Source organism: Larus michahellis, chromosome 1 (genome assembly GCF_964199755.1).
Source record: "Larus michahellis chromosome 1, bLarMic1.1, whole genome shotgun sequence".
Lineage (NCBI taxonomy): Eukaryota > Metazoa > Chordata > Aves > Charadriiformes > Laridae > Larus > Larus michahellis.
The window spans coordinates 27,155,840-27,300,018 of NC_133896.1; the positions used below are offsets into that span (position 1 = coordinate 27,155,840).

The 144,179-nt window shown below is 40.9% G+C and overlaps 2 protein-coding genes across 8 annotated transcripts; one reads left to right on the forward strand and one right to left on the reverse strand.

Annotated features, from left to right (window-relative positions):
- The first annotated feature begins 2,410 nt into the window (after positions 1 to 2,410).
- Positions 2,411 to 61,903, forward strand: ANKRD26 (ankyrin repeat domain containing 26). Of its 7 annotated transcripts, none has more exons than XM_074600838.1 (39): positions 2,428 to 2,869; positions 7,380 to 7,494; positions 7,766 to 7,939; positions 8,051 to 8,157; positions 8,667 to 8,804; positions 9,557 to 9,705; positions 13,355 to 13,405; positions 16,166 to 16,199; positions 16,279 to 16,351; positions 17,615 to 17,675; positions 18,026 to 19,050; positions 19,774 to 19,924; positions 20,951 to 21,012; positions 21,253 to 21,364; positions 23,137 to 23,165; positions 23,270 to 23,336; positions 23,428 to 23,472; positions 26,941 to 27,026; positions 28,663 to 29,652; positions 30,490 to 30,722; positions 31,552 to 31,692; positions 32,642 to 32,675; positions 32,906 to 33,044; positions 34,518 to 34,731; positions 35,883 to 36,066; positions 36,540 to 36,686; positions 37,870 to 38,823; positions 41,252 to 41,404; positions 42,284 to 42,459; positions 42,658 to 42,751; positions 44,334 to 44,411; positions 45,562 to 45,696; positions 46,763 to 46,875; positions 47,290 to 47,431; positions 49,277 to 49,558; positions 50,214 to 50,449; positions 51,176 to 51,422; positions 58,762 to 58,807; positions 60,298 to 61,903. In XM_074600838.1, the coding sequence occupies exons 1-39, from the start codon at positions 2,667 to 2,669 to the stop codon at positions 60,444 to 60,446; spliced, it is 7,569 nt and encodes a 2,522-aa protein (XP_074456939.1). In that variant the 5' UTR covers positions 2,428 to 2,666; the 3' UTR covers positions 60,447 to 61,903. The 7 variants fall into 7 exon arrangements, with proteins under 7 accessions (XP_074457197.1, XP_074457457.1, XP_074456939.1 ...); XM_074601186.1 differs by having other exon boundaries at positions 37,870 to 38,532; XM_074600925.1 differs by having other exon boundaries at positions 16,282 to 16,351.
- A 10,693-nt stretch (positions 61,904 to 72,596) lies between these two features.
- On the reverse strand, positions 72,597 to 78,009 carry LSM8 (LSM8 homolog, U6 small nuclear RNA associated). The gene is made up of 4 exons (XM_074601477.1): positions 77,829 to 78,009; positions 76,720 to 76,760; positions 76,059 to 76,186; positions 72,597 to 72,851 (listed from the first exon to the last, which is right to left on the reverse strand). Exons 1-4 carry the CDS (start codon positions 77,857 to 77,859, stop codon positions 72,761 to 72,763), a joined length of 291 nt encoding a protein of 96 aa, XP_074457578.1. The 5' UTR covers positions 77,860 to 78,009; the 3' UTR covers positions 72,597 to 72,760.
- Between the last annotated feature and the right edge of the window lie 66,170 nt (positions 78,010 to 144,179).

Genomic DNA, 144,179 nt, shown 5'->3' on the forward strand with positions numbered 1-144,179 from the left:
CAAAATTCTCAATAGAAAGCTAGCTGTTAACCCTACTGTGGGGACACGTGTGCATGGGATATGGTGTGAGTGTCAGACTGGACTGGGGACAAGTAAAACTGCCACCACTAGACTCAGCATGCCCACTGACTGTACAGGGCTCCACAAGTGACACACCAGAAGCGCCACCACAGCTCAAGCTCTCCATCTAGACATAGCAAAAGCTGTTACAGTCAGTGCCTGCAGGATGCATGTAACTACACAATTCTCTTGAAAGCCTCAAAGCAAGCAATGCCAAGAAATGCAATCTTCCTAGGCAGCTTTTCTGAGTTGTACCACCCCTCCTATAAATAGCAAAGCAGGTGTACTAAACCAGATGATTAGCAGCATAGGGTTATCAGCCCAAGAAGTATTTACTGATTTTTTTTTTTCTTCTTGACAAACAAAATACATAGAGTCATTTAACAGGGGCAAAAACAGGGGGAAAGGAAATTTTAGCCTGACACTTCATACTTCAGAGGTACAAAGACTGTAAGCTAAATAATCCAGCTACAGCTAATCACGTCGAAGGAAAGGTGTACCTTTAGCAGACGAACTCAAATACCAACACTTATGAAATACTTAAGCTACACTTAAGCCCTATTTGGAAATCTTCCTGGGGTACATGGGTCTTGTGCAGGGTATCAGAACAGGAATGAAACATTTCATGCAGACAGGAATTGAAGGAACAGTTACTAGATGGTACTAAGAAAGCTACAGATAAGCTGCATAGAACACATTGAAAGGAAAAGCAACACAATAGGAAATACCAACATCTTAAAAAAAAACCCAACCAACCAAAAAAAAAAAGAAACTATTAAAAAGAAACTAAAAAGAGGAATCGATGAAAACTAAAAACAAAAGCTTGGGTATCTTCCAAAGAGATTAAAGAAATAGTACAAACAAAGATCAAAAAGCTGGCAAAAATTAATACAAACAGCTGATAATTGGTTTAGTGATAGATTCTAGCTACTCATTTTGCATCTTTTTTGGCATTCCCTTATGTTCAAAGCATGAAGCTGAATTTCAGCCCAATCAGTTACCAAAGCCCCTACCAACTAAAGCTGACTCCTAATCACAGGGGTTTTATTGATACCCTTCTGAAGCATTTGACAGGGACTGTAGGGTCTCCTGGGTCTTGGTTCACAAGTGACCTGTAAAAGAAAAGAGTTTGTGGCTTAGCAAGTGTCCTCTTGAAAAAAGACTGGAGAAGAAGTACTTTCTCCTTGGAAGAGCACAGAGATGGACTGTGTTTACTCTATATTGCCATCTTATAAATGAAATCCTGCCTTTCTTCTAAGATACCTGGAAAACATCTTAGTGGGTTAGAAGGGACCTTAAAGCTCATCCCGTTCCAATCCCCCTACCAGGGGCAGGGACACCTCCCACTAGACCAGGTTGCTCAAAGCCCCATCCAGCCTGGCCTTGAACACTTCTAGGGATGGGGCAGCTTCTCTGGGCAACCTGTTCCAGTGCCTCACCACCTTCACAGTAAAGAATTTCTTCCTAATATCTGATCTAAATTTACCCTTTTCCAGTTTAAAACCATTATCCTTTGTCCTATCACTCCACTCCCTGATAAAGAGACCCTCCCCATCTTCCCTGTAGGCCCCCTTTAGGTACTGGAAGGCCATTATAAGGTCTCCCCAGAGCCTTCTCTTCTCCAGGCTGAACAACCCCAACTCTCTCAGCCTGTCCTCAGGGGAGAGATGCTCCAGCCCTCTGATCATCTTTGTGGCCCTTCTCTGGACCTGCTCCAATAGGTCCATGTCCTTCTTGTGCTGAGGACTCCGGGGCTGGACACAGTACTCTAGGTGGGGTCTCATGTGAGCAGAGTAGAGGGGCAGAATCACTTCCCTCGACCTGCTGGCCCCAGGTCAACCCAGGATGCAGTTGGCTGCCTGGGCTGCAAGGGCACATTGCAGGGTCACATTGAGCTTCTCATCCAAAAACACCCCCGGCACAATTTGCTTCCAAAACAAACCAGGCAGAGCTGGCCCGTGGGCTGGTGGCCCACACCCTGCTGGGGGCCAGCGGGGAACTGCTGCTGCCAGGTACGCTAACGCCCCCAGGAACCCCGCAGCGGCGGTCCCCGAGCGCTCCGTGGGGCGCACAAACCCCCCAGGAACCCACCGGGCCACGACAGACCCCTCGTTGCCCCCGCCGCGCTCGGCAGGGCCGCGTCCAGACGCCTCCTTCCCCTCACCCGCCGTCGTAGCCTGAGGGGGAGAAAGCGACATCACTCACCGTTTGCTACACAAACAACTCACACTGGGAAACCAGCAATTAACTTTAAAGCTGTGTACGCTGGCATCCCGCCCGATATTTGAGCGCCCCGCTAACGCCCCCGCCGCGCATGCGCGGACCCGCCGGCGGAGTGGGCCTTCACCGTCCCCTCGCCTCCTGACCGCGCCTGCGCGGGACGCGCCGTCCTGTGTGGCTGCGGCCGGGGGGCTGCCGCTGTCACCGAGGGGTGCGACCCGGCCCTCGGAGTCTCGGCCCGCCGGCGGTTCGATCCGCAGCAGCCGTAGCGGGCCGAGGCCGCTGCCGGCGGCTCCGCTCCCCTGCCCGGGGCCCGGCACAGCCCGCCGGCTGCCTCCCGCCGTCGCTCCCCTGAGGCGGGACAGTGCCCGTGTCCCCGCCGCGGGATGAAGAGAATCTTCGGGTTCGGGAGGAAGAGGAAGGGGCAGCCGCCGCCCGGCAGCGCCTCCCTGCCCAGCCCCGCTGGTGCCTACGAGCTCCGGCAGAAGGACCTGGGTAAGCTGCATCGCGCGGCCGCCAGCGGCGACCTGGCCCAGGTGCGGCAGGGACTGAAGAAGTCCGGCATCGACGGGCGGGACAAAGCGGAGCGGTAAGGGGGCAAGCAGCGGCGCTGAGGCGGGGTGGGGGGTCCCGGTACAGCCAGGAGCCTCGGGCGCAGCTCAGCGGGGCTGGGGGCGAACGGCCGCCTCGCCGCTGGGAGCGGGAGCGCTGGCTCCGCAGCCGAGCTCGGCCCTCGGCTGGGTGCGGGAATCAGGCTTGTGGTGCCCGAAACCCTCGAGCGTGGCCTAACACGCAACTGTCGCCTCACCCTTTTTTGTCCCGGCCTCATTCCCGGAGTTGTATTTCCTTGCCTAGGGCTGCAGGAGTGGAGGGGATCTGGCAGCAGCCTAACAGAGGTGGGTGGCAGAAGAAGCCTTAGGACCATTCCTCCCAGCCACATTTTGAAGTCAAAGTGCGATGGCATCCATTGCTGTGCATCTTTGAGGGCTTGGCATGTGGCTTCAGTAGTTGAGCCGAGAAAGCTGCACTGCCTCAGCCAGGAGTAACTTAAGGAGAGGTGCTCTGCAGTTAGGAAAGAGTTACAGCACAGAATCACAGCATCACAGAATGGTAGTGGTTGGAAGGGATCTTCAGAGATCATCTAGTCCAATCCCCCTGCCAAAGCAGGGTCATCTAAAGCAGGCTGTACAGGAACACATCTATGCGGGTTTTTAATATCTCCAGAGAAGGATGCTCCACAAGCTCTCTGGGCAGCCTGTTCCAGTGCTCTGCCACCCTCAAAGGAAAGAAGTTTTTCCTCATGTTGAGATGGAATTTCCTGTGTTCCGGCTTGTGCCCATTGCCCCTTGTCCTGTCACCAGGCACCACTGAGAAGAGTCTGGCCTCATCCTCTTGACACCCGTCCTTTAGATATTTATGAGCATTGATGAAGTCCCCTCTCAGTCTTGTCTTCTCCAGGCTAAACAGACCCAGGTGTCTCAGCCTTTCCTCATAAGAAAGGCGCTTCATTCCCTTGATCATCTTTGTAGCCCTCCCCTGGACTCTCTCCAGTAGTTCCCTGTCCTTCTTGAACTATTTTTTCTTGATGCTGCATTCACAGTTGCCTGATGTGCCTTTTGCAACTGTGATGTGGCAGCCAAAGCAACAGTCTGATTTTAGGTGGCAGTTACTTAGTTGTTTGCTCTGAGGCTTTGAGACAGCTGATCGGTACCTTGGATTGGAAGATCAGTGCAGCGACTTGCAGGAGAAGCTGCTTCTTCTGGCAGGTGTTATTGTGTGGGTTTTTTAGTCAAGCACAGCAAATACTTGTCAATTACATCTCAAGGAGAAGCCCTGGGCTGCAGCATAGATCCTAGTGATCCATCGTAAGCACAAGGGAATCAGATGAAGTTTTCAGGTCTTGTGTGCGTCAACCCTTTAATGCCTTTTCTGGAAAGACTCAGAGTCAAAACCTTCATGGTGTACTGAAAAGATGCTGGTTTTATCAGAGCAGCTCAGATTCCTAGGCTGTCTGTCCTGAAGACCGGACTTTTGCCAGACCACTAGCTTATTGCCCTGGAAACACCTAAAGCCACCTAGATTTGTAGGAGAAGCAAGGAAAAGCACAGTAAACATGCACTTTAATAATGTGGGTTGCATGCCTGAGTGTTGCCAATCAGTATTTTCTTATGCAGCTGGAGATAAGGGATGCAGTTTAAGGTTGAGTGCGTTTTGTGCATACTCCATCTGCCTGAGTCAAGGTGCCCAATGACATTTATGGAAATAGCTGCTGATTGTTTTTCTGTTTTTCTTTTTTCCTTCTTACTACCTTCTCTTTCACTGTGTCTGGTTCAGTCAGTCATCAGGTCTTAGCAGACCCTGGAATGAATTTGGTTAGTTTTTGCATTTTGAGTTCATCTTGTCTAGAAATTTGGTCTAGAAAGCTTTGTTTCCCCTGAAAAGATTTCCTTCTGTGTGTCATGCTATTATCAGTGTTATATCTGGGCAAATAAAGTAACACACTGTAAAAAAAACAAGAGACAAGGCAGTTTGTGTACGATAGAGCACTGCGATGGTTTTGGCATGATGCTGAAGAGCTGCTGAAAAGCTGACCTGAGAGTGATTCGGTGGACAGTCTGCATGCTTGCTGCAGCCCTGTACGCTACAGCAGCTATGAGGGTTGCAGGCCCACTTATGCCTCTTAGTGCTTGTGGGTGTGATAGTGTTGTGAGTGACCACCGATGCAGTTGTGTTTCAGAGCTTCATTGTGTCATCCAGAGACTGGTAAGAGTTGACATAATTGGAAATAGATGTAAAGAATAGGAAATGTGAGTGGTAATGGCTAAATGTGTGCATTGTTCATATAATATCTCAGTTCTGCTCCTCAGGACTTCCAAAAGCAAAATCCTGCACATGGCAAGTGTCACACCTACAGGGTCCTTCCATAAAGTGGGTCCTGTAGCCCCCCCAGGACCTCCAAAAAAGTGCACTTGTAACAGCACCAGTTAGGAGCAGGCAGCTTTACAGAGGTGGTCTAGCAAAGCTTTCAGCTTACTGGAAGAGATGGGCAAAACTCAGCACAGAGTTGGAAGCACTGTAGGCATGATGCCAGCTCGTCATGAATCCTGGGTCAAAGCTAATCACCAAGAGAGATTTACGCTGTCAGCTCCCTGTCAGAGTGAACTCTAGAGCTTTTCATTGCTTAGCTTGTAGCTGCTGGGTCATCGGCTCAAGTGCTGTTGGAAGTGCGTGCCACCAACCTGCTGTTTCCCTGTGGTCTCCAGTGGGGTTGTGTTGCAGTTGCTCAGGCATCAGCAATCATATTCTACCCCATGGGTGATCAGCATAGGATTGCAGCAGCAGGAGAAGCAGAGTCTGGGCTGGGTGGCAGAACAGCTTTGGTGTTGCTGGAGGCCTCTTGCACCTACAGGCAACTGTGAACACTTTGATATTCTCTGCGAGCTTGTTTCCTGAAATTAATCTTCTGTGGAGCTCAGCAGGCCTTGCTCCAAGCAGAACCATCTCCTTTCCCGTTGACAGACTGAGAGGCTTGGTTGAGGAGGGCAGCAGTGAGTCCACGGGTTTTCTGAAGGCTTTTCCATTTGCAAAGCTGATAGTGATTCTTCAGGTTTGTCGTGTTTCCTAGTGCTTGGCAGTAGCATGTTTTAGATGATAGTGGACTCTGTCATAACCAGTTCTGTTAGCTTTCAGATAATCTCAGTCAGTCATTTCTTCAGAGGTGAAGGATCCTGCATACTTATGTGGGAATTTCTCAAAAAGTAACAGTAGTCACCTTTGAGGTACTCTTCTGTTAATGCTTCGGTCTGTTCCCTGTTTGTAGCAAGACATCACGAGTTCTTTGAAGTTTTGTGTGTTATGTTGTCCTTGTTGCCATGGAGGAGGCTCATCAACTGCCCTGTAACAAGAAGTATCTGCATTACGAATGGCTGTGTTTCCGCATCACATTTGTGTACCTCTGCTTTTCTGTTCCCACCTAGCCAGTGAGCCGCTGTCTCACAGCAAGGTACCAAAATAATTGCAAGTTTAGTTGAGCATTCCTAAACACAGAGAAGGACCTACCCACAGTGATGCAGTTCAAAACTAGTGCTGGCATCCCCCTCAGTTCTTGAGGAACTGCAGGATTTTTATTGCATCACCTTCAAGGGAGGAAGGTCCCGGCTGTTTTCTAGCTTGTTTCCTGCTCTGTTGGGGTCAGGTGTCCTGCAGACCAGCAGGCACTTTGCCTTCTGCGCAGAGCAAATCTTGTGCTGCTTTTTTGCCTATGGTTTAGGGGGAAATGCATGCAAGGACTTTCTGGGTGATTGTGTCTTTGAGTACAAGCAGGCTGGTTGAATTGCTATCAGACCTAAGATGTTGTGTGATTTGAAGGAGCCCTTTTCTTTCTGGCAAGGCTTTAACTTGAAAAAAAAAAGTTTCCTTTTCTTATGCTGGTCATGTATTGTGGAAATACGGTATTCCCTCCTTGAAGAGGACTTCCTCTGTAGTAGGCTTTTTATGACTATGATAGTTATATGTGTCAGGAAGGTCAATTACTTTCCTGTAGTGAGGATTACAGTGTGCTGTCCAGTTTGCTACATGTTATCAGAGGCACTTTGGTGCAAGCGTGTTCTTGTGTTTGCTGCAGTAGTACACAAGAGAGAAAAAGCCGAAGTTCTCCAAGTTCAGGAAAACACTGATATTCTTGCTATAAAACCCATCTCCTCCATCTCTGATACACTTCTGGCATGTGAATGATCATAAAAAAAACTTAGGGATTTACTTGCCACAGTCCTCAGATTTCCACGCTTTGGTCTCTGTTGCTGTGGCATGTGGGTAGTCCTGCTGGAGGCAGTGACCAATGTCTGGCACAGGAATCTGCTTGTGCAGATTCAGTTCTTCAGTGAAGGAAAAGTCACCTTACTAAGCAGACACCATGGAAAGCTTTTGCTAGCCAGCCTCAGGCATTTGGTGTGCAACTTCTGTTAATGGTGGTGGAATGAGAAGTCTTTTCTTAAGCTTGCTTTTTGCAAAGTGAAACTTATGGCCATATCCATTTATCTCAGTCTGAATCGATTTCTTTAGTTGTCTGTCTGTGCTAATATAATATATTTAATTTTTAGGACACCTTTGCATCTCGCTTGTGCAAGTGGACATGTGGATGTCGTTGCATATCTTGTAGAAAACAAGTGTAAGCTAAATCTTTTTGACAATGATAACAGATCACCACTGATGAAGGTATGTGGAATATGTTATGTATGTGGAAAATGTTATGTTCTGTTCTTGCAAGTGAGGCTTATTGATTATGCATGAAATAATATGTATCTTGCAGGATTCTTTACATACACCTGTGTAGAAACATGCATATTGTAGTTAGGGTGGAGTAGGAGTATGTTACCTAATCTTTGAAGGTGCTTTTATTTTTTAGCATTGTGAGGCTGGGGGAATTGTAACAGAGTGAAATATAAGTGCTGGAAGTTTTTGCTTTTTTTTTCTGTGTTGTTCCCAGGCAGTACAGTGCCAGCAAGAAAAATGTGTGGCTATTCTGCTAGAGCATGGTGCTGACCCGAATCTGGCAGATGCTGATGGCAACACTGCCCTTCACCTGGCTGTCATATCTCCTAATACATCTGTAGCAGGACTGTTACTTGAGCATAATGCCAACATCGATGCCCAGAATAAGGTAATTTTTTACATTTATTAAGGAAGTTATTTCAAAAAGTTGCATTAATATTTCTCTTGAAGTGTTTTTTGACTTTGATTTTTAACTTGATTTATTTATCTGTGCTTTCAGGAGGGATATACCCCGCTTATTCTTGCTGTCTCTGAACACCACGAAGAGATGGTAGACTTTCTCCTTAAAAAAGGAGCTGACGTGCATGCCCGAGATCAGTGTGAAAGGTGAGAAGTTTGTCAAAACTCTGCATAGGCGTTTCCAGTATTCTTTAGGTTGGATTGATGAGAGGCATGGGAATGAGCTTTGAAAAAAAAACAATAGGGAGCCACACAGAAGGAGCTATTTCTGTGTGACTTGTGAAAGCAGGTCTGCACTTGATTGCTGTCATGCCTCAGTGGATGCTTTTCGCATTAGGGATTGCAAAAAGGCATTGCCCGTGGTGGCCTTTCTGGCAGGAAATGTGCCATTAGCTCAGCACCATTGCCTCAATTTGAAAAACCCTCTCCTGCATAGCAGCATAGTTTGTATATAAGTGTTGCCTATGTGGAAGCTTAGTTGTTTTGACTCCTCTCCCATTTTATTGTTGCTCTTAATACCTAATGTGAACTGCTTTGTCTTTCATTCATTTTAAAGTAATGGAGGAAAACACTTTTTTTGAGAACAAGTAGGAATAAAAATAATTACAGTATCTGTGTAAAATAATCTATTTCATATCATGTTTTGGATGTTTCAGAACCCCACTTATGACTGCTGCCTCTGGTGGGGAACTTAATTTGATAAAAATTCTTCTTCGGTATGGTGCTGACGTTTCCCATAAAGACACTAATGGATGGACAGCTGAGGATTATGCTGTTATTCATGGATATTCTAGGTGAATTTTTTACTTTATTGTTAGAATAAGTTGTCAGTTGTCAGCGTGGCTTTTGAACCTTTTTGGTAACAGCACCAAGGTTTAATGGTGTGTTGAGACCTGTCAGTGCTCAGTGATGTCTTCTGATATGTATCATTCCTGTGTCCAGTGCTAATTTGGAAGTTGAGGAAAATTTACACCCAGAATTCTCAGTGAGATTTCAAGTTTTGTTGCTAAGCTCACATCTGCCCAATATAATCTCTAAAAAGGGCCAGTATCCTACAGTTTTCCAGAGGTGGAACTTGGCAAACTGAAATGCATGTAAACCCTCTCTCCAGACCAGCACCGTTATCCTTACTGACTTCCACTACAATGACCAGCAACTACTGTCCGATACCCCTTTTGTTAAAATCTTGAGCAGTTCTACTCTTCTTATGCATAGCTTTGAACCTGTGGCTGTTCCTTCTTTAAGGTGGTTATGTGTGCTTAAAAGCTAGGCTGAAAAAGATGTGCCACGCAGGAGTTAATAACTTTGTAGGTATAAATATACATCTATAGTATGAACATCACTGGAGTGATTATTGAAGTATGTAACAGTCATGCAGTAAGTGCTGTGTGTATTACCTTTAGCGAATACATATGAGTATATGACTTCATATGGCTATGAATATGTATAGGATGGATAAGAAGTGGCTGTTAACTATACTGCTAAATGGTGGATGCAAGTATGTGGTTATTTTTACCAAATATATTTCGTTTCTTTCTCTATTTAGCCTTAGTACACAACTGGCAGAGTACACAGACTGGGAAAACACAGGAGAAGCTTCTGCAGGTGGTGCACAAGGCATCATGGTACCAAGCACTCCTTGCCGGGTGGGAGCTGCTGGCTTTACGTTGGGTGCACCTGCTGTAGACAGAGGAGGTAGGATCCTTAACCATGGAGAAGCTCATGAGGAAAATCACTGTGGCCTTTTCTTTAGGTGGTTTGTATTGTTAAGCTTATTGTGTTTACCATTGACTTTAGCAGAGGCATCAGATGCAGTAGCACAGGAAGTTCTGTGCATGTGCTTATTTGTTGCTAGGTGGAGGTGCTTCTTGTCAGACTGTGAAGGCAGTTGTGATTTGTGTGCTACGTGTCCACTTATAGGGTTGTTGCCTTCTGCCCATCAGATTGTCCATCTATATAGGTGTTCCCGTAGAGACAGAGAAGGGGCACAGGAAAGGAACTAGACAATAGTGGTTTTGTTTTTCAGGTGTGTACTTTTTACCTATAGATGGCTATTCAGATTGTAAAAATCCAATTGCAAAAGCAGTAGGTTCATTCTGAGTAGTTGTTCAGCTTTCTGTAGTTGGGAAGCAACAGATGAGTTAGCAGATAGATACGTGTCTTGTTGATTTCCACTGAGTTTGTGTGTCTTTGTTTTAAGATTAATAGTTTCACCTGCACTAAGCTCCTTCTAGTGAGTCATTTTGTTTCTTGGCATCAGTTACAATTGTTTCAGTGTAGGTGCTGTAGAGACATATTTAGGAAAAACAGTCTTGGAAAAGTAACTGTGTTAGCAACAGCAATGTAGTGTCTGCATATACCATATCTTCTTGGACGTAGTTTGATTTACAATAAAAATAATGCTTATCTTCCAGTTCCAGAAATTTTATGAAATAAATTTTGAAAAAATCCATATTACCTTGTGGTCCAGAAAAAAAAATAAATTGCCTTTTGATCAAAAAATTAACTTCTTCAGTGAGTTTTTAAAATCTAGGCTATGCTTATGAGCTCACATAGCCCTAGAGGAATCTTGTAAAATCAATATTTTAATATAAATGGAATTGTTTGTCTTGTACTTTGCATCTCACGCCCTACAGTGGGAGGTTTTATTCTATCTGTTTTTTTAAGGGTGTTATATCAGAACTGTGTGGCAAATGGGCAGCAGACAGTGTTCAAACACAGTTCATTACTCCTTTTTTAAATATGTCAAGAAATATGAGCAAAACATGGGATATTTTTACTCATTGACTTTTCCCAGATATGGGAATTTAATTTAGAGCCAAACTTTGTTCCTTTGACTTGGGAATAGTTGCTTTGATCTAATTGGAGATTTGTAAAGTTTCTTGATAGATTGAAGGAGGAATTTTTGGTTGGTTGGTTGGTTTTGGTGGCTTTGGTTGCTGTTGGTGGTGGGTTTTTTTTGGAAAGGACTTCGTATAGGTAGCGAAATGTTGCTTTCACTCGAAGAGCACTGTCTGTTACTACCTCCCATGCATGAAGATAATGGCTGTGCTACCACGTAATGTCTGACAGGCCTGGGTTATTTTAAACTATGTGGCTTGAAGAATAATATGATTCCAAAACTGACATCCTCTCAGGGAAATGTGCGTTCTTGAACAAAATTATTTGCCCCATTCCTTGAAAATTATAATACCACCAATGTAAATCCCCAATATGATGGGAAATCTTTACTTCTTGTCTTCATTTGAAGAGGCATAGTAAGTGTGAAGAGCATGTTACACAGGTTAAGGGCTTGGGAGAAGAGTATGCTCACTTCTCAGTCTGTTTCTAGTAGGGCTTGATTTTCTTCTAAGTAGTATGAATCCTTTTCTCCTTGTGCTCATTCTCTTAAAAGATGACCCCAGCATGTTGAGCGAGGGAGATTAGTAGCATATAGGGGACATTTATTGGCATTAATTCTGCAGTCTCTGGCTTGCACCCAAAAAGCACAGGTGCATCATGAGAGTCCCTTTGATATGCTGTAGTAACAGGCTTTGAAGCTTCCGTTAGAGGAGAAGCTGGGATGATCTTGAGAGACCAGAGAAACACCCGCTTTGGAATTCTTTTCTTTTGCTCTTCTGTGCTATTTTTGTGGGATCTTCAATGTTGTTCTTATTCCTTTTGCTGCTTTTGCACTTGTTGAACAGTCTCCAAAATATTCTCCTCTAATAAGCAAGTCAGCATATTTAAGAAGTTGGCTCATGCTTATTTAAATGTTTACTTTTTGTCAGAACATGAACCTTTTTAATAATCACAGACAGGTTTGCAAAAACCTCCAAAAGAATGGCTTCCAGCTCTGACATATTGAATGACAGACTTTTTAGATTTGAAGTTAGAATTTCTTTGGCAAAACATAGTAATTATACAATTTTTCTGAAGGCAAGGATTCAGATTTCTAGTATGTCTGCAGTAGCAGCTTTTTTTTAGCTATTCCACTGCATATTGTTGTATTATTCCTTCAGTGTTTCCCTGAGTTCCTACAGAAACTGTTGGGTTTTTATCGTAAAAAAAGATGAAGAGAAACGAGGGCTTCAGTGTGAGTTACATCACCTGAGGTCAGGAAAAGTTGTCCTGTAACACCTTTTAGAAATCTGAGAAATGGAGAAAAGATGAGAAACCATCTTGAGTTCCTTTCTTAACTCTTTAAGTGTATGTTTTTTGATAGAAGTCCTTTTGTCCCATCCATTCCTTGTATTTGTGGTAAAATCGATATAAGCAGGACTCCCTTATGCTCTGAGACAAATGTTATAGCCTTGCCAAGGAGAAATTTGGTGTGGGGTAGCTGCAATAACAGAACCACACCATTTGTTGACTTAAAATATAAAATTCTACTAAGTAGAATGGGTAGAGTAGGTGGATAGTGATTTCTATTCTAAAACTTCTGTTCCACAGCACGTTTGTGTGTATATGCACACAAACACACATGCATGACACTCACACCAGTCAATACACCCGTTTTGGTCCAGCTGTGGCCTGCCATATAGCGCTGGGGGAACAGCATATTCATTCTGATGGCTTGTGGCATCTTTTTTCTGGCTTTTTCTGGTGGCATAGCTTCTGTATGTGAACAGTTCAGCAAGGTCAAATCAATATAAGCAGGACTCTTATCTTCAAGCTGAGGTAGAAAGGTCCCATGTTTGCATCAGGTACCAACTGACACAACTTTTAAAGTGGGATGGTTTAAGCGACAGGTTTCTGGGTTGCCTTTTTTAGCAAGGGATAAAAAACATACTAAAACTATAACTTGAGTGAATGTAAATAACATAATGTCTAGAAGTTGTGTGGTGATGTGAGTACTGAGAGCCAGTATTTCCTTCAAAATTTCTGAATAGTATATCTCCAAAGTTTAGTTGTTGACACCTAAGGATTTTTGGGATGCCTAGGGCAGGGATTTTAAGTGTGCTGTATGTATAAATCACTCTACAAATATGAAGGAATTGCATTTGCAGTCTGTGCTAGACAAGGACTAGTCAGGTTGAGGAAAATACAAAGTTGGCAGTAGAGTAAATTTCTGGTAATCTCTTTCAGTATTTCAAAATACTGGAGTATGGGTATTTTACATGGAGCAAGTAAATTTTAGTTACACTGACACTGTCCCTTAAGAGTAGAGTTCTGTAGACTGTGATTGGTTTTGTTTGTAGCACGTGTAACTGTAGAGTAGGCTGATAGTCACAGTAGCTGACGGTCCCATTGCTATAGCTTTGTTGATGTACTGCTTATGTTTTCCAAATTTCTGGGAATTCAAATTTATTCTGATGTCATTGTTTCATCTGTCCTTTCCATGCCTTTTCCTAAATGGATATAGGAATGCAACAATCTCCTAACCAGTCATCAAGAACAGGAAAATCAAGGAAAGGTATTCTGTACAGTAGCATTTCAAATATGAAACATGTTGTATGATATACAAATATTAACACATCTATGATGTTTATTATCTTGGATGTCCCTATTTTGATAGTTTTGATTTTATAAATTAGATTCGAGAGCAGGCTTTGAGGGCTTTTTGTTTGTTTGCATGTTTTGCATGAGTCCTTTATTACAGAACTGAGTGTTTGCTTTGTGTCGTTAGTGCTAGTAAATAATTTTTTTTAAAATATGTTCTTCTGTTACTCCAAAATTTAAATGGACTTAAATTAAAGTGGAAACAAGCAATCCCCAGAGACTACTTTTTTAGATCCCATTTCTATGGTAGGGCATCAAGGTCTGTCTGAAAGCTAGCTCATGAACTTCCTATCTTGCCTGCTAAAGGACAGTGTGACCTGGTTTTAATCATTGCTTAAAGTTACTATACATTGAAAGCAAAAGTTCAGATAACTTATTTAACTGGTTTGATAAATTATAACTGTACTCATTGAAAATATAACTGAAGTCATAACCAACTGTTCCACACTATCAACCCAGATCTGAGAGACAGATTTTTATTCAGGTTGGGAGGTTAGTAGGTAGATTAGACTGCTGGTACCAAGTGAGTTAAAAGAAAAGAAAACTGTACTATGTAGAGCTAATTAATATTTTAAAATATTATGTGTTTGTAACAGGAAACATTAAAAATCAGAGACTGTGTTGGTATTTTAATGGTTTTAGCTTGTCCTCGCACTGGAAGTTTCAGCCTCTTTAAGTTTTGTCTACATGACATGTCAACACTGAACACGTACACTGTATTTCATTGTCTGAAAGCCCTGTTCATGTCAGGAGATGTACTCATCAAAGTTCCCACATAAACACTGTCTTTAGGACAAACAAAATTTCCATGCTCGTTAGTGGTTTACTGGTAGTATAGGAGATGTCTTCAGGTGTGATAAGCCTTTGTTTCCTTTTCCCTTTAATGATTTTGACCAAGACCTCAGTTTAGTTGTGCGACTTTATGGAAGGTCACCAATCTCCTGTTTATAAGCAATTTCATTTTATTATGATAGTTTAAAAAAATCAGTTATTGAGAATTTGAGGAACACTGAAATAGCCACTATGTGGAGGTTGTATTTGTTGGTTTTTTCCCTTCTGTCTTGGGAATTGAAGAGCCCTTTTATTTCATCTTAATAATTTTTGATAGCTGAGAGGGTTTAGCACTGTTCAGGGTGGATTCTAGCGTTTGGATTTCATTAGTATATCAGTGATGTGCTAGAGTGCACTCTCATTGAGTTTGCAAATGGCCCCAAATTGGAGGGATCAGTAGATATGCTTCAGCACAGCGCTGCCGTTCAGAAGGACCTTGGCAAGCTGGGTAAATGGACAGTTGGGCCTGTCTTACAAAATTCAGCAAGGGCAAATGCTAAGTCCTGCACATGGAAAGGAACAACCACTTGCTACAAAACATGCTGGGACTGCCTGGCTGGGGAGCTGCTTTGCTGAGAAGGCCCAGAGGGTCTTGTCAGAGAAGGAGCTGAGAACAAGGCAGCAGGGTACCCTGGCAACTGAGGAGGTCAGCGGTGTCCTGGGCTGTATTAAAAGCAGCATAGCCAAGAGATTGAGAAAAGTGGTTGTCCACCTCTACTGGGCATTCGCTGGATTGTGTCCAGCTCCCTGGGTATAATTTTGAACCTCCAGTGCAAGAGAGATTCAACAGTGAGCAAGTTCAGTGGAGGGCCACCAAACTCATCAGGGACAGGAGTACTTGCTCTTTGAGGAGAGATTGAGGAAACTGGGCTTGTTCAGCCTAGAGAAGAGGCAGCTTTGAAGGGGACCTAGCAGCAGTTTCAAGTACATATGAGCAAAAGACAAAGCCAGGTGCATGACGGAGCAGGCGGAGATACAAGAGGCATAAATGGAAACAAGAGTTTCTAATTGGATGTGAGAAGCTTCACAGAGAAGCTGTACAGTCTCCTTCCTCGGAGGTGTTCAAGGCCGGGCTGGATAAAGCCCTAAGCAACCTTACCTGACCTTAGCTGAGCCTGCTTTGAGGTGGTGGTTGGCTAGGAGACTTCCTGAGGTCCCTTCTGACCTGATTTATCCTATGATCCTATGTGCAAATTGCCTTCATAACACTGATGAAAGCTTGTAGCATAGAATGCCTTGGTTATGCCTCTTTTGTCTGTTGAATACCCTTCTTGGTGCAATGTAGAGAACTGCTGGTGATTCTTCTACCTGAAGATAAGCTTTAGATCTTGATTATGCTTTTTGATTTTATTTACCTTTTCAGAAGAATCTGTAACTGGTTAGAGCAGCAGATAGTATAGTATATAGCATAATGTTATACATAATGTTACATAAAATAGTAAAATCTCTGCATGTGGTTTGTACGTGTAATACGAGTACTTCAGAGGTTCGTTTACTTGCTGTCTTGCTAAACCACCACCATTTTTTTGTTAACTGTTTACTAATATAGCATATCATGCTGTGTTATTTTTTTTTTAGCTTAAAGATGTTTCTTAAACTTCTAGGTATAAGAGTACAAAGGAGATATAATGCTGGTCTTTGTTTTCTTTTTTTAAATTCAATATGGCTTGAAGAAGCAGTTGTTTTGGAAATGGATTCATTCATGCTGTCTTGTGTTGAATTGACTACACAAAGTTTCATGCTGTAATGACCTGTAGAATTGTCCGTGTTAAATGTTTATATGTACTGGTTAATTTTTAGTATGCCAAAACTAATTTCAACATGTCAATTAATGTTTGAACAGCAATAGATGACTTTTCCCAAGGAGACTCAATAAGGTGAGACTTTAAAAATACCTAACACTTACCTGAGGAATTATTTGAGAGAGACAGTACTCATTTTGCTTTGCTTTTTAAGAAGCTCTGAGAAAGAGGGGAGTGATGACAGTTGGCATACTTCTGAGGAAGAAGAACTCGATTTTACTCCCAAGGTATGGTGCCTTTACAGGAAAAAATATCCTGTAAAAATAAGTGATTTGATGGAAAGTTTTCTCTGGGATTGAAAGAAACTGCAGTTCCAGCCAATATTGTTTTCTCCTTAGAAGCAGTCTCTGGCCTGCCAGGCTTTCTTCTGCTGTGAGTTTTTCCTAAAAGACCTGTAGCTGTGGCAGAGCATGCAGTAGATTTGTGGCTTGGGGCAAAAGAGCAGTAGGTGACGAGATAAACAGCAACATTATTTTATTTGTTCTCATTCATTTGAGTCAGATTTGCAGACCCTGAAAGTTTATAAGTTACTATTATAACATATTCTGTTCTCCAAACATTGTTTCCTGTAAATTTGGTGATAGAATCCTAACTGATAAATAAAAAGGGTATTTATTTATCAAGTTCTACTGAAATCCTTCATCACCTAGTTCTCCTTTCCTCCTCGTCAGGTTCCTCAAGAGCACTCAATGGATGAGTTACTCAAATGGGTCGTCTTTTTTCTTCTATGAGATGGCATTCCTTGCTTGCATGTAATCTCACACTGCATGTTTTCCCTCTTTTTTTTTTTTTTTTTTGAATGCTCAGGTAGTATTCTTTTTGTCAGATACAAGCTCTCGCGCCTACTGTTTTTACTAATGTTTTGAAGGATTATCACCTTCTGCGGTGATGTCTGGAGCATCTATTCTGTTGCATTGGGATTATGCAGTGATAAGGAACCTGAGTGCGGTAGTTAAACCCACTCTGTAAAGCTCGAGATGCAAGCATGTTTAGTGTTAACACTGTTTCATTTTCTTGCACTGATTTAAATAGGAAAGATGCATTTTTCTGGCATGGTTTTGAAACTTAGGGATATTTTAGCAAGTGTACTTGCAGGGACTAATTTATGCATTAAGTCTAGGAGTCTTAACAGTTATTTGCATTGTGTATATTTGCAAGTAAGCATCCTGAAACTGCAATCTTAAATATATCTGAATTTTACTTAAGTATTACAAATATTAAAAACAGATTTTTAGAACTGGTATGCATGTAGTTTTGTCAACAGTTTGCAGAAGGGTGCCTGCACAGTGTTTTGGGCCAAAATGCTCACTGAATTGCATATGTGAGAAGTGTTTGTCTAGTTAGAACTGTAGGATGGAGCCAGCACCTGAGCACTATCAAAAGGACAGCTTGATTTTATTTACTGGTAAAGATTTGATGTGAACAAAGGATTTGTTGTTACTGTTTTTAAAAAAAAATATTTTTTTGCTTAAATAAATCTTTATTTACAGAAGCTGCAGAAGCCAAACTTGACACTGTTAATGAATGCTTCCCAGCAGTTCAGGAAAAACAGTAAGCTATTTGGAAAAGATTGCATGATATACTGATATATAAAAGTAGACTTGATAAATAGATTTTTTTTTATACTTTTTTTTTCTATAGTAAATGACAGAAGTAGTATTTTGAAAACACAGCATTTATTTTTTTCTGAAATTACTAAGTCATATTGTTAAAATGCAGATATTAATCCCTTCCTAAGCCTTTGTCCCTGGTCAAGTCCTTCCTCCGTCCTACCCATTCCTTACCTGGCTCCTTTTCCAGACATTCCCAGATGACTCCTCTGCTGTGCATTAATCTGGTAACATACATATTTACATAACTCCTTTTGTTAACACGCATTTTCCTTTTTCTTGTGCTTTAAGGTGATGGTGATGGTTCTAGAATTGAAAGTCCTAAGTCACCAAAGAAAACCCTCAAAAAAGGAACCCCATCAGATGCAAACCTGAACAAAGGAGAACGTGGAGAATTGTTGAATCGAGATGCCTCAGACGCAAGCAACCTGGAGGAAGAAGAATTGGAGGAGGAGGAGGAGGAGGAGGATGAAAATGACAATGGAGATGATGATGAAGATTCTGAGGAGGAAGAGGAAGAAGAAGAAGAAGAAGAGGAGGATGAAGATCTTACTCAAGATGAAAAAGAGGAGGAAGATGTGGAAGATGAAGAAACTCAGTCTAATGACATACTGGAGGAGGAGCAGGGGGAGAAAACAGACCCTAAAGGGGAAATTAACCAGAAATTGAAGTATTTTAGTAACACTAAGTATGAAGGGGAAGCTCGGTGTGGAACTGGAGATGTCTGCAATGATGATGATAAAATAAGTAAAGAACTTGATAAAAAAGTGGAGGAATCTGTTGATACTCCTGTGTCTTTTATAGCTGGGTGTTATGAAAGGTTGCAAGAAAATATAACTGCCATGTCTCCAAAGAGAATGAATAATGAAGTATCTTACAAGTCAGTACCGAAACAAGCTGTCTTTCAAAATCTAAATAATTTGCAAGATACATGTGAAAGCTGGAACAGGAAAAGCTTGATTCAGGAGAACTTTCACAGAAATGCTGACTCCTGTTTTGCAGACTCTGAAATGCCAGACTGGAAAAAAGAGATACCTCAGCCTCTCCCAGATAGTTGTAGTCTTAAGGAGAAAAAGTCAAGCTTCAGTGATGGCTTTGAAAGTGGTAATAATTCTTTGTCGGCAGCAAAAAACCCAAGACTTGAAAGTCAAAGACCAAACTCTGTCTTTCTTGAACATGTGGATGATGAAGATACTGACAAAGAGCAATATGAAGTAGATGATAAAGTCTGTGAAGCACTGAAAGAAGAAAGTGAAAACTTGCGCTTAAAGAGGCATGAGGAAAATTTAAGAGCAGCATTTCACTCAAGCACCAAAGTAAGTATATAGGGATGATTCAATCACAAGGGTATTTTTCTAAGGGTAATATAGGTAAGAAATAGATGGTAAACTGGATTCCTGTTGATACTTATTCTACATATATATCCATCTTTTGGTCATTCTTTTTGGATATTAGAAAATGTTGTATGCCTTGACAAAGCGATTTCTCAGGTATAAGAATAATATCAGGCAGTGTTTTCAATATTTTTTTCTATTGGCTACAGTGATTTTGCAGGAAAAAGAATAGCCAGTAGACTTTTTCTGGAATCAATTAAAATTTTCTCAGTTGTATGTACAGATGTTATCTGTGAAGATTTACTGCCATTTAGTAAAATTCAAGGTGCGATATCTGAAAGTGAGGAAACAAAAAGAAGTTTCAGTAAGATAGAGAGCAGGAAGCTACTGATTTTCCTTGGAGCAAAGTAGGGTAAAAGAAGGAATGTGTTCCAGAGTGATGTAACTTAAATGAAGCAAGAGTTAGACTGACATGAGGAAGTGCTTCTCAGGGGCTTTGCAGAACCAACGGTGAGACTTATGACATTAGGCATTGCTGTCTACTCACACAGATTCCCATGGAAAAACTGAAGGCCTTGTAAAACAGAGCTTGACAAAGTTTCCCTTTTGTCTTACACAAGAAAAGTATTTTTGAAGTTGTCGACGGATGGCAAAGAAGTTGCTTGTTTCTGCTCCTTCCAGCTGTTTTGGTGTTATCTCTTTTAGGAAGAATCACCTGAATGGGAAGAGGAGGAGGAGGAGGAGCAGGAGAAGGAAGACACTGGTGAAGAGCTACAAACTGCAGTTGTTGAGGGTCTGAAAAATTCTATTTGTAATGATAGTCATCAAATCCACAATGCTTCAAAAGACAGTGCTGGTGAGAGAAATGAGTTAGTAAATACTGATCCCAGTTCTTTCTCTATAAATATTCATTCACAGTAAATGAACTAAAATGGTGATTGACTTCTGAGATAGCAAATTTTTCCCTTGCCTGTGAATCATAGGGGGCATTGGCAGAGAAGGAAAGCAGCTTTTGTTCCTTTTCATTCATTCTTGAAGAACTGAAATTGTGGCATTGGATTCCAAATGATGCTATATGAAACAAGTGCCATTCTTGCTTTTGTTGCTGTGTTCTCCCTGAAGCGATCTGAATAAAATCCACAGACAAAAAAGAGAAGGAGGCCTAGAGTCTCTTGGGTGAGACAGTAATATGCCCCTTTCTGGCCCATCCTGTTGGATTGAAAAGCTGTGATTGCTCTTGGCTGAAGCTGGGAAAGATTTGAGTCAAGTTGAGACAAAGCTCTTCTCTTCCAGTGCCTCACCTTGTCCAGTTTTAAAATGTAGAAGGTCTTTTCAGTGCCACACTTGTGTGTGCTTGAAAGCATTACCAGCTCAGTCAGAGTTGAGCACTTTGGTACTCGTCTCAGAGCAGGAGGAGAAGGCACCATTTCTATTGTCTGTCTCCAGAGAGTAGCTTGGTGTGGTAGATGTTACCACAGCATGTGTAGCTGCTGACCAAATGCTACACAGGGGGCCCGGCAGAACCTGCTGTATTCAAGTATTGCACCTATACATGCTCTTCTGTCTCTATACATTTTACCATAAACATGCATTTGGCATACTGTAAGAAGTCAGAGTCCAAGCTGGAACCAGCAGTTCCCCTCTTCTGGGGTGGGTGCCCTCACTGGTCTCCAGCTCCTTCCCGGTTCTTTGTGTGCGAGGAGGTACCCATGTAAAGGAAGTACTGTGATGTGGCTGGGTGTGAAGAAACCTTGAATAACACTCACTTCTTATTCCTCAGCAATAGAATCACAGCACATGTTTTGGATGCAGGACTTGATTGATGGGGAAAAGCAGAGTGAAATATAAACACCCAGTGTCTCACTTCTAACCTTGTTCGTAGGTGCCCTGCCAGCAGTGGGAGCAGAGGAAGAGGAAGATGCTGAATCTCCCTGGGATTCTGAGGTACTTTCTGTGAAGAACACAGGGGTTCCCACCAGAGGAGGTGAGGGGGGGAGAGTATGAGTAACTGCTGTGATTTTCCAATATACTATATCTTGATGTGTCCTTTCCAAGGGTCTTATCAAAGGTTTTTGTATCTCTAATATACTTGATACCATGCTAAGCAAGTTGGCTTAGCAGAAGCTTTTTGCATAGAAATGAGTTGAAAATGCGTTTGTACCAATTCTCATACATGTGTTTTAGATCATACAGACTGATTCTGAAAGTCTGAGAAAAGTACCGTCCGGTGTGTTGCTCCCAGCTGCAGACAGACATGGAGCATGCTCGCAGATTGTTTCAGGGGAACGCGACAATGGTAACTTCATGGTGGACTAAATGTTTGTCTGTAAGCATTTATAGGCTAACGTGAACTTTTATCAGTGTCTGTCTTAGGAATGCTGTTGTGATGTGGGTGTGCACTATAGCAATTGTTAATTAACACCAGTTATCACAGTGCTTGCTGGCCAGTGTGTAAAGGAAGTTGTCTTGTTTGCATTATGTGTGTTCTTTGGACGTGTTTGTATTTTTTAGGATTCAGGTTCTTGTTGTATAGTGATAAAAGTATATGTCATTTAGGACTGATGTGTCTGAACATTTAAACATTCTTGGATGATAATGCAGCAGCAGAAGGCTATAATCTGGCTAAGCAATTTTTTTTCCCTAGCTTAATTTTTGATAGCTTTCTGTTGTGCTTTGAGTAGGAGCTAAAATGTGACTTAAAAGTTCAGGTTTTGTTGCTAGGGGTTTCTGCCTGTAGTTTGTGCCACTGCCTCTTGAGCATCTTGAGCATAGGGTGGCAGGGAAGTTTTGCTATTGGGGCAGAAGTCTTTTCTGAAGGATTTCACCTTTAGCAAATGATTTGTCAGTCTTGCTTGTAGTATAGGTACAATAGAATAGCTGAAGAAGCTCATCCAGTTTTAGTTTAGTAAGCTGGAAGCGAAACTTTACAAGCTCCTGGAGCTTGTGTGTCTGCTTTTTGAGTAGTTGTCATGGAAGTCTACTTTGTGTGGTTCTCCCCCTCCCTGGAAGTGTTCAAGGCCAGGCTGGATGGGCCTTTGAGCAGCCTGGTCTAGTGGAAGGTGTCCCTGGCCATGGCAGGGGGGCTGGGACTAGATGATCTTTAAGGTCCCTTCCAACCCAAACCATTCTGTGATTCTACTAAGATACATTTAAAGTCAGCGTGAAAAGGGGGTAAAAGGTGATTATGGTATTCTTTCTAAGGTATTTCCATACTGCTAGACCACCAATTTTACTGAGATCAAATACTGTTTGTTTTTTAATGATTTTCTTTTAAATATAAAAAGTTTGCTGTGGAGCCATTCTTAGTAACATTTCATATACTTCTTTCATAAGAGGACTCAAACTGTAAGATGACTAAAGCAGAGGATTTGAGAAATATAGGGGGGCCAGTAGATTGTGTGGGTTTGGAAATGTTTTAATGTTGGACAAAAGAATTAAAAAAAAAAAAGTGTTTGAAACTATGCTATAAATGGAGATTACAACCAAACATTTGTTGATTTTGTTTCCTTGCAAGCTAAACCATAACAATCTGTTGAGAACTAGCTTGATTTTACCTCACTGAATGACATGTGTATGAGGTTTCTGTGTCTGCACCCATGATTTCTCTGTCTCATCAATAGAAAGGAAATGCTCCTCAACATTAAGCACTTGTGGGGTAATCACAGTCATAGTGCTGTTGGACTGTTTTATGATCAGTCATTAAAGCAGACCAGATTTGACTTTTGAAATAGTCCTTTTAGAAAGCAGGATTCAGCTCCTCAAAAGGACTAAATATTTCGATCTCATTCTGTTAATGAGCATGACCTTATTGCTTCACATGAATTATCCAAGTTCTGTGATGATTATTTTTTAAATCCAAGGTGCATGGTGGGGAAGTATGCATTGTCCATTTCTTATATACTAATGCAAATGCTGTATGATGAGGTAAATTGTATGTTAGGTATCGTACTCTCGATGAAATAATGCTTGCAACTGATACTTAGTTGTAGAAACTACTGATGTTGAATGGAGTAAAAGGTACCTTCGATGAAATAAAATAACACTTTCCAAAACATTTTTCACCTCCAGGGCTTTCAGAGAAACCCAGCAATTCCCAGGTAAGTATTTGTTCATGTCAGACTAACTACTTGTTGCGATTATTAAATAGTATGTAGTTACTTCGAATTTGTTTTTTTTTATTGTTGGATTGTGTCTTTCATAGCTGAAAATTCATGAATCTGTTTTGGAAATGAATGAAACCTCTCCTAAAAGAAGGCAGCAGAAATCAGGTAACGTTCACTTCATGTGGTTCTGGGTTTAGCTTCATAATCTTTCTGGATAGGAGTATTTAATAAAGCATATGACTTATTTGTTTTGCAGATCTGTTGGAGGAATTTGGTTTAGGAGATGCAGAGGATATTGAAGGTATTCATAACGGTCTATTTGTACTGTTCTTTTATGGACAGACACATTGTACTTGCAAATTTTGTCCTAAATTAATGGTTCTAGCAAGGTGTTCTGGGAGCAGGTCTACTGAAATTTGCCTCTATGCATGTGTATGCTCCCTCCTGTAGTCTGCCATTCAACACTGCAAATACCCTTCCAGTATGCTGGCTTCTTCCACCATACCTGCCGTTATCTCCCCTTTTCAGGCAGTCCTCAAGCTTGCTTTCCTTCCAGTTTCTCAAAAAAAACCTTCTGGATATTTTGGGTTCTCTGAGCATGTGCTGTGGCTGATTCCAGGCTAGCAATCTGGAAGCTAAGCTGTCCAGGAGCTGCAGGTGAGATAGAAAGGGTAATTCTTGGGCTCATGTTGTAGCTGCACTTAGCAGTAATTATTGCTTGCCTGACTTTGCCTATCTGGCAGTTGTTTTGAAACATGTAGCAAATACATTCTTCTGAGGCGTCCCTCTCTTGTTTTACAGAAACAGACCGGCAGGTTCAGAGGTAGGGGAAGGAAGTGGGGAAGAGAGACAAGGTGGGAGGAAATGACAGTGTCAGCATGTTGTCTGGAATTCTCTTTTCTTTGGAAACTTTGGAAAAGCTTTTGGAAAGCCTTTGGAAAAGGCTAAAAGTGAAGCAACTAGCTGTTCCACTATAGATTGGAGAGAGGATATATGACCTTAATGGTTTTTTACTTTCTTTTTTCTAGCTTGTATTGATTTGCATGTTTGTTAATGAGATGATAAACAATTCCCCGTTCAGGTTTTAGGGTTTCTACAGTCAGCTATTGAAATTATAAAGGAAGTAGAGGTGAACAGATATGTAGGCAAGTAAGCAAAGTAGGTAATTGGAAATAATTTTTAAAATTATAATATATATATATTTATATATATTATATATATATATATAAAATAATATATATACTTCTAAGTATGGAATACAAATAGTTCCAAGTTCTTTGGCATCATTGTTTTAGGGGAAAAAAAACCCCACCATTGTTCTCGTGACAATAATAGAGATTAAACTTCTCACTAGGAAAAATATCTCGCCTTGTCCTCTCGCCCTTCTCCTCTCTCTCATGTATTTGCAATGGGTGAGCAACAAGAGATCTTCTTTGGCCTTTATTTTGCGGTGACAGTGTTTTTGTAACATGCATAGAGGTTTGTTAAAAGTTGTTCAGTTAAAACATGAGGTTTGGTTTTTGTCTGTATTGCACGGTAATGTGAAATAAAGCCCCATAGTGGACCAGTATGTTATAATATTATGAACACAGAAAGGAAAGACTGCCTTTTCGTAGCTTATTTCATGTTAGGTCTTTTTCCTTTATTCGTTTATGTCATGCTTTTTTTTACCCATGTGTTATCTTGAAGATCAGGTGTTAGAAAGTCTATATGAAAATTTCTTTCAAAGTTTTATGTTTGGATTTGGGTGTAAGCAATTTAGATTGCTTCAGCAAAGCATCATGATTCCTGTGGCATAAATATTTCTAACTCTAAAAGGGTTGAATGCCACCCTTCACAAGTTTTTTTCATAAATCTGGAAAACAGGTACAGTATCTTGCACAATTAAATGTTGAATGAGAGATTAAATTTCCCATTCTGCTTACTTTGTTACTGACTCATAGTGGTAACTTCTTAAAACCTATTTTGGGGTCCAAATTAAGTAGTGGTGTTCTCATTTTTTCTGTAAAGAAGAGTAGTTGCTTTGCACTGTAATCTGGAAAAGTCATTATGTTGGACAATTTATCTCAGAAGAGAGGAGAGATAAAGCCTATCTGGAAAGAACACTAAAAGTTATCTTGCGATGCTAGCTAGAGAACAGGCAGAGTAAAAGGTCTTTTGTATGCACAGGGATTTCTGTGTATTTATGTTAGGCACGAAGCCAGATTCATCTAACCCCACTGCAGGTATGCATTAATAAAAATGCATGCTGGTAATAAATGACCGGCAAAAATACTGAAATTTAATTTACTCTGTGAATTTTTGAACCCTAGTCTTCAAACTAGTGTTTTAACTAAAAATTTATCCCTGTGCTAAAAGTGAAAAAGTCTTGACAATGAGGAGTCATCCCCTTTTCACAATGTTGACAGAAGCCAATAAGACAGAAAGTAAATTCATTAATTACTGCTCCAAGAAGAGAAGAAATTTTACTTGCAACAGCTAATGGGAGAATTACTATTTTTTTTTATGTTTTTGAACATAATTACTGACTAGAGTTACTGAGACCATGAGAACTGGAATTTTGCAGATGGAAGAACTTTGTTGCCCTTCATCTTTCCTGCCTTTTTCCTTGTTCTGTCCCCATTGTACAGAAATTTCAAGATTGATTATACCCTATGGAAAAGAAATCTTACGGGCTCCAAAGATCCTAAGATCTTATCTAAAGACTGAGACTTCAGACTCAAATAGCTGCTACTGAATACTTTACTGTTGACCACGATGGGCAAGACTGAATAGGAGTTCGGGTTGCTTTTGATGATAGCAATATGGCACACAATTTTAAAGACACCTGCATACTCTGAACAGAGAATGTGAATTACAATTTTAGAAGGTCATTACCAAACTCCATGCGCTTGCAGGTCTGCTTTTATCCAGCTTTCAGGCAGATACACTTGACCAGAAAAGCCTTTTCAGTCTGTGTTGTGCAGTATTCTTCAGGAAAGGTGTCGCAGCTCTCCTGCATCCACAAAATACTTAGTCTATCTTTTAAGCAAAACTGTGGTGTCTGTGTTACATGGTGGGAGTGATCACACATAGGAAGTTATCTGGTAGGACACTGCATGCACGTTGTGGTTTGTGACCTGAATGAACATTGATGAAGTGACAGAGAGGAAAAGGTAGAATCCGGTTTTAAAGAGTACAAATGAAACGTCTGGATCATGGGTTGTTTCTTAACACTTCACAAGCCTGCCTCTCATCCAGCGTCCCATCTGTCTCTTCTGCAACGCTTGGGGCAGCAGTTTTACTGAAATACTTAATCCAGATCCATTTCTGGAGACAGATTTGTTTCATGCATGGATTAAAGCTGGGGACTGAAACATTTCAAGCCTATGATTTTTGTTGGTGGTGCCTTGATGTGTACAACACGTAGGGAAATTAAAATCGATGGAGGAATGTAGCTAGTTACTGCATGGCACACTGTGTCAGAAACAGAGAGAGATTGTGCACCTTTAGGAAACAGGAATAGTTTACTTGTGACCATTTATAGTGATTTTCAGCAAATCTGTTTTACACATTAAAAAGTAAAATGCTCTGGAAGAAAGGAATTCATGCAGATGCATCTTAAATCTGTGTTATGATAATTTTCTCTCTAGGAACTTACAAATTTGAGGGGATATGGTATTTTGTGTTAAGATTTTTCTCACAAATATGGTGATTCAAGATGCACTTTAGGTATAAATAAGTAGTATTATGTCATGCTGGTTATAAAAATATGTGGTTTTCACTGTAGGTGAGTACTCAGGATCTACCTTTCATATGTCATCATCAGCTGAAAAAGAAGACATGAAGGATGCCATTGAAAATATTGGGATGCAGGTATGTAAAACCAAATATTTTGAATTAGAATCTGAATTATACGCTAAGGTAGAGAAAACTTACCAGTCAGTGAGTAAGGCTGAAGGGAGAGTCCTTTAGATGAAGGTTGTATTATAGTCTGAAGTAATGATGGACACAATCTTCTTATGGTGGGGTAAAATCCTTGTTGCTATTCTGGATACTTGGTGCTATACTAATTTGTTTCCAGCTGGCTTGCTTAAATTTTGACCGATGTTTTTTCCTTTTGTACGGAGCTGAGAAACATTACAGTCAAATGCATTTTTTTCGCTATGCAAAATGCACATTCAAGTGAAGAGGAAGATTTGTCTATAATATGCTGAGCTTTTTGATTAAACACGCCTGGTCTTCCTCTTTGTAAGAGAAAGATCAAACAAAAAACCTTGACGTTTGGTGACCTTTCTGATGCTTTCTCTGCCTCTGCAAAATGTTCACTTGTTTGGCCATGTTAGTAAGTGTTTGAAAAGGGCTTTTTTTCAGAGGGCATTCCAGAGGAGAATAAGGCAGGCATCCTGTTTGTGTTGGGCATACAGGACAGGGCTGAACAGAGGGGTCTGGAGTCTTCTATAACACCTTAAGGGACAGTGGAGAAAATTATTTCCACTCCACACTTGGGCACCATGAAAAAGGGACATGCTTAATTTTAACACGCAGAGCACAGAATTTAAACCTATTGGAAGGTGGTAGTAGCTGGGCGATGCACTTGGGAATGGAGAGGTGGAGACAGATGGTGGCTGGCTGAGGTGCTCCTTCCCTGGTCTGAATGTAGGAATTTTTGCAGAGGGCTAACAAGAAAAGAGAGCAAGGAGTTGGATGGTCGTAGCCCATTGGGACACCAAGGCTGCAGGCCCTATTTAGAAGGCACCACGTGCTAGGGAGGCATGTGGGGAGGGAGCATATTGGGAGGCGTGTGACGCATGACAGGAGCAGTCGGAACTGTTGAGGAACAGACCGGGGGTCAGGGACGTGAGAGACCGGTTGGGTTTGAGGCATGGTACGGTTTTCATACAAGCTTAGGTTCCTGATTTTTGAGATAAGGGAAGGAATGGACAGGTTTCCCTAATAAATGCTTTTCTTTGGAGCCTGAAGTGGAATTTAATATTTCTGAATCTTGGGTGAATAGTCCTAACTTAGCCAATTCTCCATGTGGCGGACAGTAAAAAGCTTGTCATGTTCATTCACATTGTATTAGCTTAGCTGTCAGGGGACTGTAAAATGCCAGACAGTAGAGAATGATGGAGGAAAGAGGGTGAGAAAACGTAGGCAGTTGTAATGAAAAAGGGTATTAAAGCAATAAAACGTGAAAAAATAAATTGCCTTGTCACTGTAACCCCAGTTACAGAAAGCAGGCAGGCTAAAAGTGACCCTAACGTCCAGACAAATCTAACCCAGGAAAAACTGTTGTCTCTAAAGTAAGTCCTTCTATTTTTAAGGAAATGATGGTTCGGTGATCCTTCAATTTAGTATCCCTTGATATTTATTATAAAAATTGCTTTCAAAATGTCTTATCTCTATTATTTATTTTATATGATAGGATGAATTTGCAATAGAAATTGCCTAGATTAATTGTAACTTCCTTTTTCTTGGTAATCTTTCTGTCTGTACCTGTTTACTTAAGGATAAATATATTTTAGAAACTACCACCTTGATAGAAAAAACAGCACATGAAAATCAGACTGACAAAGCAGAAATTTCACATCAGGAAGCCCTAGCAGAAAATGAGGAATCGCACAGTGGTGACAAACAGTTATGTCCAAAACCTTGGGAAGAAAGATATGAAAGAATGTGGGTTGAAAATGAGAAAAGGGAATTGAAAACAAATTTTAAAAACATTACAGCAGAGCTGAAGCAGCTGTTTGGTGAAATTAATGAAACTGGGAAAACAAATTCCCTTGTGGGAGAAATGTTAGAAGATGGCTTCAGTGAACAGTTGAAGAGTTGTCGTGTTTCATCTCATGCGACAGAATCAAGTAATAAGTTAGAAAGTAAAGGTGAATTTGGAGATATTAAACCTGTGCTAGGTGGAAAAGTACCCAAAATGGAAATTGTAATTCCGAGTCTTGGTGTCCTTCCTGATAAAAATAACTTAAATGCAAACATGGAAGATACCTGGAATACAGATGAAGAAAATAGCACAAACGATACAGATAATACAAAGGTGCCTCTAGCAAAAGGAGAGAAAAAGAAAATGCCTACTATGGAAATGGAAGAGAATGAAAATGCTAGTAGAAAAGTAGAGAGAAGTCCTGAATGCTCCCTGAGAAGTAGCTTAAAAACGAGAATTTTGGATGACATTTCTAATATTTTTCCTAAGATAAGACCCGTTTCTACAAGCAATGAAAATGCACTTCTTGTAACAGAAAGGAAATCTGGAAAAGACTCTGGATTTAATGGTGATGTTCCCAGGGACTGCCTTATCGACAGTAATAAAATAGGAGAAACAGAAATTGAAAGTCTTTTTGCAAATGCTCAGCAATCGTGTGGCATGCTGAAAAGAAATCTTGATGAAGAACTAGAACAAGATTTGGAAAGATTTAAGAGTAAGGTAGGAATGCTGCAAACAGTATTCCTGGCTTTGGAGAAAGAGAAGGTGCAGCTGCAAAAAGAGGTAGAAGTTCACCTGCTACTCCTTATTCTTTAGTCTTTCTCCATATCAATGGTCCTGTTCACTTTAGCTATTCATCATTAAGTGAAGATGCTTTGTCCAAATTGGTTTTTATTTTAATGGAAATACATTACTTATGAATAAAGAGAGCAGTGGAGAGTTGTCCTTTTCCCCATTTTTGGAAAATACAGAATGCATTGTTCTTCTACTTTAACAATAGGTGGCACTCAGCTCCAGTATAAGTAGTTATCACTTCATTGCCGTAAAAAGAAATGCACACAATTACATCATTTCTGATTCTGAATCAAAGAATGAAAATAGCTTCTGAACAGGGTCTTGACTGATCTATTCATTTGCCATGATTTCTGCATGGTGTGTCATCATTGCCCTTCACTAAAATTCCTGTTTGCTGTGAAACAATTTCTGCTTGTGGGTTTGGGATCTTTTATTTTTTAATTTTCTCTTCTCCCCCCCACCCCGGAAACTTTCATATGATTTTTTTTTTCTGTGTTTTTACAACTAACATTGTGCAGCCCTTCTAATTCTTTGTCCATCAGTAATGCTTTCACTTTTTTGTCATTCACGTTTTAAGATACACTATTGTTTTCTTTCTAAGGGCTATGTTTTTGTTAGATCTTTAATCATGAATGAATTCAAAGTACTTTTGATGACTTAATACACTTTGTAGTGTAATTTTGTGAAAATGTTTCTCTATGTTGATTGTTTTTTTCATTTTACATTATTTCAGAGGTAAACCCTGAATTATTCAATCTTCGATATTGTGTTTTCTGTCTTCTAGAAATACTGATAAATATATAAAGCTTAACTTTCTTTTTGTAGGTTGAGAAGGAAAAAAGCAAAGAAAGATGTTTCAAGACGCAGGAGGTGGCAATACAGGAAGATCTTGATAAATTAAATACACTGCCAGGCAACGTTACTGACCAGCAAATGAAACAAAAGCTTACTCTAAAGAAGAATGACTGTTTGGAGAATGAAAACACTATAGAAGAAAAAGACAATAAGAATTTTTCATCTGAGGAGAGATCAAAATTGATTAAAATGCCGATGAAAGGGTAAACTAAGGAAATAATCTCTAATTCTTATTTGTAAGATACTTAAGTATTTTTTAGGTTTTCTGATATTGTAGTAGTTGAAGTAGTTTCCTCAATGCTGAAAGCCATACTGAGTAGTGCACTGCTTCTAAAATATTTAAGAAAAAAAAAATTTATAAAAAAAAAGATCATAACAGAGGTTAAAATTTATTACCTGCTTTTAAAAAAAAAGAAAGAAAAAAAAAAAGAAACAAATTCCTGAGGATTTCCTTGTCAGTACTAAGGCAAAACTTGTCTTCAAAGAGTTCAAGACTAGAAAAAACAGTTATTTTTGTAGGAAATGGCCATCCAGAAAAGAAAAGTAGGAACTTGCAGTTTACTTTACTTTCTCCCTTCTTGAGGTGATTTTTAGTGATCTCCATGCACTTGGTGTTTTCATTAAGTTTAGATGCTCTTTGTCAGGAAAAGGGAAAAGATGATATTACCAAACCAATCTCAGAAGTTTGAAGAAGGCACAGATATTTTTATATAGCCCTAAGCAGGAGGTTTTTTTCCTGTCTGTTCTTCAAAGGAATCTCTGCTCTAGGTACTTCCTCTAATGGGGATATTAGATGTGTTCCAGCTTACCTGAATCTAGCTCAGATTCTGCATTTCCCCTTCGTTCCTCCAGGAAGGATTTTTAAATACTGGGGTATCTTCCACAATCTTTGGAGTCAAGTCTGTGTTTTATCATAGATATTTTTCATCTTAGTTTTTTCTGGATATCATCTTAAATATGTCTATTTCACAGAAATACTTTCTGTAAAGCTACTCAACTGGTGATTTTTTTTTTTCTTTCTGTTTAATGTAGTAAATTTGCCCTGAATGCCAAAGTTGCAAAGAAAAATAAAAGACAAACTTCAAAGCAGAAGCAAATGAGCTCTTCCAGTGGGAATCATTTTCAAGCGCTGGATGATAGCACTTTCAGTGAAACCTCTCAAGATGAAGCAAGGTACTGAATATAAGCAATGTTATAAATAAAACTTGCTTAATGATAAAAACTGACCTGAAAGCTAAAGGTAAGTTTTGTAAACCTGATGTGAACAATGATTCTTGTTCTTTCATGTGACAACACTATCTGATGGCCTTGGTATTCAAAAACACTTCTTTTTTGCTTATAGTGCTTTGAACATACTAGCAAAGTTAATGAAAAGGTCAGATGTGCACAAATTCTCAATAATTACCTGAGTGTGTGCACATACGTAAATATATATATTTAGGTGTTTTTAAAAGGGAGAGGAGAGACTTATAATTAGAGCAAAATTACGCGTTCACTGCAGGCATCTCAGTTTTTTCTGCCTTTTTTTTCCAGCTGTGCCTCCTACTGGCTTCTTGCCCACCCAGACTTGCTTGTGTGGGAGGCAAAGTGAGAAACAGAAGGTGTTGACACTGTACAAGCACTATTCAACAACAGCTAAAACATTGCTATGTTATCAACACTGGTTTGGTCAGAAATGTAACACGCAGCACTGTGTGGGATGCTATGAAGAAAATTAATTCAATCCCAGCCAGACCCAGTACACTAGAGAATCCAAAATTATGGTTCTTTGACCTATAAGAGAAGGATTCTCAATACTGAAAAGAGCTAAATCTTTAGTATTTAAACAGGGAATGCACATAACTGTGTATCTGTATATCTACATATCTGTAGCTCTAAGACTGTGAGTGATGTGCACAGAACAGTTATTTCAACTATTTGCTTAATATCTTGTGGAGAAAAAATAGCCTTGCAATAGATACTATAGAACATAAATTTTTCAGTCTTCAACTACACCTACCAAGATTCTTATATTAAATTTGAGTTTAATTCACTTATGAAACTAAGTTTTCAGAGCAACTTTAGATATTGATCATAATGCAATGTAAGCATTCCAGTACTGAAATATATTTCTGTTTTCCAGACCTGCAGCAAAAACAGGGAGTGAAAAGAACAAGGTACTGTAAAACTAGTTTCTTGATAAACAATTTGTATCAGCTTTTAATCGCTTAGATGGGAACAGCATTTATGTAGTGATCAACCAGATGCACAAATTGCCATTAGTATGGAGCTTCATCATATTTCAGACAAATCTATGGGCTGTGAATGAAAGAATGAATCATTCATGGATTTGTAATGATCTGTAATACTATATAGTTGTATATAGAAAATACTGTATTGTTTATAGGTCAGGATACAAATGGATGTAACTGATGACCTTGATTTAACTCACTCATCTGACACAACTTCGGAGGATGTTGAATTACCCACATCAACCTATAAAGAGGCTATGTTGCTGTTAGAACAGCTTAGTGTGGATCATACGGGTATGTTTACAAGTCTGTTTGTCTTCATCTGTTATAAGTTCCTCTTTTAAGACATAATTTCTTTGTTTGCGCTGCTAGGTATTTTAGTTTTATATTTCTATCTAATGTTTCTTTATGATTAGAGATCCTCCTCAAAAGACGTGAAATTATCTCACCTAATCTTAGATGTCTGCCTGTATTGTCAGCAAACATGCCTCACTTTACCATTGGTTCTCTGTCTTGTCAGAGCTGGAGAAGCAGGTTCTTGGAAAGTACAGTTCAGCTCCGTCTAATGCAGTCATCAAAAGTTAGCAAGAGCTTCTTTTTCCTCTTTATATCCCCTCAATAGCTAATGACAAATAATGCAGCAAAATAATGGTTTTGCTTGAATATATATATAAAAATATATATACAAAATCAGCTGTCATAAGATGCTTACATATATACACATAGCATTATATAAACATAAGTATCACTTACTATGTCTATTAATTTCTACAAATTTACGATTTCATTAGACAATGGTTAACCTTGGCTAAAGGCCAAAGTCCCACCCAGCTGCTCTCACCAGCCCTCCTCAACAGGACAAAATAGGATGAAAAAGCTCGAGGATCAATACAAAGGCGGGGCTATTACTTACCAGTTACTGTCATAGGCAAAACAGACTCCAGCTGGGGAAACTTCACTTAATTTCTTACCAATTAAAATAGATTTGAATAGTGAGAAACAAAGACATAAAATTAAAAGAACTTCCCCCCACTCCCCCTTTTTCAAGTTCAACTTCATTCCTTCATTCCCGACTCCCCACCCCTCCCCAAGCAGCACAGGGAGGCTGGGGTCTGCAGTCGGGACATGGCAGTTTCCCTCTGCTGCTCCTTCTTCCTCACATTTTTCCCCTGCTCCAGTGTGAGTCCTTCCATGGACTGCAGTCCTTCAGGGAAAATCTGCTTCAGCCTGGATTCTCCTTGGGCCACAGGTCCTTCAGGAAATACCCACCTGCTCTGGCATGGGGGTCTTCCACAGCACATCACTGTGGATATCTGCTCCAGCATGGTCCTCTCCAGGGGCTGCAGAGAAATACCTGCTCCACCATGGTGTCTAGATGGGCTGCAGGGGAATCTCTGCTCTGGCACTTGGAGCACCTCCTCCCCCTCCTTCTTCACCGCCTGAGTGTTCACTGGGCTGTTTTTCACATTCTTTGCCCCTTCTCCTCTGCCTGTATGGGTTTTTTGCCCTCTCCTAAATACCTTTTCCCTGAGGTGCCGCCAGCATGGCTGAGGGGCTCATCTGTGCCCTGTGGTGCGTCTATTGGAACTGGCTGTGTCCATCAAGGGGCAAGCCCTGGTGTCTTCTCACAGACCTCCCACTACCTGCAGCCTTCCCACTACCAAAACCTTGCCACGTACACCCAATACAGGAAAGCATTAACTAATTTATACACTGGAAAGTATTTGTCCATATGTGCAGCTTTGTTTCTTTTCTATCTCAATATAGGTTCTGCTGTTTTGTTGAAAATTCAAAACATACTACTTGAATATGAACAGATAATAGAACGTGAAAGAAATCGGTATACAGCTGTCTGGAGAGAAGTAAAGAAATTAGAAAGTGAAAAGGCGGAGTCACAATTAATAGCAGAAGAGACTCAAGATTTGAAATCCATATTGGCTCATCAAGAAGTGGAATGGAAAAGTGATATTGAAAGCCTTAAGTATGTAACCTTGCATTCTGATAACACCTTATCTTGTCAGTGTTCATGTTCAGAAGATGGTGATGGTACAAGCAATAGAATGAGAAGTTACCCATCTTTTGCGTTTGGGTTTTTTGAATCCCGTGGGCAAGTTATACTATAAAGGACATAATGTCAGGGGGAAATTCACATACAAATGCTACTGTCAGTCTTTCAAATAATTTATTAGTGGTTCCTGATACTTTTTTTGCAGAATTTCTAAAGCAGATTTTCAATTGGCAGCTCTTTCCTTATGTTAATATTTGGTTTGTTTTGTTTTTTTTGACCATTGCAAGTATATCAGAAAAAATATTCAAAAGAATTATCAAACATAAAACTGCTTTCTTGTTTGGGTACTGTGGACACAGCATGGAGCGTTTTTTACCATGTTGGTGCTTATTGCTGATTGTTTCAGTTAGTAACGAAGTTGACATTCCCTACAGCTTTCATTATAAATTAGCTTCAAAATTAGATGTTGTTGTTTCTCCCAGATGTAGATCCATTGAGGTTTAAAACTATTTTTAATTGTATTAAGCTTAAACCCGATGCATTTCTAAATCTATTTTGGAACACCGACCTCATTCTTCAATAAATAGAAACTGCTTGCTCTTCTTACGGTCAGTGGTTGTTTTAGATTTATAGAAGGCTTGCTTAAAAATTGTTGGGTGTGTCACAGATAAGTGGTGTGCTGCTTCATCACTATTGCAATCACTGAATCCATAATATGTAGGCAATGCTTAGCAATTATGAAAATGTATATTAATCATAGTAAAAGTTTATGATGCTTTGATCGGATAAGACAACAAAATCCTTTTGAATGAAGTGTTAGTAATATGAAGATGATTTTTATTTTTTTTTTAATTATAGAAATGCGCATACTACTGTGCATTTACCTAAGTAAACTAACCTACAAAAAAATGATAAATCACTCAGCGGTTTATTTCTGTATCTTGTACAACTGATACCATGGATAATGGAAGGAGGTTAGAATTCTTAAAAAAAGTAACAGTAAAAACATTAAATCTGAAAAGATTTAACTTTTTTATGGTTTGACTTGTCTGCAAGTTCATAATGAGAAATATCTACTTTTTATATCAGTGCTTTAGTCTCTCAAATATTCTGTTAATTCTCAGATTTACTTTGAAACAAGAAGAGGAAAAGAGGCTCAGAGTAGAAACACTATATGAGAAAACAAGAGAAAAACTCAGAGGAAAAGATGATCAATATTGTAAAGAGGTGGAGGAGAAACAGCAACTTGAGTTACGCTCAAGGAATTTAGAAATGGAGTTAATAGCACTGAGAAAGCTCTTGAAACAGGTATATTAAATAACAAGTTGAACACTTGTCTTCTTATTTTCTGCTTCTTTTTAATTGGCATTGTATTCCAGTATGTCTAAAGAAGGAGATACTTCATTCATGGAAGAGGCATTGCATAACTATTGTGAAATTTTGAGGACAGTTGAGAACAGTTGGTTCACAGGTGGTCTGTTCTTCCCCCCCCCCCCGCCTTCTTTGCAAGTTCATGATTCCTTTTCTCCTTTTTCAAAATTTAGGTTTCATTTGTATTTCAGGCAAGGCCTGACTTTGAGTTATTTTTTCTAAATTACTACAAAACATTCTGTATTTCTTCTGAAATACTGAAACTATTCTGAAATGAAACTATCATTTATGGGTGGATTATAATAACTGTGGGGAAGAAAAAATATTTGCAAGAATACGAAGGAGAATGGGAAGATATTTCTAGCTCTGATTTTTCTTAAGATGCAAGTAGTTTAATTGTATTACTGTAGGTTGAAGAAGAGCGTGATGAAACACAGAGACAGCTGTCTCAGGAAAAGAGTGCCAGAGCCCTGCAAGAAGGAATTTTGAACAACCACCTTTGGAGACAAAAGGAACTAGAAGAAGAGACAAGAAGAACTATAGAAAAAAATTCAGAGGTAAGCAGATTTTTTTTTCTAATTAACTAAATTTCACCATGTTTGTTCTAAAGTCATAATAAATCTTATATAACTTTTTTCTGCTTCTTGATTAATTATTTACAGTTCATCAGTGTAACTTAACTAAGTAAATACCTTTTCTGTTTTCCCTTATGTCTTTAAAAGTTCTGGAAAGCAGCATCCCCCCTGTCTGTACCTGAATTGCACGTGCAAGTAGGAAGCTAATAGAAAACACTATTTACACCATTTTCTTAAGCTGTCTGTTTTTCATTTCATGGACATTTTATCCTCACTTTTTAAGATGTATAGCAGTGAAACACCTAGCACCTATGTTAAGGTTGACCAGGAAGTTGTTTAACACTGACTCTTGGTGTTCCCGTACTTGTTTTTTTAATTAGTTATTCCCTTATCAAACTTACTTATTTCAAGTATGCCTTTCTTTTCCACCTCCACATACTAACATTTTATGAAGAATATTAGCAATGAATTAAACTCTCTGTAGGAGTTAGAATAATTGGAAGAGAAAAAGCAATCGTAAACACTGTATAAAAAAATCTTGAAAATATTTTACTGAGTTTACTAAGAATGAGCAGCGCTTGGAGGAATCATTTGTTCTTGGCTGTGCTGCCCAATAAATGTAGGGTGAATATATTTTTGTGGAAAAAAGTTATATATATGTATAACGTACAGCAAATATACAAGACTTGCATTCCAGGGGTGATTGAGTTGTATAGTTAACTTTCAGTATGTACAAAAGGATGTGTTAAGATGACACTTGAGAAGGAAAATACCCTTTTTAGCCTTGTTTTTACCAGATTTGTAATGCAGCAAAATTAACCTTAAAGGTATGCACATACAAGAAAGCACTGTCATTTTAAAAGCTTTATACTTGAGTTATTTTAAATAATTTTATTATTTGGTTGCTGGTTTAAGAACCAAAAAAAAAAGGCGCTGTATATTTGGGATGTTTATTTAGGTCTTATGGGTGTGTTACACTTGGGTTGTGTGCATATGTTGTACACGTGCATGGGTTCCTAGAGTAGCTTATGTATTACCTGAAATTTCACTCTCATCTTTGAAGTCATGTTTCGGTATTAGAAATGTTGGAATGCATTTTAGTGCTGAAGTGTTTCTGTAGATTTGTTTCCCATCTGGTTATTTATTCATGATCTCTGTCATTCAGGAATCCGACACTGAGAGAGAAAAGGATCTGTTGTACAAAAATCAGTTACTGCAAGATGAGATTGCTATGCTAAAAGTAGAACTGGATCAAGTAAGACTTAGGCACCAGGAGGAAGAAGGAAAATATTTAGAGGAAAATGAGACCTTGAAAGAAAAAAATGAAGATCTCAAAAAGGAACTTAAACTGAACGAGGAAGCCTTAACACAAACAGTTTTTCAGTACAATGGGCAGCTGAACTTACTAAAGACGGAATCTGCAGTGCTGACTTCCAAACTTGAGCAGACAAAAGAAAGCAAAGACAGACTAGAAATAGAAATTGAATCATTTCGTTCCCGCCTGAACACTACTGTTCAAGAACTTGAACGTCATCAGTCGTCAAAAAGTGACATCGAACGAACATTTCAGAGAGAACGCGATGAATGGCTTCGCTTGCAAGACAAGCTCCATCATGACCTCTCTGATGTGCGAGAAACCAACAAGAGCTTGTCTCAGCAGCTGAGCAAAGTGGAAAGCAAAGCTAACAGTCTAGAAAATGAGCTTCACCAGTCGAAACAAACGCTCAGAGAAAAAACATTGCTTTTAGAAATGACACAGAAAGAATTAAGTCAAGCCCAGTGTCAAGCAAAAGAATGTGATCATGCTCGACAACTTGAGAAAGATCAAGTAAGCAAATTTATAATAAAGCAGGAATCCATGCAGGAGCGATTGGCCCAGCTGCAAAGTGAAAACCTTTTACTCCGTCAGCAACTGGAAGATATGCAGAACAAGGGGATCATCAAAGAAAAAGTAGTGAATGATGTGCAGGACCGGTTTAATGATATTTTCAACAAACTCAGAGCAGATACTGAAAAGCAAGTTTACCTAGTGGAAGAGAGGAACAAGGAGTTAAATGCCAAGTGTACTGATTTAAGAGAACAAGTTTTTAAATATGAGACTGACAAAGTAGAAAGAGAGGTAAAGTACACACCTAGAAAGAACAATTTAAAGTTTGTCAGTTCTTGCAATTATTTTATGTTTCTAAAATGGACTAGGTATAAGTTATATGCATGGGAGCAAATAACGCTGATTTGTTCTGGTTTGTCATGTTTCTGTTGGAATTGTGGAAGGTTTTAGCTGAAAAAGGATGTTACTGCTCAGCAGTAACAGAACAGAGAGAACAGAAAAAAGGTGTCCAAGTCTAAGCTTTGATCAGGAAAGGTGATTCTTCTCTAGAAATCTTTTAGCTCTCTTTCTTAGTCTGTTTTATGCCCTGTAGAATGTGGGTTTGCGTTTGATTGTTTCTATATATGTATTACACTAATGATACAAATAAGAGTGGTATAAAAGGAAGAATCATCCAATATGCGAGGGCTGAGAAATGAAGTGATGGGGAATGGATTTATATTAAGTTTCTACAGAGGAAAAAAAAATCGCTTCTCCATAAGTTGCTATTAGTGTTAGTAGTGTCTAGGTGTTAATTTATGTATTTGTTTTGGGGTTTCTGAGGGGCCTTCTTGTTCCTCAAGAAGTTCATTTCAGACACTGACCTAAGCTTTCTCTTCTCTATTTTATGATGTGTAGCCCTATTTAAATGTGTTCTTTCTTTGTGGCGCTGTGACTGACTTACTGACTGGAAAGAAGACTCATTAGGACATCAGTTAAACTGTCTTTTTTCAAATTCACACAGTACCTGAGTATGAAAAATGCTCCTATACAGAGCACTAGCATAATTTTATGTCACTCAAACACGCATGAACCAAGTGTTGCTCCCATTTCTGCATATAGGTATTTTTTGTAAAGAAAAAGGGTGGAAAAGAATAAAGGCAGGGGTAGGAGTGAGGAATAGGTAGACAATTGAAAAAGCTATAGATAATGGGAGAATGCATTGTTATATGAGTTCCTAAGAGTGTGTGTGAGCTGACACAGGCAGGATGCAGGAAGAACCCCAAAACCACAGATGAAATGCAAAAAGTAAACTTAATCTCGATACCTCACGAACCAGGGGATCTCCGAAGCAGCACCCAGACAGAGGCACACAAGCAGGAACACAGACACCAAACCTGCTGTTCTCACCTGTATATCAGGGATTCAAGCAGGCATAGTTTTCCACTGTGCTTTGATCTTCTCCGACAGCAGGGCAGGAATCTCAAGCATATTCGATAAGGTGCCTCTATCACAGGCTGATGTTATGCAAGTGCAGATGTTCTGTTTGTCAAGTACACAAGACTAAACAACAATTAGTGTGATATATGTGTTTTCTGATACCGCATATGCGAGTCACTTGAGCGTATTTACAGTCCTCCTCACCAATCTTCTGTTACTTTCCCACAGAGTAGGTAGGGTCTTCTCTATTCATAGAGAAGTCTACCAAGTCTACCTTCTCTATTGATAGTCTACCATTGCTCTACCAAGTCCAGGTAGAGCAATGATTTAAAAGTTGCCTTACCCATTTTGTTTAATTTTCTTTTGCTTTCTGGAAAATAGTAACTAATCACATTCAGTATTTAAACGCTCAAGTGTAAGGTTTTTCTACCTTAGTGATTTGAATAGTGATTTTAAAATTATTTTTCATTCTTCATAACAAATTGAGAATCTTTGAGTGAGGTAAATATCTGCGTGGGTCCGAGTCTTCATTTGTCAATTACTTTGGGGGGGAGGGAGGGCAACCCCAGCAGTGCTGCCAATTATTTTAATCTGTGAATTGTTTTGTATTCTTACTACCAAAATAACAGGTTCCTTTTGAAGATACTATATATATAGTATATATGAACTCTCTCATGTGTGTGTATATATATATATATGTATATGTATATATATATATGAAGTCTCCAGATTTTTGTAAACCTAATCTGTCAGTGTAAAGGCAGTTGTTATTCTAAAATGAACTCTGTAAGAAGACTACAAGAGGATGTGATTCAACACATACTTAAAGTGTACCTCAAAAGAGCTTTCAGACATATGCATTCATTTTATTGTATTTGTATAATGGAAGAATAGTACAAAGAACAGTCTAATACAAAGCCGTGCCTTTAGTCATCAGAGTAATATCTGTGGTAAAACTATGGCTCTTACATCACAACAGATTTCTATGGGTTTTGCTAGAAAAAAACAGGATTTGCAGTGTGTGCTTATGTATTGTCCCGTGAAGAATAATACTTGAGCCTTTTTTATGTATTAGGAAACAGAAATCCTTGTGAACAGCTGCTGATAGTTTGGAGATGCTCAGCTGAGAAAGATGAAGAGAGGTCATTGTCTGTGCAGATGCCTGCTGGTGGCAGGCAAAATTTTATACCTTTTGAGTTCAATCCGAATACAGGGCCAATTGTATAATCAAATAAGTTAAAGTAAAGGCATATTTCATGTTCTTACAACTTTCTTCGTGCTTATTTAATTGTTTCATTAGGGCATGGTCAGACAGCTGCAGCAGGAGCTTGCCGATGCTCTTAAAAAGCAATCTATGTCAGAAGCTTCACTGGAAGTTACTACGCGCTACCGCAGTGACCTGGAGGAAGACAAGCTGCGCTTACAGAAGGAATTGGAAAAGGTCAAAACGAAGGTACATAATGTCTGTAACTATACGAATACATCTGAGGGTGGCTGTTGGAAGTAGGAGCGAATGTTGTCCTAAAACCCTAGAAAAACCTTCAACAGGATAGATTTAATGATGTGTGAATGAGTTGCACTGTTTTATAAACTTGGTGTCTTTGATGTGAGGACTCTATGTCATTACTTGGACAAAGATTTGCATTTGCTAAGGTGCTTTGCAGAATAACCTGATGTGTCTATAGCTTTTTGCATTTGGTTTGGCAAAGCAGGTTGTCTGATTTCCGAAGAACAGTAGAAACACTCGGCGGCTGCATTTGGCCTTCCTTATGCTGTCTATGCTTCCCCCACCCCCCTGGGTAACATGTTGTCAATTCTGAATGTTTTTGTAACTTATTCTGCATAAACATATATATTTCCATCCCCCCACCCCTTCTTTGGCCCTGCTGTAATTTGTCATCCTTAAGCAGCCTTCCTTCAAGGGAATTGCAAGCTACTTTCTGAGGTGGGGACCACCTTTTGCAGTGCTCTTATGGAAACTGAAGTATAGAGGCCTCGGACTTCTGAAGGAGAAATAATATTAATATCCTTACGAGGGAGTTCTGAAGTCACTTTAGGAGAAGGTTGAACTTTTAAATTCCTATTTTCAATGGAGGAGCAAACAAGTGGATACAAAGAGTGTCACAAGTCACTAAAAGGGTAGGAGGGGCAGTGTCGGTGCTCAGAACCGTGCTATAGGAAATCAATGTAGGGATGGGAGAGGCCAGTATAAAAGATGATGAAGTAAGACTGTGTTCGCAGATATATGCAGTACGTGAATTCTTCAGCAGCAGTTGACTCCTCTCTGTAAAAGCTCACCTGAATACTGTGGATTCTTACTGTGATTTTACAGCTGCGGGAGTTGGAAGAACAGCATCTTCAGTCTGAACATTGTGTTCATGACTTGAAGACTGCCTTGGATAATAAGGAAAGAGAAGTAATAGCTTCTTCCCAGAAGCTGCAGGACCTCCTGTTGGCATCTTCTGGGACTAATACAACTATAAAACAACTGGAAGAACACGTGCAGCGGTAAGAGAATAGTGAAGCAAGACATTTGTCGCTTTTGTGGGATTGTGTGAAAACACCAGGGTAGCATTGTTGCAATCACAGCAAGCTAATACATGATTATGAAGGATGCTTTTCCTTTAGATTATGTTATTTCACACCATTCTTCCAGAATTGATGCTCTGGTAGATTTCCATAAGACGACCTGTATTTCTTTTTAAGCCTTGAAATTGAAAATGCCAGATTGGAAGCCACAGTCCAGCAACAAAGCAATAGGATTGAAGCCCTTCAGAGAGACCTGCGAGCCTCTACCTCAGTAAGCTGGTCATAAACTTTCCTTTTTGTAAGCTCCTAAGCCTAGTTACCCATTTCTGTGTGTTGTGGTTTAACCCCAGCCAGCAACTAGGATCATGCAGCTCACTCCCCAACTTTCCACACACACACACACACCCCGACCCCCTGCAAGAAGGTCAGGGAGAAGAGGGGAAAAAAGGAAAGAAAAGGGAAAAAAATGCAAAAACTTGTGGGTTGAGATAAAGACAGTTTAATAGAACAATAAAGGAAAAGGAAAATAACAATAATAATGACACAAGTTACTCTCACTGCCCGATGAATTGTCACCATCCCAAGCAATGATAGTGGATCCCCACCCAGCCAACCCCATGTATATACTGAGCATGACATCTGTGGTATGGAATATTCTATTGGCCATTCGATTGCTCTGTCTACATTCCTTCTCAGCTTCTATGGGAAGCTGAAAAGAGTACTTAAAAAGCATAAAGATCACCTTGAAATGTATTATTGACATTCCTTTCATGGCAATCACTAGAAAGAAAATTAACTTTCCCGGCTGAAACCAGCATGCTGTGAGGAAATTTTAAGATGAGGTTTTCCCGAAGAACCTAGGGGAGCTTGATTCCTGTGTTCTTCTGAATAAAGGCTGCTTGGAAAGCAGCCTGGTTCATTCCCCAGCATTCTGGTTTTGAGAGTTTTCCCATGCTGCTATAGCAAGTCCTACTTAACACTCTAAAGGGTAAGGATTTGACACTAATAACGCTGTTGTAACTGTTCTCTGCTTTAGACTCCTTGTGACATTAGATGCTGCTTCAGACACTTGTTGCAATGCGTATCATTAAAGTTATTCATCGAGTTAACTTGTGAAAATTCCACAGGGGATACTGATGCAAAGCACTTTGTGCCAGAGGCTGACTGGTGTCATCAGACTGGAACAAAAATTATACTCCCCAGAGCTTTTGCTGTGCAGAATTGCTTTTCCTTTAGCCACTTGGTGTGTGTTTATTTTCATGAAACAGTGAAGAGGAATTCCTGTGGTATCGTTTGCAGAACTCAGTGAGAGTCTTGGAATTTCCCACTGCTTCTATGCAGTGATTAATTTAAACTCAGATAAGGTGCTTTCATCTGTGGCCTGTATGAAGCAAATTATTTTTTAGTTGTAACCAGTTCTTGTAACTAGGGTTCTTGTTACAACTGTAGTTGTTAACTAGTGCTGAAAAGATTTTCAAAATAACTACATGTGAAAGTTGAACTTTGTGATATGTACTTATACTGACAAGAGAAGAGGAAAGGCAGTCGCGGTGCTGGTCCTTCCCCTTTGGTTAGCAGGGCATGGTTTTCAAACGTACGGTGCATGGGAAAAGCTACTCCTGTCTGTTTTCATTGAAGACTCTTTCTATCCCGCATGGTGTTCTCTCTCCCTGAAGCAAACAGCAGAGGTGATGATTGCTAAAAATGTTCCAGTGGCATCAAACTAAGGCATCAGTGCTGTGTGTAAATACTATAGGGATAAAGAGGTGAAGAGGTGTATGTAATATTTATTTTTGGTAATGAGATGTAAACTTCAGTCTGGAAGGTCATAGTGTGTCTTCTTGCTTCTGTAGGTTCACAACCGCCTGGAAGACTTGATAACTAGCATACAGACAACACAGGCAGCTGCCGAGGACCACCACCATCAGCAGGTATGTGACTGGCTTCTGTGAATGACTTTTTCAGTCTTTGAATTTTTTGTGCGCAGGTAATTGATGAAAAGATCAGGTGGGCTGTGTAGGCACAGTTCAGCCGACAAATACCCCTCTGGTTTTAGGGCAAAGCACTCTCAAGGAAAAAGGCTGTAATTTCCTTATTCCCCTGCTGCTGTGTTTTGTAGCTGTGTTATGGTGTGCAAGGTACTTGCATGCATCAGCATGATTCATCTGATGAATTCTCTCCCCTATCCCACCAGGGGAAAGTGAGCAAGTGGCTGTGTGGTGCTTATCTGCCTACTGGTGTTAAACCATGGCAGATGATGGATAAGACGGATGTTGTGGGCAGGGGGGACATCTGTGGTTGAAAGATGAGAGAAGAGACTGGACTTGGGAGATCCATATTATCTTTGCAGCTTTGTCAGAGACCTTGTGAGACCATGTAGGCTTCTGTCGTAAGACCCAGCATTTCACCTACTCTGTAAAGACACTTGAGAAAGTTGTACACCATAGGGATTTTTTATCTAAGCCTTTGTGCTAAGGTTTTCATAACTTTCTGTAGATCAGTAGACAACATTTTTTTTCCTCCCTTACAAAATGCCGCTAAAACTATCTAGTCAACTTGCATTCTTATACTTGAACTGAATCAGCAAGTTCTGTTCCACTCAAATGCATCTGTTAGGCAAATCTTTGTCTTTGGATAGAAGCATAAATAGCATTGCCAATTTGAAAACATTTTCTTGCTCTCAGAAGATGTACAGTTTTACAGACAGTGAGGGTAGGGTATTTTCTGTGGTGGGCACTAGAGGAATTATTATATTATAAAGCATGTATTGTTATGAACTCTGGAGGACCTTTGGAAGAAAGTTGTAGGGTGATTTTGTGTGTGCGTGTGTGTGTGCGCGCGTGTGCGTCTTCGTATCCCCCAAAGTTGTAACCTCATCTTGTCACTTCTGCCACCAGCACCAATTGCTGTTCTTGATCATGTTTCCTGAGGTGGATTTTACACTCCACATTAAGCTCAACCGTAGATCTTGGACGGGGAGAGGAGAGCTTAGGCCTGTTTCCATTTAAGTTACTGCTTTCTATGGCAGTGTTGTCTTTCCAGTCACCTTAGTTTATTCTTTTGCCACTGTTGCTTTCACAGATGCAAATGCAGAATGTGCTGGGTCTGACATCAAAGGACTCGCACACCATGTGGGAAGAGCAATTGAAGTCAAAATTCCACCTTCAAGAGCGTGTCGCTCAGCTTGACAGGGAAAAAGCTGAACTCTTGGAACAGGTGAGCCCAGAAAATTCTCCAGGCACTTAGCCAATACCTAGGAGAACTGTGTTCACCTTTTTGTCGAGTTCCTACATACTCAGCTTTTTCTGTTATCCCTGCCATTCAGGCTCTGAGTATCTTGTGATTTGGTGATCATCCAGGAAGCAAAAAGAGCTAGCTGGGTATCCTGGTGTAAATTCTAGAGTGGTTCTCTTGGGAAGAGTTCCCAGTGTGATTTGCTATCAGTTGAGCACGTCAAGTGAAGCTGCAGTTCCCCGATACTTTGTTGGATTCCTTCTGGTCATCTTCTGACCCCTTGGTTTCTGGGCAGGGTTAAAATGCTTCATGTTTCCAGTGCAGTATATGGAGGAGCTGCTGCATGTTTTCAGGGTAGCAGCAGCTTAAAAGCCTTGCAGAAGAATGTACTAAAGGAATTCTGGGCAAACGATCTAGTGCTCGGGAAACAAGAAGTGGCTGCCAGTTTCCAAGGGGCAGTCTTTCCTTTTTCTTCTTTACTGTAGAGGAAAAATGGAAGTACAAATTCAAAACAGCTGCCAACTCTCCTCTGGGCTGGCTAAGAAAACACCAAGAGGAAAAACAACGTGTGAATAATTAAATACCCACAAAGAAGAGATGGAGGTAATGGCAGCGGGGAATAAAACATTGAAGAATTCCAAAAGATCAAATTCTTCCACAAGACCCTGCCTGCTGGTCATTGAAGATCCCATGAAAGCTTTAGATTGATCTATGTTCTCCCATGATGTGCATACCTACGTAAACCCTTCTATGAGCAGGGGAACTGCCGAAAATATTCTCCAGTATCTTTTCCAGTTTTTTGCCTGGAAGCAGTAGAAGAGGGTGGCCTTTACTTCAGTGGGGGCATTTGTTTCTTTTGTTAGGTATTGGCCTGTTTGATGCGAAACCTGAAGTGATTAAATGTTCTCAGGAATTCTGTCCCTTGACACTCTGTGGAACTTGGCTAACAGAGACATACTGATGCCTATCCTTGGAGAACGCTAAATGCACATACTGCATGTAGATACTGTTCCTATGCGTGTGTCATGTATCTTTTCTATTTTGAAAGTGTGAGAGTGAAAGAAAGAAAGTGAAGAAGCTGGTAGAGTTGAAACGCCCAGTCGAACTGCGTCTGGACCAAGAAATGAAAAGAAACATTGAACTGCAGAAAGACTGTAAGAGGTATGGCTTTTTAGTATGGTGAAGAGGTATCGCTGAGTAGAAGTCAAGCTTTATTGAGCTTTAACATAAAAATAGGTGTACGTAACTTTCTGAGCAAATTCAAGCCTCATGTTAGTTCTTGCAAGGCACTTCTGTAACGAGCCTATAGTTTTCAATAGCTGCCAAAAGAACTGCCAATGCAGGTTGCCCTGCAGTTCTCCTGGGAGGGAAGGAAGTCTTTTGTTCCTCTTTTCAGGTGAAATTTGGACCCCAAGTGATTTGTGGCATGGGAATGCTGTTTTTTTCTCTGTACTTCCTGATGTGTCAAGCATGTTAAAGATGAAGCAAGCCATGTCTGCACTGTTTATGTAAGAGTACATGAAAAAGGCTGGTTGTTCTTTGCTTCATTGTTTTCTCAACTAATTTGTTGTGTAGGTTGAAGAGGCTTCTGAGCAGAGCTATGAAGAAACTAAGGGTGTATGAGGAGAGAGAGAGAGAGTCCCAGCTTAATTTGCAGGGAGAAATGAAGAACAGATATTCTGAAATGCTCAATGAAGTTGGTAGATTAAGAACAAAGGTGAGCTCTGCTTTGTTTTGGGTTTTTTGGTAGTGGTATTTTTTCTTTTGAAACCCGTGGCCTTCATTCTCTGTACTTCTTTTCATGTTGTTGATTTTTTTTTTTTTTTTTTTGGCTGTATTTGGGAATTGATTGACTTTTCTTGATGCCCTTTCTACAGTTAGAGTAGTAGATGACTGTAACTAATACTGATGTATTTATCATTATGGGTAAAGGTGAAAATGTTATGTGCAAAGCAGTATCTGCAAGGCCACATCAAGGGTGGGCTGTTCTGTAGAGCAAGGGTGAGCCAAGAGTCACAGCAAGGCTGTCACGGTCCGTGACCTCACGGGCCAGGGAACAGTCCCACAGGCGCTCACCAAGAAGAGCAGAGCAGGTCTGGGGACAGTAAGCAGGGTCAGCCAAGAGTGCACATCACCAGGCCAGTCCATAGGGACGGGCAGGCCTGCAGTCCAACCAGGACATCATGTCCATGGGTGAGGGCCAGGGCTGAGAGCAGTGAGGCCTGGCACAGGCCTGGCTGCAGCTTGAGGCCATGGCAGCGTCTTCTAGGTCTCATGGATTAATTCCTTCTCTGGAAGAGAGGGAAGTAACGCCACCATAACTCAGAACAACTAAAGAAGCCGGGTTTGCTCAAGATCAGCCCCTGAGTCCTGTCTTAAGCACGAGTTGAGCAGGAGGCAGTTCAGGGTTTGCTTTTCTAAACACTGTCGGTGAAGTGATGCAGAAAAAGTTCTGTAACTTCCTGCTCGCTAGTAGCTCTCTCAGCCTGTCTTTCCCTTGTCATGGGGACCCAGAAGTAGAGTTTCCAGAAGTGCTTTTGAGGTCGTTCTGGCTGTTTAGTAGCATGTGACCTTTTGTCCGCCTCTCTGATGATTACTCAGATTTGTTGCTGAAGCAGCTGTGTTTCAGAGCTGTGTTCATATTTAGAAGGTATTGTAGACTGAGTCAACTGCCTTTGCAGTGGCTCATTTTTAGTCCAAAAGTTAGTAGCAATTTTGTATTTCTCTTGGAAGACTTATTTTGAATGACAGGGAAAGGCATTACGTTAAGCTGGTTTTTAATAAGTCTGAAGTTTCTACTTCCTGTTAGAGTCTCTTTCAAGTGTTTACTGTGCTAGTTTCCTCCACACTGTTTTTCAACAAAAGACAGGACATCATGTTTTATATTCAATCGGTATAGAAAGGCATGTTTCTGGAGTGGAAAGAGGAGGACAGAGCTGTAGTTCACCTTAGGGACCTATTGAAAGTTTGGTATTTCTTGCAAATTTTTGAAATAAACTGCAGCTTTGAGCTAAAGAGACTACGTTTTCCTCCACAGCTGCTGTAAAAGCTGTGTTCTGAACCACGATTTACAAATCTTGCAGTGTAATGGAAGAAAATGGAGTATCTGGTTTTTGTCTCGTCAGTTCTGTAATGAAGCTTTGACTGTGTTGACAACATGTAAAAATTCCTCTAAAGCATAATACATGTTGTTTCTGCTCAAACTAGAAGGTGGCTAGGTACGGGTGTGTTTGATTTCCCATGAGCATATGAGCATCTCACAGAAGAATAGCCCTAGTGCTTTTCAGCCTAGCCCTATGGGTGAAATGCTGCTAGTTTGGTACCTCTTGTTCTGTGACCTACTGCAGAAGACCTGAGAAAAGATGGGAGCCTGAGGAATCCTAACTGAACTTATGTGAAAGCTATTATTGTTTTAAAAGAAGAGCCTAGTTTAACTTCGGTTTTAATACTGGGTGAGCCGATGATAAATACTGTCTTGACGGCCAACCACTTTAGCAGTTTTCACAGCATTGACTAATTTTATATCCCTTTGAGTTCCTTTATTTTTTTTTTCTGTCTACAGGTTGGTGAACTTTCACAGCAGCTGGAGACAGAGTCTAAAAAATGCATGCAGCTAGAAGCACAAAATCAGGATTTGCGAGAAGAGTTGACCACCATGCGTGGGAACCATGAAAAATTGGAGAAGAGCAAATGCCAGCTGAAAGAAGAGGTAGCTAACCTCAAACACCGTTTGGAGACTAACATGGTGGATCACAGCCAAATAGAACAATATAAAAGGGAGATGGAAGAACGTGCTGGACAAGAAATAAGACAAAAACTACAAGAAGTCAATCTATTTCTGCAGGTAAGTGAATTTCTCATACGTTTCTGTAGTCTCTATTATATACTTTAGTTGTGGTCATCATTTTTTAGAGGTGTTTTTTTTTGGTGCCTGATTCTATGTGTTAGTGCTGTCTTTCCTGAAGGGAATATGGTCGGGCAAGAGTGCTTTCATGTGTGTATAATGTGCCTGCAGGTTCCTGAATCAAACGCTTGTCCAAGGTAGATTTACATTTTGCAGTTCTTGGGGGGAGGGGGGTATCACTGTCCCCTGGTCTTGTTCTTGCTGTTCATCCTTGGATGGATATTGTGACTTACAGTTGTCATGGCCAGACATACAGGTCCTGCTTTGTCATTGTACAGGGAAAAGTGCTCAGAAAGGAAGTCACCAAAGTTGGGGGGTGGGCGAGGGTGGACGTGAGGGATCCTCATAATGTCTTTGAGGAATCCTTTTCTGTATGTCCTGTCCTACAGAGGCAGTGTTCTTTCATTAGTAGCTTTGATGACTAATAGTGCTAAGAGGGGGGGTTCTTTCTGAATTAAAAGAATTATACCTTGATTGTTTATGGCAGTGAGGAGGCACAGTAAGACTGGGTCCTTGAAATTAGGTACGTGCAATTGACTGGCGGGGAAAGTTCTCTTTTTCTTTGCCGTGGTTGAAAGTGCATTATCTGCTTCAGACGCAGGCAGCCTCCCAGGACAGATTAGAACAAATCAGAGCCAGTCATCATGCTTCACTGAGAAACCAGCTAAAACACAGAATTAGAGATCTCGAATGTGAATTGGACAGGATAAAAAATACCCAACAAGACAGTATTTTTCAAAAAGAATCCACACAGGCAGAAGTGGAAAGGTACAAAGAGCTGTATCTGGAGGAAGTAAAAATTAGAAGATGCCTAGCAAATAAACTTGAAAGGTAAGCCCGCATTTTTTTGGAGTGGTAATAAGATACTACTTTTTCCTCATGCATTTTCCTCCTGAAATTCCTCGTGTGTCTGGTCAGCATTATGTATGTAAGCATAAGATGGCGTATTTGTGAGGAAAGTACCTTAAGACCCTTCCCCTTCATTAGAACTGCCTTCATTTGTTTTCAGTATTCCAGCAATAACACCACTGATCATGGCATTAGTAGGGATTTTTTAAGTTGATTGTGTTTTAACAGGCAACCTTTTTGCCAATCTCTAATACTCCTCCTCTTATTCTGTATATGGCAGAAAAGATAAATTTCATGTCCTATAGTGCTTGAATAAGGATAATCCCTTCAGAGAACAGAATTTGATTCTGTGAAGCAAAAAGATAAATCATTTTTGGCTTCCATTTTAGCAGTGTATCTGAGTTTCGAGCTTTCCTTGGGAAAGGGAGAGTAGCCCGGAGTTCTTACACAGGTGATGTACCTTTCAGAAGAAGCTATGTGAACACATGGCATTCACACATTCCTAAGTGTTGGTAACTCCTGCTGCTCCTTGCAGGTAGTGTGAATTCTTAGGTTCTCAAAAATCCTCAGATCAGATGATGTTCTTGCTTTGAATGCTCTTAATCCCTTCCACTTTCAGAAGTCGAATAATAGTCAAAGACCTGGAGGGTAACTTTGCGAAAGTGTTACCACCAAAAATAATTCTTTGTATGCTTCTGAATGTTTCAGAGCTAATGAGAAACTAGCAGAAGCCAACGCTAAGCTCCTTCAGGAGCGCCATAGAAGCAAATCTTTAATCGCAAGCAGCATTGTCACTGGAGGTCTGGCTGCAAGTCCAGTTCTGTATTCAGCTGAACTGGGACATCTTGGCAACAACTTGGCACTGAACAGAAGTCTAAGTCTAGGAGGAAGCTTCCTAAGCTCAACTGGGAACGCGTTATCATCAAGAAACAGGGTTGAAGCCTATGTGGCTAAGGTAAGCGTTTTGAAACACTGTTCTCAACTACTGTAGAGAGTATCCATAAGGAAGGTTATGATTTTTAGCCTAAAGTTAGAATCCATTTATAATTCCAAACCATGTGGTCTAATATGCCACAATAACTGCTGATCATCAAAACAGTACACAACTATATGTGGTAGGGGTGAAGACATCTGCTCATCAGGGTTGTTCAAATTTCCAAGAGTGCTCAAAGACCAAAAGAATACTGACATCTAAATAATGAACTGTATAACTACATTCTTTTACAAGAGAAACTGTGATAAAGAATACTGTGGCATAGGGAGTTCCCAGTGAAGCTTTTAATTAAATTTTAATGTATAGTATGTATGACGTATTCAAAACAGCTAACTTCATGATGGATGCAAAATCTCAACAGGCATCTTTGAGACACCTTTTCCTTCTCCACTGATCTTCATTCTAGCAGTTTCTTCACAGGAATGTGTTTTAGTACATTAATACCAACAAAGGGATGCTTCAAAAATAGGATGATATGAATGGGATCACATAACTTCTCACTTTATATTTCAGTGCGGGATGTATGCTATGTGTAGCAGGCATTTGTTTTTGTAGTTCCTGCTATGTGTTATTACATGAAAAGGTAAAGTTAACTACTCAGGAAGTCTTCACAGCTTTCTAATTTTGCAGCAATGCTGCAACCTCTGCAATACCTCTGGTTAAAGCATGCTCTGTAATTAGCAGTCAGTGTGATATTATATCTCTCACAGAATGGTGAACACTGTATCGTGAGATATGGAAACCAGATGTCAGTAGTTGTAATCCGTTTCCCACCTAGCATAGGACTGAGGCATGGACAAGCTTCCCTATTCAGTCAGTGCTCTGTCCCTCACGTATTCTCTTGTCGAATGAATGTGAGATGTGTTCATTCACTTGTAGTGCATCTCAGTCCAGTGGTCCCACCCGCATTGGAAAGAACCCATTTAAACAATGTGTCTACGTATGGCATCTGGGTTAAAAAACAAAACAAACACAAAAAATGGACAAAGCAGTATAGGTGATGGATAGCAGTGTCAGTTGCAGAGGTGACCTTTTGTGTATGGCTATGAACATGTTTTTCGGGTCAGAGGGGTGGACATTCATTACAGAAAGAACTCAGGAGGCGATTAGTACTGGACCACCTGCAGGGCTGTTCTGCACGAAAGCAGTGGAAAGGAGGCAAAATTCAGGCACCCACTGCAAAAGTGGAATAAGGAGAAGGCCAGGACAAGGGAACAAGATGGGTAGGGAGTGAGGAACAAGTGAGGAAAAGAAAGGACAGAGAGATGGGAGCAAGATGTTAAAGGAAGAAAAAGGCAAAGGAAGAAACCATCCCACTTCTAGGAAAAAAGCTGCCCTAGTTTAAAAGAAAAGGGTTAACAGTTGTGCCTTTTTTTGAAGAAGAAATTCTTAACTGAATTACAGCAACATTCTTTAGGTAGTCCTTTCAATTTTAATTTTCCAGAAGAAATTGGAACTCTCTGGGCATCTCAAAGTTTTGTCATTATCAAGACAGATACCTTTACTGGCTTACTAGCTTCCCTTAAGTATATTCCAGAAATTAAGTATTTTAAAAGTCTATTTCATAGCTCGTTGTTTTTATCCAGTTGCTAATATATGCAGATATATATTTCAAATAGTTAAATAGGCTGCTTCAATGTTTGTGAAAAATGGTTCCCAAATCTACATGTGAAAAATGTTTGAGCTGATTCCATGAAAAGCGTGCATTAGATCTGAGAACGGTGATACTGTTCTCACTCAGTGTCCAGACTTCAACAGCAACCATAAAGTTTCTTTTCACAGCATATGTCTCTTGCATTTTGTGATGGATTGCCATGCTGCAGAATGCTTTAAGGTTTTGAGGCTGTTTTTTGAGGGTTTGTTTTGGAGGTTTAAAAAAGAGAACCAGAAAACCCCATCAGCCTTGAGCAGACTCTCAAAAAGTTGAACAATTATGTGTCAGGTTTCCCCAGTCTGCAATTACTGATGTCAGGTGGGGGGTTCTGTTTATTAGCCTGAGGGCTTTCTTATATACCTAAATGTCTCCTTCCTAGTGCAGTTTTGTTAGTAGGACTTAATCCCCTGAAGTTCTCTCTGATCTTATTTGCAACCTACAGAGACTTTTACTTTGTTGTCAAAAGGGGAGCTGAAGATAATTGCCTTTTACTATACACAGTTTGTCTTCTTGTGATTAGCTTTTAATTCTAATATAGTTTTAAATTCTAACATTTTCTTCCCTGCATGGGGGCGAGTACGACTATTGCTAAGTCCTCAGAGAACTTACCCATTTCTTACCATTTCTGACAGGTTCTCTTAAGAAAAAGCTGGAAATCTCAGCATGCCTGTTTTCTCTCAATCAAAGCAGAAGGCTGATCTCTGGGACTCAGAACTGCCTGTGTGAATTTATCCTCCCAGTTACTAAATCCAGCTGCACATCCTTTCATGATATTTCTTCCTGTAATCACCCGTTAGGGAACAAATGAGATTAATTGTAATGGCACTGCCTGTAGCCTCAAGTCACCCAGTGTTCAATGTATTCAGGAAAGTCTTAAGACCTGATCTTCTCTGAAGGAGTCCTTCAGAAAAAAGGAACAGGGTTCTCAGAGGTGCAGTACTTACTAGAGGACATGCATCTAAGTGGGTATTTCACTTAGAACTGCTGGCTTACGTTTCCTCAGCTGGGTGCGGTATGTCATTAACAGTGTTTGTAGCCATACCGTATCTCTGAGAAACTGTACGTACGGGGTTCCCGACATGTGTGTCTAAAAAAGAGGATTGAATTAGAATATAAGACTTCGAGTCAGGAGGTAATAAAAGGGAAAACTGCATGTATCCCTCCGCAGGGGTGGGGGGTGGTGAATGTCTTATCAGTTTGCAAATGCGAAATTACCAGATGCACGGTCTGTGCTGTCATTTTGCGGGAGTTCTGTGTCATTCAGTAGACAACTTGGGTCATGAGGAAAGAATTCAGAGATAACAGTTTTAGTGGGTTTTGAAGTACTTTTCCATTTTTGCTGCTTAGTACTCTGCCTCTTCAGCAGATTATTTAAAGACAGAAGAGTTTCTCTGGCTCTAAGCCTTTTCTTCATGTCACTGTTTGCTTCATTTATGCCTCAGATTTTTTCCAGTAACCCGGTTCCCTTCTACGGAATTTGTCTTGCCTTTAAATTCAAGCTGAGCAGTGCCTTCTTGGCTGGAGATTACAAATGCTCCTGCCACTAAAGCTCATAATGACAGGGAGTTAAGGAGCTTAAATTGCAGTGTGCCTCAGGTAGTCCTCTTTCACTTCTTTTTTTAGTCAAAGCGCCCTGTGCAGATTTGGCGGTTCTCGCAGTCGCTTCCTCAAGGTGAGAAAGGCTATTTGAAGTAGAGGACATGCCATTCTGAAGACGAGGATGTTTATGTAAACGTGGTTTGTGCAAAAGCTTTTAAATAGCTTCAAGGGCAAGAAGGTGAATATACTTCACGCTGCTATTATTCAAAACACTGGTATTAATTCTTTGTCCATGCAACTGTTGGAAGAAACATTGGTATGTGGTGCTGATTGCAAACAAGAAGTGTTAAGGAACTGGGAGTTTAAAGGCTTGAACTATTTCACTGTTTCCCTAAACCACTACTTAACATGAGAGGCGAATGTCAGTCATTATGCATATAGCCTTAAATTTTGAAGATGTCATGTTGCAAGATCATCAAAAAATGAGCAGTTTCTTCTTTAAAAAAGCATAAAGAAATGTTTTCCATTACAGTATAGCCCCTTCCTCCTTATCAAATATCTATGCTACAGAAATTACTAACCTTGAAATGGAAGTGCAAAAGCATCTTGAAAAATACAAAAAAGTTCATATTGACACAAGCTCATTAACTAGTAAAATCCCAATCACATGCAAATGTCTTTGGGGTTTTTTGGTTGTTTTTATTTTTATTAGAGCTCCAGTAATGAGGAATAAACTACAAATACTTGAAAAAAACATGCATGTAATTACAAACAGTGACTGTAGCAACTAGCAGTTCATTATGTTCTGGAAGGAGGTTGGCTGAAATATGGTAGGACTTGTGTCATAAGAAGGATGTACATCTGTATTGCCTGTCCTTTATGGGAGTAAAGACATCTTTGACAAGGTCTTTCTGTCTTTTTATAATCTGGTCTAGTGACTCCCAAACTGCTTATGAATTAGCATGTCACCATCAAGAACTAGATTGAATCAAGCAGATGAAACAAAAATATGAGACCACTGTTAGTGGTCTGCGTATCATAATTTGGGAACTGCTGCCTTAGTCCATAGGCTAAGGGGAGAATGTCTACTGCAAGTGCTGCAGGGAGATTTTGGGACTGGAGTCCTGTTGTTAGGTTTAACAAATGTCAAGCTTAAATCCCAACAGCTGTGCCAAAGGATAGTGAAAATGAAGGCGGGTGCCTTGACACAGAAAATAATAGTGAACTCTGCTAGCTGCAACTAGTGTGAGTTAGTGGTTTTATGAAACCAGTTTTCCTACATAATGTGAGAAAGGGAATGTCTGCTTCCTACTGTATCTCTCAATTTCTGTTCCTTTTCTGATTTTGTTTTCCATCTGCACTCTTGTATTGTAGCAGTCTTTGTATTGTTAGCTTTTTTACTTGCTTCATTTACATATAGGCCATGTTCTTATTTCTCACTGAAGACCTTTGAACTTAAGGCTGTTTTTCTTTCTTCTTCAGCTTCTTAATCAAAAATCTGTTCTTCTCTCTCTTCTCTGCAGCCAGATACATGACAAGGTTTGTAGCTAGTGTTATTTAATGATGGATGGCATTTTATACTGGAAATGTTTTGTCTATTTATGCTTTTAGGTTTTGATTAAACCATACTGATGTATTCACATTTTCCTAGTACTGCAAATATTTTGAACTTATTAGTTTGTCCAAGTGAAAGAATGACTGCTACCAAGTACTTCATGTTTTATATATTTGTAATGTTATGGCTTCTGTGGTAGTTAACTATCTGTAAAAATGGAACGTCTTTAAACTATAGGAGTAGGCTGGTTTACCCTCCTTGCCAGTTCTGATAATCAAAAAGTTCTTGGTAATAAGAGTGGTTGCGTCTGGAGAACCAGTACTGTGCTGAAGTTGAGTTCCTAGACTCTAAGTGTCATCTCGTGGAGTCTTAGAGGATCTGACTTACTCTGTGCTCAAGCAACCCATGTGGGTAAGTAGTAAGTCAACACCAGCTTCTGAAAAAGAATTACTGAGAAGGTGACTGCTGCAAGGGAAGCCAGTATGTTACTGCCTGAAGAGATGTGCATTGAGATGAAAAGTACCTATTCAGGAAGTTTGTGATAGTCAGCTGTGATGCCTTTTCTAGGGGCTTGGGGGGAAGGAGAAGAGTGGAGGCAAGTTATAGTCCTCAAACGTGTATTTTGCTTGGCTCTTCATTCCCCTTTCAGAAATCATTGTGTTGGCTTTATTTCCACCTATTTCTCTTTCCTTAGGCATGGATGAGAATCACAAAGATGTTCATGGAATGAATAAGAGGAAAACAAGATCTTGTTCTTCTCTTGATTCATCCACACATGTTGCAGAGGGTCCTGTGGACCTTCTGGTCATTGTTAAAGCTCTAGAAACCAAGGAAAGTGGTTTCTTCTAACACCTCAACTACTACAGCTTTGCTTAGAAGTGGTCCTGGGTTTGGTTCATCTTTTGGTCTAGGCATTAGTTTTCCGGCTTTTTATGTTACCTGCTATTTATGTTACCTATCTACTTTTTTATGTTACCTTCTCCCCAGGATTTTACTGCTGCTTGTACCTGCTTGAAAACAATTAGAGGTTTGGGGATTTAGGGGGCTCCTTTTCTGCTCTTTCAACTCTGTGCTCCCCTCTTCCAGCTGTGAAGGCACAGCCTGTTCAACGAAGTACTGCAGAGTGGTGGTTCTCCTGGAGGAGCTGGTGAATTTGGTCACAGCTATCCCTGTAGTCCTGGAGAGAGGGCTCTTCCCTCCACTTTGCTGGTTTATGGCCCCACTTCTTTGGCCCGGGGAGTTACTGCCTGTTACTGCTCCTCTTGTGAGGGCATGCAGAGTGCTTCCCTTCCTGAGGCTCTTGCTCTGTATGGCCTCTTGAGCACATTGTGCAGTGTTTCAGTTCTTTTTTTTTTTTGTTGGTGTGCTGCTAGGTGAGTCTGCTCATTTCATAAAATAAATACTTATTCCCCAGGGGATTCAGTACTAAAATCCGAGAATCAGAGAATGGGTGAGGGTGGAAGGGGCCTCTGAAGATCATCTAGTCTAACCCCTTTCCTGCTTAAAGCAGGGTCAGCCATAGCAAGTTGTTAGGGTTATGTCCAGCCAGGTTTTGTACATCTTCAAGGATGGACACTCCACAGTCTTTGCTGGGCAACTTGTTCCAGTGTTTGACCACGCTTACAGTTAAAAAAATAAAAAATAAATGTCATATGTCAAAGTGAAATTTCCTCTCTTTCGATTTGTGCCTGTTCCTCTTGTTCTTTTACTTGGCACCACTAAGAAGAATCTGGCTCTATCTTCTTTACTCCCCCCACCAGGTATTCATACACATAGATAAGGTCCTCTGAGCTTTCTCTACTCCAGTAAAGAAAGAGTCGCAGCTGTCAGCCTCTCCATAGTTCACGTGGTCCAAGCCCTTCAGCATCTTCATGGCTGTCGTAGGCCTGGAAGCTGTATGGTATCTGTTTTGGAAGTCACTTCTGTGTGTCACAGACTTGGTGGAAAAAATGTAGGAGTCACATATATTTTTATGTATGTGTGTCATGGTATTTGTAATAACAATAAAGAAAAATCTTGGCATGATCTGTAGGAGCTCTTTCAATTTTTCATCTTAAGTTGGAGAAAAGAAGAATATTGGCACATGCTTTTTTCTATATAGTGGTGTATGTCAGCAGCAGCTGCTCTTGCACCTCTTCTCTTATGAAGTTGCAGAAGCCAGCCTCAACTGAATTTGTCCCTATGGATGGCGTTTGTGCATATCTCAGCATTTAGCTAACATTCTGCTCATGTATTTGATGATGAAATTTAGCCATACCTTCACTGTAATAACTCCACTGGGCTTTTTTCCTGTATATTTTTTAAATGCCCAGTTATAAACCAGCTGGTGAGTTACAGATTGTTTTGTGCAATACTTAACATTGCAACAGCCTGGCTCACCAAGAGGTTCTCTTCATTAAAAATCAAACCCCAAACCAAGATGTCTCTCTTTGGGTGGATATTTTTAGGTTTTATGACATGTTATGCGTGGGTTTTAAAAATGTCATAGAAGATTAATATTACAAAAATGTAACCGTTAAAATATTAACTGTATATTTTCTGTATAATTCTAGGTACGGCGGGAACTGGATGAAAAAATCAATAAAGAACTTGAACAGGGTAATGTGTCAATACATTAGGAATGTTTTTAAGGAAAAAGATGACTGTTCTTAACTCTAGAAAATAATGGTTTGAAAGCTGTCAAGTTCTTGTGCTAAACACAGGGATTTTTATGCTAGCTTGCCAGTTTAGGCTTGAATGTGAAAAATTCCTGCTTATCAAAATATTGTGTAGAATGTTAAACAGTTACCTGAAAAAAACCAAGCGCAAAGAAAACCCGTTTCTCTCACACAGATACACTTGGCTTAAGCTGAAGTCCCCTTTCACTAGAGTTGATCCTCAAGCATGAACGTAAAAACATAAAAGAAGCCCTGAGATAAGATTTTTATGGACTTCAGCCATCACTTCTCCTTCCATGTACATAGACTGCATTCAGCACTAAATCATACACGTTCTCTGCTGTTAGTTCTTGATTTTTGCTGTGTCTCTTATTCGGTGCTTGTATTTGTAATTTATATGTTGCAGTCTTATTGAATGAGCAAGAAGAATATAATCAGTGACAAAAGATATCTTTTGTTTAGGGAAAGATCATTCAGTAATGTTTAGGCAAACGTAAGGTGAGTTGCATGCTTATAATACACAGCATAAAACACACTCTATAATATGAGGCCAGATGTCCAAAGAGGAATTCCACCTATTTCATGATAATTGTTCCTCCAGAGTCACCACTTTGGAGTCACTGGTGCTATTTCAAAGCAGGTGTCCCCTGAGAGCATTTCCTTCTGTTCCTGTATGCTCTTAATCGTGCAGAGAGTGACCATCTGTAGCTCCATAGCTCTTGCCATGTGTCTGAATGGACTCAAAGCCACTGCATTGCATCCATGTGCATTTTGGACATAATTGCGCATCTGCTAGGAGTCATAGAGTATGTTTGGTTTGGGGACCTTGTCTTAAAGATGTGGCTGGGGAAAGACAGCAAATGTGGGTTTGCTTTCATTGAGTATGTGTTTTCATGGGGGAAAGAGGGTTTTGCCAGGACAAGCTACAAAAACGTCCCTCAGAGAAGAGGTGCCAGGCTGGGAAACTTGTGCTGGCCTGACTGCAGTGCAAAGGTGTTTGCATTTTCACAGGCAAATTCTCTCAAAGTTTGTCACAGTGAATGCAGACACTGTTTTTTAGCACTAGTGTTCCAATAAATCACTGGTTTGAATGTTTAAGGAAAACAGACACTTGAGGTTGAAGAGGTCTGTAGGAGGCTAAATTTAACACTGGTGTAAGCAGGAGCCATTTGTGGATTTCCTGAAGATGGTCAGTGTGTAGCCTCTGGAATTTCTTTCACTAGCTTTAGAAATACTGTTGACTGATAAGCAAACATGGGAAAATGTGTTTCTTTCATTGTGTCTAGCCCTTTCAATGTTATGTTCTCTTGGAAGTTTTTAAATCTCTTTCTGGATTGCAGTCTCTGCAGTTACCCATAATGTTTTTACAGTGACTTATTTGGCCCTGTCTACTGTAAAAGTAACACCAGGAAACTTCTCTCTTCTCCCTAGCCACTGCTGAACTTGAAACTGGATCTGCTGGAGCTTCTCCCATGGTATCTACTGATGGATCTTCAAAAAATGTCCATGTTGACCAGGATCCCCTTTGCAGGGCAATACAGGAGTACCGTGATGTTTTAACCAAAAATTATTTGATTTGAACAAAATGCTAGGGAAAGGCTCTGGAAATCATTTTGTTTACATAGTGCATCCACGGTTTCCCATCCCACAGTTCAGATGTGTTTATTGCAGTCTGAATATAAGTTCTAACTCTATTAAATGGATGTCAAGCACATTGCACTTACCTGTTTACTGATGCATGGTTTTATTTTGCACTCACAATAAGAAACATATCTATTTTTTCTGACTAGCAGATTGACTAGTCTTGATTCTTGAGCTTGACAGAGCTGTTAGAATGTTTCTTATTAGGGTGGATGCATTATTTTGCTCCACTCACATTCTGTGTTCTAACAAAAGCATTCCCTTTGTTCTGTTTCATCCTTTCGCTCTATGTGCTTTTAATGTTTCCAGTGTCATTTTAACGCTTAGGACATTATTTTATGTGCTTTGAGCCTGCTGCTTCAGTCCTGATGCAGTGAATATTTCTGCTGATAAAGTTTTACCAGTGTTCAAGCTGGAGAATAGGGCACTTTACATTGCTGTCAATTTATGCGCCTTAGGTTTAAAATTACTGTGAGTGTATAGTAGTGCCAAGAAAGTTGTTATGTGGTCTTTTTGGTATGTTTATTTTGTATCACAGAACCACAGAACGGGTGAGGTTGGAAGGGGCCTCTGGAGGTCATCTGGTCTAGCCCTCTGGTTCAAGGAGGACCACCTAGAGCCAGTTGCCCAGGACTGTGTTGGTTTTTGAGTATCTCCAAGGACGGAGACTCCACAGCCTCCCTGGGCAACCTGTGCCAGTACTCAGTTACCCTCACAGTAAAGAAGCGTTTCCTGATGTTCAGATGGCACCTTCTGTGTTTCAGTTTGTGCCCATTGCCTCTCATGGTATTCATGTTGATTTTTGTATTAAAAATTGCTGCAGCTTTAGACATTCACAGTTCCTACATCAACACCTGTGGTGGGCCTGAAACACTTCATATTGGGGATGGGGGGGGGGGTGTGAAAGAAGGAATGTTAATATCTCAACTTTCAGTCTCCTCAGTACTCGTGCAATAGGACAGCCAATTTTTTTATTGCTGCTAGCAGCTGATGATACAGTGGCTGTAGCCCAGATGTTAGACAATGCTGTGGGGCATTTGTGTCGATAAAACAAACAGTTCTACTTATTTCAGGGAGTTACCCGTTGTTACTAAAGATCTGCAGTCATCATTTCCTGTCTGCAAAAGTCACTAGCGATCAGAAGATTATGGAACAAAGTCCCAATTCTGGAAAAGTAAGAATGGTTGTACTGAGATGAATTACGACTGGAAAAATTTGTGAATTTTACCCATTATTCAAGGACTTGAGTTAACAGGCAGTGAGGAAAGCAAGGAATGCTGCTGTGACACTATTATTTTTTTTTTATATTAATACATTTTTGTGAAGTTAATACACTGTATTTAATTCCAGATATTCCGTTTCAACTTGATATTTAATAAACTTTGTAATCTAGTACATATCTTTGTTTCATTGTTCTCCTTCTTGACTTTGCCTTCCAGCCTGTTCCCTGCCCGTATAACTCTCCAGAGCTCTCCTCTGCTCACTTCAGCTCTGTTCACGGCTGCATCTTCAGCATGTCCTGGAAGCCAGGCAAAAGGCCAGCACGCATCCATGTCCTTTTCCTCCAGAGAGGCTTGAAGCACAATTGTGTTAAGATCTTGAACTAGAGTCGAGGTATTGCTAATAATTAGTTCCCGAACTCTTCCTATATTTTAGGGCAATCCTTCTTGTGGTCTGGGCAGGAGATAGTGGGTGACGGGGAGGAGTCAGCATAGATTTGCAAAAGGGGAAATCATGAGTAGTGCTACCATAGTACTAATATGTCCACCCAGTAAGCCTTGACTTCTGAAATATCCAGGCACCAGCTTATAATTCATTGCTGACCTCTACAGCTCTAACTGCTTCAGATGCTTTGCAGAGGGAATATAAATCTCGTGTCCTATAATAGCCATACTGACCAACTTTGTCCTGTTTTCTTCACCTTAGAAGTACCCCTTACCACCCTTATCTGGATATGGAGATAAACCACCTGTGACTAAAACCAAACAAGCTACAAGTCCTATTTGCCTGGAAAAGCCAAACGTAAATGCCTCTTTACTCCTGGCTGGCAGTGAGAAGCGAAGGTTATTGGCTGCTGGACAAACCGAACTGAAAGCCTGCATTAACATCTTGCATTAACAGTTGTTCCTAACTGTTACCATCAGGGTAGCAAGTAAAGGAAAGTCTAGTCAATTCATTAACTTCAAAGTTGCTGTGTATGTTTTCTTGTTCGCTAGTGAAAAACCTATTCTCAAAAGTGGGTGGCTGGTTCTTGCTGCTTGTCACCCAGCATTCCTGTCACAAACCTCATTTCTTATTGCCTTGAACTCTTGATTCAGGTATTCTATTCTACAAGAGGATCAAGCACAGCTGCAGCCCTGTTAGCAGCTCTTGTTCTTTAATGTGGAAGATCATTTTGTTTACAGTTCATCCTAACAGGGCAATCCGGCTACTCAGTACCTACTGTGAGCAAGCTGCCAAATCCAGTAGCCTGATGGGGATGGGATGGTACAAAGATACCTATAGATAGAAAGATACATATGCGGATATAGCTCTGTCTGTAGGCATAGATATCTAGATATAGGTACGAACAATGTGGATCCCTCCAGCAGCCGAGCACAGACAGTCTGCCCTGTAGCTGAGCTGTCAACCCGTCTTGATGGTTTCACACCTCAACCATGGGGCTGAGGCTCTCCAGAGACAGCCATAGGCGGGACCTGGACAGCCAGTTCCTCTGAGTCCCTAATTTGGGTTCCTGCCCTCCCTTGGGCCGCTTTGCTCCCCCGGGCTGGTGCAGATGGGCCTTCCAAGGGCTGATGGCTCCTGTGATGGGTCTGGGTACAGCTGGAGCAGGGTATTATTCCAGTATCCCTCCCCACCATGGTCTCTCTGCCTCCTTTGTGGGGCACAAGCAGAAGAGCTTGTAACCCAACACTCAATTACTCAGTACCTCAACAGCTTCCAGCATGCATGTGGGTCAGGTTTCTCAACACTCTGTCACTTTGTACCCGTTATTTACCCATAAAACCCCAAGTAATTGACAAGAAGACCTTTGGCTGGTGTCAATTTACACTCTTTGTGTCTGTCCCAGTCTTTCCTCATACCGGTGCCTGTTAATGTTGCTGTTTGCTCACTGATTTAACTTCTAAAACAGATTAACAATGCAGAATGCTTAAAGAAATAGCAGTGAGAAAGACTTCTTCGTAATCCGCTTATAATTATAATGTCTTTGCATGCCTTTTCCTAGTACAGCTAGTTTGAGAAGACAATGGAAATCATCACTGTAATAGACCTCTTCTAAACGAGAGCCAGAAGCACCCAGCACAACCTGCAGGTGCTGGGAGGTATCAGGATAGCTAGAAAGGGCCCCGGGGAGAAGGGGCTGACAAGCAGTTACTCGGCTGTTACTGTTCCGTTGGTCTGACTTATGCCTCCTCTCACCCTTTGGTAACATATTGCCAGTAGCAGATGGTGTTCACTGTTTGCGCCTGCAAATCAAGTTGATAACTATATTTCTTGACACTGTCCACCTTGAATATGCAAATTGCTTTTCATTGATAGCACCACCTTTCCCTAAGCTTAAGCACTACTTTAGTGGAGGTTACTGTCATAGTTGACCATTCTACTACCTATTAACCATTACTATTAAATTAATCACTGCTATAAGCACAACAAGGACAGTGCGTGTTACACAGGCAAACAACACAGTCCATGTTTTATTCAGGATAATTTGGACCACATATTAGTTAGATCTTACGAACAAAGCTGTGTATCACAAATGACGATTTTCACTTTTTAATCTTCTCTTGCCATTTCTGTTTTAACTGTAGAAACAGAGTACAAATTCTGCTCCCACCTCACAGGCCCATCCCCAGAGTTCTATAGCAGTGCCTTTATGTAGAATGGAGCTCTAGGCATCTTTGTAAACAAACAAAAATGTCTCCTCCATACTTATAAACAATAATGGCATCTACATGAACACTGCTTCCAGCCACCTTCTTGCTAATGAACTGCCAATTGCCACAGCCTTAGAGAAAAGTCATTTTTTATCTCCAGTTATATTACCAAAATCCTGTCTACGCAAGTGGATTCCCTGTTGCAAGAATGACAAGTTATTACCTGACTCAAACACTCGTCTTTAACCCTAATCAACAATGTGCCTTTCTGTTTACCGTTAATAAACTCCAATTGTTTTATGCTGTCCTAACTTTGAAGAGTTGCAGGGCTGTATCCTGGAAACACACCAGTATTTTGAAGAAGCTGGGCTTTAAAACCTGGTTTCTTGGCATCCACAATGGAGCTGAGCCTCCTTCCATCCAGAAAATGACATATTTGGGGGGCTTTTTGGCCCGTCTATTTTGGGGCAAGTAAGAAGTTACTTTAAGCATGGCCTGAATTTAATCTCCTCTCTATAAATGACTGGCTGTATTACTTTCCAACTTTACTCCTGAAAGAAAATCCTGCACCTGCATTTTGCCATCTGTCATATGAGGGGGCCCAAGTCACTGTGAGAAAAATCAGCTTTCATTCTGGACATGGAAGACAAGATGTGTAGATGTTCTGCGCACACAGACAGAAGCGAACAGAGAAAAATATGCACCAGAAGTGCAGGGAAAAATGATGGATCACTGGCTTTCACAACCTATCTATACTTCCTTATGTCTAGATTACCTTCACTGTTTAAGCCTTTCTTGGTGCTGTAGTAGAGCTTTTGTCATCTTAGAAGTTTCTCACTTCATTAAGTTACTACGGCTCAGGTGGCCAAGCAAATGGAAACTTCAGTGCTTTCATAAATAATGCTCAGCAGCTTAAAGGCACAGGATGATGAAGGGAATTGCTCTGAGCCCATCTGTGTGTTGAAGCGTGGCATGAGCAGGGGGGTAGCCTGGAATTCCCCTTCAGCAAAGGACAATTCTGCTGGCATCTGCGCTTGGCTGTTGAAACTCAGAAAAAGCATAATTAGAACCAAACCCAAAAGTGCTGACATACACAACGTGGTTGTGGGGCATCATACATATCTTATCACAAATAAAATATATTACTCCCAGATTGAAGTCTGACTGTCTTGCTGCTTTCTGCACTGGCCGGAGCATAAAACTCAAAATTACTTGATGGATGTTATAAAGTATGCAAGATGTCAAACTAGTCTCTAGATAAAACAGGGAGCCGTCCCCTTCACCTACATAACAATCATCACTGAAATTATAACAATAGCTAACTCCACCAAATATTCGTATTCTGTTCCATTTTTCATCAGAGACCATTTCCACTCGCATCCTGACAATTGTCAGCTGATGACTCTTCAGGGAGACAATCTTGAAAATCAGAAGCACAATTCCAGAGGGCGATCCTACCCCATCATAGTTACACAAAAGAAACTGAAGTTTAACTTTTCAAAGACCTTGAGCATTTGCATTTCCTAGATTTAGCTGCACTTATGCCTGACTCTTGTATCCAGGATAAGTTAGGACAAGCAGTAGAAGAAACACAGCAAAAAGCAAGAAGGCTGTTTCCGTTCGGCGTTGATGAGCACACGCTTTCACGCATTCTGCACTTGCAGCTTAATCATGGGAATCACCCTGCACGCTCCTACTGCTAATGATCTGATTGTTAGGAGAAAGGCGGGCCCCAGTCCTATTGACTGTTTACATCTTAATGTGCCCTGTTTTTGAAATCTATTTCCAATCTAGCTGAGGTTCTATTGTGTGATATTTCCTCCGCAGCATCACACATTTTCAATCGGCATCAGCTCCTCAGCCATTATCGCTTCCTGCCTTGGCCTCTGTTCAGCCTTGCAACTCGCTGCAAAACAGAACCCCCGTGACTCCAGCCTGTGTACATGAAATGGTATGGATGAAGGGGGTTTTAGGTGGTAGTTGGCAAGAATTGTTTTTATTTACCAGAAATGCTATAAACTGAGTTTGAACTGGTTGTAAATAGCTAGGGTTTTTATTGCTGTGTGTTTTTTCCTGATCTTTTGTACGCATGTTGCTTTTAATACAAATTTGACATTCTGTTCCCTGTATCTGAGGACACTACGTCACCTGCGTGTTCCATCAGTGCAAACACTGCAGATCCTTGCCATGCACCACCAGCAGCTCAGCCCAGTTTGCAGAAGCGTCACAGCGTTCATCTGCACGCAGGTTTCCATCTGCATCACAAGCAGAGTTGAAGTCTGAAATTATACAAGTAAGAATTCCCAGAGACTTCAGCACAAAAGTCCAAAGCAAGAACCATAATTGAAAAATAACATTTTAGGATAGGAACCTTCCATATGAAATTCTAGTGCCTTAAAATATTTCTGAGTAGAGAATGTTTTCTCACAATTTCTCAGTATTTCTCGTAACATGAATGACATGCACAACAATGGTATCTGTGTTAAAGAGAACTTTGCTATAATGAGCACTGCTGCAAAACCTAACTTTGTCCACATTCCACAGGTTTCGATCCTGCTTACTTCTATTTTTTAAGGATTTCACTACTTCAAATCCGGCTTCTTCTGTTTCTCCACGTGTAAAATTTCCACTCCCGTTTCCATGCAGAGCACTGGAATTGGCAGTGCTGAAAACAACACTAGATAAAAGACAAGATAAATCTAGAGCATAAAACAAAAGGTAGATGGCAGGACGAGCACTAAAGATGTTTTCATGGACAAAACCAGTACATGCATGTGCCCCTGTGCTCCCTCGAGTAACGAACACCTTTTATCTAGAAATGCAAGCAGCAGTCAAGAAGTTCAGCACTGAGTGAAATTTCTTGGCATTCGGTGGCACCGTTACTGATGTAAGGCTGAACGGCAGCAGCACGTTCTCCAACGCAAGTTCCAGAGTTCCGGGAACGTGCTGCGAAGCTCCAGGAAGGAAGATATTACCGCCTAGATAAGGTCAGGCTTTTAGCGCTAGCAAGTAGTTCTTGGCAAAGGTCTGAATGCTATTGTGTTTTCAGCTTTGATTTCCACCTTCGTCAGTGGAGCTTTTATTTTCTTCAGTGAAAATGCTGCTACTGGAAGAAATGTCAGCATTGCTGCCATTACTGTAAAAATTGGTGTTAAAAAAAAAAAAAAAAGGCCCCTGAAAAGGACCCTAAGACAGAAGATAGCACACTGGAAGAAGCTATCAGGAAAAGGATTGCCAGGACAAATGCCTAGCTCTTTACTATCTTCTGTCATATGTTTTTAACCTAAGCCTGGTACAAGCTCTCCCTCCCTGAGGTCAAGGCTTGGTCTGCACAGACATCACCTTCTGGCACATCTGGGTTTCGTGGTTTTTTATCTGTGAATACCTGATACATGAAGTATGCTTTATTATTTAAGCAATAGGGAAGCTAAGGCTGATCAATATGATGCAGCTTTTCTGGATCTTTACGGCAACTGAAGAACTCCTTTCAGTTAAAAAAAAAAATAATCCACAGGCATCATTTCATCAATAAACCACAGTTTCCCCAACTGAAAAGCAGAAATAAGAACATAATCAGTAAAAATTAGTGGAGTTGCATACACAGGTGCCAAAATGTACCATAGACCAAATGTAACCAGCAAGCACAAACCATCTTGATGTTTCACTGGCATGACTCATGTTCATAGTTTCCGAGTCTCTTCAAACCGAGGCTTCTACCTTCTCGAGAAGTGCCTTCACGGTCGTTGTCATTTAATTCCTAAAGAACAACAGCTCATGGCTTGGTATTTGTCATGTTAGTTGTGAAATAAATTAAATCCTTTCTTACCAATGCACGGAGAACACCCCCCTGGTATTTAGGATCATTTCTGCATGAATCTGCACAATAAAATTCTTAGCAGAGTGCAGCCTCACGCAGCAGAGACTAAGAGGTGGAATTACGTTATCATGGGTACACAGCACCTCCTCAAGCATACAGATCTGGTACATTTGCTATGAAAGTAGTAGGGCGATGGCCGTGAGATAAATCTATCATACAAACCACCCAGATTTTATCTTCAGCTCTAGCACAGCGTGTTTGACATGTCTCTCAGCTGCTTTACTTCTAAAATGGACGGACTGAAGAACAAGCACTAACTCCAGGGACTAAGGATAACAGGCTACAGTTGATAACAATGCTTGAGTCGCACAGAAATTCTCCACTGTCAGAATAAGTCTTCGAAACAGAATCCCTGTTCTTTCAACCCACTAACCTGCCCATGGGCCACATAATATTTGAAGAACTTTGATTACAAATACGCAAAGTGGACATGGAGGCACTTCACATGGGTTGCAACTAGGGAAGTTGCCCTTGGACCACAGAAGATGGCTTCTGCATTGCTTCACGCACACCAGATGAATATAATTAATCTCTTTATAAGCCAGCTCAGTTATTTCACTGGAGGCATCCTTTTCCATTACTAGTGAAGACTTGTTCTTTCACTCCAAGATCTCTATTAAACAAACAAAAGGAGGAAGTGACCAGCCTAGGGCAATGCAGGAAACTTAATGGAATATGACGATTACCTCCAATTCAGCGTTACTTCCTTTTGTCCTTAGCATCACCTTTCTCTGCCCCGCTCAGTTCTGTAAAATTGGTTTGTTACTCTGCAAGGACTCGCTGGATGTTACTGAACATCACCTGTTATTCATTGGATCTTTAATCTAGGCTCTCAACAGGAAAAGACAGTTTCCAAGAACACCATGGACTACGACCCCTTTTTCCTATCATCTCAGTAGGGCTCTTCATGTACCTTGAGAAACCAGCTGACCATGACACTCACTGGGCATGCCTTCAAGTCTGAAAAGGGAGCTACTCTTTTTTTTTGTTGAGAGTACTTTTCCCTCCAGTAAGAATAAAGCAGAGGCATTTTGCAGACAATGCTACTCCTCATCTCCTAGGAGACACTTGCTTTGCTACATCTCTACAATGAGTGGGAAAAATGGCAAGGAGAACCTTTGCCCCAGCCAGCTGGCACACACCGACTGGCATTACCCCCTGCTCCACACACAGGAATGCTCTGTGCTGCTCTTTTTCCATTCCAGGTCTCTTTCAGACCTCCTCCGCATCTGAGGAGATAACTTTTCCTCTCAAAAAAACAGCTCTACTTCATTTCCTCTGTGTTTTAGCTCTCTGCTACTTTCAACACTTTTGCTACACTGGCTGCAGTGTGGGTTCACCTGGAGTCAAGATACAAACACACCTTTACACTTGCTGAGCGTCCACCCTTGACTTCCTCCTCCTCCGGGGACTAACATTCTCTAGCTTTCTTCTTTTAGAATGACTAATACAAGGCCATCACTCTACGTCCGCTTTCTTGTTTCAATCCCATTTATTTTTCCTACTTTGATTCATTTTATGAGAGTAAATTAATGTTATAAAAAAATTATTGGCTTTCATTGGTGACCTATCTTTTTAGCTGGACTGCACTACAGGTTTGATTCAATAAAAATGCTATTTCAGACTGGTTGTAATTCAACTTCCTGCATCAAATACTGTTTTCCTGAGTGCTTTCTCTCCACCATATACTTACAGGGACCTAGTTATCAACTATAGATTAGAGGCCCTATAAATTCACAAGGCTATAATTTTGTTTTACAATTTTTAAAAGCATACTGGGCCCTAGATTCAATTTCAAGAAACCCTTTCTGACTGGCTCTCCTGGTTTTGATCCCTTCATGACTGCATCCAGAAGATGCTTTGGTCAAATCCAGACCAAAACCAATGGCATCAAATTGAAGCAAAATTTGGTGCAGAAATTGAAACAAAGTTTGAGTGTAAGCCAGAAATCACAACTCTGAAAAGCTTTACATTGAGGCTGTCTATGCACGAAGGTAAGCAACCTCCACAGCTGCCAGTTTTAAGGTTTTAGACAGAACTTTGCTTCTGAGCAGGCTACGTCTTGGCAGGGATGTTACTGCCCACAATGCCAATCAGACCTGTGAGCTGGCCATCCTTTGCCTACCTCATTGCAGAAGAATCCATTTGACAGCGCACTAGGCATCAACCCACTTGGGCTTTGTGCAGCCAGTTTTTGTTAGGATTCTTTTCTGAAAGGGAGTTTAAACTTATCTTTCTCAACCCCTTGGAGAACACCCTAAGTTTAGGTCAGCCTGTCAGTAAAGACACTTCTTAACTTCTTTGAGCTGTAACCAACCCCCCCTACCCCGCACACACAATTTCACAGGTCCAGAAAAAGTGCACGCAAGACCTGAGGTCACTCACCTGAAGGGAAGAGGACAGGGTTTGCCATCTCTCTTTTAAACACCTGTGTACAGCTACTTCCCAGATGATGTTTTTACTGCTCCGACAATTCCTGAACTACTCTGAATTCTCACTTGGTCAGCCCCCGGATTTTACTGATCATCTTCACCACCTTGGTTCCACAGTTTTGCACCTGAAATCATCACTTCAAGGACAGAGAAAAGTTTCAACTAACATCAGCAGCTCATCATACTTTATGCCCTCAAGCAAGCACAGGACCAAGGAGTTGCATTGGGAACGACGTGCTCAAGGCCGATGGTCTCCATATGCATTAACGTTCCATAACTCAACTTCAAACATAATTCCTCAGCTATAAAGCAACTGATTTCTTTAGTCATTCCAGTGCTTCTACAAATACCCAACCTATGTATTTCAACTATAACTCTCCTAATACAGCCAAGGCCAAGTAGTGCATTTAAAATCAGCTCATGCTGATTCTACTCTTTGCCTCTGCATTTTTTTCTGCTGAACCCTAAAGTAGCTAATTTACATCATCTGCTTCATTTGTTCTTTATCAATACAATTCACTTTCTATTCTTTCTTTTCTCTTGTGCCGATATCAGTGTTTCAGTAGCAAAAGGGCCTTTCACTATACACAATTTTGTTCACTCTTTAATGAAACTGATCAATTCTTTTGACATAATTAATTATAGCCAGACTTCACTGACTTTCAGTAATTACAGAAAAACCCTGATTTGTCTTATTCAATGTCTGCTCAGCAATTCCCTGCAGAAGTGTGGACAGAAAACTGCAAGACATTACTTTTACTAGGTCACAAGATGGATAAAGGCAAAAAAGGTTTGCTGGGCTTCACGTGCTCCACCAAGAACAATCTCAGAAAACAAGCTGGAAGCTGCAAGAATTGAGACAGATTTCATGGGAACAAATACCTTCAGTTCAATGTACTTTGTTTCCAATCAGCATACTTGCAATGAAAAACATCAAATCCCACTTAATATTAAAGTCAGTATTAAAAAAACAAATATTTCAACAGCACACTTATATATGGGGCCTGTTGGCACACTAGAGGACAAGGAAAACAGCTTTGTCCAATAGTACCAACTCCCCCTTGCTGCCACCAAGGCAGTATTTCTGCTGGGTAGTAAATAGGATGTGGCCTATAACACAGGATACCACACAGAGCTTGTCCCACTTAGTTTGTCAGTGGCTGATAAGGAGAGGCCTATTATGGTTACATGTGATCCTGATGTTCAAAAGTACGGCAAATTTAATTTAAAAGAAATAATTTCTCTATCTAAAGTACTCCTGTGTCTTCTGAACTACTCTAGCAAGACAATGGTTACACATTAGCAAACACACAATTCTCTTTCTATAACCCCTACACAAATTTTGAGCAACTTGACAGCTGCTGAGAGAAGCTAGAGAATGAGTTGGTCTGGAACTTAATGGGCTTCAAATAAATGTGTATATTTGGTTTAGGTTCTGTGTTCCTGCTCAAAAGTCTGTCTTTCTCCAATTTAATTTGTTTACAAGCATTAAGGCACTAAGAACTCCTGCACCTCCAGTGTAGTCTTGGGGACTTAGAGAACAATGTTTGATAAAAAACAAAAAAAAACCCTATTACATGCATAAGTCATTAATTTGACTGTGAAAGCTTTTAACATTCTTGCTTTCTACACTACACAAAAAACCCCCACAAAAAACAGTTTTCTACTTACAGCCAGAATTACATTTAGAGATGGTTAAATTGACTGTTACGCAATCTACCTCCAAATAATCCTGAGTTAACATAAAAAGCCTTGGTTTATCTTTAGGAAAGAGATCTTATTTTTAAGAACAAGGTATACATACACAATATCAGGACTATCACTGATCTTGCTTGCAATTACCAGTACATAATTTACAGTGGAATTATGCAGCATGAAACCCAAAGGAAATTCAGTGAAAGCGTCTTTAGTAAAATGTAGAAACTTTAATTTACATGCAAAACTACAACATATTCATAATAAAAAACTGGTGACTAAACAAATTAAACACAATTTGTAAAAATTGTCCACATTGTTAAATAGGTCTGTACAACCAAAGATTTACAAAGTCCCTGTGCATTTTCATCTTTTCAATGCACAACTGAGTTTAAAGGTTCTGCTCGAATGTTCCCCAAGTCAAGAGCTGAATCTGTCTCTTCATCAATTTCACCAATGACAGCACTGCAATAAAAAACAGGTTATCAGTTGTTGAAATACCTTGGTACAAATCTAGAAAACCACAAAATTAACTAGTGAACTTTTTTTTTAAGTTGTAGAGCTCTTGTCCTTTGACCTTCAAATTTTGATAGCTATAGGTAGAGTATAAAGGAAGTTTGGTGGGTTTTTTTTAAGTATAGGTTATAAGAACCAAATACTACTGGTCTGTTTTAGGCAGTAAGTTAGCCTCTGAAACAAGAGCTGGAAACCTTTTAGAGAGAAGAGCTTTTCAAGAGTAACATCTAACCACGGCAATTTTTAAGTCCATACGGCATCAGATAAGCAAGACGACTTCCTGCAATCTCCCTAATAAAATATTACTACTTTATCCATCACCTACGCTATGTTAAGACTTAACCTGGACTAAAACACTAGTGTTACCAGTAGAACTTCTTTAAAGAGAAAAGAAGATGAAGGTAACAGAAGTCATACTAGCTCAGGATGGGAACATAAGAGCAAAGAATCTAATCCTTCAGGCATACCCTTCTGTTTACCACTTCAGAGACTTGCCAGCTAGTGGCTGTATCCACAAAATTAATTAACAGCCACCGGAAACTATGCTATATTAATCCACTCAATACCTTTCTGAATACATTTCTGGTTTTTGCGTTTGCAACAATCCTGCTGTAGTGAGTTACACAATTATTTTTTACAGTGTGCAATGAAATACCTTTATATATAACTCATTGTCAGAGTATCTTCCATTTTCAGTAACAGAAAAAACTAGAGGAATTTAAATGAAGTAATTATCTTCCCATCTCCTTCTACTCCTCCTGATTTCACAGCAACCAATAACCACTATAGTCATGCTTTTCCAAACTGAAGAGCCCTTGCCTATTCAGCCTTTCCTTAACAGAAAACATTTCATACCTCTACTTATTCTCACTTGCTGTCTTCATGCATTTTCATACTGCACCCCTCTAAAGGTAGTAGCATACTAGGTGTTTATGCAATGACATGACGATGTCTGCTGGTTTAGCTTTCTTCCTAATATTGTTTCTTCACAGCGAATTGCTATTTACAAAAAAAAAAAAAAAAAAACAAACCAGCCAGGGACGAGGGTGACACTGAGCTTAAGAGTAAGACATCCCAATACAGGTGTCTAGGTTCCAATGACAGTCAGTGGAAACTAAAGAGGAACTTAGCTTGCCCTGACACAGAAATCTGGTCAGCTGAGTAGCTTGCTTAGTTCTATCACTGTCTACATCCTCACTACGTCAGGAGCTCAGACAACACAAATGTAAACTGCTTCTGCCAAGTGAACATTCAAGTATTCACCAGCATAAAACCCCATTTGAAATTTGAGTCCCTTCAGAATTCTCGCATGAAAAAAACTTGATCCTGGATGCTTATTACTATTTCATTTGTTAGCTTTTTTCAAAGTGACACTTCAATTTAAAACACTTCCTTAGATTAAAGATTGCCTATGATATCAAAGCATAAGTTTCTCTTCAGTTCACATCAAGAAATACAGCTTTTTATCAGAGATCTCATTCTCCTAGATGTAAAAGGAACAAACAATATCTGCCACTCCTGATGTCTCTTTGATAGGCTTTCTGCTTCTCACACAGCAAAACAAACACACATGTATTTAAGAGGTTTGGGGGTTTTAACCAGCTTTTCTTCACCACTTTTATTACAGTTTTACACATAACTTTCTAGCACTAATATCTTTTCTGGTTTTCATAATCCACCACACACTTCTAAAACAGAAGTTGTCTTTTTCCTCCTAACAACCTTTATTTGCTTTTGAACCATACTGAGTTTTTCTGATTGATGCTGCATATTCACTGCAAGCTTCTAGCAATGCACAATGGCGCGTCTGGAAGCATTTTATCCCATGACTTCATCTTTTATTTTATTTTTCAAGAGCTTCTCAATTTTCTGAGAGTCCCCTATCTTGAAGTTACTGTTACTTAGCTGTTCTTTCGTTGATCTTCTTCCTATAAGGATGCTGAATTTCAGTATATTAAGAGTTGCATTAATACACAATTATTCCTTCTAACGAATACATTTCTGAGTTAGGTTACAAAAAATAGAATAATTTCAATAAAAGAACGTTTTGAGTGTATTTGAGTAATGAGGCAGCCTGGCATGGTGAAAAAGTGTAGTAGTAAATTATTTGCCTTTCAGACAGATTTGTACTATTTGAATGAAAAGTTACTGGTAGAGTAGCATGCTTAGTCTTACCTTTGTCCATTTATCAATTAATTTATTTTCGCTTAAAAGCTTAAGTCAAAAGTGATGAAAGCCTTCCAAAATGATTCATTTCCTCAATGATATTACATAAACACACCTAGATAAAAATCTAAGTCTTGACATTTCTTTGTACAGAAATATTTGGTAGAATTAGATTAAAATTCCTATCCAGGCTCACATGTTGGTCACTGCAACATGCTCTTTTTCCGGTTGTGATAAAAAGTAATCTCATTTTTTTGTCATCAGTTTCAGAATGCTGCTGCAAAAGTGATCTTTCTAGCAGGCCCACTTACTTAGCAGCCTTCTTTCCACTTCTCTTATAACTCTCACGACTGTTTGGTACATGAGCTACCTTTCTCTGTATTTAATGAGTTTTTACTCTTATTTTGTCAGGGCATTTTTCATCAATTATCAACTCATTCATTCAACCTGTCACTACATCAGCTTCAACAGCTGTTACACTGTCAAGACAGAATCTTCATGGGTTTTACAGTATGAAGTGTTCTCTGTGAAAATCTCATCTAAAAAAAATCCTGTTAGAAGTCAACCTGATATAACAAATTGCTGACTTTTTGCACACAAGTTTTGTCTCATCTTTTGTTCATTCTTCTACCTTTTCCTCCATCGATGGATCCTGCCTTTCACAGACTCACATAAAGAACATCTACGATGCCTCTAGACTCAGCAAAGGAAAATGCTGAGCTTTATACTGACCGTTCCTAGGTCGCTATCAGTACATGAGCTGGTTAATTTACAGCTCAGTAAATCTTAACATGCAATCACTTCTGTAACAGAAACATAGATATTTGCTATTTATATTTAATACACCTCAGCTTTGACAGTACTATCAGTGCTACCCACAAAGATATGAGATGTCTGGGGCCATCAAGATGTATACAGATGCATTACATATATATACACGAACAATAAATTTTTATTAATTTGATTTAAGCAAGAATATGCTATACTTACACGTTATCACCTCTTACAATGTATAATCCCAGCACTACTTGCTCAACTCCTTGTGAAGAACTGAACACTCGTTCGTGGCTTTCATCCAAAATCAAGTTAATGGTTTGATCAAAACCTTTGAGGGTTCCCTGAAAAAACACACAAAAATAAAGCACTCCAATAATGTTTTAAATTTATGATCTTTGCTATGAAGGATATCTTAAACAAGGTGGCAATACTAAGGTACTAGACAACAGATGTCTCTTTAGGTTTTATTGTCAGGATTAAACACAAACAGCTGGAGAATGAAACTCTAAAAGCAATAATCAATTTAAGAAAAGTATTTATATTTACTACTGAGCGTTCATGCTAAAATCTACAGTAATCTTTAGCATTAAAAGAAGTAAAGTTTCCCTTTTACCAACGATGGCCCTCTAGACAACTAATTTTACTATTTCTATGCTATTTTAGTCTTCCTCATACAGAAGTTTCCAGAAAACAAAGAAATAATTAATTAATCAATGAACAGAAAAATTAAGATTCTTGTGGTCAAAACCACTGAAACCATTCTTAGACATGAACATATAAGTGATAATATCCTAGCGTAGTTCTTCACTGCCATGATGGAATTTGGGGGAATATTTAGGGGAGAAAATAAAATTTTAAAAAATACAAGTCTCACCACAATCATTCTTCCATCAGAAGTAATTACTGCAACAGTACCTGATAGTTCATTAAGGAAATGTTTACAGATATCTGAAATAGAACCATTAACATTTTATGAAACATCCATATGTAACGTAAGTTTTAGGAGTCATTAAGAGCCAGAAAAGTCTACCACCATTTCTTTTTTTAAAAAACGCATAGTTCATAGTAACATTTAACAACACAGTATTTTTATGACAATCTGTTTTAAAGTTTCACTTCACCCAATTGTGGGGAGTCATACACAAACATGAACACCACTGAAAGCAGACTAAAGATTTGAGTTCATTTCTCTTCCCATTACTAACCGCACTACCCCAAAATTGAAACAGCATAAACAGTTTTAGAAGCACTTCAAGCTAATTCTTTAAAAACAGCTTAGCAGCAGGGATCCTGAGTTTGGGATCCTACACCCCCTCACTCTGAAGGTCTGACTATCCTGATTTGATGATCATACATACATCATTCTGAATGGTTTTGGGTTAGTATCTTACTGTTTGGAAATAAAATTAAAAATGCCCATAGGTTATTATGGGTACAAAAAACTAAAAAGAAAAGGGTTCCACAAACAGAAACTCACAGCTTTTGAGCAAATGATGTAAAGCTGATAACTAAACACATGTTAAGAGCCATTTAAGGGGCCAGGCCCATTGTGAATCTCATCACAGATCCAAGCAAAAATCAGGTTTACAGCACTGGTGGCTACAGGGGACTTCTGTAAGCCAGCCTTATGTAAAGATAAACCGAATTTGCCAAGCAGGAAGGCCCCAGGCAAGACAACCAGCCGCGGGAGCGGGATGTAGGAGGCCAGAGGCCCTGGCCGACATGCTTTCACAGGCCCTTCAGCAGCCGGCCTAGGGCTGGGCATCTCCTGGCAGCTCACACCTTGCCGGGCCCGCAGGTACCCGATGCCCGCAGCACCCAACCCCGCGCCATGCTGCAGCCGCCCAGCTTTCAGCGGCACCGACCTGCCGGGCCCGCCGCACCCGGCCTCCCCTCACGCCCCCGGGGCGCCAAGCAGAGCGAAGGCCCATTCCCCCGGCCCCGAAGGCTGCCCCGGAACGTTTCCGCCCGACGGAAGGATACGGTTGATGTAATTCTCCAAAGCCGAGGTCATGGCGACGGCTCCCGCGCTTCACTTCTCCTCACTCCCCCGCCGACAACCACCTCCCGCGAGACGGAGACGGAAGCGGCGGCAAGACCTTCACGACCACTTCCGGCGCGCACCAGTGACGCGCAGCCCGGCGCGCAGGCGCGCAGCCCCGCGGGGAAGGTCGTGCTGCGGCTGCGCATGCGCGGAGAGGCCGGCGGCGGCGAGGAGGGGCGGGTGGGCTGTACCAAGTAGCCATCGCCGGGGGTCGCGCGGGGGTGGTGGTGGGAGTGGTTGTTGTTATGCTGCCCCCCCCCTCCCCGCGGCAAATGGCACCATCCATAGAGACGCCTCTCACAGAGCCCCCTTCAGCCGCCATCTTGGTGGGAGGATGTTTGGAGGGGAGAGGGGGAGGCTGTTGCCGTGCCCGGCTTGAGGGTGGATCTTGAAGTCCTCGCTGCCCGGGCGTAGCGACTTCCTTGCTAACGCGGGAGCTGCACACCCCTCCTTTGTTTTCCTGCGGGCCGCCGGTGTGAGGCGGGCAGAAAGGAGGCCTGGCTGGTGCCCCTCCGCCCTGGCTCGAAGCGGGGAGCCTCGAAGCACGGCTGTGGGGTGGGTGCCCGGCGCCAGACTTGCAGTGCTGTCTATTGGAGTCCCAAGCAGAGGCGCTTTCTCTAGGAAATAGTGGGTGTCTGGGTGTGGCTGAGATGAGAGACTTGGGGAAGGTGGCTTTTTGCACCCAGGTCCCACACTGAAATGAGCATAGCAGCAAGCCACCCGCTTGGGCCCTGGCTGTGGTCTACAAGTGAAGAGTTGTGCCATTTTTTAATGGGGAAATGCAATCCAAGCAGAACTATACATCTGTTTAAAAAGATGTGCACTGTTAAGTAAGTGATTATTGTTCTGCAGAAGTTTGGACATGATGTTTACATTAATCTCCTTTTGCCATAATCTCTAAATATGGGAATGGCAAATAGGGATGTCTTGAAGAACTGCTTTTTCATTGTACAACTTTACTTGTCACAAGCATTCTTCCTTTTCCCTTCTGGTGGCCCATTATTTCTTCAGATGGTTCCTGATTATTACTGCCTTCTGTTCCTTCTGGTCAGTCTACATGATGCACACTGTGTTTCCTGAGAGTCCTGTGAAATAGAGGAGTGTATAAAATCTGCTGGATTCAATGGTGGTGCTGGAAGACAATTTTCAGGCATGTAGGGAGCCAGACGTACTTCACACAAGAAGGAGTATCTCGGGAAGATTAAGTTCAGACATTCAGTAATAGAACCAAGTTAAGCTACAAAACTAATCCTGGTGCTTTAGCCATCTTTGTGGGAGATAATATAATCAGTTACTGTGCAACAGGCTTTCAGAAGCATACTGTAATGTGTTGTACATCCAGACATCCTCTGCATTGCAATATATTCAACGTCATGAATGCAGCCCTCTAATGGTATTTAATAATATATCACTGTAGGTGATACCTAAACACATGTATGACCTCTTACAACAGTCTTATCTATCAAGCTTCTCAAAGCAGAAGCTCGATGCTGTTGTTTCAGCACCACTGCTCAAATAGTCTTCATGGAGTCACATTAAAATAAATTTTCTTCCACCTACTTTTTTGACAGTATTGGCTATTTATTGCACTGGATGACAACCTTTTCAGATGGAACTCTGTGTGGGAAATACTCTTTCAAAGTATAAAAATAAAGTGAGCCATTTCCAGTCCAGCATATTATGAAATGAAATGTTATATAAATTCTGGATTGAATATTGTAAGTTCATGACCTTCAGTAGATAGAAAATTAGCTTAGAATATGGAATTCTCCTTTCTGTCACAGTTTTTGGATGACACTGAGAAAATGAATATCTGGGAAGTTTTCCAGTCTGTCAGTGAAAAAAGTGATTGTGATGGGCTTCATAAAATGGTCTGAAATAACATTAGATCCGTGTATGATCAGGAGATTAGATATGCAGAAGCACTGAGAAGACATTCATAGGAGAAAGCTCGCACAAATAATTCTTTGAAAAAAATGTGAGGAAATTAACTTTCAGATTTTTTTTTTTATTATCTTGATTTCCAGGGCTTTCACCTGTAAATTTCATAAATCTTCATACATTGAAATACTGAGAATGCATTTTTAATAACTAGAAGGTACAATCAGGTGTTTGATACAAGCTGAAAATTCAAAGTCATCTACTTTACTCCCAGTTTTGTAAAAGAAACACTGACTAATTCAACAGGGATGAGGTACCAGCCTTTGTTCTCTTTAACTGATGGAATCCTATAAAAAGAAGTCTCAGATCATGTAGCAAAAGATGAAGACACAAATGAGGTCAAACTGACGCTGCTTAAAACATCTCAGTTCTTCATTCCCTGACTTCCACGTGTCTGCCTTTCAACCGTAAAAATATTTTGTTTGTTTGTTGTTTTTTTTTAATTTTACTATATAGGTGCTACTTAGAGTTTAGTACTAATGCAACTTCCTTTTATTTCAATAAAGACTCCAGGGACAAATTGGGAAGAGTTGCAAATCGGAACTTGGTGTCCAGCCCATGGTTTAATTCCCGTGGGGAATACCATTTCTGGACAGCAGAATGCTGTTTTTTCACCCCCTTCCAGTGTGTCAGTTGTTTCCTTTCACATTGTAGCCATCACAACTACAGAGCAAGCAAAATGAAGTTTTTTAAAGACAAATTAGCCAGAAAAAATGGATAGACATTTCCGAGCACCTCTGAAGGTAACTACACTAAAGTAGTCTCTCAGGAATTTGTCTAATGGCTCAGCCTTTATCAAAAACATGACGAGAGATAGATGTCAGAGAACATAAGGTACTTTTGGAATTGGGCATTACATAATGCCTATCCTTTTAAGTTCTTATTATAAAAAGCTTAACAACTGCCACTAAAACTTATACCAGGATTGGAAGTAATTATTGTATATTCCATGTAAGAGGCTGAAGATTTTTTTTTTTTGGTGTGTGGTTTGACATTTTCCTTTTCATACTCTTCCTTCTCTCTATAAGGATAGGCATTTTCAAAGGCCAAGAATATGAGATCATTAGGATACAAGGAGGTAGGATAAAATCTTAAAATACTTGCATGGCAACATTACCTCAATATCCGATCCCCTGAGAATCTCTGATCTACCTGTTTATTTTAACAGTGTCCTTACAAAGCAGCAAAGGACTGTTTTTATTTGATAAGAAGGACTAGGACCCAAAGAGTAGACCCAAAGAGAAGTCAGGTGCCCAGGCTTTTCCAAACTAGGTGCTTAATGGGTGTTAGCACTTTCAATATAAATGAACCCTGAAAAGATAATTTCTGGCTTCATCTATGCAGCTGCGCTCTGCGCTTTCCTGAAGGCAAGCAGCTGTGCCCTTCTTCTCACAGTCCCAATCGAGGTTCAGGCTTCTGTTTGAAGCCACCACTGCTGTTATTCTCTGATTTATTAAACCTCCACATAGGAAGTGGGACACTCTAATCCCTGCATCTTTTTGAGGAGAAAAAAAAAAAAAAAAAAAGATATTGCATGCCTGTCCCCCTCAGTAGCAAGGTTTGGTACACTACGTTATAACCTGGGGCCATAATTTCCCCTTTTGTTGAAGCTGTGGCATGTGCAGAGAAAACATCGGTACTAGAGAGAGAGCACCAAGAGTCTAAAACTGTGGTTAAACGACTTCTCCAGTAGAGGGAAATCTTAGCTTCTGGTTGCTATTACAAGGTCTCTTTCAGTGCAGAAATACAGTGGCATTTTCGATTAAATGAATAAGCAGCCTTGACGGTCGTTTCTCTGTAGCTGGTTAGGATCACTTAAGTCCTAACTTTAGATGTAGAAATTCAGTTCAGTATTAAAGTCTGAGCATGTCACCCTCATCTTCTTTACAGAGAAAAATCATTAGTTTTCTACTATAGGTTGCATTTCCTCTAACGCTGTCCCTGTTTCTCCAATACCTATAAAGCAAGCCTAAGGCTGACACACTCTAGACACGGGCACTTCACAGGTTCACACGTATATTAGGCCAAGCAAATTTTATTCCTCGTGACCATAGTTGCCAATGTAACATTTTTAGGATCAGAAACTTGCAGCTAGGTACCCTTTTGCCTGTTTCTTCCCTTCAGTTGCTGCAGAGCGGCTCGTGAAGACACACTAAATAACAATGTGAGTATATGCTAAATAACTGAATATGAGCATGATGCCCATTAAGCTCTCAATTAACTGAAGAAACAAAACACCTTTTTAAAAAGGCTTTCCCTTTCTTTTACATTGTCTAGACATAGCTTAGTTGCTAATGACATGTACTTCTGTAATTAAAAACAGTTTATTTCTGCAATTGATTCTCCGTACATTGAGGTTGGTGTGGCAAGTATTGCTGTATGTTATGCCTTCCGCAGAATATATAACCAACTAATCACGCCCTGGAGTGTCCCTGCACGCTTTCCTGCTTCCTTGCTTTCTGCCAGGTTAGGAAGGAAACCCTGCGGTAGTAGTTGTAGGGTGTATGTGCAAGGAGTTACTGCGTGTAAACTTGTTATCTAGCCCAGGGCTGGTGGAATGCATGAGTGAACGGTCTGTTGCTGCTGTCACTGTATATTGCTTATCGGTTTTACATCTCCCAAAACGCACTAGCTTCTGGTGGCTTTGCTTGCCTTGGTTATTAAGAAGTAGCCAGGTGTTATAGATCCAGCCATGCTGAAGGGTGAAATGACTGCGGAGTTCTCGCGAGAGGAGAGGCCTGACCAGTTCTGCTGTGCCATGGCATGTCAAGCCATGTCCCTGTCAGATCAGATGGAGAAACGTTCAAGACCTACTCCTCAGGCTTCCTTGAAAGCTGAAACTCTAATGTGATCACCTGACTGTTGGAATGGCAGCTATAAGAAATTTCGTGTAACAAAACCCCCAGAATTGGTAACATCTGTCAGCCTGCTCCACAAGAATTGGATCCCCTGGTTGCTGCTCAAGAAAAAGTAGTGCCTGAGGTAGGGAATAATGGAGTGGTACGTACTGAAGAAGAAGAATCAGACAGTACATACTCCGGAAGAGAACTAAGCACCCCCAAATCGCACACATTTCATTTACTTAATCCTTCCTACAGCCTTTCTCATACTTTCTGGGACTCAAAGATTTAAATCTCTCTGATTTTTACCTACCTTCCCAGAATGTCACTCCGTAAAAAGAGCCTCGCGCTTTAGCTCATCTTTAGTTTATACACACCCAAGCTAACTAAACACGATTGATTTCTGTTTATGTATTCAGGAAAAACAGAAACATCCCTTCACCTCTGCTTTGTTCCTCTGGGTCTGTGGAGACTCAAGGGATCCGTTATCAGCAACGCAAGGACACAGATTTTATCTAGTAGCTCCAGAAAAGTAGAAAGGTCTCACTCCCCTCATGCATGACTAGCTGCAGTCTAAGTTGAGATGTGTTTCGTGTAGTATATTATTATATAAAATGACAGGGGTTTGCAATGAAACAACTGGAAAATATAAAAGTTTAACAGTTTGAAAATTGCTTGTAGACTCTGAATATAAGTTACAATGCATTGGAAACAAATCTGTTGCATGAGTAGTCCCAAGTGCTTTTTATTTATCTTTAGAAACTCAGTGTTAACAAACACCTGATGTAGATTTTGTTTGTTATGATAGCAACTGCTGCTATCATGGGAAACATTACAAAAAACCTAATTTTACTCAAAGAGCTCCTTTATATGAGAAAGTGTATATTTTTTCCAGCAATTTTTGCTAAAATGTGCAAAATACGATAGCGATTTTAATGACTACATCCCTATTTTAAGTGTTAGCATAAAAAATAACATGCATGTTTCTGTTTGCAGGAAAACAAACTGTTTTCCATTTTCCTCTTTCTTTTTTTTTTTTTTTTTTACCATAAGAAACTGAAAACAGCTGTAGAAGTGTAGTACCATTATCCTTTTAGATAATAATTCTAGGGGATGTTATGAACTATTGGTAGGAAAAATGTCATTGCTAATGGGTCGTGTACCTGCAACTACAGAATTACAAAGCAAATGGATTCTTGTTTTCAGCTGCTCTAAGTAGAGTGTTAAGACATTTCTGTTGTACATAAAATGAATAATAAGCTTCGTGTAACTGACATTTACTAGCATGTCAGGTTCATCATTTTTTACAGTAATAGTTGAAATTGCAATTGCTAAATTGCTCTCATGAAGCAGGCTTTTCATTCTAATAGATTCCCTACTTCTCAAAGTATAATTCATCTTCCTGTAAAAGCACTGATCCTAATCTTTAGCCTGTGTTAAGATGACTAGATCTTCCAGTTTTAAATATAAGGTCCTTTATCTTAATACTCTCTGCAGGGATGCCCATTTGACCCTGTTCCACTTCTTGTTTCATTTTGCTCTGCAGCACACGATCACCGTGTAAAAGGAATAGCGCATGGTCAAAGGGCTCTTTTCAGAGGTGACTTACACGCTGCCTGCTGCCAGGTGTAATGTAGATTGCACTAAAAAATCAATATAATTCTGCTTTATAACTTACATGGCATCATTATTTTGTGAAGTAGGTTATTCGTTGTACCACAGAGCAATCTTTTGGCACCAGAGCCTTTAAAGCAATTGCAGAAGCGGAGACAGAATATACTGTCCTGCCCAGAAGAGGTGCCAAAATCTTTCCTGTTAGAAACATGTCAATGAAAGATGATCAACAGGAGAGGAAGACAAACAGGAGAATCTGCCTTTCCTTTAACAGGCACTGCACTGTGTTTTGTCTAATAGAAGGCATAAGACCAAAGGGCAAGGAGGAGGCCATTTTTTGTAATCAATAGGCTATGCTGTGAAAGGCAAAACTTGAAGAACAAGCAAACAGAATTGCACCAACAACAGCAATAAAGAGAGGGGACACATGAGGATGGCCGATGCTATGCTTTCTTCACAGCCTTGAAGAGGGCTGTCTGTTTTGTCGTTATCTCTAGCCTAGGATTTTGCAAGCTACTGCACCAACTGGATATTTTCTCTTACAGCCCCCAGAATCTCCTTGATAATTGCAACTGGCATCTTCATTTACCATCAGAGCATGTGTTAGCTCTTTCACTGGGTACTTTCAGGTACTCTCGTCACATCCTCTGGTTCGTATTTCTGCTGGCACTCTAGATTCCTTCTAACGATGAGTCTTTTTAGCTGTTAGTGTTCTGATACCAAGGTCAGTCAACTTATGGGGAGAAGAAATAGCTTTGGTGAGCTTGTTCCAGCTGTGGTAGCTCATGATTCACTCAGGCAGGCAGCTGGCACCAACACTGGGCTCAGCATTGAGGCCCTTGGTGCGAAGAAGGTAACGGTTTATCCTGCACCCTGGAATCTGGGCTGCAGCCAGCAAAAGAGTGTCTGGAGGGGAGGGAGGGATCGCGATCATAGAGATTAATAGGAGTAAGAATGATTGGCAGCAAAAGAAAGTCTTTCTGTTGACTTAGTGCTTGCACTGTTGGTCTAAATTGGGGAACACCTTTGTAAAGAAAAAAAACGCAGGGCTTTGGGTCATGACAAGATGTATTCCTTGTTTGAAGAGGTATCCCCACGGGTGAAGCTTTTCGTTTGAGGCAGATGTACCTCACAGCAAGAAGTTGCATTGTGTTCACAGGGGTTTTTTTTCCTTTAAATCTCAGACAAAATTTCGTCTCCTTAGATTAACAGATCATGTGTTCAAGGCCTAGTTGCCGCTCTGGAGTGATGAATGTCTCAGAGAAACTCATGCCCTGAAATTTCTGGGCTATTTGGATGGGTACATCCAATGCCTGAAAGTGCAAGTTAGTTGTGTAACTCTATAGTGCTCTAGTAGTTGGGAGGGGAATGATAAAAGGCATTGAGAAATGTCCTTCTGTTGGAGTGCGTGCTTGCCTGACTGTGGTGTAGAAGGGTTACCGTCACTCCACCGTATCTCACATGGGAGAAGAGCAGTGTCCTGGAGAGCACAATGCTAACCATTAGTAACTGCTGCCTTTTCATTATCAACCACTATGCTATTGCATTATTGATTAATGCTGTTGAAAGCCATTCCTGCTGGTCCCTTATGTTCTTACTGAAAACCACTTAACATATCAGCTACATCTAACTGAATAGCAAGAGGAATGAGTGAAGTGTCATTCATAAGCACTACCTCCCTTTACAGTCATTGGCAAAAATATGTATGTCATTGAATATTCAAACCATCCTGAAAGCACCAAATTTCCAAATATAATGCTATTTTTTTATATTTTACTCAAGTTGTGCTAGATATGCTGCGACTACTAGTGTTCTGGAGACTTGCATGCTGCACTCACTGTAGGGACTAAAAGTGTTCTGTACATCTTGGTTAAGCATTGCCATATCTCAGGATGATTGGTATATATTATTCTAATTATTTACTGAATCTGTAAGTTGAATCACAGACATTCACTGAAATAGCAGAATTTCTTTTGAAGTCAGTGGTGGAACTGTAAATAGAAGTTAGCTAATTTTTAGATTCTGGTATTCCAATGACACCAGAAGGCATCAGTCAACATTAGGGCCTGATTATGCTAAACCCTCTATATGAGCATGGGAAGAGAGACAAAAAGTCTTGGCTACAAGGAATTTAGACAGTGAATAGCCACGAGAAAGTGTAGAAGGAAGGAGGTATTAATGTCTCCATCTTACAGACAGTATGCAAAGAAAGGTGATTTGCCTAAGGCTGCTGTGTACCACCAGTAGAAACCAAATTTGGATTTCTGAACTATAGGCAATTTTTCATAGTTTATTTTACAACACCCTTTTGGTTCTTGAGGAAGGTTCCTTTGCTTCTCACCTCCGCATGTAATTTGATACAGAGCATGTATGAGCATTCCCCATCTTGCCCCTTCTCTTCTCCTTCCCAGAGACTCCAATACTTTACTAATCACCTTCATTCTCTTTCAGCCTTAGGAGGAGAATTTCCAGAGTGGGATATGGACCGCAGTATGCCACACATGACGTAAAGCACTGTTATCATCTGCCTCACCTGCTTGTCTGTCTTTTAAATTAAAAAAAAAGAAGAGAGAAAGAGAAAAATAAAGAATTAAATACATCTGAAAGAAGATCATTAGAATGGAAATAATATTCATTGCCATTGCTGATGACACTGACATGACATATTACAGTGTTTATATATATTTCAAAAAATGGTCTGTCTTCTTTTATGTCAGATAAGTGATGAGGCAGGTGTGTCTCCTAGGCAAAACAGGCCGCTGCAAATCGAAGCACAGTATCAAGATAAGACTGTCATTGTGCAAGTCGCTGCTGCCCCGAAGCTAATGTGCACAATCTGTTTTCGCAAGTGCTTTCATATTTTTGTTCTTTATTATGAACATATACAGCACAGAAATGTTTTTAGTATTGGCTGACTCTGGTATTTTGTAGTCACGATTGTGGTATTTAAACAGGAGGTGATCTGTTCTGCACATGGAAAAGGGGCTGTGTTATAGAGGAAATAATTTTTAAAAATGTTGCTATTTTTTGGCAAGAGGGTGTTATGATTATTTTTCAAAGAATATACCTAGTGTTCATTATGTTCATGTACAAACCCATGGTGATTTAAATCTGATTTTTAGTCTGTACCTAGGGAGCATTATCATTGTGTTAGAAATGCAAGTATGACATTAAATTGGAAAGCTCTTACATATATATAGTCTCATCTATTTCTTCTCTAGCTGCTGTATAATATTGCTCCCCAATTTCAGCCTAAGAGCTGTGATTACTTAGATGAAATGAACAATGTCACTTGAATAGCAACTATTGTAAATAAAGGAGATCTTTTTATAAAACTTCATCATATTGTTAATATCCAAAATGCGTTTATTGTGATAAAGAAGCGCATTGCCCTCGGTTAAGAAAATCCCTTTCAAAGAGTGTGCCTGGCAGTGATTTTTGAAATGCATTTCCAGACTTTCTGAAAATCTTGAAATACAAGCGTGACATGATTGTATTATGAAAATGTGTTTGGTGACGGACACGTAATTATCTTCAGTTTCCAGACGAAGCAGAGCTGGTAACTTATCTCCAGTCACTGCTAGCAAATTTGTTTAGACACTTATTGAATGCAGGCTTTTTTTATCTGCTGCACCACTCTTGCACAGAGAGAAGTTGTTTTTTCAGGAGGCATTGTGTCCAGGATATACATATCTAGATGAAAGTTGTCTCAAGGTAGGAAAAGCTCCTGAAACACGTATCCCTTACATCTCAGGGTTATCATTTTTCCAGGAAAATACTCAGCTTTAAAAACTGTATGTCACGGCACCATGTGTGTACATATTGCAACACACAATGCCAAGTATAATGCCAGGTTTTCTGAAGCAGGTCTGTTTTTTAGTTTCAAGCATTGTTGTGCCGAATTGATGATTAATCAGTAATGTTCCAGCTGAACAAAGCCTCAGTTCAGAAGGGTACAATTGCTGCTCTGGGTTTAGACATTGTCCAGCAAGGGGCCTCTATACAGTGCGAGGATTCCAAAGGCAAATGTTTGAACATAGAAATAAAAAGAGCATGGAGGAAGCTGGCAACAAGATTATGCCAGCTAATTCTCTAATAAACAGGTTTTGAACAATGCTAGTGCATTGGATTTAGGGGATGGGTGGGTTAAAACCCTGGCGTATTGTTTCATATTGGGTATTTTTTTCTCATGCATGTCTTTACCATTTTTCCTTCTACATGGTCACCACGGAATGCAAAGCAAGCTATCGCTGTGTGTCAGGTGCAAGCAAGATCCAAGAGCTCTAGAGCAGCTGAGAACATGGATACAGCATCTTGGGTGTTGAGATGACTCTATACTGGCAGAGGAATCTGTAAGGGACATTTCCTGCTGAGTTTTGTCAGGATGCGGGTCTGCTGTGTTACACAGAGAGAAAGTGTTGTCTGGAAGATGGGAGTGTGTCTCTGTAGCACCTCACAGACTGAGGAGGGTCCCTGCCTGGGAGTACCAGACACATTATGTGTTACTGGGGAAGATAATTTGGGGATTGCGCAAAACTTATCATAAAATGTTTAGGGGAGAGAACTACAAGCAGGGAAAGGGAGGGATAGAGGTGGCTGGGGAGGAAAAATCTTGGGAAAACAGAGAAATAAGGGGCTAAAAGGGGGCAGTTGAATGTAAACAGGCAGCTGGTCAGTAGGCATGTGTGGCCATGCTCTGCGCTTGATCAGCACAGTCTCTCCTGTCTTCTAATTAAACCCCATTTTTGTTTTCCTGGGTGCAGGGCTCTCTTCTGTGTGTATGGAGGTCTGAGAGTCCAGCAACTGGAGTGGGACCACGGGATCACAAGGGCCCCTGTCTCTGTGGTGGAGCATGGCAGCTGGAGTGGGTCAGGGTATATAAGTCAGTGTGTGATCACTCCTGAATATCAGCCTGGGCTTGCAAAGTAGCTGAAGTGACCTGAGAGCCAGGTGTGCGGACATGTCTCTGAGAGTGAGACAACTGGAGGAGCTGGCTGCGGGAGGGAGTAGGGGTCCCGGGCACGTGGCAGAGACCACGTAGGGTCTAGGGTTGACTGAAAGAGCAGGCATGTGTCCATGTATGTTTATGTGTGTGTGCGCGCCTCTCTCTCTCTCTCTTTCTCTCTCTCTATATGCGTGAGGCAAGTGAGGACCCAGGGCCAGCTACTGGAGGGACTGAGTGTCAAAGCCCAGGTACTGAAGGCAGCTAAAGCTAAGTCTTCACATTTTTCTTGGCAATTTACATCTGTGCAGGATAGGCCTCATTCTGATCCTATAAAATCAGAGTGTTTCAATTTACCCCTCCTTTTTTCTCAGCTTCCATAGAGACGTGTTTCTGTGCTCTATATTTGCAGTGATGGTGTAGAGAGCGAGATGCAGAGGTTGCACATGATGCGCAAGTGCATAGAGAATTGTGATCTTCCTGCTTTTTACAGCCATTTGTTCTCACTCTACGCAGGTAGAGAGTGCTAGAAAACCAGACCTGGTGTCCGGAATGCTCAGCACCCCATCCAGTTCAAGTGCTGTAGTTGTTTACCCAAGAAATCTCTGGACCGAGAGTGTCTGTGAATGCACTGAGTTAGGCAGTCAGGCCTGTGAATTGTAAGTAAGCAGCCCAGATGAGGGGAGGAAGTACTCTACATGCTCTTTCCTCATGCTCCTGAGGAAAACCTCCTTCGTAAAGAGCTGTATGAAATATGTGCTGCCTATTGACATGTCTCGCAAATAATAAGCCTGTCACAGTGTCCCTCAAAGATTGATTCAGGGTTCTGTCACACCAAACCTCACCACTTCCCCATGATTAATTACTGCCAAGTCCAGGCTCAAGCAAGAGCCAGTAATGCATGGAGATATTTGTGTAAGGCGTGGCAAAGCATATAGATAGATGGATATGCTTGTATGTAATACAAATTTCAATATTTGGTAAGGCTTCATGATGAGGTTTGAACAGTCCCTTACAAAGTGATAGAGAACATTTTGCCTTACTGTGTGCAAATGATTTAACATTTCATGAAGTCTGGGGAGTGTCCCTCATTAACAGGCGCTGCTTGCAGGAAGGAGAGGGATGCTTGCACCTGGCCTTAACAGTCGTACCAGCTGTTTGAGGAGGTGAAAGCAGTGAAAATTTTTGGGGACAGAGTGTTGACATTGTCTCCAAAATAAATCAAGAATCAGTAAGTCTCTTGATGGGGAGCAGGAGTCAAGGTGGAGATGAGGACAAAGCAAAAAAGGCTGTAGAGGTGAGAATTAATCCAAACAGATGGTAATGGAGGGAGGAAGCACATGTTCCCTGGCTGAGGTCTTCTTTAGGTTCGCTTCCACAGGATATGACGGACTTGCTCAAGGACCGCATTCTGAGCTCCATGATCAAGGCACTGGTTTCACTATACTAGAGTATAGGAAGCTTTCTGCATGTGATCTAAAAATAGGTAAATACAAACACAGTCAATTTTTATTTCAGCCACTTTACTGACTTCTGTTTCTATTCAGGAACTTTAAGTGGGAAATATAGTGCTCTAGGCACCATTTCCTACCAGCAGATGGGTCCTACCAGGGGGTGGTATGGATCTTAGGAGCCATGAAAAATTAGGTGGGATGATTGGACCCCGAAGGAATCTAACACTCCTTCTCACTACCCCCTCCCCACCAAGCTCAATAAATCAGTGCACAAAAGCTAATTGGAAAACAACCGATTCAAAACAAAACTTAATTTGTGTTGCAACGGCTACAAAGAAGCAAACTGGGTGGTGGTGGAGCTATTGTGTCCTTTCAGAAACATTTAATAGAGTTCCATTTAAAATAGAGGGAAAATAAGTCTTTTATATAGTCTAGAAACTTTCCACAGCAGCTTTCCATGGTGGTTTCAGAGTACTTTATGATGACAAATTCTTCATTATCACCAGAAACTGTTCCTGCCATAGGTATGAAGTTACTCAGTGTTATATCATGGTGAAAAAACACACAGAAACCTGTGTTACACTCGTGTGAGTAGGTGTGCAGAACCAAAAAAACTAGTGAACTTCAAAGACATGATTCTGTCCTAGGTATTAACCCATTTTGTCTGAAATGATGACATAAAATTGTGTAATGTCTTTTGATTTAGTATGTCTTTGACAGTTTATGCTTTCTGAAGCTGTGTGCCAACTAGAATATCACCATCTTGCAGTTCATTTAAGCAGGAGGTGGGTAAGATCCATCACCCTTCCCATGTATTCTGGCCCAAGCCTGTCCTGGAGAAGACAGTGAAATGTGTGGGCATTGTCTAGCACATCACCCCAACAGGCACAGCTCCAGTGCTAGACTGTAATCCTTAACATGTGTACATCGGTAATTCCTTTCTCTCCAGTGGAATTTCACTGCTGCTGTGAGGAACATCGGCTACAATTCCTAAGTGTTGGAAAGCAACCAGAAATTTGGTTTCTATAGATAAAACAATACTTTAAAACAGCAGTGGTCTATTTCAGATTCACTGAATCTTTGAATATCAACAGGAAGCTTGGTATACGAACCTAAGTTTTATTGCTTTAATCTTTATAATTTTCATATAGCCTTATTTATAAAATGGATTTAGTTCATGTAACCACTGTGTAAGAATGTTTTACAGGCACCTTATCCAGGTTAATTCCTTATCCAGGATTACAAATACGCCTCAGAATAAAATGGAAGTAGATGTTATGGTATTAATTTATGCATTTTTTTAAAACATCAAAGTCATATAACCTTATGTCTAATGCCTTCATTTCATTATACAGTTCTACATTTTCGTCTTCAAAGAAATCTACAAACAATGACTAATTAATCCTTGCAGCAGCCCTTTGAAATAGGTAGATAGACATAATTAATCCCATCTAACCGATTCCTTCCCCAAGGCAATACATTGAATCAATATTTAAGCGAAGATTGGAGTTCAGTCTTACTCTGTGGTCCTTTCACTGAGCTAGCTGTTCCCAAGTTTCCTTAGATTTGGCTTACTCTTACGTTGCTGTGATAGTTTAGACAGACGTATGCCTTGGCCTGCACCAAGCCTTCATTCTCTATCTTCTAGCTCTCTGCCAAAATGCTTCCTTTCCCCCTTCCCATCAAAAATTACTTCCACTCCAGTCAATCCAGGTGTAGAAGTTCTAAATTTTCCCCTCCACAGTCCTGTACTCAGCTGTCACTTGCTTATGCTTGTCACTGCCTGACCGACTCTTTGCACCCACAGTCCTGCTCCCACAAGTTCCCTGTCCTCCAGGTGCCATTGCCCCCCCTGCAGAGCCCTGCTTCTGTGCTTTGGTGTGCACATTGGCATTCCCCAGGGGAATCGCCTCTCTCTTCCCGGGCTCCTGGCTCCCCTCAGCTTATTACTGGGCAGCCGGGAGGAAGCTCTGCTGGTGGGGCTGGTGTAGGCTGCTTTGTGTCTTCTGGTTGTCTCTTGTATGGAGAAAATTGAAGGTAAACTTTGCACCAGTAAATAGCAGACACTGTTCTCGTGGCCCATACCAAGGTGCAGCCTTCAGTCCACATGTCTGTTACTGCAGGTGGAGATTCATGAAAGATTTTGCAGCACTTTGTGGATTACAAAAGCACTTTGTAGAATCAAGGACAGGAATTGCTATTCAGGTAATATTGAAGGCTAAGGAAGTTCACGATTGTGGAACCGAAGAGAAGCTGATGCAACAAAGAATATTATTTACCATGAAAATGGTCTAGTGATAGTACAGACTGGAGCGAGGTGGTTCTGAACACCATAGAGAGCAGCAGGGATTGCAAAGCGACAACAGTTTTCTGTGGCAGACTGTGATAAAGTCCTGATTTGATAGAAGAAACTAATTCTGCATAGCATGTGGTGATGGATGGGATACAAGAGAAGAGAGAAAAAAACAGTGGAAAAGGAGATTCCCACCTCATGTCATCAAAGAACGGCACCAAAACCTGAGAAACGCTGCCAGAACCTGGACTTCCCACCAGGTGTTTTGAGATCGGGTCAAATCTTACTTGGCTATAGCTTTTCTTATCTGGTAGGAAATAGAGTTAATGTGATGTATCCTGTAGTTGTTGGTAACAAAGTCACAGTTGTATTTGTGCCTTGATGTAATACGTCAAACCAGAAAAGGTATTCACCCTGGCTATAGGGATTCTGCTCCCCAACAAATTAATGAATGGACCAGAAATACTCCTGCAGGCAGCTGATCTGACTGCCCTCGGTTGACACGCCAGACTAGTTGACGTGCCACACTTTCCTTGTACTTCCTTTACATGATAGAAAATGTTATGTCTTCGAGTGACTGCAGGAGAGAGAAAGGAAGAGGATACACAGAGGACCTGAAATTCTCCAGCAGCGTTGCATGGTATTTAAGGATATACTCCAAACCTGGTACATTGCTGCGAAAACTGATTTATCTCAGCATTCCCTAAAGTGTAATTTTCTATGGGTGAGATTCCATAGCTGTCTGCTGCTTGATTCCATTTTCTTTAGATAAAGGTTTGATGCTCTGCCCCACACTTTCAGGCTCTCTGCAGCTGACTAAAATGGTGGATATCTTCCTAAAATAGATAGCCTGCTTCAACCACAAATTGATTGGGCTTGGACTAGATAGAATTATATGTGGTCCAGAAGGTCAGATGGATGATCGTAATTGTCCTGCTTGGCTTTAAATCATTTGATTTACCTGAGCACTAAGTCTCTCCATTCAGCATGATTCAAGAGAGTAAAAGCCAGAGCTCTATAAAATAGAAATTGTACATTCAACTAAATCGAGAATGGCTGAGTATAGACATATGGCAGATTCATTTTTTCAGGCTGTTGAGAATCTCAAAGAACATGTAGTAACAGAACAAATCAGCATGTTGGTGGAGGTTCCCCCGCCACCCACAGCGAATGATATTTTAGGGCATATAAATAGGAGTCAATTACAATAACACATCCCTTTCAATCTGAGTAATTTCTACTGAAATCCAAGATGACTACTGTCAAGAGGAGATGTACAAAGGCGTAGCGTTCTTTCTGCTTTAAAATAATTACATACTGCAAATACGTGCAAGAGAAGGCAAATCACTTAAGGACTCTCTTGGAAGAAATAACTTGGTGGCAATATGAATGTCTGTCAGTTTCCTGACATAGTTTAAATGTTAAATGACAGATAACCTAGGATCACCCAAACTAGATGGCAAAGCTTTATTGTATGATACCGTCTGACAATGAAATCCTGCATCTTGACAATTGAATTAAAACATTTCTTTCATAGCCATGTTGAAGGTCTCTGTTCTGATATTTTCTCTTGCACTTACATGACTCTACAAATGTTAAACTTATGTAGAGCCAATGTAGCAGTGAAGATTTGCTGCATAAAATGTTGAAGGAAATTTTCTTCTACTCTAGGAATATATTTTTTTGATGTCTGGAATTAAGAGCCCGAGGGCAGCTGATGAGCACAAGGCAAAAGCCTACCCCCACTGAAGTGTTACCAGGTACTTCCCCTGTAGTGAACAGAATCCTCTTAAGAGGATGACTGCTGAGATGTATTCAGTGGTGTCTGTTTCTCTCAAACAGAGAGGGAAAAATGAAATGCCCTCTTTCCACTATGCAAATTTTGCAGGCAGTTTACTGTGTTTAATGAACTGTTATAGCATATGCAGATGAACACTTCCCACCCGCCCTCCACAGATCTGGCACACGGTAATCACTTGTCCTATATTTCTGTGCTGTGTAGTGGCTTCCTCTGCTCATAGAAACACAGCCCACAAAACTGAAACAAAGGTCCCTGAAGGCTTCAGTTTGGTTAAATCTGTCTCCTCCTTTCAGACCAAGACATGAGAGACTGACTGGTGGTGTCTTCTCAGCTTGAAACAAAGCCAAAGGCAAGGTGGTAAGCAAGAAAGTATGCGGCCCTTTCTGTCCTACAGCTCAGACCAAGCAAGACCGTTACTTCCTTCTCGTGTAGGCTTTCACCTTTAGAGCCACAAAACTCACTGTGGAGCTTTGAGCTCTGTCTGATGGCAGTGACTTCGGCAGGGTCATGCTGGAATTAAGATAGTCCTACAGTAGCAGTGACAGTGAAAGAAAACATGTTAAGTGCTTTCAGTGAAACTCAGTTCATTGCAGAGCCTTTAGAAGACGCATCCATCAGTAAGGTGCCTCTTGAGGTCAGTTGTGCATAACCACAGCCTTTTGCAGATCTCCTTTTTGCCTCTCCCTTTGCACTCCCATTCCTTTCTTTTCTGTCTTTGTTAATATAAAATTATGTCCACACTTGTTTGTCCAAAAATATTTATTATCCAGAGCCTGTGGATAACTGCATGATATTTTCCTGTCTCTTAGCATAATTAATACTAGTGCTGCATAGGTTATATCAGAATATGAGCAAGAAACTTTGTGATCAGATCAATGGCTAGAGTGCTAGTGGTGAAATGCTTATGTTGGGGGCTGTTTTTCTCCTTTTATACTACTAGTTCCAACCTTACAGCAGGAGTGATATTTGGACCAGTCTTTCAAAATGTTCTGACTATCCTACCATTACTTGGAAATGAAAGGTGGACCTGAACCTTCTCACAATTCATTTATCTTGCACCTGGAGAAATTGTTCATTTATATATTAAAAAGGTCATATATAGTATGTGCATATATGTTTTGTATATAAAATAGGTATATATACACATACACATATATAAACTGCGTATACCAACTTCCAACAATAATGTACTTCAATTGCAGTCTGAACAAAATTTTAAAAAGAATTTAAGGAGTGGTTCATGATTTAAGTAACCAGCCTTGAGACATTATGCATGCATACTTAGTACACTGTAAAGATCAGACTTTTTAGCTGGCTTGAGTTCAGTCTGTAAAAATGGAAATATCCTAGATCAGTAGACACTTCTGCAAGTTTGGGTCTCCTAGGTTTCAATTCTTAAATCATAATCTATTTAAACTTGCATTCTGAAGTGAACATCTCTTAAGTTAGGTAGGACATAGAAAGTTCCTTGGAAATTTTAAGAGTATTATCTGTTTGATCAAATATTATATCAAAGCTTTTATTGCTTGAGTCAGAGACAGAAAAAGAGTGGTTAAGTTTCACATTCAATAGATCATCTACCAGTTTAGTAGCTTGACTGGTTGCCATCTTCTGGAGTAAACCGCTTCTATTAATCTTTGAACAACTTAACTAACCAAATAACTTATTTCTCACTTAAAGGAAAGTTTTCCTCTCCAATGTGCACTGCATATAAATGTCCATCATCTGTGGGAATTCTTTTAGTAGGATCAGAGCAGAATAGATGTTCCAATACCAGAATTGTCCAAGTGCATCTCTAGATTCATACAGTATCTTTACGATAATAATGACGATAAAGATTCAGGTTAAAAATGCAGTCACTGATTTATTTCACCTGCCTTTTAAAGACAATTAGGAAAGTTAAAGTACTGACCAAAACATTGTAGGTTTTTGTATTCAGTATTTCTACCTTTAGAGCTACTGCTTGGTAGAAGGAGCATCTGATTAAGATGCTTTATGAGAAGGCTTATCTCTCTGAGCTCCATCTATAACCTATAAAGCAATAGACTTTCCCAAAGGTTGAGTCCAGGTGAGAGTCAAAAGTACTTGATTCAAGAAGCCTTCAGAATAAATAACCAATGTTAATGGACTGTAAAGGGAAATAAAGAAGATGAGCTGTTTAGGTGCTTAAAGTTTGAAAAATTTGAACATTTCTCTGAAAGCTTGCATTTAGAATTATTAGAAAGAAAATAACAGTCTGCTTTCAGAAAAAGAGCATACGCATTTCAGATGCAAGACGATGCTGACATCAGCGATAGAGTCACTAAGGAAGTAAACAGTCAACTCAGGTAAATTACAGTGAAGAACTGGAGGGAGTCTGAACCCAAACTGCTGTGTAGAGATCAGTATACTTTAAAGTTGCCTTGCATTTCTTCAGGTTATGAACTCTTAGCCAGACCGTCTCCACAGCAGAATGAGCCAAAATATGTACTTAAACCCAATTTTACTTATAGATCAAGATTTTGTGGCTCACAGTCATCTCTAGTGAAGTTTTTTGCTTTGTTTTGAATGATCAAAGAAAGCATGGCACAGCAAAATTCCTAGTGAAGTAATAAATGTCCTTACGGGTACGAAATTTTGCACAAGGTGTTTGCCAGATTCAAGAGTGATTAACTATCAACTAAGGACTTCAGAATTAGTCTGAGAGGAAGGTTCAGAAACATAGTTATAATTTTCTGGTAACTTCTCCAAAATGAAATAGAAACTTTTTTGCAATAATTTAAAAAGGAAAGTCGTATTGAAAAGGTAACTTGTTTGTTTGCAAACAGGCTTTTCCAGTGGCCGTGTTCCTTAAGACGAGAGCCAATGTAACTTCTTTCTGGGGCGTAATAGTGGTAGCATGACTTGTCTTTATGAATTTTCCTAAGTATGAATATTGCAGTCCCGATGGTTCTATTTAGAAGTGACAAGTTTTGGGACAAATGTAGCCCCAAGTCTAATATTGTTTACTTAGCCAGGGAAGCAGTGTCTGTTCCTCATCATGCATTTTCGGTGAGGTACCTCTGACAGAGTCTTCTTCCGTGGACTACTTAAAAATGCTGAACCATAAAAGCCAGAGCCTCAGATTGCCTCTCCTGTGGAAATATAAATGGGTGGAAAACGGGTGGAGGTTACATTTTGAATTGTCTCCTGAACAGAATTGTCCAAAAATGATTCCATGGAGAACACTGGTTTTGACTCTCAGAGATCAGGCAGTTCTCCTCCATGAATCTCTAGGATACATAAAAGGCTGGGATGACCCACACAGAGGTCCTGTATAGCAGAGCTCTTGTGCCCTCCCCTTGTTTCTGCCCAAAATCTCAGCCAGATTTATCAGTCACCACCTTTGCAGATGATGCTGATCAAAGTCCAGGTTTCCTGGGAAGCTCTTCCCTCTCCTGATCCAGTCTTAGGATGTACCTGTTGAACTGGATAGGAGAGCTGATCTAGCTGAAAATAAATCACCTCCTCTTGTGCTGGGTTGGGTTTCAACTATATCAGCTCCCTCAACCTGTGGTGATGGTGCTAGTCCAGTGAAAAATTAGGTAGAAACATGTGTCAAGGCTTAAGAAAGAGATTTAAGTCCTAGGTTGCTACAGTATTTTTCCCTTAGTTTTCAGTGTCTTTTCTGACTAAGAACAACAACTTGTCTTTCTCTTGACTTGCCCCCAGCCTCTTTTGGTTTTATCCACAGAACAGTGGAAGTAGATAGCAAAATATTTTGCGAGATAAAAAGCATGTAACATATTGCAGAAGTGGCATATGAAATAGATGAGATCAACGCAGCATCCCTTTACTCTGCCATGAATCAGCTTCAGCACAGCCTGCCTCGAAGTGCTTTGACAGTAACCGGCCTTCTTGCCCCTTGGATCTTGAGAAGACCTCTGTCTTCTTCGTTCTGTTGGAATATTTTCAGCATTGTCTCTCTGTATCTTATAAACAAGTCAGAGAGACAACTGAAGAAAATCACAGGCAGCAGTTCCTGCAGTCGTGATGGCTTTTTAACCTTTGCTCCAAGTTCTTTGCAAAACTGGGTGATATTTAGTGATCCAACAACTCCGACATCATAGCCCCTGTACAGGAAATAAAACGTCAAAACATTAGTGTATTCTTATCAGGGATGAAGAACATTGAAATGCTGGAGAAGAAGTTGGAAAAAAAATGGGGTATCTTTTACCAACAAAATAAATCAGGCTGCCTGAGTTCCCTGACCTTCAATTGCAAACCTTCCTGTGAAGTTTTTAGAGCTTTTGTAATAGCCGTATCTTGTCTGCTGTGCTTGGGGAAATTAGAATAGCTGGGCAATTTAAAAACCTATATGGTTACCCAGCTGCAACATAAGTCAATTTATATTTTTCATAAATTTAAAATACTCTAGTCCAGCTGGTTTTTATTCAGTGGTGGCTTTAAAGAAATACCACTAGAGGGCAAGATAACAGCTGTAAGCCATTTGAATTTTGGGACTTCAGTCCTGCAGATGTTGAAGTTGACGAGAAATTATTGACTCCTGTGGTGCTGAAAGAAAATCCATTCTCTTCTACAAATACTTTAAAATGTCCCTGAAATCCTTAACTATGAAAAAGAAGCTATTTAGTTTAAGCTAACATGCTATGAATAACTGTTAAATATAATTCACAAAAATTACATATATTGTCAATCAGTTTCCTAAACTAAGAAGATACAAGTATGACATCACATGTCCTTCAGAAATTGTCTGGAGTTCCCCAATAAACAGCAGATCTTACCAATTCTGTGAAAGTTAAATAAAATATTTCAGCACATGTATATACACACACATATGTCTACACTTACACATACACACAAATTTACCTCTACATTAACAATATAGATGGAGTGCTCAGCTCAGATGGAGCTGAATTTGATTCCTAATACTGTTTTATTGTTCCCTAAAGCTTTTAAAAAAGCGCTTTAAAAAAAACCTAATGCAGTCCTAGAGCCAGAGGCTTTGAGCTTGTGAGATGCCATAAACAAAGCTACAGTGGTCCTGGTCAGTATTTGAATGAGAAGCCTCAGAGGCAAGAAAGGAGCCTGTGGGATGCATGTATTTTCTGCTTTTAATCCTGCTGCTATTTCAGTCTCCCGCAGAAGTTCTTGTATTTCAGTTTGTTCTCATCATGAAACATTTGTTTCCTTTTCTCCTTATATTTTAAAAAGAAAATTGTATACAAACAGTGGGAAAAATCCTAAATTACCAGCTCATTTTTTATTCTAAACATTACTTGCATAAAGCTTCAAAGGAAATAATAAGCAGTGTTTGAAATATGGTCTTTAGCATTTGGCTCATTGTTTAAAGGATGCTGTGGATAACATTTCAATTACCAAGTTACTGCAGCCTCAACCTGGAACCGTTTCCCTTTAATTTTGTCCCACAAGTGCACATAGCTGTGATACCACTTTTTGTTACATTTTCGGTTTTCTTTGCTTTACAAGTCCCTAAACACACTTCATCAGGCGCACAGCATGTTGGTACATTAAAGGGTTTTCCGCCTGCAAGAAGTGGGCATTAAGCCTTGGAAAAGTAGGACCCTGTTAACTGAGTGAAGGGGAAAGGCCCCAGTGTGTTGGCTGTTGAAATCAATCTGAACTTCCACAGCCTGTTGAGAGTCCAGATTTGCCATGTCTTCACATGATTGCACCTCAGGGTTGACCCACGAGAATCAGGAAGAGGGGGAGCCAGCTCTTGGTCTTGGAGGAAAAATGCAGCTCAGCTTGCACCTTGGAGCAAGTTTAAGCATGTATTTTTCAAGAGTGGCGAGGTACTCTTCTGCTCTTCTGGATCAAAGATGTCCATGGAGAGGAAATCTGATTTTTAATACAAGTTTTGGAGGCTTCATCGCAACGAAACATCCTAAAGCTTTGAGCTCTTCTTGCATGGAAGGGCAGGCCTGGAAGTCATGCCTGTCCCTACACCAACACCGTTTAAATCCCCCAAAACTGTAGACCTTTGTGTCTGATAGGTCCCTGGGGGCAGACCCTGTTGGCCACAAACCCAGCTAGGAGGGCTGTCCCTCCTTTGCATGACTGAGGTCTCAGAGGAGCTCCAGGACCAAGTCTTCAGGGCCAGCCAGCTCCTCACAGCACAGATGTAGTGACACCACCTCTCAGGGGGGTTTCGTGAGGCCCTGTTCATATTGAAGTGACATCCCTAGGGCTTGGAAAAATGTAGTGACGGGCTGTTTAAGTGGGGGTATTTATCCCGTTTGTCTTTTCTCTTGCTGTCAGTCCATGGGCTAATCCATCTGCTGATAACGGTGGAGCCATCAGAGGCACAAGCGAGGGAGGCAGAGGGAAGCATCATGCTTGCGATCCAAGAGGGGGAAGGGGGATCCCAGTCAAGACGCTCCTGTTTGTGAAATCCCAAGAGACCCTCAGTTACTGATGAAATCCTGCATGTAGTGATTGCAGTGCCCCGTAGGGTAATGCTGGCGTTTGAGACCAGATAGTTCTTATAAGCTAGCGCAAAACAGATGAGCCCATTGATTTTGGTAGGCTTCTCCAGGACCAAGTCATTTATTTGATGGATAGTTGCACAGCTAATATTTTTCTAAGGAGCCAGATGTGTGATGGGCAGGATATGGCACAGTTACATGGCTTGACTCTGTAGCTGATGAAATTTCCCAAGTGATTTGGGGGAAACCGTTTCTTTAGTTTCTGTGATTTTGAAGTATTCTGTATAAAAAATTCGATTACTACTGTTAATCATGCATATTTTAATAGTTATGTGCCCAGTACATTAGGTGGCTATGTAAGATAGTAGTAACTAATTATGATTACTATAGCTAGTTGAGTAAAGTATAGCCAGTTGCATTTTTCAAAAAAAGTTGAAAATACACAGACACATGCATACACATATTCTATGAAATTTTTTCAGTGACTTTTTTTATTATTTTATTTTACAAGTAGTAGTTAATTCTCTTTTTGGTCCAGTTTCTTCATTTATCCTGAATCTGATGATCTACCTCTTGCTAAATAGGAATGTTGCTGGAGTTCCTGACAGCCGTGCACCAGAAGAGATGTGCTCCGGTGAGCAACCCAAGAAGATGATGGAGATGGGGAGATAATCAAACTGACAGGACACCTGTGGGCATTTCCAAATTTTGAGATTCAGAGAAAATGTTCTGTCTTTCAGGTTTTCGTATTTCATACAAGAATCAAATGGAGCATGAAAAGCAGACCTTGGAAAATTAACCGAAGCCCTAATTTTCTGCAAAAAGACTGCTTCAGTAGGAATGTTTTCATCAAGCTGTTAAAAGCATAAAACCCCCTGCTGATCGAATATAGTGCTCTGCTCTAAATTGTAAAAATGAGTATGGGTTCTTAGACATTTGCATATATACTAAAAATACAAGTCAGAGTCCAGCAGAAGTTTGTCTTTGTGCAAGATATCAGTCCTTCGAACTCCATTGAAAGCTCTTCTTCCCAGGCAATGCCTGGGAGATTTGCTTCCAGCTCTTAATTTTCCCTTTTGCTAATCTCTCTGTTAGTTAATAAGAAGCTATTTACACTTCATTACCAAGATACTACTGTCAATATTAAAATATAATTGTCCTCAAATTCACTATTTACATCAGCTACAAAGTAAAGTGTACATTATCTTTTGGTAACACTTGCTTCAATTGAGAAGTGTTTGGCATTATGTTCTTTACATTTTCTTACGCTAATTATATTCCTGCAATTCCCTTCGTAATATAAAATATGAAATAGTTGATTATCAATCATTACAGTCATGCTATGGGTTTGGATAGGGGATTTCATGCCTCCATTTATTAACCCTGTTGTCAAACAGCATAGAAAAACCCTGACTGGTTTCTCTTAGTTACTGTTGCTTTGGAAACTAGTTACATGTCTTGATTTGTAAGTGACTGTTCTTTCAAAAAAGAGAGTTAAAAGAATCTGGGTTTTTTTGCTTGCTTTCTTTCTTTCTCTACTACAATTAATATGCTATGTCTAAGCGCTCTATTTCAAATTGGTGGGCTACAGCTTCTGAGCCTTTTGAGTCAGCTTTCTGAAACCTAATTAACTCATAATTCAATTTAGAGAAGGCATTTATCAGCAGAGAATTATAATCAGAGAGGAAGGATGGTGTAACAGCTAATGAAGTCTTGTTCCCAGGTCTTTACCAACCTTCCTCAGTGACCTTAGCAAATCTCTGTGCAAATACTGTTGTTCTCTTTTCCTGTGTCTGGTTTACCTAGAGAGGAAGCGCTGTGAGCAAGGACTATTTCTGTACATGAGAGTGACTTCAAAGGGCTGCTGTCCTGACAGCATTCTTCAAAGATGCTTCTTGTTGCCTCAATACTGTTGAGTCAGGAATGGGTCTCCAAAGTTTTCCCCAACATAACCAGGGTGGAAGGGTCCACTTTTACTTAAGCTCTTGCAAGTAAGAAGGGAGAAAGCATGGAAAAAATCTCTCGGACTCCATGATAATAGTTCCCACTATAAAATCTTAATGCAATGTATTTGTGATTGTTTAATTGTAGATTTTAAATGGTGGTTTCAGTTTTTTTTTTCATTTTTAAGATGTATTTACCTAATTCATGAGTGTGAGAAGGAACTTACATGGATATACATAGTTCATGTAATTTTTAAAAATAGTTGTTGTGAAACAGAAAATGTAGAACAGGTTCACATCCATACCATGAGTTACCCTTTAAATACACTGTTAGAAACACATCTTTATCTAGCATCCAGTAATTGCCTCATTAACTCTAAAGAACTGTTAGGGTGCTTTGTGTTCTGTAGCGTACTCAGAAGTACTGAGTTATTTTTACACTGGAAGGCAGCAGGGAGTCTGACTGTAGTACTAACTGTTCACCACAATGCAAAATTTCTGGCATTAACCTGAAGAATGCTGTTTTATTGGAATTTTTGTCAAGGATTGAAATGCTTTTGAAAGTTACCAAACTGACAAGTCTGGAGACTGTCATCCTGTATTTATCTGTTGGATGGGTACAACAATCCATGCCTGGAAGTGTCCAAGGCCAGGCTGGATGGGGCTTTGAGCAACCTCATCTAGTGGGAGGTGTCCCTGCCCATGGCAGGGGGTTGAAACTAGATGACTGTTAAGGTCCCTTCCAACACAAACCATTCTGTGATTCTATGATTCTGTGAACACAAGCAGTGACTCCTCAAGCTGCCCTGTATTGTTCCTTTGCCTTTGATTTCAGGCAGATGTGGAAGGTCCACCTTAAAAGTGAGAGCGAGCCTTTGTGACTTCATACTGAAAAGCAGTAACAATTCTGCAGTGCTTCTAAATGCTAAAATCCTCTATCGGAATGACAAATCACAATTTTTATTTTTACGTAAGTCTTGACTGGTACCAGTTGAGCTAGTAACTAAGTCGACTAAAATAAGAGATTTTCTCCTTACTCTTTGTGTAGTCAATAGACAGAGGTCAGTTCTGCCACAGAAAAATTCAGAGCAGGAGCCTAAAGTTAGGTGGTGCAAATCTCTGTTGTCACTCCCCGCTCCCTATCGAATTGCCAAAGGTTGAGTAGCCTACAACAGATTTGCAGCTCATCCCACCAGCCTGCCTACAAGCCCTGGAAGTGCATTACTTTTTGGCATCCTCCTGAATCCGCAAGGCTCCAGTTCTCTCCCCAGGAAACATCTGTACAAGAGGAAAGTTATATGGATAATGCTGGTCTTGAGGATACACTTTTCCAGTTCCAGCTCCTGAAACACCTCAGCAGAGGAATGCCTTGGTACTTTTTGAATATTCTGGAGCAAAGTATTTGGATTTCTCTGAGTATTGCCCAGGACACTGATACTAATGAGTAGTAGTACATCCTTAGAGGACTGTTATATTTTAATTTTATCCAGCTATTCTGAATCTGTAATCCAAGCCAAATTAAATTTAAAGCAAACAAAAATACTCATTTATAAAATACTGAATCAACACTATCATAAACATTTCATAACAGCCTGCTGACAAAAATTAAAGAAAACCATCAATTGATCCTATATATGAAAGTCATGTAGCTAATAAGCTGAGGACACTAACAGTTTCCTGGTTGATATATCAGGGACACAGACTTTGCCCACACTGTCTGTCTACAAGCAGGTTGCATTCATGGGAGATGGGAGAGCCCGGATGGACTAGGGAAGCATGAATGCTTTTCTGTTTAATCCCTTCCTTAAGGTCCCCTGGAAGGAGAGGGAAGGGACTGGTGTTTCCATTGAGATTTCTACCTCCTTTGTGACTGCTGATCCCAGTTTTATTCAAGGTGGAAGTTGATCCTCATGGACTGCTTTCCCTTGTGTGGAAATGCTAATGCCTCTTTTACAGTCGTCTCCTCTCTCAGTGGTAAACATGGCTTGTTTATCATGGTTTGTCTAAACCACTAGCAAATCTTTACTGTAGTGAGAGGTAAAATGCTCTTTCTGCCCTGGCAATTTGTAGAATTCATCCTGAAGCCTTTCTATACAGGGAAGCTTACATTTACTGGAACATGTACACAAACATGGGATTAGACCTGCATCTCATTACTAGCTCTCTCTTGGGACTAGAGGGTTTGGTAATCAGTTTGGGATGGCTAATTCCCAAACCTTGTCCTTAAATGGTACAGTGATACTACTGCTTTTGCATACACGTGCCCATTCTCTCCCCAGTAAATAGCCCATTCACTGCCTGCCACACTTCTTTGATAATTAGCCTCAACTTTCTTAAGAACCCCTTTCAATTTACTGCTACAAGACACATGCAACCAAGATTATGCATCAAGTTTACAGAAGTCTGTCTATGAGATTGCTTCATGTGACATATAAGCATCAGACAATGAAGACAACAGCTTAAAGTTGCAACAATCATAATTACTGTTCCTTTCTCAAATAATAATTCTTAATTTCTGTTTAGGATCTACCCACACAAATACCCACGCATTTCACAGAAAATGTTTTGTTAGTCTTTGAACTGCAAACTCCTCGGGTCTCCGGAGGAACATACATTAAAAGATGAAACTAGATGTTCTTATGAAAGCTGAAATCTGAGGTATTTTAAAAATTTCCTTTCCAAAAACATGACTCCTGATCTATTGTGAATCATATATCTCAGTCTATCCACTCCACACTTACTGCACTAATAAAAAATAAAATAAAATTAAAATAAAAAAATACATTCCAAGTGTATTAGCGACTTCTTCAACAGCACAAGAGTAGACAGTATTAAGTTATTCTTTTATAAGTATTAGCTACAGAAACTTTGAAAGTAAGAAAAAAAGTTACCAGCAAAGGTAATGAACAGCATCCAGGGGATAAGAATATATTGACCTTATCTACATTTAAGGCCCCTTTTCACCTCAGTCTGCTTGGCAGAATAGTCAAGGGGGTTTTGTATAAATTCTTTCTTTTTGTTCCTCTTCCAAGGACTAGCACTTTACTGTTCTTGTCCTAAATTCTGACTTCCTCAGAAGAAAGGTAATTATGAAGAGTTTGGAAATTATTTAGCACATTATGCTTGTTGCTACAAATGAAGAATGTGCCTGGATACACTTAATCAGGTGAAACATGTAGTTATACACTGAACGATGTTGCATGCTGATGTTGTGGGAGCTGTAACATGTTGAATGTCAGACAAAAGGGAAAAAAAAAAAAAGTGTTGCCCTGGAATAATTTTCATCAAATGACAAATGTGTCTCAGATTTTCTCTTTTGGCCTGTGTTTGACCAGAAGTCACTGGGTAGCAAAAGATGCTGTGTAACAGAGAATCTTAAGGGAAAAGCCCAAATACTGAGAAGAGGAAGCAGAGAAGCCTTCACTTCCAGCATGTTCTGGAGCTTGTAAAAAATGCAATCAGAGCTTTCTTTTTTTTTTTTTTTTTTTCCCTGTGGATAAAAAGATGTTTGAGAAATGTCTACTCTGGTTATATTTTGCCTCTTAACGATGCACCAGGACTACTTAATTACGCCAGCTGCCTAAAATCATTTTGCTTCCCCAGCACAACGTAAATATCACAGTGCTCTCCCTAAAACAAAAGGCCTAACTGTTTTAGAAAATATTGGCTTTTCACATATCTTGTGATTATTTCTAGCTAGAGGTGAAAAAAAACACAAAGCCACATCTGTGGAAAGAGCTGTGATCTCTGTTAAGATCCTCATCAAGGAGTCGTGTACTTATTTAATGCCTAAAGTCAATTGCTACCTCACAAGATCATTATCAGAGCAATTGACAATACATCATATATCGCTTCCTTGGAAAGCTTTCTGAAACAGCATCATACTTTTTGAATTGTAAATAAGGATATAAACAAACAATGTGCAAATAAATAATAATAAAAGAATTCTTAATTTACATGTCTGATGGAACATATTTTGCGTTTCCAAGTAGTAGGTAGCGAGGTTCAGCTCCCAGTGAGTGGAGACCAAGACAACACCAAGGACTGGGACCAGAACCTTAGAAATATCCAGTTTCTCATGCTAGTGTTTTTTAATGACAACAAAATACTTTCCTGACATTTAATGGCTTGCTTTTGTAACTGTAACTCCTACTTCCAGCTTTACCTCCTGGAGCCTATTTTGTGTCTACTAGGTTGCAACAATATTGCTTCAAATTAAAAGGTGGTGTTTTAACCTAAAATCTGCCTTAACAGAGTTTTGTTTGTGGTGATGTATTTTCCTCAGGTTTAATTGTACCACATTTAGTTTGGTGTTTTGAAATATGATTCACATCACCTTTGTACAGTTAATCTAAGACAGTTTGATAGTTCATCAGCAATTAGAAAACAGAAGGCCATAGGCCTATATTAAACAAGTGAGTGATGCAGGTATGAATCAACATCACCATAGCAACTCAGCTTGCACACAGGATGCTGTATTTAACCTTGGGGAGCTCTTAAAACTCTTCATTCCTGAAATATCTGAACACTATGTGGTAATGGGGATGTGCCTTCAGTGCTACAGCAGTAGATTTGTCTTAGAAATGTGCAACTGCTTTGGCCCAATATAACTTCTAACTGAGAAACCAATAGTGTCTGAGCATTCAAACTGACGTGCCTCATGGAAACCATGACTTGCTGTTAGAAATGTGCAAGATTGCTTGCTCTTTTTGGAGGTGGGAGGGAGCTATCTGTAGAGCTTATTGCAGTAAGATAGAAGCATCTTGGCACAAAAGTATTTCCAGGAATTACTGTTAGAGTTTTATTCCGTTTTGCTCTTGCTAGTCCACACACACCCTTCTATCTGTACAGCTACTGTGAGCTTTGTCAGGAAAAGGAGGAAAAACATATGTTTTTGTCTCACAGGTTTGAATTTTCCAGCTCCTAGTAAAATAGCCATGTGGACGATATTCATTAGAAATGTGAATCTGTATGCCCTCAGGCCAAAACTCATGTGAACTCGCCTCACTAGAGGGTCATGCTGCTAGTAAAAAAAGCTCTAGGAGCCAACATTTCAATAACTTTTGGTAAGGAAACAGGAGTTTTAGAGGTGTAAGATAAGATCAAAGTGAATTCTTAAAAGAAACAAACAGGTTTGAATACTGTGTGGTTACTTCTTCCCCTCAGTGGCCAGGCTAATGCTTCACCATTTCCCCAGTTAAAGATTGACTGGTATGATAAAATACCTAGGACAAGAGGCCGGATTCACTGGAGGTCTTGTCACCTAACTACCTTTCAGGATGCCTAAATCAATATCGTTAAGGGTTTCACAGAACCCTCCTGAGCTACTTTAGGTGTCTACAACCCTTTGGCACCTCAGTTTCCAGTGGTAACGTGCCCCAAGTTCTTACTTTTCTGCAGAAACAATTGATACTGAACTGACTGGTGTTTCCCTTATACTTAGGCTCTGGCAAGACTTGCAAACAAGGCCTTCCCATCTGTATCTCCCTATAGGACAGAAGTGCTGATGTCTTTATGTAGAATGATCTTCTGGGGGGAATCACTCATTTGGGACAAGGAAACATGAAGGTCTTTCAGTAGAAGAGGCTCATTTACATATACCTAAATTCCAAGGGAAGATTTAACAGAAAAGCCCCATTTAGCCTTTTAAGGAAATTATTAGGCAGGTTTACCAATAAGTGAGAAAACAATGGTGTTCATAACATATGAGAAAAAGAAGAGGCACTGTTACAGAGTTGTATCATAGCTGACAAAGTGTGGATTTCAATCACAGAACTAAGAGAAATGTATAGAGGGTGTTGTGTTAAATGCAGCGGTGTTTTTTCCACACTTTACTATTGCACTGCTGTTCAGGAACGCGTACTTGTATTACATTTTAGTAACCTGTCTGAATAGATAGTTTAAAACTCTCCATTATAATTAAGCGGGTTTTACAGAATTTCACAACCAGAAACTCTGGTGTGAAAGCAGAAAAATGCTGAAAAGCCATCTGGTAAATAAGAGAGCAAAAAGAATCATGAATACTTTTAAATTTTTTGCCAAGTATCAAAATCAGGTTACAAGACTAGCTGAAAGACTTTTGTCCAGTCCATCAGTTTCCAAGTCAGTAATCTGTAAAAGCTGTGGGTTCATGTAAGAGTCAGGTCCTGTGCCTAGTGAAGCCGGAAGCCAGAGGTTCCCCACTGACTTCAGCAGGGAAGAAAGGTAAACCCCTTTTAGGAGGGATAAACATCGAAAATTTCCAGCTTCAAGACAAATACATTTTGGCCCAGATCTTCAGTGAGGTACAATCCTTTTATTTGCTGTGCTGCTTTAGTGACAAACTTCTAGTGGATGGCTGTGATTAGAGACTCCCTTGTAATGGGGCCAGAGACGCCCATCTGCCAGTCTGACTGCCCTGCTGGGACATGGGCTTGACTAATCCAAAAACCTTAGGCACAGTGGAAAGACTGTTGAGGCATATCCAGTCCCTGACTGTGACTCATGCTATTCATGTTACTCATCCATGTGGGCACTAATGAAGTGACTGTGAGGTTCTGGGAACACAGGGGACGGAGTCCAGGTCACAAGTGATGCTTGCCAACATTCCCATTTGACTGCAGAGGCCTACCCTGGGTCATATGAGTCATGAATTTGGATGTAGATCTTTACTAATAGTGTTGGCATTGGGCTTTAGCTTCCTGAAAAATAACATGCTGCTTTTTAAAGGTGAAATGGTGGGAAGAGGGAGGCTTAAACAGGGAAACAGTCTGACACCAGTACTCAAACTTTGGGAGAAAGACTTTGATCTAGGGTTAAAAAGATGCACACTCAGTCTCCAGAGGAGTCAATTACAGAGTTTCAAATTCTGTTTGAAATGTTATGTGTCATTCACAGTATTGCAGAGACTGGCAAAATGTCTAATCTAATCCCCAGACTGACCTTCAGGTTTTTTCAATAGAATGACTGCAGATCAAACCATGACCTAGAATCATGGAATGGTTTGGGTTGGAAGGGACCTTAAAGATCATCTAGTTCCAACCCTCCTGCCATGGGCAGGGACACCTCCCACTAGGCCAGGTTGCTCAAAGCCCCATCCAGCCTGGCCTTGAACACTTCCAGGGATGGGGCATCCACAACCTCACTGGGCAACCTGTGCCAGTGTCTCACCACTCTCACAGGAAAGAATTTCTTCCTAATATCTAATCTAAATCTACTCTCGGTTTACATTAGGTTTAAACTTACACCGTTACCCCTCATCCTATCACTCCACTCGCTGATAAAGAGTCCCTCCCCATCTTTCCTGTAGGCCCCCTTTAAATACTAGAAGGCTGCTATAAGGTCTCCTCAGAGCCTTCCCTTCTCCAGGCTGAACAAACCCAACTCTCTCAGCCTGCCGTCACAGGAGAGGTGCTCTGGCCTTCTGGTCATCTTCATGGCCCTCCTGTGGACTCACTTCAACAGGTCCATGTCCTCCTTATGTTGGGGTCTCCAGATCTGGATGCAGTACTCCGGGTGGGATCTCACAAGAGCAGAGTAGAGGGGTAGAATCACTTCCCTCGACCTGCTGGCCACACTTCTTTTGATGCAGACCAGGATGCAGTTGGCTTTGTGACATTGCAGGGTCATGTTGACCCAACATCAGCCAACACCCCCAAGTCCTTCTCCTCAGGGCTGCTCTCAATTTGTTCTCCACCCAGCCTGTATTTGTGCTTGACATTGCCCTGACCCCCATGCAGGACCTTGCACTTGGAGTTGTTGAACTTCATGAGGTTCACACAGTGCACAGGCCCACCTCTCAAGCCTGTCCAGGTCCCTCTGGATGGCATCTGGACCACAGAGCTTGGTGTCATCGGCAAACTTGCTGAGGGTGCACTCAATCCCACTGTCCATGTCGCTGACAAAAATGTTAAACAGCACTGGTCCCAGTATCGACCCCTGAGGAATGCCACTCGTCACTGGTCTCCATGTGGACATTGAGCCATTGACCACAGCTCTGAGTGTGACCATCCAACCAATTCCTTATCCACCAAGTGGTCCCTGACTTCAGGCTATTTAAAATCATTATTCTAAAAATTTAAAACTGCTTGCAAAACACTGTCTGAATTCAAGCAAGGATGTATAAAATAAATAATATTGTCTCATAAATTCATAGAATCACAGAACGGTTGAGGCTGGAAGAGACCTCAGGAGGTTTCTAGTCCAAGCCCTCTGCTCAAGCGGGGTCAGCTACAGCTGGTTGCTCAGGGCCATGTCCATTCAGGTTTTGAGTGTTGCCAAGATGGAGGCTCCACAACCTTTCTGGGAAACTTGTTATAGTGTTTGTCCAACTTCACAGGAGAAAAAAAAAATAGTTTTCTTTTGTGTTTAAATGTAATTCCCTATATTTCAGCTTGTGACCATTGCCTCTCAGCCTTTTACTGGAGACCATCAAGAAGAGTCTGGCTCTATCTTCTTTACTCCCTTCCATTGCATGACTTTTTTGCAAAGGTGAATGTTGGGAAAAGGGGTCATAGACTGTAATGGTAAGAAAAATCTCATTTCCCTGTGGCACTACCGCAGCCACTGGGGTGGTTTACCCACACCCACATAAAATAAGTGCTGAACCCCCTCCTCTGCATGTCACTGTTATTGAGTGACTGCCAAGAATAATTTTCAGTGATTCACATTAAGCTGGGGGGCACCTCACACGGAGTCCCATTTCTTCTAAATATTTTTATTAATGATTGAATGATGAAATTCAATTGATACGTTTCGAAAATCTACAGACAATATGAAGGGAGAAGTTGCTCCTACTTTGGTGACAGCATCAGAACTGGAAATCAAATGAGTCTGAAAAATCAGACATCATCTGAAACTAAAAGCAGTTGAAATTCAAGAAAGGCAAATGCAGATAGACAAATGTAACAGGAGTGACTACACAGAGAAGGATCTGGGCGTTGTAGTGAATCACAAACTATGAGTAACAAGACGGTATTTTTACCAAAAAAAAAAGCCTTGGTCAAAGATACATTCATAGGAATATTGTATTCGACCCTTGGGAAATAATTATTCTGCTCTACTTGGGAGCCAAATGGGTCTCAGACCACTATGTCCACTTTTAGACACCACATTTTAAAAGAGATGATGATTTGGAGAAAATCCAGAGGAGGGTGCAAAGAGTGCTGAGGGGTTTAGAAAATTGTGTTTTCTAAAAGGTACGGTAACTCCATTCCTTTAGGCTACAAAAGGGAAGATTAAAAGGGGACAGGATAAATCCTCTAGTATGTAAAAAAGATCATTGTAAAAAGAATAACGATCAGTTGTTTTTTAAGACCAGCGAGGAAGGTCAAGAAGAAATTATTGCAACTAAATATTGACTGCTCTAAATTGCACTATTAGTACAATCTTTTAAGAAGGAATATTTTGGCTGTCAAAGTACTGGAGAAGCTCTGAAGAATATCTCTGAATGTCTTTTATTGGCTGTGTTGAGGGACAGTTCATACCAACACCTGCTGGGACAGCACCGGGCAGGGACAGGGCGGCCTCCTGGTGTCCTTCCCTGATCTCTGTCTCTGTGGTTTTAGGACAATGAGTCTCCAAGTGAATTAAGTGCATCCTTTTTCATTATGTCAACAAATGTAAATTCTGGTTCCTGCACAGAAAACATGGGTGGCCTTGGAGAGGGAAAGGTTCACATTTGCTAGTGTATAGATGGGATAAGGATCTATAAGCAGGAACACTAGAAATATTTCCTGGTGTATAACTGCAGTTTATAAAACCTACTAATGCTGTGCTGAAGAGAGTCCTAGAGGGCTCCTGAGGTAGGCTAGATTTCTGCCAGCAAACCAAAAGCTTGGGATGATCTCCCTCCTCTGATGTAATCCTCTGTCTCTCTGCTTCTTTTTAAATAATTCTTGCTAGAGATATTTTCTCCCTGGGCACTCAAAAACATTTCTTTTGGAATATGAAAGCATGCCAAGCCCCAGATATTTTTTCTCAAGTGTCCTGAAAAAATATAACCTAAATTCTTCCTACACAGTCCCCAGATCCTCAGCTAGCGTAAATCAGCACGTCACCATCGTCTAGAAAGTGCACTTCCTGGAAGATGAATGGCATAAAAGCTCTGCGGGTAAATTAAAAGGTATCAAAGCAGTGGTCTGAATCTTAGCGAGACAGAAACCCAACTCTAATTTACCAGTCTGCAATGTAAGGAAGAGGTTATTAATCTGGTGCATACAGTCTTTATTAGTAAAACTTAATTATACAGCAAAGCTTACGTGAAGGCAGTGGCTGCTGCTGCTCTTCCACATAAAATGAAGTTGCAGTGCCAAACCAGCTACATACACGCAAACAGATGCAAACCTGCTGCTTTTTGGCAGCCAGAAGAGCTGAAATGAACTTTGACTAAACTGAAAAGGCACAGGCACCCCAGATGTTCCTTAGTTAAAACCTCGCTCTCTTTCCAATTGACTGGGCAGCACTCGGAGCAGGCAGATCCTTCTCCTTCGTGGAGCTGTCACCAATCTCGGTCAGTGTGAACTGGCCAGTCATTCAGGTGGATGCTGTGTGGTTCCCCACTAGAACTAAAATCATCTAGGAACATAATGGTTTCTTTTTTTTTATATATATATAATTCCAAATGGACTTACAGATAATGCATACAGATCCCATAAAGCATTTTTGTTGCTAAATGTTAAAACGGTGTTGTTCACTCTTGCTAAATTCTATAAATTTTGTCCATAAAAGAAGCCATGTCCAAATACTCTTCTCCATAGCAAGGTCATTTCAGGGCAATATATAGAGAAATTTATTTCTTTACCTGTGCAGTCTAACTTTTTCAACATCTCTCTAAATAATTTCACAATAAACTTTGTGGAACAGATTCAATCCTGAGGAAAGGCAGCAGAAGTCAGTATAAACAGACTGAAATGAATGCCTTTTCCCCAGAGATTAATTTATCACCCACTTCACAATTGAAAAGTTTGACCCAACAGTAAGGTATCAAAGAGTGAAAATAAAAAGTTACCATATGACAAAAGATACTGTCAGTACGTGATAAAACCTGTGTTAAAAATGCTAGTGTTCCTTCAAACCCAATTCATTCCAATAATTACACAGTCATTAAAGCAACAGTCTAAAGGGAAAAATACCTTTATGGAAGAGTTCATATGAACAGTTATTTAATCTACTTTTTAGTATATCTAGATAAAGGGCTTTTTGCTGAATTTAGGACAATCTATTATCAGACCTTTGGAGTCATTCTACTTAATTACTTTTCTGCCAGGATAATTTTTACTCCTAGATCTATACATAAGGGTAGTTTAGAGGGTGAAATTTTATTCTCACAGATGTAGGAGAGTCATTCTCATCATTCTGTGAGTGGTTTCACACTGTATTTTCCTCACGTTATCCAGCACTAAATAGACAACCATTAATTTCCAGGTAGCCTCTTCAGCACCATGTCTGAGAGCTGCTGCCACAATCAGATTTAAGGATTCAAATTCTGTCTTATCGCCAGTGTGAGCACCTTGGTCTCAAACACAGATCATCAGCACCCTTGGTTTGCTACTGCTTAGCCAGCTGTGCTCTCATACTCCCAAAGAATACGTTCCTCTCACCCACCTTCCCCGCTGAGCACCCTAACAACCCAGTTATAGACACGTTTTTGCACTTTCATTCTCTCAGGAGCCCAATGAATATTCATTCCATGCAAAGTGGAACAGTTTGAACGGAAATAATGGGACACCTCACCCTTGTGCCTTAAAATAGCCGACCTTTTGTGATCTGCATATTCACCTCGAGGTGGGAGATGTCAGGTCAGATTCCCTCAGGCAGCAAAAGGAATTTAACCAAAGCCTCCCACAGTCGTGCTGGGGTACATAGGTTTTATGGTACGAGCTTGTTCCTTGCTGTATCTTTCTGCTTAGCTTAGCTTCTGTTGTCGTGTAACTGTTGATCCCTTAAGTAACATTGGTCATTTATGAAAAATTAGTATAATTGCCTCTGAGCTTCCTTTCGGTGGAAACCAGGGTGCACAAAGCTGATCCCCAGCCTTGCCTGGGTAGGATACAGGTACGTACTCAGACCCAGAGACATGAAAGCAGTCACTCCTTGCATGGTCTAGATGCTGGCGTTAGGTGACCCGACATGCCGGGTACTCTGAGAGATGCCTCTCTCTTTCCTCAAGATGTGTAGAAGGCAGGGCTTCACAAGCTGTTTAAACTGGGGAAACACCTAACTTTTTGGGAAGAGGGCTTTCTTATAGTGTTCTTATAGTCTTATAGTTGCCACAACAGTTATCATTTACAAATACCTACAAGTGGTTTAGCCCAGAATGTTTGTTTATTCCTCTTGCTTTCCTCAACTCTCTTTGTTTGTTTGCTTGTGTGTATAACACTATATATACATGTGGGGGAGAAGGGATTCAGTTTTTGCCCTGGTTTTATGCAAAACCTTTTGATGTCTTGCAGACTAGTAATTCAGAGTCGTGGATCTTATACTATGACAGGGCACCTGAAAGCTATCTGTTCCACTACCAAAATCTCTACAGATTGCTCCGATTCACAAATGTTAGTGAACTTGTCTTCACTGCATTGCTGTAGAAATGGTTTGTGCTAATATCCCATTGTCAGAAGCGTCCGCTGCTTTTAGATAGCCAGCTTGGAATTTATTTTACAGAGCGCTTAACCTTTTTACAAAGTTTTATGCAGTGGGAACCGGCTCCAGCCGGAGTTGTGAGCACTCCCTACGCCTGCAAATTCATCCCCAGCTGTTTCATATTAGATACCCAGAAAATGAGGAATGCATAACTTGTGACCACTTTTTGAAAACTGTGGTTTGTGTGACCTTCTCAGCATCATGCAGGACTTGAGAAGAGATGGAGGGACAGAATCCCAGCCATCCACGGCAGCACTCAGATTTGGAATTGAAAGAGGCAGACGTTCGGGGGGCAGTATTTTCCTCTGGTGCACAACCTTCGTTTGACGTAGGACAACACTGACTGCGTGCACTGAATGTGTCAGAATTCCTGTGGAATAAATAGTATTTCTTCATCAAAATAAAGACTCTGTTGTAACACCTTTTTATAAAATCAGAATACTCCTTAAAGGCAGTAGCAGCCCATCTCGTTCCTTCTGAGTGTTGGGGTTTCTGGTCAGAGTAGGTGAAAGGAGCTGTGGTCACACCACCAAATGTTGGTTTCTCAACCGATCTGGTTTATAGCAGTGAGAGGTGAGCCTGGCCTGAGGCTGGTTTATGTAGCTGACACCTTTGGAAGCGAAGGAATTATATAATGAAGGAATTTGAACTTTTTTTCTTTACCGGGAGGTGTTACAGGTTAACTTACAGGAGATTTTAATAGAAAAATAATGCCAAGACTCATTCTAAAGCTTACTTCAGGTTAAAAAAAAAAAAAAAAAAAAGAGCAAGTAGATGTTGTTAGACAGTAGGGGAAGATATGAACTGTGTCTGTTACCACCTGCAGTAGTGGTCTCGCAGTAACCTTAATGGTACCGGGGTGGGTTGTCCAGGAGCAGGCTCTGTGGGTGCGTACACGTACATACCTGTGCACTTCAGTTGAAGGTACTGTCCAGAAAGTACCCATAAACATGACCCAGAGAAGCAAAGCATGACACCTGGGGCCCAGAGGCAGGAAAACTTCCACATTTGTTGATTCTGTGTCTAGCAAAGCAAAATTCCTTTTTTTTTCCCGTTTTTTTTTTTCTTTTGTTAAATGAGATTGACTTATTTGACTTATATTTGAATGCTGCATAGTGACTCTGACCAAAGAAGCAGCAATAGTAAAACAGACTTCAGGCCTGGGATGGTATTGTGAAGAATAACTCTTTGGAAAGATGTCACACTGAAACAGTAGGGGAAGCAGAGTTCACATCAGATAAACCTCTGAATTAAGGTCTTTTTTTTTCTGTCATTTTGATTGTTTCTGTTCATTTCTGTTTCTATTTGTGCTCTCTTTTTCTCCCCTCTTTTAGGAAGTGCACAACAATATTCATCTAAATTTGTTATCGAAATACACAAATTTGATTTTTGCATTCTTCTTCACCTTCATGACTTTTAAGAGATGATGTAAAGTAGGTAAATATAAATAAAGTTGTGCAGTTGATAAAAGATTTAGGAGGGAATCAATTTATTGGGGCTGTTGAGCTTATTAGATGTGCCTAGACTTAATAAAACCTGATTTTGGGTCTTTGTTTGAGAGACAATATGGTTTTAACTGACAACGTGATTAAGTCAAACCTTGACTAAGGAAAATTAATGTTGGAAAAAAAAGACACTTACAGGTACAGGGGTGATAATAGCTTCAGTGCAGGTGCTGAAAACAGCTTTAGAGACTCGGTTCTGCTGCTTGTTCTACTTCAGTGACATCCGTTGAACGCCGTGATCCCTGCAACACAAACTGGAGTCCAGGGCAGCCTCATGTCCTTGATTCTAGTGCAAGTAACCCAGCGATACAGAGTAAGAAGATGCTGCTGGTATGGCAACTAAATGGAAATGCACAGATATTGTTCCAAAAGTGATGACTTCTGATGACTGTGCTAGATTATGCAGAGAGAAGTCATGATACAATGCCGTATGCATAAAAAGAGTAACTCATTTGGCGCTTCCATGTCTTTTTATAGAAAAGAAATGCACAGCAAACACGATTAGGAATAGTGTTTCTTATAATTTGTGGCCCACAAAAATGCTGTAATATTTTATTGTGGATGTTTGTATAGCATTCATAAATAATTTTGTGTTGCTTCTCTTGACCTATAGATGAACAGGATACCTCCTGCTTGAGGACTATCTAGTTGGCACCTTTCACAATACGACTATAAAGAAGGGAGGCTAGGCTTTTGCTGCAGCAATATCAGCTACCAACGGGGCCCAGCAAAGAACGGGAGTCAAGTCTCTTTAGAAGAGGCAGTTTGTTCTTCATACCTGACTTGATTCACCTCAGCCAAAGAAAACAAGAAATGTAGTTAAACCTTTAATAATAAACCAATAGTGAAAATCAGACAAGCAATACTTGCATGGAGCTCCATAGAAGATGGGAGTGAGTATTTGATTAAAATAAAGATGTCTAATGCTAAGTTAGCACAAATATTAATCTGTAGAAGATAAATCTAATTTCTGACTTTGCCTTTTATGTAGTAAATAAATTCTTTTCTTAAATTATTTTCCACGGATAATCCCCAGCAGACATTGGTGAAGTGATTTGAAGAAACACAGAGCAGGACTGAGCTTTCATCTTCCTTCTGGGAGTTCCCAAGCAGTACTCATGAGGGATACGGACAAACTGACAGGGCAAGAGATACTGGGAAACCTAAGCATAAAAGGATATGAAAGGTATGGCAGGAGAGAAAGAATTTTTAAGTGGAATGCAAAATTATGCAGAAATTATGTGGGTTAAATTCTCTCAAAGCTGGAAATTACTCATCCCTTTCAAATGCAAATGATGTCAAGATGTCTTGTATCTAAAAAGGTAAGAGTGCTCACTTACTAATGACACATAATATCAAACATATATTAATTTAGGCTATCTGGAGTGTGCTAGTCAGGAAACTGATCTAGGCAGCAGCAAAAGTCATTAGAGATATTTACAGAGGTTTCAAAAATAGGCTATACATTTTTTACCAGAAGTCTGTATCTGAGAAGGTGGTAGCTAGAATTAACTTCGATTTCCTTGGTGACAGTAATGGCTGAATGAGAGTTTTCCTGTGGCGTGGTGAAGCTGGTGGTATGGAGTCATCCCTCCAAAAAGTTATTGCTTTTGACCCAGCGTTCAAGAGACCTTAGATTTTAAATGAAGCACAGTTCCAGGATGACACATTGCAATTTCTTATGCTGAAATGTTAAGTGAGGAGTTTAGGAGGGTTTTTGCATGTAAAATGATTGACTTGCACATGAAGAGGAGAGGGGCAATTGGGGTAGCAGTCTAATTAAATGATCATTTATAAAAGGTGAATGTTTATAAATTCAGTGGCTGACTTGTTTTGGCACATTCTCCAGTGAATCACAAGTTTAATTCTCTCTGGCTAGAAAATTAATAAACCCCTCAAGTTCCTGTTGGGACACATTCAGCAGGGTGTTTAAATAGCTAGTCTACAGAATTGTTTGCAATTGTCAAAATGTTCAAGTGAGCTATAAATAGCCACAAATAAAGTAAAACATCTTCCTTCCTCCACAAAATTGTATTATTGTTCCCTACAGTACTTCATGCATATCAGGAGATTCTTTTGTTATAATAGGGTCTCTGCTCCTCAGCAGTCAAAAATAACTGGGAATAATTGAGTTTGAAGACTACGCTGTGCAAACATGTCCCTACCGTGTCATGGCTGAACTGCTTCCACCAAGCCGGCCCGTCACCTCCACCCTCTGCTGTCACCTGCAGCGCAAATGTCCTCAACTTTGGCAGAGCTCATGTTGGCAAACAGGTACGTGTATGTCAGGTTTTTCCATGGTCTTCTCAAAGACTTCATTCATGCATGCCAAAATTGCTCCAAGTTGACAAAATTTCAGTGACTTAAACTGTCGGCAGTTGTAAGAGATCAGTGTTAAGACTACGCATGTGTGGATCTCATCCTCTTCCTGTCCCTGGATGTGTTCAAGGCCAGGCTGGATGGGGCTTTGAGCAGCCTGGTCTAGTGGGAGGTGTCCCTGCCCATGGCAGGGGGGTTGGAACCAGATGATTTTCAAGGTCCCTTCCAACCCAAACCATTCTGTGATTCTGTAGTGGATCTGACCACTTGAAATTGTCTTCTAAATTTGTTAGGATAAGAACGTTCATAACAAATTTTGGTAATAACACAAAGGTACCTGCTGCTTCTTCTGTTTTCCCAGGGACCACTGCTTGGAGGGAGGGGTGGAGGAACAGGGCACTTTCTCAGGAGCAGCAACGTGGTGCCCAGCACTATTGCTCTCTGTCACCTGGCCCCTGTTGTCCACAAATCCTCCATCTCAGCCATTTTAACATCTGATCCAAAGCCTATCTGAGGTCAGAAGTAGTTCTTTCACTTTTGAGAAGCTGAATAATATCTCTTAGCATACCAGAAATATTTTTGTGCACTTAAAATTATCAGATATTTTGCTAAATTGAGGCCATGCAGAGGTTTTAATCAGCTTTTGAATCGATAACCAAGACAAGTTCATTGTTAATAACACTATGATAATTTTATTTCCTTTTATGCTTTTTGGGGGGCTTCTAATATTTATGCACTATGCAGCAAGTCAGTGTCACCCAGTGCAAGGGTGTAGGATTTTAATATTGAGAGGATTCAGACTGTTTGCCTCCCTCAGTGAGACTGAGTCATAGAAGGAAAGATTCCCTACAGATCTTGCAGTATCATTCATTATTAAAGTCAATTCCGTATTTTGTTTTGTAACAAAAAGGTCTTTAAAAGCTTTAAGTAAAGGTGATCTCCATTTGTGTATGGAAAGGTGTGGAAAACTGTTTGGCAGACCGTGACTAATGCCGAGAGAAGCTGTTTTTGTTATTGTGTTTAAAGAGGATTATACAGTACAATTCTTTTGATTTTAGCAATCAGGAAATTTTAAAAGAAGCCGTCTGGTCATGGCAGCTCTGTGTCTCTCTGGAGTTATGATATTCGACAGTAAGACAGGCGTTGCTATGGTAATTAAGCATTTTTCAAGGTTTTGGGGTTTTTTCAGATTTCTTCAGTTATTAATAATTTTCCTAAAACAGTTTGGAAAAATACTGGTACATTAAAATATCACTTGTTCCTCATAAATGAGCTATTTAGAGTCTAATCCTTGTCTTTTAAAAGCTTGTGGCAAATCTCCTACTGACTTTTATGGAAACATGACTCGGCCTTAAATATTTGGCAATTTCTGTATTATTTCCTCCAAGTATATTTTTTTTAAACAGAAATATTGAAAATACCACGGTTTCTGACACGCTAATTCCACCAGGGCTTTTGCAGGCCTGTTGTTTCTGGCAGCGCAGTTCAGCTAACTCGAGAAACCCCAAGGCTCATTTCGTATCTCCTGCCGGTGCAGAATTGTCCTTCGTGGTACCGCAGCAGCCGGGCACGGCCGTTCTCAGCACACCCTATCTGACAGGCCGTGAAACCACAAGTTCTCGTAGTGATCATAAGAAGGAAAAAAAGAAGAGATTACAGATGTCGTAGTCTGACAGCTTTCACCAGTGGCTTTCCCTCCTGAGCCTCATCTGCCCCAGGGTGCTATTCTCCAGCAACTCACTGGCGGGATGCGACGGAGCGGTTCCTCTACAAGGAGATCCTGGATGCAGGTCCCAGACTGGAGCTGAAGGCTATGTCACCCATCATTGCAGCACCCAGAGTGAAGGCTCCCTGCTCCTGGGGGAGCCCAGACACCCCAGAGCCTGTCTGGGCACCACCAGGCCCCTCAGAACGACTCACAGTAGCCAGGCACTGGGTGGGGGGCTGCCTGCCTGTGCTTAGGGCAGGCTTTCCTTTTGGAGGTTCACCCTTTCCAGTACAATGAGTGGCTTGGTCCTTCGAAAAGACAAACCAGGCTGTCTTCCATCTCTTTGATAGTAGCTGAGTGGTTAAAAGCAGGCTGGGAGGTGGAAAATGTGGAGCTGTGTCTTCGGCCTCCTCTTTACTTGGCAGCTGCCCTAATAGCTAAGGTATTGTATAAACAGTCATCAGTTACTGCTGCCACTGCCGTTAATGGCATCTACTGCTGCCGTTTCATTAAATTCAGTGTGGGTGCAATATGTGCAGATCAGGCCTCCAGATGGGTCTCCTAAGAGGCTTGCCTATTTTGTAAGTCCTAAGGAATCTTAGATGGGAGATGGGTTCATATCAGGTGTTCAGGTCAAGCAAGAAAGTGATATCTCCCGCCATTTGTGGCAATACAGCATTTGGCACCCAGATAAGTTTTCTGGATAAGACTTGGGTACAGACAGACTCACAGGTATCAGACAGGGAGGGGACAAGATTTTTTTCTTTTTGAATCAGTCTTAGACCTTCACATCTTCTTAGGCTCCTAAATGGTTTTTTTTGTAACTTGTCCTTCAGGAATTGTGAGACAGATTGTCATGTCAGTTTTGACAGATACAGAGTGTCTGTGTCTTGTGTACTGGAATCTTTGTGAAACTTCTGCAATAAGGTGAGACAAATATAGACAAAGTTTTCAGTCTTATTTTTACTAATTGAAAATACCACCTCGTAATAAAGAGATCAAAGAAAGAAAACAGATGGAATGGTGCAAGATCATTCCTCAAGTTCAAAGGAACCCCTTCTCTTTTTCTATGATAGAGTCACAAGATCTGGAGAACATCATCCTTGAAGAGACTTCAGCCCAACACGATCTTTCCAGGCTGTCTTATATAACCAAGGACAAAAATGATTCCTTGACACAATATTCATACTAGTCTTGCATTTTCAGCTCTTTGATTTTTAACACAGTGTTCCTGCAGTATTTCCCTCCTTTTTGCTGAGATAACCTGTACAGGTCAGGTGGGTAAGTACCAACATAGGTCTTCTCATCTTCTCCTCTCTTCCCCCAGACTAATAGTGTACATGACTTTGATGCAGTGTGCCTTACAGTATATCTCCTCTTTAGCTTACACAAGAGTTAAGGATCTACATCTTTAATTGCCTGCAACTTGAAGGTAATTAATTATAGCCTTCAAGATTCAGTCTCCCAAATGATCACTCTTAGTTCAGCTTATAACAGGAAAAGTATAAACAAGCTTTTTTTCACTGAAGTGCTGCAGGAAAAACTGGCTTCAGAGCTCAAACAAAGAGCTGGCCTCAATATATCACTGTGTTTGCCCTCAGCATTTTGGGTTGTCCCCTCAGCTGATTGATGAAAAGCGTGGTAACACACAGTTTCTCTGGATAATATGGTAAGTCAGCAGAAGGCAATCTCAGAGATAAGAGCATCTCATTGACCAGTCTGTGAATACATGTCAGTGATGCAGACTGACTGTCTCAGAGTTCAGGAAGTTCTTGCATTTTTCTTTTATGGTCTCAATGGTTTCCTTTCTTTTCTTGGAAAGTGTGGTGACTGAAAGTGTAGTCTGTAATAGTTTTATTAGAACTATTGTTCACAGGCACCAATACTTTAGGTAGGCTGAAAGCATTACAAGAACTGTAGCACAGTTTGCCAGCAATGCCAGGTCACCAGTCCTTCTTGTCTTGTTCCTCTTCCACTGCATTTTCAGGGAAGTCATTAATCTCTGGTTAGATGGAGCTCCACAAGTCATGCTTAAAACCAACCAAATAATCAGAAAAAAAACTCAAAAAGGTTAGTATGCATTCTTGTGGATTCTCTTATCCTGGAAATATTTCATGTGGTTGATAAGTATTCACAAAAGTTCACTTGTGGTCTTCTGAGGTAGCCACACTTGAAAAGTGTGCAGTCACTAGTGATAACATTGACCAGCTCTGTTAAAATTAGTCAGTTCCTGCCAAAGGCATTCACTGAAGGTCTTCATTGCAAGCAGTTAAGGTTTGCTAGGATGGAGCAATGGATTTAGTATGTGATGGTGAACAAAAGATCTAGGACAAAAGGTCTGGTCACCTGCCAGCTTAGACTTGATGGCAGCCTCTCGAGATTTTTGTAAAATAAAATTATAATTCTCAAGGTAGCTTCCTGAACTGTACAAAGGATGTGATAAGATGGTTTCTGAATGAGAAGGATTTGCCAAAACACTGAACTGGCGGTAATATTTTTTTCAAGATTTCAGTTTCTTGAGCAGGCATGGCTCAGAGTTTTGACAAATCCTCCTCCTTCAGGAATCATACAAAGAGTACACACTCAAATTGAGTTCCTGAGTCCTGAAGGGACTGAAGGGACTCAGGTAGTTAGATGTATATTTCTGCAGAAAGGCTTTGCCACAGTGACCATGGATTACAGAATCACACAGAATCACAGAATCTTCGTGGTTGGAAAGGACCTTTGAGATCATCGAGTCCAACCAAACAACCTACAATTGCTGCCACTAGAGCATGCCCTGAAGTGCCACATTTAGACGTTTCTTAAATACCTCTAGGGATGGTGACTCAACCACCTCCCTGGGCAGGCTGTTCCAGTGCCTGACCACTCTTTCAGTAAAGTAATTCTTCCTAATATCTAATCTAAACCTCCCCTGCAGCAGCTTCAGACCATTTCCTCTGGTCCTGTCATTATTCACTTGGGAGAAGAAGCCAACACCCACCTCTCTACAGCCTCCTTTCAGGTAGTTGTAGAGGGCAATGAGGTCTCCCCTCAGCCTCCTCTTCTCCAAGCTAAACATGCCCAGCTCCCTCAGCCTCTCCTCATATGACCTGGTCTCCAGACCCCTCACCAGCCTGGTAGCTCTAATCTGGACACGCTCCAGTACTTCCATGTCCCTCTTGTACAGAGGGGCCCAGAACTGAACACAGTACTCGAGGTGAGGCCTCACCAGTGCCGAGTACAGAGGCACCATCACTTCCCTGCTCCTGCTGGCCACGCTATTCCTGAAACAAGCAAGAATGCTGTTGGCCACCTTGGCCACCTGGGCACACTGCTGTCTCATGTTAAGCTGGCCGTCCACCAGCACCCCCAGGTCCTTTTCTGCCGGGCAGCTTTCCAGCCACTCCTCCCCAAGCCTGCAGCGTTGCTTGGGGTTGTTGTGACCGAAATGCAGGACCCGGCACTTGGCCTTATTAAACCTCATACAGTTGGCCTTGGCCCACCGATCCAGCCTGTCCAGGTCCCTCTGTAGAGCCTTCCTACCCTCAAGCAGATCAACACTCCCACCTAGTTTGGTGTCATCTGCAAACTTACTGAAGGTGCACTCAATCCCCTCATCCAGATCATTGATAAAGATATTAAACAAACTGGCCCCAAAACTGAGCCCTGAGGGACACCACTGGTGACCGGCCGCCAAGAGGATTTCACCCCATTAATCACAACTCTCTGGGCACGGCCATCCATCCAGTTTTTAACCCAGTGAAGAGTACACTTGTCTATGCCATGATTCGCCAGCTTCTCCAGGAGAATGCTGTGGGGGATGGTGTCAAAGGCCTTGCCAAAGTCCAGATAGACAATGTCCACAGCCTTCCCTGTGTCCAGAAGGCGGGTCACATGGTCATAGAAAGATCAGGTTGGTTAAGCAGGACCTCCCCTTCCTAAACCCATGCTGGCTGGCCCTGATCCCTTGGCTGCCCTGCACTTGCCGTGAGAGCTCACTCAAGATGATCTTCTCCGTGATCTTTCCTGGTACCGAGGTCAGGCTGACAGGCCTGTAGTTCCCCGGATCCTCTTTCCGACCCTTCCTGTAGATGGGCGTCACATTAGTCACCCTCCAGTCATCTGGCACCTCCCATGTTGACCAGGATTGTTGATAGATGATGGAGAGAGGCTTGGTGAGCTCTCCCGCCAGCTCCCTGAGTACTCTTGGGTGAATCCCATCCGGCCCCACAGACTTATGTACGTCTAGGTGCAGAAGCAGATCACTGACTACTTCCTCCTGGATTATGGGTGGGTTGTTCTGCTCTCCGTTCTTATCTTTCAGCTCAGGAGGCTGAGCACCCTGGGGATAGCTGGTGTGACTACTGAAGACGGAGGCAAAGAAGGCATTAAGTATCTCAGCCTTCTCCTCATCATCGGTTGCAACTTTCCGCCCGCATCCAGTAAGGGATGAAGATTCTCCCTGACTCTCTTTTTGTTGATGTATTTATAAAAGCTTTTTTTGTTGTCCTTAATATTAGTGGCCAAGTTGAGCTCCAGCTGGGCTTTTGCCTTCCTAATTTTCTCTCTGTATAACCTAACAAGATCTCTGTACTCCTCCTGAGTTGCCTATCCCTCCTTCCAAAGGTGGTAAACCCTCTGTTTATTCCTAAGTCCCATCGGAAGTTCCTTACTCATCCAGACTGGCCATTTCCCCTGCCCTTTAGACTTGTGACGCTTGGGGACAGCCTGCTCCTGGGCCTTTAAGATTTCCTTCTTGAAGAGCGTCCAGCCTTCCTGGACCCCTTTGCCCTTCAGGACTGTCTCCCAAGGGACTCTCTCAACCAGTGTCCTGAACAGGCCAAAGTCCGCCCTCCAGAAGTCCAAGGTCGAGGTTTTGCTAACCCCCCTCCTTACATCACTACGAATTGAAAACTTGACCATTTCATGATCACTAAACCCAAGACGACCTCTGACCACCACATCTCCCACTAGTCCTTCTCTGTTTCTGAGCAGTAAGGTCTAGCAAGGCACCTCCCCCGGTAGGCTCACCTACCAGTTGTGTCAGGAAGTTATCCTCCATGCACTCGAGGAACCTCCTCACCTGCCTGCTCTCTGCTGTGTTATATTTCCAGCAGATACCTGGCAGGTTGAAGTCCCCAACCAGAACAAGGGCTGGCGATTGTGAGACTTTGCTTATTATTAGCACTAATTCCTAAAAGCAAACAGAGTTACACAGAATCACAGAATCACAGAGTGGTTTGAGTTGGAAGGGACTTTAAAGATCATCTAGTTCCAACCCCCCTGCCATGGGCAGGGACACCTCCCACTAGACCAGGCTGCTCAAAGCCCCATCCAGCCTGGCCTTGGACACTTCCAGGGATGGGGGCGTTGACAGCTTCCCTGGGCAAGCTGTTCCAGTGCCTCACCACCCTTACAGTAAAGAATTTCTTCTGGAAATTTCTTCCTGAGTTCAGTGAGCAGAAGGCACCTGTTGACCCTCAAGGGTGTAGGGTCAGTTTTCCTAGCCCAAATAAACATCTTGGGAATTTTTGGAGTCTTTTGAACGCTGCAGCTTGAGATTTAACCTTGGTCAGCTTCTGATCAAGGACTAATTTTTCATTTACGTAATAGTTCAGCAACTTTCACTCAAGGTCTTCGACCTTTACAGATATTGTCCCGTTTTATACTGCAGCTGTTCACTCACCATTCTTGTGGTCTTCAGGAACCCCTTCTCAGATAAATAATTTCTGATCAATGGGCAAAGCTTGGGATGAGCTTCCTACAGGCTTGTAGGAATTTCCTGAGGGTGAATGACAACAACCCTAATGTCACTGTTAGATAGAATTAAGCATCCAATGACTCACTTAAGCACCAGTTGCAAGTACATCTACTGGAAAAGGTGCATCACAGAGGCCAGGCTAAACCCCACACAACATATGTGTTCACAAGAACCTTTTTTTTTTTTAATGAAAACTGTTACATATGAGGTTCATCACATGCATAGCGGTAGATATCTCCACATTAGATGCATGGAGCAGATTGCTGAGGAAAAATTGGTCATTTTTAGGAGGTTCATTGTGATCTTGTGACAATGGCTATTATTTAATATTGACATCAGACAATAATGTGATCATTGTTGTCATCGAGCTTAGCAGGATTCTGCCAAAGCTCTCGCTGATCCAAGTGCTGCTAACTTCCCAACCTGCTGTAACTGTGTTCATAGGTGTCAGACTTACAATATAGGAGGAGTATTTACGGAGGAGATAAAATATTTATCAAACTTCCTAACAAAGTATTATGTGATTTCTTTGCTTCTTCAGATAATTTGTTAAGGGCTGTATAATATTTTAGGCTTCTGGGCTGATGGCAGAGACCCAGTCAGTTCCTTTCCTGGCTTATTTTTTCAGTTCTGGTGCTCACCCAAACCCCTCAAATTTGATTTTCCACTTGTTTCAATTAGAAGCAGCATTAAAAATAAATGGTTCTGGTGTTGTTACCTTATAAACAGGAACAATGGAGCTGAGGCCCTGCTTTTTAGTCAGGTTTTTCATGGATAATATAAAACAAACTTACTGTTATCAGAGCTTCCACTATTGCCCCATGCTAACACCACGTAACAGGTTTATTGTGTTAAAGAAAGACGCCCTCCGTAGAGCTGCTCTCGATATAGCGTGTCTTTATTCAGGAGCTGCTTCTTGGAAGAGGGAAGGATAGTTGCAAACAGGGGATGTGAAGGTCTGTAATTTATTTTTCTATTTAAAAAGAAAAGATGATGTTCCCACATAGCCATAAGAGAGAAGGAAGACTCCACTTAATAAATTAACTAGCTCTATTTACACTTCATTCACATGAGATATACGGACCATGCCGGTGGTGTTACACAATGTTTAGCTTGTATAGTCTGAACTTTGTGTAGACCTTGTGCTGGGCTCTGGCATTTCCTGTCTTATGATTTTTGATAGCTTCCAGTTCATGCAAGCTGGAGCATTTAAAAACTCCTGCACCTCGTAATATTATTCTTTATTTCACTCCAGGGTCAGTCACCCTCTACAGGGGCCTTCAGCAATATCCAAAGGGCAAGTTGCTTAATGCCTCTCTTCAGCATATGGGTGTATCTTTAATAGCGTGCTGTCGTGGGTGCTCAGGGATGCGCAGGAATTCCTCTTCCCTGGAACTCTTCCTAACTCAAGTGCAGCTGGGTGTTACTCAGGATGGGAACTAGGAAAGGCTCTGGGGGCGGCTGCCCCACTGCCACAGGACTGGCCAAGAGGATGGAGCCAGAAGTCGCTGCCTGCGGTGGCTCAGGCCTCGAGCCCTGGGCAGAAATACTCAAATTAAGATTATTAATAGTAATTAATAACAATAATGTGTCAATTATAGAACCTGCCCTTTCCTCAATGGAAGGCCTGGCATGTGCTAGAGCAACAGCCCCTCAGTGCTCACCGATTCAGGCTGTTTAAAACTCAGTCTCTCTGAATAATAATTACAGTCAATGCATCAGATATCCTTTTTGCTGTTGATAGCTTTCCTTGCTAGCTGCGTTATTTTGTGAAAAATCAGCTGTAAAATGCATTGCCTCTGAAGTGTAGGAACATCAGACTATAGGAAAAAATGATGAGAATAGTTTCTCCTTAGCCAAAAACTTGGGTTTAAGTCATGTCATACCGTGTAATGACACGTGAAAATGTTTTTGTATAAGAATTATCGATCTTCATGGCTGGGAGTATTTTATATCCACTACTCGACTTCTGGAAGGAATAATTGCAAGAAAGGTTAGGTAGACTCACACTTAATCTTGTTCACAACCCAAGTTTGAGACCTGAATTGAAAATTATAGACAGGCATGAGTCGTTTTCTCTTTAAAAGTCTCTAAATATTTGTGTTCATTTTTAACAACAGAAACACTCTGAATTTGATCTCACAAATAGAGAACTATGATCCTGAGTTGTATCTACACTTGAGCTTGACTATGAGTTATTATAATGCCTGAAAGGCTAAGGCCTAAAGGTGTGATTTATTTCTAATGGTGACACTATGACCGCATCAATACTCATACAGAGATGTGAAGAATTAGTAAACGATGGACCAAAGTAAACATACAATTCCGTATTATGAGAGAAAGAGCTCCCTGGGTTTGCAACCAGCAAGGAAGAGTCAGAAAACCCCAGCTGTGTTTCAGGCACCAGGACTGCTTGTGAGCAGGCCTAAGAAGTGAAAATATGTTGGACTGTTGATGTTGGCTCAACTGTCCACTAAATTAGAGAAACAGAGATAGATAGAAGACAGCTAAAATAAAATAGGTCAAGTGAAATTCGTGGGGAGGGAGATAGTCTAGCCTGCAGGATCGGAGCAGAGGTAAGGGAAACAAGTCAGAGTTAGAAGGGAATGTCTTATGATGGGAGAGAAGGATAAATGAATCAAGGCTGAAGACTGAAGCTTAATTAATCCCTGATGTATCAGCACACCAGTAGGAGGGAGGAAAGAGGAGAACAGAGGAGAAATCACCAAAAATAACGTCTGAGAAATTACGGAGAGATGAATTGATGAGACACAGAGGGAGGAAGAGGAAATCTGAAGCTGAATTGGAGAAAGGAGTAAGAGAACAAAGGCCGGTGCAGGCCAAGTTTGTGAACAAGAGCATTGAAGTGAGGCTATCTTTTTTTCAGGGTAGCTTCTCTTAACTATATAGAGTTGCTTTGTGAAGAGTTTCCTCTTTTATGGAAGGGAACATCCAGTGCTAGATTGTCTCTCTTTTTTCTCCTTCTATCACTTCCAGAGGTATTGTGTTTGTCTTCTGGAAGCCATCCTTCTCCTGTAAGAGATTATGCAGCACACTTTTCATAGCACCTGATAAAGAGCTGAAACCAGCTGTTTCAGACTAAGGTATTTTTAGTGCCTCACCAGTCACTGCTGTAATAGGCTTTTATGGCTCAGCATGAATTCCCTGCAGGTAGATACTGAAAGCCTAATCCAAAATTGCATAAAGACAACTAAAAGAAGTAACATAATATTTGCAAGCAGCTCTACAATTCCTTTGTCCTGCAGGAATGCGATCAGAGGCCCAAGCTAAAAATACATTCGTTGAGTATGCTTATCTTAGCCCTTTGAGAGAAAAAAGAAAGAAACAAAAGTATAAAAATAGATATAAAGGAGATAAAACAAGAAATAAAGGGGATTAGAGCTTTTGTTGCCTAGTATAAAGTATAGCGGAAGGATGTCAGGTGCTGCTAAATGTATGTTCATTGGTAGATAGTTTATAAATGACCTTTTCTTTTCAGGCAGCAAATCTAGTGATTCTAAAGTTTCAATCTTGATTTTTGTCTTCGGCCACATTTGGGCAGCGACTAGCATCAGGAAAAAAACGCTCTGTAAATCTTGAAACATTCAGGTGCAGCTAATCTAGTTTAAACAGGAACTAGATGACTAGCCACATAGTCATCTCCTTTTTATTCAGCAAACACCTTTTTTATTGAAACTTTCAGAGGCTGCTACCAGCTGTGTGATAACTCTTCCAGAATATATTAGGTTCCTAATGGACAAAACTGGTCAACCCGGCTTGTTAACTCATCCGACCATGGCACCTCCACTAGCAAGAGAGCACGGGCAGATGTGGATCCCTGCTCCAGACTTGTTAAACACACCACTGCCCACATTTGCTTTCAGTGGTACATTCTTGGCCACCAGACAACTGGTAGGGTCTTGCATGGTGATGCTCCCTGCAACTAATCAAAGCTCATTTTTCCCTTAAATGTGCACATGCTAAGTCTAATCGCTCAGCCCTAATGTATATGTTACAGGAGGATGATCAGGATCTTCCTTATGAAATGAATTTCCATTGCGAAATGCCAGTTTGTTGGAAAAGAATTTCTCAAGCCGACCATTCTGCCAGCACAACCTTCCCTTTGGCTGCCTTTGAAGCCCCCTCTACCTGCTTGTTTCTGGTGGGCTGGGGTTTCCAAGTCCCTCAGCTGGTGGTCACAAGGGATAGCTGATATCTGAGCAGTACATAACTCGAGTCGCCACCAAAGCCAGGGCTCCTGGGCTCTCGGCTGGCTGCCTCCACAGCTCTCATCTCAAATGGTGGCTTTCCTTGATGGCAGCAGCCCCTTGTTCACCAGGAGAGTGGGTTGCTAGTTAGCTGGGTATCTGTTGCCCAGGGTCTCCCTATCAGCCCAGGGAAGGAGAGCAGCGGTTCCTCAGTTGGTCTCTCTTCCTGGTAGTCAGCAGGCATCAGGGTTTCTCCCTCATGCTCTCTAGCCATCTCTTTCTGCGGAGCAGGCTTTCAGCTCTGTGGGAGCCCGCCTACGTAGCAGGCAGCCAGAGAAGCTGGGCAGCCCAGGAAACAAGCCGAAAAAATGTCTGCATCTTTCCAAAGCGGAATTTTTTCAGGCTTTTCCCTCCCACAAAAATGTTCTGATTGTTAGCCTTTGTGTTCCAGCTCCGCACAGCTTTGCTTTACTTTCAAAAATAAAGCAAGTTGAAATAAAAAGACAGTCATCTGGCTAGCTCTGGTTATTTTATTCCCCTTTTTGGGCCATACCTTGGTACACACAAGGATACCCTGACCTGGGAGCCAGAAGCATTAGGGTCTCTTGCAACCTAAGGCTGAGATGAAAATATCTGGATGGAAAACCAACTCACAGAGGATTAAAATTACCTCTCTGAATCACAATGAAAGGTTGCACTAGTGGCCCCAGGGCTCCGCGTGAAAGGAGAAGGTTAAGCCAGGCAGAATTTGAGGGGTGGTGTAAAGCTGCTTTGGTCACAGTCCTCTTCAGTGGCTATAATGATGTTTGGAACAGATAATTACTTCAGCTGTTGTCATGACTATAGGTACTGCAATCCATGCTCATAACCTCAGAGAGGCAGGGAGAGAATGAGAAAACAGTGAGCCATTAAAATAGCAGAGCTGTAATTGATTACTGTTAATATGCAGGCAGAAACAATCTTAGTGGAGCTCGCTGATAGTATTCAGCAACACTAGCAATCCAGGAGGCATCTAACAAGCTTCAGAACCATGGAAAACTAATGCTGACACTGTAGAGTTTTTTTTTGGGGGGGTGGGGGGTGGTTTTTTTCATTTTTTTTTTCCCTTTCTGGTTATATTATTTAACTTGGGGGCTTATTACATGATGAGGAGATCATCATGTAATAAGGAGATGCCTAGGCATTAAATGTTTGAGATTGCTCTTTTAATATTTGTCATGGCAGGAAGAATTACATGTATGTAGCTACATATTAACAAGATTAACGACAAAATATTATATGCCACACTGTATTGGTTTTTTTCTGAGATTTGGATTTCTTATGTTTTTTTAACTTGACAACCTTAAAATTATGATGAGCACATTCCGTATAATTTATTTTTCATAGTAAGTGTTTTTCATAAATATAGCATTAAAATCTTTGTAATAGCTCTTCAAAGATCAGGCCTCAAAAAAGGGAAGAAAGTTTAGAGACTGATAACTGTTTTGATGAGTCTGTTGGCTAAAAAATGCTTTATTTGACCAAGTAGAGAGGAAACTGAATATCATAAAAAATAATGCATAGAGCAGTGTATTTAAATGCTTGCTACAGAAATTTAATAAATATACCCAGCAAACAGTCTTCAGGGAGCTTTGTCAAATATTTAACATTTCGTCACCTTAAATATAGGTGCCACTATTGCAAAACATGTATAGAAGTAAACACTAGCCCATTATATTGAAAAATAATTGTCAAGCACCTTCCACCCACTTTCTAGATGCTTCATAAAACCAGCCATCTCTCCCTCATTTCAGTATAAGATCACACTGAACATCTTTTAAGGGACTAGGAAGCTTTTTCTATTGAGATGTCATTGCTCATAAAATATACGATAATTGTATTTTGGTGACTGATTAGCAACTCCAGAGTATCTGAAATGACATTAAATAAAAGTTATCACATGAAAATAAGTATGTTTTTAGAAGCATTAATTTCTGCTCTTCATTCCTTTCATGCTCATGAATTTGAAAAACTTAGCAACTTCCAGTGAGTCACCCAGAATTTTAGTATAAAATAGGCAAGGTTCAACTGTTCTTGAAGAATTAATTACTTTTGTACTTGAATAAACTTGAAAGAAGAGAACAAAATACCAGTCTGCATGTAGTTCTTTTAGTATTAATTCAGACTTTGCAGCTGTCTAAAAGCTTTGATTTTTCACAGTCAAGTCTTTCTACTCGACCCCGAAGTGAAAAGTGCAATCTTGTGTTTCTTGTAGCACATAGCAGGGTAGAAATGAATGCCACTAATTCATCTCACGATCGGGTAGGAGGAGAAGTGGGCTTGCTCCCCAGCCATCTTATTTATATAAATAATAATGCTGCCTCCCTTTTCTCATGCTGGGTTGTTTTTTTTTTTTCTTTTTTTTTATCTGAAATATTTAGCAAGCAGCTGAGCAATCTATACCTTGCAGTCAAGAAGAGTTACAAGGGGGAAGATTGGTGTCCTGTGCCTCCCCCTGCCCCTGCTCTGAAGCAGCCCTGGCCACACGCTGAGCTCCCCCTCGCAGCTCCGCGGCTGGCAGCCGTCCCCCCTCCGCCGTCCCCAGCTCCTCCGGTGCACTCTTGGCAGCAACACATCGCCTTCTCCCCTGCACCTCGCATCTCCTTCTTATCCCCTGCTTACATTCGCGACAGGAGAGGGTCACGACATGTCTGTGCTGAAGCACTACACGAACAGATAAGGGACAGCCCAGCTGCCCTCCCCAAGCCCATAAATCCACAAGTCTGATAGAATCAGACCTGACTTTTTCCCAGCTTAGAAACTTGCTCCCATTTCTAATTATACATAGTAATTCAGTGCAGTCACTGGCATAATTGGCCATCTGTGTACTTTCATACGTGTGAAACGAATACTGGGAAAGGTTACACAGGCTGGTGCCGCTAATGCTCATGGAGAAGTGGTGGAGACTAATTTTAAGAGCTGGATTTGAGCTGAAATCCATTTTGGAAATGAAATGTGATTTTTTTCTTGTTGGCTTTGAGAGTTATGAAAGGACCAGACAGTATGACAGCAGAGCCTGATGGCAGGTGGAAAAGCAAGGGTGGGACCAGAAGGCTTACAATTTGTTTCTGGGGAAAAAACAATTGTATTTGTCATACTTGTTGCTCAAATTTTGATTTACTCCTGGACAGCTTCCACTATTAATGAAATCAAGGACAGCATTTCAAAAAGGCATCTTCCAAGCTGCCTCTCTAAGAAACCTCAATAACAGGCCTTGCTACCTCCTATGTCTTTTTAGAAACTTGCCTAAAAATGTAAAAATAGGAGGGGGAAGGTGAACGGGGAATGGGATAATCCTTACCCTTATTTCAAAAGACTTCCCGGTAAAAAGAAATCACTGTGCAAGGCTTGGAAAAGTTATAATGGAATAGTGACACTTCTCTTGTGAGTTAATCCTTGATGAATACATACAGTGGACAATCACGTCAGAGCCACATCTCCATCCACAAAACTAGGCATAAGCTCCCTTTTAAAAAGCAAGCTCTCTCTTAGCAAAAAAAGTCTTGCAGAAGAGTTCAGTTTCACTTTTAACACAATGAGGAGGAATATCGCTCAGATATAAAGGTAAGAGACCATGGGCAATTGAGTTGGCTTTTGTAGTTCTGCAGGAGGATGAAGAGAAATTTTTGAAGAGCTGCTTCTTGGCATCCTCTGCTTGCAGTTTGCTCATGTGCACTCCCGGGAGCCCAGCTCAACCCTGCCAAAGGTTCAGAGGATTTTCCTTCCAGCAGGAAGCTTTCCAAAATATTATTAAATGCCACAGAAAACAGGGCAGCCAGGAGAAAATTGCTGATATAACTCAGCATGCACACTGGCATAATGCACTCCTGCACCGACCAGAGGTGTCTGCTTTGGGGTCCTGCTTTTATTGTGATCTCTCAAAGCTTATGTATGCATTATATATATATTCAGATGTCTATACACACACACACACAGAGTAAGTGCCTTACCAGCACCCACATAAACACACAGCACTCACAAAGAGCACAGGCTGCTTGATACTGTTCCTCCTTTGCAGCTGATTAGGAATGAAGTCCACTAGTGGCAAATATGTTTGTGTGTATATATCTATATATATATTTTTATGTATATGTATGTATATATAAAAACACAGTATGGATTATTCTGGTAGTGGGTCTCTGATTTCCTGGCCTCCCCAGCTGCTGGCACCCAGATGTACTAGGCGCAGAGGTTCACACAGTCCTGCTCTTGTTGCTGCTACACCCACCTCTTATCCTACTTACCTACAAGTCCATCTTGAAGCTCACTAGCATTCACACGTTCCCACTGACAACAGGAGATCGTTATAAATAGGATTTAACCAGAATATCGATTAGACTGTGGTGTTGAAGTACAGGGCTCAGTCAGGCAAGTGCCTTGACTAGCAACCTGTTTCCACATAACCAGCCCCTTTTACCTCTATTTTCACTTGCTTGTTCCTCCCCAATCCACCTTGTTGCCTGCCTCCATTTCCTCACCTTTGTTCTATACCCTAAATATCCCGTGTCTCATCCATTCCCACAACCTCCTTAAAACTTGACATACTAAGATTCATGCAATCCCCAAATGTCCTTCCCAGCATCATAGGGAGTCCTGTGCCCCCGTAGGCAATAACCCCTGGCAGTCTTCAAGGTGTTCTGGGGAGTTAGTTTCTTTGGTTAACTCATCTTGGTGGGTTTCACACCAGGCATGATGAGTGAATACTTCTCCTTGGATAGTCTTCAGAGCACTTCAGTGTGCGCTGTTTTCCTGGTTATTGGATTTCTAGGGCTCCTCTGCTCCGTTGTTCATCTGCTTCTCACCAGGGCTTTGTGTTTCTGGTGATTAGCCTTTAATCACATAACCTAACAACCATCTTCTCTGTATCTGTCTGTGCCAGAAGAGCCAGGAGCATCTGATTCTGAGCTGGATGTGAAGATGATAGCAATCCCACAGTGCTGCAGGAAGATGAGCTGCAAAACCTGAGAGTGCTGGTCTTCTTTTTAAATTCATTTTGATATTATGCCCAAGTACAGTGCTGAGGAATATTATACTCCCAGGGAATTATTTTCTGGAGCCTGCAATGTGGGGTGAAAATGACTGTGTGCATATAATGGGACAATTATGCCATTGTTCTGCCAGGTCTCAGGACATACTTGGTTAGAGGAGATGCCCTACCCAAATTCCAAACTGGATTAGTATATTATGCCAATGAAATATCTTCTATTGTCTCACTGGTAAAAACAATTAGCTTTCCCTTTTCTAAAAGCTAGTGTAGGGATTCATTAAACAGCTCTCCCATTTTATGTGTGCTGATGGGAGACCCTGGAGGTGGACCCAGGTTCTCGGTCACCTTCCTGCGGGGCAGGCCAGGAGTCCAAACAGGCCGAGAAGGTTGAGGGTGCAAGGACAGGACTGCTCTGGCTAGAGGCCACCTCCTGTAGCTTAAAGCTACCCCACAGAAGGCCGTAGTAACACTACTGCGATGTGCCCAGCCCCACATCGAGTCTCAAGCTACCCTCAGAAAACTGCAGGGATGATGAAAGAAAAGTATGGAAGAGTCCTGCTATCTTTCTTGAGGCAGGAGTAGCTATATGCATTCTTGAATAAATCCCTTCTATTTGGGTATCACCACTATATTTTTCTCTATACTAAGCTCCAGTAAAAACTTTTGTGAAAAATACAAAACCGGAGCAATGTTGGGGTTTTTTTCCATGCTAATGTGAAATACTGGGATATGAAAGCAAATTATTAGTTAGAAACTTGCAGGACAGAAGCGACAGTGATCCTCTCAAGTAATGATAAGCAAAAGATGGAGCTTGTAAACCAAGGTGGGTTTTCAAAAGATCTTTTGGAAATCACTTCAAATCTGAGTCCTTTTAGTGACTCACTAGAAGTCACATTAGTGACACTGAGAAAATGGTTCTTAAAACACTAAACTTGGCTGGGAGACAGTTTTCTTCTTAAGAAGCACTATGGTATTTAGTATTTTGAGATTATCGGTTTACCATAAACTCCTTTTAACCTATATTGGCATTTTTTGATATAAGATTGTATTTATTACAGTATTTATTTCATCTGGTTTTAAAACAATTTTAAACAATGTAGGCTCTACTTCTTTAAAATAAATGTGAGCCATTTGAAGCATTTTTTCTTAAAAAAGCCCATATCTTGACCAATACAAGGGACGCAATAAAAATATATGGCCTGGTTAAGTGTTTGTGGATGTCTGAGTGTCCTTTGGCGATGGAGGAAATGGCTTTGGACTACACGCACAGCAGTTTGTGCTACGGCTGCACTTGGGCCAGCTCCTGGTAATCCTGGGACGCCACAGGTGGAGCAGAATCACCACGCTGGACTGCAAGCACGTGCTCACACATGCAAAAGTAGGAAATGGCGATTGAAGGCTGTCACTGGAGAGATAAACTGGGGCCTGATCCCCTCTTCTGCCAGTATTTGTTATAGGGCACTCTGTGGATGCCAGTCACTCCTGTTCTCCTGCCCAGATTCAGCAACACAGTGCCTGAGAGACAGGCTCTTTATTCTGCATTGTGCCAAGGTTTTGTGTGCAGTCAGCTTCGCTCTAGACGACTCCTTGCTTTTTTTCTTTGAAGTTGTCTTTTTCTTTCAGAATGTTACTTTACATCATGCCAGCTGGAGGTTTAAATATTTCTCCAGAAACTGGATCAAGAAACTAATGCACCTTGTGATGAACACATTAAGGCTACAGAGCTGCCACTTTGCCACATGCATTGTCACCTAACAGGACAATTGCACAGAAGCACCACCAGAGCTGAGCGAACAGGATAAACACACTCCCATAAATAATTATGTGAATCCCAAACCAAGTTCCGAGTTCACAACGCTCTCACATTCATATCTAAAAGAAGATGGGCTATTAAGTTGCACACTCAGTCTGGAGGGATGTTTCAGCTGGCAATAAATTTCAAGTGGTACGTTTTGTGATGGCAACGAGAATGTGCCATTTGCCTTCCACCGTGTTCTCTAATCCTGAGTCAAACCCAGCAATGCATGAGTTACTCAACCCCCAAAGCCCAGATAACTAGTGCTTTGCTACAAAACGCTCACAGGCTCTGCTCTTGGGAAACATTCTGCAAACCAATTTGAAAATCATTTTGAATAATGAGCACATCTGAGGATGTCGCAATCTGCCTGCACACAGACGAAGAGGTTAAAGGCAACCATTTATACATGATGGATTAAACAAGGGAAGTGTCAGGATTTAACTTGCTTGGCGATGTGTATCTCTGTAAACCCTTAGGTATGTCTCCACTGCCGTCTTTGTGCCCTGACAGGCTGGTGATGGTGGATTAAATCTGGGCAGCTGAAGTTTTTCCTGTCCTTCAGGCAGGCATGTGTAATCTGCTTCCTGAATCACCTCTTGGACTGATAAAGCTTCCAGTGCATGAGGACAAACCAAAATGAGAACTTGTTTACTTTCACTGCTGAAAACTGCAGTGGATGAGAAGCTCCTGTCTGGGGAGCAGCCACGGCCATGAGAGAGAGGGGTAGGTGAGGGCAAAGCACTTTGAGTTGACCCTCCTGCCTAGAGCGTAGTTGGAGCCCTTTTCTTTCTCAGTTCTTGCTGTTACTCTTCCATTCACACACGCATGAGGGGTTATGTATAAGCTTGAGGCCAAGAATTGCTTTTCTTTGGACTGCAGTGGTATTGCAGGCAAAGTCACACAGGTGCCGATAACCTCCTGCCTGCCTTCCCTCAACTCTTTCTGTACCCAGAAGGACAGGCAAGTTCTCTAGGAAAGTGGTATGGAGCAAAAACTCTCTTCATTGCTGTAGAAAGAAGAGCAGACCGGTCTAAGTGCTACAAAGAACTGCCTTCTCGGAGAGGGCACAGTGAAAATTCCACAGATGTGGAAATGGTCCCATTGACACTTGTCTAACCCAGGAGCTCAGAACTGGATGGCCTCTTGACCCTACAGTGAAGATCAGACATGAGCATTGCTTGCTTGAAGACCCTGCATCTCTGTGCAGAAGGGCCTACAGTAGGTGCCTTTGTTGGTTGCACTTTCTGAGCTAGGGAGCCCACCTGACTCCTGATGCCTAGCTGAGGTGCCTGGGTGAGAAGTGTTGTCCTCTTCTCTCCTGCTCTTCTTCTGAGGCCAGTGGTCAAAGGGGAGTAAGCTCCCGCTGGTGACTCAGGTCCTTGAGTTACTGAATGGTCTTCTGGTGGGGTCTTTGCCTCCTCACTGACACGGGACACTGTGGATGAGCAGGTATCTTAGACGCCCCAGGTGCCTAAACTTAGGTGACATTGATCTCCCACAGCTCTGTCCCTTCTAGTCCCCATCAGCCACTTGTCACGCCGCTATATATATAGCGGTCTTCTAAAGAAAAGAGTGAAATCTAAATTCAGAGAAAAAAAAAATCAGGCTGAAAACCCTTTCATAACTAACACTCCCACAGAGAAGTAAGAACAAAAGAAGAAAGGCCAAGACAAAATATCTGCAAGTGGTGCTGGGGAGATGGAGGAGGAAGGCACATGCCTACATTTCTATTGCCAAGCAACCAGGAAAAAAACCCATATGATATATCACTGGTATAAGGCATTTCGGGGTTTTTTTTGTTTTTTTTTTTTTTGTTTTGCTTTGAATCTAAAGCTTGCAAAGTAGCAATACGTTTGCAGGAAACTTGAAAGCTGTAGCATAGACCTACAGAAGGAATAGCTAGTTTAGGAAAATATTTTTTGAAAATCTCGATAAAAAAAAAAGTTAAGAAAAATATCTGTTGGGCAAAAGAAAAGAGATTAATATACAACGAATGAAAGTCATCCAGGAACATGCAGACAATCCTTTGAGTTAATCATCTACAAAATCATTGACTAATATAATCCAGATTTCTCACCCATCAGTGCTGGCAAGTGACATTCCACCCTGTACAGCTCAGAAAAATCCCAGATCACAATCACTGTAGATCGCAGGAAGAGCTGCCTCATACCAAGATTGTGTTTGACCTCCTCTACTTTCCCTCTGTTTTTCATGAATAGATACTGTCTGACAAGAGAACAAATCATCTGCATGTCTGCACAGTAGATGTAGAGGTTTTCTTTGTGAAGTGTTGTGTCAGTGCGTAATTTGTACAGCATAACATGCTTTATTTACTAGTCCTGAAAACTGGGCCCAGAGTACATATCAATAGGTTTCTTTTGCATATCTGTACCATGTAAGATTAAATATATTGATTTAGGACATATCTATTGTCTGAACTACTCAACCTTTCCAGTGACAGAGACTCCTCAAACAGTATTTACTGGACAGTGTTTTCCAGCCTCCACAGCCCCTCAGGTCTCTTTTGCCCCAGAGCGTAAGAGTCATCAATTGCAGCTTTGTCTTTTCTACTGCAGACACAGGTCAGTTTACATCTCCATCTTTGCAATTGTTATGTACTTCTCCAGCTGAATTTCATTTTCTTCCTTTTTTTTCTCCTCACAGGTCAAATTTTCTATCCACCTGATTATTCTCATTGCTTGTCTCAAGCCAGACTTACCTCTTTCTTGAAGAGTGGGATGTGTTACAAGACACAGCTGGGCTGCCCAACTAAGGACCTTTCAAAGCGGAGGAGACAGATTACTCCTTGCTTTTTGCAGTTTATGTGCCTCTTTCACATTCTCAATATGGTGTTTGCCCACTTCTCAACACTGACATTTTTTTCTGATATCCATCTGTTGTCCATGACCAGCTATTAAATTGTATCTTAAAACTGCAGAATATAAAAGAAGGGCTGACTACCATGAAGAGTAACCCTCGCAGCATACTTGGAGAACTTGGCACGGTAAGCATGAAGACTTGCAGAGTACATTGTGATCCTGAATGTCAGATGTGTGGTAGGAGATAAAGGCAACCGAACAAACCGATGTTCATCTTTGTTCTGCCTTGGATTATGGTACTTTGAGGTACTAAGGCTACTTTTAATGAAAATATTGGAATAAGGTGAGGTAGGTTCAAATATTAATCCACGTTTCTTATTTCAGTGGATATTTAAAGGGATATAAAGGCAGCGAAAATCAATGGCAATAGAGGTGGCTTTTACAGAACCTTTTGAATAAGAATCTACCAAATGAGACTCTTGGATTTCTGTAGAACGTGTCTCACACTCTTCCTTATACTTCCGTTTCTTTTGCCTTCTGCTCTCTTCCAAAGCAGGTCCCCAGTTACTCTTGCCTTCACCGTGCCGTCACCCTCTGACCTGGCTGCTGGGAAGATCTCTTTCCAGTAAACACCTGAGCTGCCTTTGTGCGCTCTCTCCTGCACCTACGTTGCTTCTCCAGTCAAGCTTTTTCATCTCCTCCAATCCAGACATTCTACTAACTTTATAGCTGTTCAAGATCTTCCCCAACTTGCTGTGAGTTCCTCTGCCCACCTTTGAGGCCATGATACCATCTGCCACGCTACCTGCCAGGTCTGACATCTGGATTTCCCTCTTCTGCTCCTGGGCTGGAAGACAGAGTCTGGTGAAGTCCCTGTGTCCATGCACTTTCCCTTGGCACATATTAATTCTCCTTCAAAGCAGCAACACTGGGTAGCAACAAGCTAAATACGATGCAGATTTGGTGGCAAGTTCTTTTTCTACAATACATATAACACTAAGATTTTGGGGCGGAAGACAGGAGAGAGATGCTTACCTCTAACTGCAGCATCATTCTTCTTAGAAGCCTGAACACTAAAGAAACTGGTTTCCCTCTGTACACTTTTCTGGCTCAATGTCTCTGTGAAAATCATTCCAAACAGCAGTGCTTGCCTGCAAGTTATACTCCTGCAAGCAAACAAAACGCTGCTAAGTGACAGTAACCTCACACATGAGGACCTGGAAGTAAGAACAGAACTGGCCAGCACACGCTGTAAATAATGTCTCTGGGAAATGAGAAAAAGGCTCAAGGACAAACAGCTCGGAAAACTGATTTTTAAGCACTCCTGGAAAGTCCGAAGCTGAAAAAGTAAAAAGCTGACAGCTGAGCTAGTAAGAAGGATTCAATACTTTGGATATATCACACAAAAAAGGAAATAAACAGAGAGACACGGGTGCATTTAAAGTGCACGTAGTCATCCCCACCCCAGAGGCTGATTGCACACACACGTTCCCTGAGAGGGTGCAGAGGCAGCTTGCCACAGAGTCAGATGCCACTCAACAGCTGTGCCTTTCCTGACTTAGCTTAAGTGATTTGGAGCAGGAGAGAGTCCGACTCACGAAAAGTCTGATTAATTTGAATTGTATAAAGCAGGGACTGTTAAAAACTCATTCATGACAAAACATCATTATCAATCTCTGTTACGATGATAGTGACAGGGTTAAAAAGAGATTGTGCAGCCTAGAAGTATAACAAGACCCTACTGAAGAATAGAGAAGGGGTGAAAAGGATTTATAAAGGGGTGGCTATGGGACATACAAGTTATGAACTGTGTACATAGGTTTCAGGCAGGGTATATTCAATAAGCGCCATTCAGCACCTAGACTATAAAACTGAAAAGATATTGTCTTGAGACCTTTGTCAGACAACAGATTGTGTTCAAACTTATATAACCACCGTAATTGTTGCTTTGCACATCTGAGGCCCAAAATGGCAAACAGATTGCATGGTGACTTGGATGAGAGCATATATAACAAAAGCTTGCAAAGTAGCTGCTTTTTGGCTGAAAGTCTTAATCTAAATAACTGCCTAATCAACAGTACGCAGTAATTCCACTGTATTCCAATAATTTAGTGTTGTGTATTCTTGAGACCTTTTGGGAAGAGCAAAAAAATTATTCTTAAACAGGTCATGTCTCATTTTCCTGTTGTTGGAAGCAAAGCAAAACCCGTATACTTAAAATTTAGGAAATGACTAATGAGTTTACTGCAAATTTTTGGCATTAGTGATTTTCTTATGATTAATGACTTTACCGTTTCCCCACCTATAGTATCACAAATTAATATCACAAAGAGAAAACATTAAAGAAAAAAAAATCCCTATAGGAGAATTAACAAGTAAACTAAAGCAGCATACTATTAACATACAGGTTTTGCACAGGCCATCTCAAATCTGGCCAGGATTCTTACCTAAAATGTAGTGCTATACAAATGTGGAGTTATTGCGACTGTCCCCATGAATTTGGGTAGCACTTTGAACAAATGAGTCCTCCTTGAATCAGGAGCACAGAGCAGGGGTAGCGCATCGGGGCAGCAGCACTCTCTCATTTACCCCACTCAACATTAATGTGGATAGAGGAGAATTTGCCTGGGTTTATTTCTCTTATTTTGCTGCCGTCAAGAAATCATCAGTCCGTATTTGAGGCACATGCAATAATGCTTACTTTTTTTTTACTCATTTCTTCCGTCTAGCCTGAGCGATGGCTTGCTTCTTTCTTCATGTACACAAAAAGACACTGTTTTCTTCCATTTCCTGTCTTTTTGAACTACTGCATTCTACTACTGGGAAAAAAAACCACCTTTTTGGCTATGTTAGGCCCTTTACTTTCCCTCTTTAATCAGCTTGCTCCTGAAGTTTCATCATTCTTCCAGTCAGAGTCTAGATGCTTTGAGCAGCATCATTGGCACGCAGCCATCTTTCAACTGCTTCACAAACATTTTCATTCATTTTTTTTGTCTTTCCTCCATTTTCTGCGATGCTTCCTATTCCACAGCTTCAACTTATGGACAAGACTTCAAGTAATGAGAAGGCAAACAAGGCATGGTTGTTACAGCAATTAAACACAAAAATGAGGGATTTGCTCATTCTCCCTTTGCAAATGCATTTCAGGGATTGCTTTAACCTCTCCACAGGCAAAGAAAGCACTTGCAGTTCCAGGTATTTCTATTTTTACCTTAAGGTGGGTTTTTTTTGTTCAAAGAAAATGTATTAGATATTTTACAACTGTGAAAAATTAAGTTCAATAAAATGAC

Bases quoted from the DNA above. Each gene is read 5' to 3' on its own strand.
- ANKRD26 (XM_074600838.1), top strand. From the start codon at position 2,667: ATGAAGAGAATCTTCGGGTTCGGGAGGAAGAGGAAGGGGCAGCCGCCG. The intron at 9,706-13,354 runs GTAGGATCCTTA...AAATGGATATAG, and splicing joins ACCTGCTGTAGACAGAGGAG to GAATGCAACAATCTCCTAAC. The intron at 34,732-35,882 runs GTATGTAACCTT...GTTAATTCTCAG, and splicing joins AGTGATATTGAAAGCCTTAA to ATTTACTTTGAAACAAGAAG.
- LSM8 (XM_074601477.1), bottom strand. From the start codon at position 77,859: ATGACCTCGGCTTTGGAGAATTACATCAACC. The intron at 76,761-77,828 runs GTATCCTTCCGT...ATGAACTATCAG, and splicing joins TTTGGAGAATTACATCAACC to GTACTGTTGCAGTAATTACT. The intron at 76,187-76,719 runs GTGAGACTTGTA...GTGTTTTTTCAG, and splicing joins CTGATGGAAGAATGATTGTG to GGAACCCTCAAAGGTTTTGA.